At 37.0% G+C, this 144,179-nt stretch overlaps 2 protein-coding genes across 2 annotated transcripts; both read left to right on the top strand.

Annotated features, from left to right (window-relative positions):
- Nucleotides 1-64,738: 64,738 nt before the first annotated feature.
- G2E3 (G2/M-phase specific E3 ubiquitin protein ligase) lies at nucleotides 64,739-87,809 on the top strand. The gene is made up of 16 exons (XM_075754070.1): nucleotides 64,739-64,842; nucleotides 67,604-67,662; nucleotides 68,676-68,773; nucleotides 70,783-70,884; nucleotides 71,452-71,576; nucleotides 73,042-73,207; nucleotides 73,912-74,018; nucleotides 75,063-75,179; nucleotides 76,446-76,570; nucleotides 76,670-76,802; nucleotides 77,490-77,624; nucleotides 78,717-79,027; nucleotides 79,696-79,877; nucleotides 80,049-80,221; nucleotides 82,497-82,696; nucleotides 83,268-87,809. The coding sequence occupies exons 2-16, from the start codon at nucleotides 67,626-67,628 to the stop codon at nucleotides 83,498-83,500; spliced, it is 2,244 nt and encodes a 747-aa protein (XP_075610185.1). The 5' UTR covers nucleotides 64,739-64,842; nucleotides 67,604-67,625; the 3' UTR covers nucleotides 83,501-87,809.
- Nucleotides 87,810-88,532: 723 nt separating this feature from the next.
- On the top strand, nucleotides 88,533-140,763 carry SCFD1 (sec1 family domain containing 1). Its single transcript, XM_075754071.1, has 25 exons — nucleotides 88,533-88,685; nucleotides 93,059-93,129; nucleotides 93,954-94,042; nucleotides 95,061-95,151; nucleotides 95,986-96,108; nucleotides 97,314-97,401; nucleotides 101,533-101,622; nucleotides 102,796-102,851; nucleotides 103,831-103,916; nucleotides 105,482-105,581; nucleotides 108,772-108,911; nucleotides 109,337-109,427; nucleotides 109,780-109,853; nucleotides 111,091-111,172; nucleotides 118,271-118,367; nucleotides 122,185-122,255; nucleotides 123,148-123,227; nucleotides 123,786-123,848; nucleotides 124,885-124,960; nucleotides 126,903-126,956; nucleotides 131,554-131,606; nucleotides 134,264-134,297; nucleotides 135,570-135,635; nucleotides 139,506-139,574; nucleotides 140,547-140,763. The coding sequence occupies exons 1-25, from the start codon at nucleotides 88,655-88,657 to the stop codon at nucleotides 140,568-140,570; spliced, it is 1,899 nt and encodes a 632-aa protein (XP_075610186.1). The 5' UTR covers nucleotides 88,533-88,654; the 3' UTR covers nucleotides 140,571-140,763.
- Nucleotides 140,764-144,179: the final 3,416 nt, after the last annotated feature.

The following is a 144,179-nucleotide window of genomic DNA, read 5'->3' as shown; positions in this document are numbered from 1 at the left end:
TTGAATATATTGACTTGGTAGATGTGTGGCATGTTTTATTACAGCTGCAGTTTTCTAAAGATTTTTGAGGTCACTCTGTTCTTTTTTACTGTTTATTCCAATTTTTACTATACAGGTATTCCTTCTTGGTAGGTACCTTGCAGAAAACTGCACTGCTTTTTTACATTCATTGTACATCTTAGGATCTCAGAAGCAAATCATTAGGCAATTGTGAGTGGGATTGTTACCAGTGAGAGCCCAGTAAGTCTTTATGGCAAACAGGATTGGCAAGAATACTGTAAAAATAGCCTTTACAATGGCTCTCTGCCATTTAACAATATCAGGTGTAGCAATGTGGCAAGCTATGTCAGCCGTTGGAAGCTCCAGAAGACTTGTGTTTTATTTCAGTCTTTTTTCGTGGAGAGGCAAGCTCCCCACTTTGGGGAAATATTCGCTGTTAAAGACAATGCCAAAATTCTCAGTGATTTCCTTACCAGCCAGGCCTAACAACAAAGTGCTGACAGATAAATCTATGGCATAGTTTATTCGAGTAGTTACAGTTCAGTGCTTAAACATGCTTATATGAAACTTTTTGCACTAGTTTTTAAATACCAGATAACTGTGTTATTTAGAAAACATTTTACGTAATAGTTCATGCTCTAAAGAAAATGCATATACCTGTTGAAAGACTGACTTTGTCTTTGCAAACTATCTGCTTTTGTTTCTCAGGCTGGTGTTTCTTCTAACGCTTATTAAAAAGGATTCTCAATTTCAGTCACTGATGTGTTTAAAACCATTTTAATGAGAAGAAAATGTAATCCTATATAATAATACTGTAAGTGTTTTCTGTCTCTTCAGAGGTAAAACAGCATAAAATTTTAATGCAAGCTTCTGCCTGGCTGTATTACAAGTGTTTGGCCAGCTTTAAATCTGATTAGTGTAACTGTTACGGATAACAGTGAAATCACTTATGATCGTATATAGTTATAGCAACTCAATATTCACAATCCACACTGTAGTAACGTAGCTCTGATACTTAAATTGACAGACACAACAATTCACTGTAATAAAGAATTTAATCTTTTTATTAGAATAATAATAGGCTTATCAATTCTCTGCTGTTAATTATACTTCATGTTAATAAGATCATATACAAATACCCTTTCAAGCAATGCATTGTAAATATACCAAGCTACAGTTCCATTTAGAGATGCACAATATGCCAAAAGTATCTGGCATCAGTATCAGAAATGGACACAGAAAAAAAAAGAAAAGAAAAAAAAGAAAAAAAAAATCCTGTGAAGAACACAGCTGTTGGCAAAGAGGGAAAATCTCAGTACGGTAGTGTTTAGAAATAAATGGAAGAGACTTGTTTTGGTTTTCTATATAATAGTAGTTCTCAGAGTGCTGAAGTATTTTGTTTAATGATGATAAGGAGGATAATAATACTGATGTACCAAGAAATAGCTGGGCTGACAGAAGTTGTGCAGGCCTTTGTAAAAGTATCAATTCATTATTCCTCTTCTTCCTGACTCAAATCCTTTTTGATATTCAGCAGAGCAAATAAAAATTCTGTATTGTGCCAATTCACTCCTTCAAATCTCTGCTGTTAATCACACTTTATGCACAAATGGCAAGATATTTTTGTATTAGAATAATTTAGAGAGGTGGTAAATATGTTTTTTTTTTCCAAAAACAGAAGCAGAAGACTTACAGATGAACTACAAAGAGCTGACAAGAAGCTCATTCCTCTGTCCACATTTCAGGGAAGCTGACTAGTCTGTTTACTGGCTAAAGGACTGGTCTTAACATGAGCAGGAAATACTTGGGAAAAAATGATTCATGTAGGGAATTAAAGCAAATGTGTAATGTAATTATCAATACCAGACTCAGAGAAGCATTTTTACTAATTTCATGCATGTTTTAACTTTTGAGTAATTTCTTTTCTTGACATTTATTTATATATTTTATATAAAATTTGGACACTAACCAAAGCCTAATGACTGAATTTTATCTTAATTTCTCTGAGGATCAAAGCTTTACATTTGAAAGAAAAGACACATAATTTAATAAAGAAAAAAGTGTCATAAGTGAAAATGAAGTAAAAAAAAGGACAAAGTTTAAGGAGCTGGTATTTTGTACTGTAACTGCAAGAGGTAAAATTGTGTTTGCTGTTTTGTAATAGTCATAATTATCAATTTTCAATATTATCTTAAGTTCAGGTATAGTGATAAGAAAGTCTCAAACCTGTAATGTTAAATACTTTCATTAAAGTATAGTTAAGCAGTTCATATGCTGTAAAATACTATGATTATGCAAATAAACAACATGGATGATATAGATATTTGGAAAATGCTAGTGCATACAAGATCTGCAAGTCAGAGATGTAAATAAAACATTTATTGCAACACTGGTAATTAGTGCAATTCTGTGAGCAGAAATGATAGAGCTGGAATAGAAATGGAATGGAATGGAATAGAAAATGATATTATGTTTCTCAATAGTGTGTTTCTTTTCTTGCTTAGCATCATAACTGTAGGAGAAAACCAGAACCACTGCTTTACTTCTGTGCAAAACACAGGCAGAAGAAGGGCTAATATTGAGCCACCGGTGTGTACGATAGTATTGAGAAGTGAGTGGTGGCAGAAAGACTGGCTAGAACTAAAACTCAAGTCTAAGTTAGACTTGTGAAAATTTCAGATTCAGGGTTCCAACTAGCTGATCTCTGTCTTTGCAGTGGATCTGAAATATGGGATCACAGAGTTGGAACTCAGATAAATTTTAATTAAGTACGAATATGAGTGATCCACATTTTCTTGTTTACCAGGTAGGTAATGAGTTACTATATAACACTGAGTTTTCAGAAGAGCATGGGATATTCACTTTTGGCGGTGATCTCTGAATCTCACAGTCTTTCTTCTTATCCTATGATAATTTGTAAAGGACTGGTGAGGACAGGGTTAACTTGTCTCCCATGAGTTGAACAGCTATAGCAGCTGCCTGCCCTCAGTGTAAGGACTGTCAGGGAGGCCAGACATGCAAGAAAGAAAGAAATACAGCTTGGCTCAGATGGCAAGTTACTTGCTCTGAAAGGGATTATAACAGGAGTGATCTCTAAGAAGCCTTTCAGACTGGCATACAATCAGACTTAGTTTATGACTAAGAGAAATCTTAACAGCAAGGGACACTGCTGCTGTTTTCCATGTGTTTCTTGATACATAGAACTCTTTTTCACCTGCAACCCCTAAAAAAAAAAATTGTTGAAAACAGCATGTCTACAGACAAGCTTTTCTGTTAACTTAGTACTGCTACACACAGGAATTATTTTTGATGAAGAAACCTGGCATCTTAAATCCCTTCACATAATGACTACCTATATATTTTATTGTAGCCATAATTCTACTCTTTCAACACTGGTATTTGATCAGGGATCAGTCACAAGTGCATCTAAAACAGCATAGACAAGTTATGTTTCATTGACTATATGCATTATCGTTTGTTATTTCCAATAATCATGCACTATGTGTATTGTTGCAAATATTTTGAGAAGACAAAAACAATTTGGTCACATTCAGCGTGTTCTTGGAAAGTTATACTATGGCTATGTGCTTGGTGTTAAACCTAGACAGTGAAGGCACGGAGTTGTTTGGAAGTACAGGGAATGGCATCCTGAAGCCAAGTATTTATTTTCAAGTATCACTTCCTGTTCTTTGCAATGAATTCCTAAAAGGCTCTATTTTGCATTCCTTAATTACCTTCTCAGGGAGGTTGTGCACATGTGAGGAAGAAGAATGTCCTCTTTAGGCAGGGAAATCAATTGTCTTATCTGAGTGTCAATTAAGGACATGAAAATTACAAGATTAATAGGAAAATATATAAAATATAGGTTCTTAATAGCATTATATGAAATCACTGAGTGATGCAAGAGTTGCGGAAAAGTATTTGTTCCCCATTTTTCATGTCAAATTATATTTAAAAGTGTGAAGCCATATTAGTACTTGTGATATTGTGCTCTCTGCTTCATGTACACAGAATAAACAGTCTGTCTTTCCTTAAAAATATGAACTGAACCCTGGCTGTTATGGGCAGGAAAAGATTTGTTTTGCTTTATTTTTCAGGAAGCCACATAACCAGTATTGCACATCCAAAATAAAATAATTTTGTGTATACCAGTTGTTCAAGGTCCAAACTTTTATAATACACATCTTTAATACTTAAACTTTTTGAGTACCTTATCAATGACAGATGTGAATGTCTTTCACTATTTTCAAAAGATTTTCAGTATCAGCACAAGACTATTATTAAGAATTCCTTTTTTCAGCTAAGTTCTTTTAATGCTCTTTTCCGTACATCAATAAGAAGACTTGAAGTGTAAATTTCTTTTCTCTGTGTTTTCCATCAAAAATTCAACATGTAAGATTCATAGACTCTAAAGCTTAAGACTGTAAGCATTATAGTGAGGTGAGTACAGTTTCTACTGCATATAAACTAACTTAAGGATTTACTAATTTCACAGTCTTTAAACTTGGGGGTGAGTTCTGCCCTTGGATGAGTGTGTGCAATTCTCTTTGAATTCAACAGGAATACTATGCGAATGATTCAGGGCAGGAAATGGCCTTTAAAAGGAACTGGTTTGCATTTTAACAATTCATTCACTACAAACAGAGGCTTTAATCAGACTCCAGAATAATTTGCTCTTCAGGCAAAATAGCAAACATCTGAGATTAAGTTGAGAGAAAAGATGATTAATCTTCATTATAAACTGGAAGAGACACTGGAAGGGAAAAACTGAAGCTCTTCCTTGTGCCACGTCCTCTGTGAGAGACATTCCTCCTGCAGTGGTTCAGGTGATGAGGCCATGCCCCATGTTCAGCAGCATGATGGAAGCAGTCTGGGCTGGCAAGGATGTCAACACACACACTGACTGATGCATAACTGCCTTGGGATTCTTTTCACCTGCTTTTTTTTTTTTTGCAAGGAGGCTGGAAATGGAGACAAATAGACAATGGCCTCCCCACCTCTAAACTTCCACTGTAAATTCACTCTTAGTATCACTGATCCAGAGTTTTTCAGCCATAACACTTTTTAGATTTGTTTTTTAGTTTGTTTTTAACTGTTGTTCCAGGAGAATCGGCTTCCATTTCTTCCCTCACTCATATCACTTTCCATAGCTTAGTCAGTAAAAATTTCCTTCTTGGTTTTATTCCATTTAACCCTGTTACTCCTCTGTGTAACACACCAAACTATTCAAACTATTCTCAAACTATTTTTATAACCACTCCTTGTAAAATGAACTTCCCCCTGTTAATCACCTCCTAGCTTTTTAATGTCTGATGTAGGCAAAGTTCTACAATGTTTCAATACTTTAATTCCTCTCATCCTTCCAGTTTCTCATCACTGTTGTGGTGCTGAGTCTGCACAACAAAACAGTGTCAAGGTTCTCTTGGCAAAAACACTGGAAAAATACAGGAAATTCAGATTTTTGTTGTTATATAAGGACTCTCAGTCTCATCCATTTCCTGATGTCAGTACCTTTTGCACTCTCAGTGCAAGAAAGAAGGTTTTGTTACATTTGGCATAAGAAGGGCTATCTGTGTTCTAAAAATAGAAGTGCATTCAGTAGCTTTAAGATAAAATCCTTATGTGTTGACTTACACAGTATGCCACTGTGCTAATTTTAAGTCACATAAACCCTTGCTTCTGAGGATCATTTCTGAAGTGGTTTTATGGTCTTGTGCTTTAAGGTCCTGGAAAGTTCTCAGGCAAAAAGTGAAAGAAAAGATTTGAGTCAAAAGGAAATGTTACGCATTATAACACTACATGAAAAGGCAACAAGTAAATTAATATTTTGCTTTTGCATCTATTAGCTAGAAAATTCCCATCACAAGAATATAGCAAAAACAGACTTTTACCTCCTTACTGGAAGTTGCTTTTGGAGTAAGGTGAGTATTCCGAATGGGTTAACCAGGAAAAAAAAGAACTGCCTTATAATACCTGCCATCTATGATTATTATAATCTTGCAGACAAATATAATTACAGTGTGTGACGTCTGTTTATGTCTGTGAAAGCTTTGATTGTGTAGTCTTGTCTGTATTACACTGCAAAACACCATAAACAATTATATTGTATAGTAACTCTAATCCAGTGCTAATGCCCTGAGCTATGGGTGTCACTTTGAATTGCAAGGATTTATGTGATACTTATATCTGCCTTTTTCAGGTGAATTTGACCACAAAGCACTTAGTGTTATACTGATTTGTAAAATGTGGAATCTGATTAATAGGCTGCAGAGAGGAGTGGAATTACTTAAATAAGAGCACATATAACAAAGTTGTAATTACCCCAGAGTTTCATTATCTGACACAGAAATGAAAAGAGAGGCTGTAGTAACTTTGTAACGATTAAAATATTAAGATAGGGCCTTTCAAATTTTAGAGACAGAGTTGATTTTACAGAGTAGGTTATATTCAAATGCATCATAACATGTTATCAATGCACATGTTCCATTCAAAATAAAAGCTCTTAGGTTGCACAGACCACATCTCTGCTTAATTCTTGAAAAATTCTGAGAATTTGAAGGCAACAACCAGAAACAAATAAGTGGGAATTGTATTTTATTTCTATTTGTAAAAATATTTTTTAAAAAATAATTATGTGAGCATTAGGAAAGAACTGGACTGACAGAGCTGAGCACAACTTTTGTATGCAGCTAATGCCATCTCTCAACTTGAGATGAGGTTGAACCTCAAATCTAGAGGAACCAGTTCAGTAGCCAAAGGTTTCCAGAAAGATACGAGACTTTAGAATATGTTCTCGCATTACGTGATGCACATGTACAGCCCATATAAAGTGTCACATCCTATGTAATACATGTGAGGTCATGAAGGGAAATAACGACACAGCATGAATGCTTACTCTAGGGAGGGTGACAAGTCACTCTCTTAGCAGTGCCCAGATTTCAAGAGATCTTTGGTTTCCCACTCCCTAGCTGCATCCAGGGTAGGAAAGAGAATGATCTAGAGGAAGTTGGTGTCAGAGCCCTCTCTTGGGGTTTTATCTGCCTGGGCTCAGGGCCAGCACCGATGGTGCAGCTGTGTGGCCTGAATCAGCGAGCCGTTTGAGGAAGAGCAGTAAGAAACCCTAGCAGAGGCTGTCCCCTTTTGTTCAGGAGCTGCGTCAAAGCTGGGCAACTGCCCTCGGCCTGCCTGGGGGCAGCCATGTGGGTGCCTGGCCACATCCCTCACTGATCCAGACCTGGACCACCTACCAGGACTTCCTGGCTTGACCTTGGACCTGCCTTACTGCTTACGGACTTGCGTGCTGGCCAACGTAGTGTCTGTCTGTCCCTGGACCTGCTCTGTTCTCCTTGCTCAGGTACCATGGGACTGTGCCACTTGTCAGGCAGGTCATTGCCCCTGCCACCTTGCTGCTGCCCCTGGCTCTGGCTCACCACCGTGGCAGAGCAGCCCTTCTTCTTGCTCCTTCTCTGCTGGAGCCCAAGGTGATCCAAGTTTGACCACTCCTAGAATGAAGAAAGAAGCTGAAGAGGATAATGTTTACATTTTAGTTCACCTTGTTTAGGCTTAGCTTTCAATTTCTGTGGAATACAGGGATTTCTTTTTGGTGTGCATTTCTTTTGTGTCATTAAGAATTTACAGGCCCATGAATGGAGAGGTTGATAATTGGTACTGTTAATGAGACTAAGGTAAAACACTAACCACTTTGATGTCCCTGTCTTCTCATATGTCATGCTTTTACTCTCATTTAAATGTAATGGAAGTAAATATATAAGATCAAGCCTCTGAGTGCCAATAATACATTTATGTTTCTAGGGCGTTGTAGTAGCAGTGAAGATGCATTTTCTACATCATCATAAATGTAAATCAGAGCAGGTAACATTGGTAGAGCATGCACAGTGTCTTGATTCTTTCTGTATAAACTTAGCATACAGTCACAGAACTACAGTAAGGCAAAATGAACATCCTCATTCATACTGTTTATTCTCCAGCTTGCTCCATGTATATAGAAATAAATTGGGACATTTAAATTAAAGCAAGCTTTGGCACAAACACTCAAGCACACTCTACTAAGTATATGATTTTTTTGCTTCTCATGATTTAAAATCCAATAGCTAAGAATGTTTTAAGACAGAGGAAATTGCTTACATAAAAGTGAGACTATCATTTTGCCAAGACTGGTGCTTAATTTGTCTGTGCAGCATTTATTTGTTTGCAGCTTGTTAATTTCCTCTTTGTCTAAAATTAAACCAAGCTTTCATGAATGGCCTTTCCATTTCTTGTATACCTATCATAACAAAAAGCTGAAAACAAGCCCTAGATACAGATACTACAGCTAGTGTCATGAAGCACAATTTTTAAAGTTGTAGTCTAGTTTTCATCTCCTTCTTAAAAAAAACAAAGTATTTCCTCTGTAACTCTGTGTAACAGGACTGACTGTGGTTTACCAGGACCCTGCAAATCGCTGGCAAATACAGTAAATAGTATTTATGCTGATACTAGTTTGTGTCATTTGCAGACTTTGTAAATTAGTTGTGTTCGTCATTTAGATACCATATAAACTTTCTAAGTGAGATGCTGAAACATGAAAGACTGATTGAGAACTGTGTCATACTGGAAAAGCCCAGTTTGCATTTTGCATGCAGAAGTTCAGTCGGTTGTAAAATTTTGAAAGTGAGGAGTACCAAGTTCGGGAATATAGATTTTTCTGATGCAGTTTTTTAAAATGCTCTTCCTAACTGAAACCAGGAATAACAGACATAGACAAGATAAATAAAAGACGTATATATGCTTCTGTTAATGAATGAAATAATTACTTTGAAAATAGTTTCATTTTACACTTGAAGAATGCAACAAGGAAAACATTTAATCTAAGTACAGTGCACTTCTTTTCTTGCTTTCTTAATCCTCTGAATCTGTTCAGGAAGACAGGAAGAGAACAAAGTGCTGTTGTGCTGTTCCAAAACAGTGCAAGTTCTACATTTTTGGGATGGCAGTAGCAGATTGCTTGCGCATACCTACTATGCATACACCTGAATTCCTTCATGGTTTGCAAGCTGGTGTTGTGGTGTAGGAATAATAATTATAATAAAAGCTACCCAAATGTTCAAAATCCTTTCAACCAAGATCATTAAGATTCTACTGTTTGGCTCTGTGCTTGTGTACATGTGCCTGTATGGATGTGTGCCTGAGACAGACTCACAGGAGAGTTTGAGTAGCTTGATACGCAGAGGATTGCAGCTGTTTATTTCCTAATACTGGTTTAACTTGTAGCCATAAGGGTGTAGTTTTGTATAGAACCTAGAAACACATTCGAGTATGGGAGTCCTCACTCTGTGTTGCTTGTTAAAAAGTTTTGATGCAACTTTTCTACCAAATATAAGTAGGTCGGGTTTGAGTAGGATCTAATTAATAATGGGTCTCAGTATAAGCTCCATTTTAACATTTACCAACAATATTTCATTTCTGAATGACGTGCACTACTGTGAACCTTTGACTATGAAAGAACACGCAAGACACTACTTGACTGCAAAGATATGTAGCAACATAGTTATGCCTTTCTCCACAACTGGAATGATCAACTCTTTTCTACTACTACCTCATGATACTTATACAAAGATACATACTGATGTTAAAGTTGCAGCCACTGGTGCTTTACCGTTAAATCATGCAAAGGCTTACCTTTCTACAAATCTTAAAAAGAAGTTGCCTCGGTCTGAATATCTAAGATGAAACATTTTCTTTTAATTAAAAGGAAAGCAGACTGATTTTCCTTTGTTACTAAATTGAAGTCAATAGCAGAACAAGGAATAAATGAGAGTAGATCAACAAGCAGTACACAAAATTAAAACTTTGTTCACAATAAAGAAAAAACCCACATTTCAAATAAATGTTCTGGCTTTTTAATATGAAGCTGACCTAGCATTTTTTTATTCCTGAGTCACACACAGAAATGTTGCTGTGCAGTGGACCGTAGCAACATGAAAGACTGACCATTTTGCAGATTTGTGGAATCCCAGTAGGATTTTCTTTCTAAATATAAACTATATGCTATACTCACAGGCAGAGTCTTAAAACAACGTTAATGCTCTGATATCAGCATTGCTGTTGCTGGGCAAGTCTATAATTTCAAAACTTGAATGAAATCTAAGACTCTCAACACAAATGTGTATCAAACACTTTGAAAATGAGCCACAAGAAATACAGTAAATGAATAATATTTTTTTGTTTAATTATTGGAATGTTATCTGAGAAGATGTGAGTTCTTAACAAGCCTTTTTAATCACTTTAATTACGCTCACTCTAAGAATGACTGAATGTGCAGACTGCATAAAGGGAAAGCTATTTGTTTGCAGACAGCCTTGAATGTAAAGGTTACTGTAATTGGCTATGGGTTTAGCATTTCCATCATCACCCTCACACATGAAGGTCTTCAGTGTCTGTCAAAGCAACAGCCACTCTATTGACAGTTCACTGGATCTTCAGTCTAACGTTGCAGAAACAGTAAAGAAAAAATGCATTCTCTGAAATATAAGCCAACTATAGATTATATATAGGATATAGTTGATAACATATGTCTGTAAATTCCTTTTATTTATTATCTGTTAAGTTTCAGCAGAATTGCATCTGGTTTCCATTTGTGAGATAGAGGCCTGCTTGTGCACATATCCTGTAATGTTTTTTTCTACATTTGAAATTATACTAATTAAGAACACTTTATTTTGTTAGCTTTTTGTAGTAGGGAGACATAAAGTGACTTTCTAAGTGAAATTTTCATTGTTTTTTGATTGGAGGTGAAGCCAGAAGAGGGCACAGTGGAATACTATGGGCAAAGAGCCTCCATCAGTGATGACATTGTTCACACAGAAACATTGGTTCATTCTGCAAGCGGAACTGTGGCTGGATCCAACCACCTGAGAACAGTGAAGCCCCCAGTAGCCAACACCCCATGAGACACACACACACACACACACACACACACACACAACCCCCAGCACCTCTCACCTCTAGTCATCCCCAGACCCCACAGTCTTTCTGATCTTTCTCTAGAGCTGGTTGGGACTCCCCTGGTCCCTCCAGTGGTCAGCTCCTCCGTGGTATCTCTCTCTCACACACACACACGGCTGGCTGGCCACTTCACCCACTCACTAGCTAGTTTGGTTTGATCTTTGCTAGTGCTCACACACTCGCATTTCTGCGCGCCCTCCAGTCACTGGCACCACAGACACACAGACCCTCCAACCCACAGTCTGACTCCAGTTGGTGCACTCAGAGCCCCATACACACACATGCACACAGAACAGAGAGTCCCTCACCCAAGAAAGAGCTGGGAAGAAATTTAATAAGAAGATAGGGCAGACTGCTCTGATCACATGCAAGGTGTGGCTACACAAGCATACCCACCAGCAGACTATTTACATGACAGCCCCTTTTTATCCCCTTATTTCTCTATTTTTCCCACACTTGTTCCTCCCCAGATCACCCAAATTCCTCCTTTTCCTGCCTTTAGTTCCTACCCTGAACATCCCATAGTAAATCCCGTGCAATCCTGAAATGTTACTCTCCTGCATCTCATAATGTGCCCCATACCCTTAGGCAGCAATCCCTGTCAGTCCCAAGGGTGCTCCAGCATTGACTCATCTTGATGGGTTTCACACCTGGACAATGGGGCTCAGGGTCTCCTGGAACAGGTCTGATAGGATGTCCCTTCCTTTCAGTCCTTAATTTGCATTCCTCACCTGCTGTCCCTGTGCTCCTCTGGTCATGTGGAGATGTGCTGATGGCTCCTGTGATGGCCCTGGAAGGAACCCCCCCCTCCTTACATTGTGTTTCTGTGCTCCTTGGTGGGTGTGCGGACCAGCCTTTGCCACATAGCACATTCTACAGGTAGGCTGTATTAGTAAGGATTCAGCAGGCAAAACAGCCTCAAAACACATCATCCTCAAAACAGCACAGACAAGAAGTTGCTGGACCTCCAGTTTGAGTTTGTGTAGTGACAGCAACTTACCTTGTAGCAGATACAAGGACAACTTCTCTTATATCTGGTAATGTTTGTGATTAGAACAGCATTGACTATGGTAAATGATTCCTAAAACTGTTACCTACTATCACAAATAGAAACAGAAGGTTTTTTATATTATCTGGGTAAATAGAGATAAAAATCTTAGTGCATATTTACTCAAAGGAAACAGGAGAGAACACTACAGTCCCAGGAAATCTGCTTGCAGAGTGAACATCTTGTTGACTGTTATGCAGTATAACTGAGTTGGAGACAGAAGGTGTGTTGGTTCCAGTGGAGTTTCAGCTGTCAGGTTATACACCGTCCAGACCTAGTGGAGATTTAGAACAGAGGTGACCATCTGTTCGATACACCTTGACATCACTGATAATTCTGTGACAATTCTACCAAATCTATTGATCATGTTCATGTGGTGTTTCCGTACTCTTGCAATTTCAATCTGCTATTGTTTATTTTTTTTACCAGTTTGGAACTTTAATATTAATAGGCAGGGCTCTAATCTTCAGTAGCAGAATGATATCAAATACTTTTCAGATTAAATTCTCAGTGCTTTTGTGGATGGTAAAACCGTATGTTAAAAAACAGAATGCAAGAGAGTATTGTGGGAGAGAACCCTCAACCAAGGACAACGCTATTCCTGAAGGGTACCTTTCACATGTAACACATACCAGGTATTATTATTACTTTTATGAAATGTATGGAATGATTTTAGAAAATAATTTTGCATATAGTTTAAGAGAAGACTCAGACCCCATGGATATATGGGGTGGATATATGTGAATATAAATGTGAATGGATATAACATTTAACAGGGTGAGCTAACAACTCCTCTCTATTAGTCACTCAAATAAGTTCACATCTGCTGCTGCTGAGATAAAGTAAAATCTACAGACTTCTAGATTTCCACAGATATTAAACATTCAATAACTTTGAATCTCATCATATTAAATCAATAAAAACCACAAATATTACATTAAAATGTTGTTAGATGTCTACTAGCATGAGTGAAAAAAAGTATTAGGCATAGGGCGTTACAATGAGATGACCTGGAAACGAAGCATTTAGAAATCCTGGATCAAATGAATGTCTGCAATACCTCCATTAAAATGGAACTACATGTTTGAGGGGGTTCATTGTATCTAAGTCAACTATGAAAATAAACAGTTTTAAATAAAGAGTAAGAAAGAAAAAATACAATTGTATATAAATTAGTAGTGTGCTCTCCCATTAAATTGATTTCAGTCCTGACCATCTTAGCTCAAAAAAGACTACATCAATAATAGAAAAGAGTTTCAAAAATCATTACTGAGGAAATGTAAATGGCTTGGCAAATTGGAGTAACGTGACAGATCAGCAGTTTCATTAGAGTGAAGAAGGTGAGAGTGAAATACACAGAACAAGCTGAAAGAAGAGAGTACATGCTATAGATATTCAACCTAGGGAATACATTGCCATGAGATACTACTGATGCCTAATGAATTTCAGATTTGGAACTCATATAAACTTTCATGCTAATGAACATAAATCAGCATATAGAAAGTTAAGAAAAAGTACTTTTCCTCTAGGTAGATTATTTCAGGTATGCTTACTGTGGAGATCTTTGTGACTTCCCCTGAAGTATCTGCCAGTTTATAGAGAGAGAAACTGGGCTGAAAGTGTAGGAAATTTCTGGTTCACAATCTATGTGTAACTATTTTATTAAATAAAGCTCAGAATATTCTCCTGAAGTATGTCTAAGAACAAGCTTGATTTTTGCACCAATATGTATTGCATCCTTTCTGTTTCTGATCCCTCTGCCTTCGGAATCACGAGAGGAAGAAATTTGCTGGGTTTCCCTGCTTGGTAATTTTTTTCCTGTTTAGATGTCCCTTTTGTGTGTTCCTCGTAATGCACAGAGTAATACTAATATTTTGTTACTGAAAAACAGCAGGAAATGCACTGCAAAATACTTTAATGTTTCTCTTAGGGTGCTTCATATTAGGCTTCTCGCACTCTCAATCCTTCCATATTTGTCATGCTTGAAAGAAATGTGATTTATTGACACCAGAAACAGTATGCTTAGTAAGGACCATGAATGATTACTGTCACCATTCAGAGATGTATCTTATATTCTGAGAACTAGCTCTACAAAAACATCCTTTGCTCTCAGGAAAGCTCCCATAAGATCAAAGTATTAGCAAGGCTACCATAGCTGATCTCAGCTATAACATATTCTGTATGTCTAAAATGATTATGATATTTTATTTATGTAAACACCCTTTTAAAACTTCCAGATGAGTGTTAACCAGTTATTATAGTGTTTCACAAGATCTTCTTGGCAGAGAAACCTCTCTCTGCTGCTAGATAAAGCAAGATTTTTTAATATATATTATTCCTCAGCGATAGTGGTGGGTTCCAAAGGAGCAGTTATCCCAAATATCACTGACAAATCACAATTTTGGGGGAAGTTATATGATACTATCGGGATATTTGTATGTCATCACACTCCTTTTTATGTTTACTGACTTTGATGTTAATCCATGAGTAGGATGTCCTTCAGTGAATGAAATCTATTTTTACAGCTGTTTTACAATTTATTGGATTGCAGGCACGCCTACTGAAATCACTCAACCAACTGAAGAAACAGAATGAGATTTGGATTATAGGGTTTCAGATAATGCCAAGTCCCTTATGAAAGGTATGTTATTTCTTCTCTTTGTTCTGCTTTTGGAAAAGTATAGCTGTGAATTGGTGGTTTTTTCCAACTGTATAGGTCATAGGAATTATAAAGATTTCCAAAGCAAAATCATAGTCTGTGTACTGAATAAAGCTAATCCAGGGCAGAGTGGTTTGCAAAGATATTTAGTATGTTATATATGATCATGATTAGTGTTCTTTCAAGTACATAGGAAGATGTTCTTTAGCTATCTGATCAAAACAATTCAAATATTTCAGTTCTGATTATTATTTAACTATACCATGGGTTAGCAAAGCTCTTACAATGAATCACACTACACAATATATTACACAACCATTAAGGGTAGAAGCCATTGTTGTCAAAGTGACAAGCAAAGCTGGATCCTTACAGCAGGGATTGAAAGGCTGGTGCCCAGCTAACAAAATTCCTTGAAGTCAGTCAGTCCTAGGAAGAGCAACTGATTCAAAGGATTTCAGCATGTACATCTTCTTAAGCTGAAGGTGTAAAAAACAGTGATGCCATAGAGAAAACCAGCTGACTACAGCTGGGGAGTCTACTGAAAAACTTGGTATTTTTCTTTCAGAAACCTTGAGGCCTACTCCTTTCATTATCTATGGACTGTTAAGGCACTGAAGTTGATTTCAATGCACATTTTCATACACTCATTTTTTCAGAGAAGCCTTTTGTTTGCAGGAAGAGCTGCATGAACAAGCCCTAGAAGAGTACATTTCTAGTATCAACAAATATGTATATGACTTTAACTGTAAATGCTTTTGATCTGAAATAGTTGCATTCATTTACGTTCTGTAATTTTTGTGTGTTAAAATATATTGACTGAATATATCCACACTAATGCTGAAAAAATGTGTAAATTGTATGTAAATATAATGAGAGGTAATTTATATTGACCTCATAAGGCTTTTAGCACTGTCCACCATAACATCCTCAGAAGCAAATTAAGATACAGTGACAGAGTTACTGCCAAGTGAACTGAAAACCCTTCCACATTATCGAACTAGAATGATACATCAGTACAGGTTCCACAAGGATCTGTCCTGTGTTTGGTTCAATATTTTTGTTATTGATTTGCATCATGGACTAAAAAACAGACATCACATTTGAAGATGACACAACTTAGGAGAAGTTGCAAGTATAGTAGAAACCGTAACTGCATTCAAAAAGTTCTTCGTAAACTGAAAAGGTGATGCTGAAAGCCTCCTATTGAGGCTGCTGCTCAATAGGAACAAATCTCAAAGCTTTACGTATAGGCAGCAATGATCAGCTATACAGCATGGCATGGGCAGGAACAGGGGAGGGAGGAGTTCTGCAGAACACAATCTGAAACAGCAAGTCTCATACCTTGTTGTTCAAGACAGGTTGAGTTATCCTTTTGGTCTGCTTGATATCAGCTGGAGAACTCCGCCCAGTCTTGCAGAACAATACTTAAAGTTGTGCACATCTGGACAGAGTCCAGAAAAGAGGAACTGAAATGGACAGAGTTGTGGAAAATATGACATATGATTACAGGTTAGAAGAAAGTAGCTAAAAAAGGCTGAGAGAAGGCAGCAAGGAAGGGAGTATGTTATCAACGTGGCCTATGCTGGACGTGATGAGAAAGAATAGCCTAAAATTGCAGGAAAGAAAATTTAAACTAGACATTACAAACTACCATGTAAATAGAAAGTATAATAACATATGAGTGTAGATAGATTCAGCAGATTGTAGAATCGCCAGCAGCTACGTGAACCTTAAAGACAGGTTTGGTGGCTTAGTACACCCCAAGCACAATATCGCCCAAAAGTAACTTTTTATTACTCAGTCTTAATCAAAAAACAATAAAGTGACACAGTCTTAATCAAAAGTAAGCATTAATCTCATTTGCAGAAGTTTGATTGTCAATTTGCACATTTACCTGAAATGTAAAGTACAATTTATCTTCATAAATATGAAGGTACCAATGACTAAGCATTGCTTGAGGAGGTAGGAAAGAGCATTTTCCTTTTTGGTTTGTGAATGATTCACCTCTGAGCAATGCCAAGAATTTCAGCAGCTTATGATGGCATCTAAACATGCCCAGAAGACCTTGGCATTTTCAAAGCTTAGAAGGGAAGGCAATGGAGTGATGAAAAGAAACTTTTCACCACTGAGTTAATATTAAGAAAACCAGAATGAGTGGGAGGGAGGGGGATTTTGAATATGAATAGCTCTCAAAGGTAATCTGCTGTAAAAATAAGTATGACTCCCCACTGACAGATTCCTTTCCATTAATACAACTTGAAGATGCAGGGTTGTACATCAGCCATAAACCATGAAGTGTGTTTTAGCTTGACAGCTAGATACAAATAGGGTGAGCAAAACTTTTGGAACTTACTAAGTACTAGGTAGAGGTATAGTCATCTTCTCATTTCTGTACCTATTGTCTTAATACCTGTATTATCTTTTTGTTTGTTTTTATTTTGTAAATATTGTCTCAAGCCAAGTGAACTTAGTTATTCCATGACGGAAGATTTATTCCATTTTGAAGTATGTGCTGAACCTGCAGACTGGGTTCTGTACGCACTCTAGCATTTCCCAGCACATTATGATAGCTGATATTGTCTCTGGTCTAACTGGAGAGCTGATAATGGAGGCATCTACAATTAAAAAGTTTTTAGATGTCAACCAAACAAATCATTTGGAATGTGTCGGACCAACTTTAAATCCATTGGTGAAGCCTTTTAGGATCAGATTTCATAAGATGCATCAGGAGCAATTCAGATACAGTTTTGCAAGAGAGAGTAGATTAGATGATTTCTTCTGGTCCATTCCTATTTTCCAAAAGCCTATGAGTATGCCTACTGTGCAATCAAAGAAGGTATTGAAACATAGATTGGTGACAGAGATTACCGTTAATCCAGTGAACATAACCAGTAAGAACAACAAAAACCTCACAGACTTTTTAGAGCTATACAGGCTTTCTTGCATCCAGGATGCATGATCACAGGCTCCATTATTCTAATGTACCATTTCCCAATATTTTTACATCTACCACATTCTCTTTCTCTAAAATCAACAACATCTAAAACATGAACCTTACTGGAGACCTAGCTATTTTTTCCATCAAGAGTATTGGAATGTCCTTACTATGTGCCTAGTTACAAATGGGACAAATCTTGTCCAAAGTGGGTGTCACTTCTTATATACCAAGCCTACAGCCCAGATTCAACTGAATCATTGCAGATTAGTAAATTTGCATGATTAGCAGAACTGTGATTGCTGTCTCTGTGGATGTCCCTAGACTGCAGAAAGTGAAGGGAAATATGACATAGCTAAAAGTGAAATGAGAAATTGACTGTCTAATTGACTATAATATCAAGATTTACCTAGTTACCTATAAAAGAGAACAGTTCCTTAGAGATCCCCTCCTATGTCCCCAACTAAAAAGTAACAAAGCGTTTATTTCCAGAGAAAAAGATTGCTGAGAAAATCGTGGGTATTATACTTTATAATTGCTCTTTGTATGTTTTGGTCTATGTTTTTATTTTCTGAACTATTTCATAAAGATAATTGATAAACTAATTGATACCTTTGTAAAAGACTTAAAAGTCTGTCTGTATAAGAAACCATGAGCACTGAAAGGAATTTAAGCGAAGGTTTTTTATTAATAGCATACTCAGTTACCATAGCTCAGCTGACATACATTTACTTCCACTGTGGTCTCTTTATTTTTAGTCCAAGGCTTTAGTTTCTTAAGCCAGACCTTGCAGCACTGAGCGAAACAACTCAATAAAACCAATTTGGATACAATACTCAGAACTGGTACTTACTGCAATATCCAGTGTTGGTGACAGGCTGTCTGGAGCCCTGCCAATGCTGATTTAGCAGTATATGCCAGCTCAGTGAGTCAGAAACAGTTTTTACATGTGCCAGCTCAATTGTGCAAGGTTGCTCAGAAATCCCTTTCAATATCCAAGCAGAATAATTGCTGTATTTCCAATCTACTTTCGGTAGGAGAAAGGAACAAAGGAAAGGAGAAGCATCAGTAGAATGGCTTTTACTATCAAATTTGTAGCCTGCTCTGGAAGGTCACTGCTTTGAAAATATTTCACTGTAAGTGAATATTTAGGTCATGTGATAGTGGGTGCAGCTTTCTGTCATTCAAGTATGCAAGAGAGAAAAATAGTAATGGAGAAGAATAAGTGCTACAAAACAGTAGGAATAAAGGTTAAAAAAGTCACTTGCTTAGGAAAAAAATAATTTAGCAAAGACTTAGGAACGTACATGTGTAGTTCTGTGTAAATTTAGTCCACATGTCATATCTGAGAGCAAAAGAGAAAGATGGGACACTGATACGATTTTTTTAAAGATGTCTTTAATGAAATGATCTGGTAGCTATAGTTGTTGGGATAATAGTGTCCCCTGAGTACAGAACGAGTTTGTAGAAAATGCTAGTTTCAGTCCAATTCCTGTAGAGTTCCTCTGTTCAGCTCACTATTAAATATGAAAACAGCATTTTTAAGAACCAAGCCAAAAAGCTATTCATCATTTGCTTAGGATAGCGTCATTACTGACTGGCTGCATAAAAAGCAAATTGTAATTTAGTCTTTATGGAAACCAGAACCCAACTGGCTTCTATTGCTTGATTTTAAAAATAGCAATAAAATTGGATAAGAGTATGAAATGTACGTTCTAATAGTCACTGAAATAAGTAACCATCACTTACTGAGTACCTGTGACAAGACTGGTACAGTGTAAAACAAAGAAAAGTTGCCATCTACTCAGACGTCCATGTAAGGAAATTACAGTCACAGTAAGAGAAACAACATCGTTTGAACACCCAAACCCATGTGCCCTACCCCACCATCTAGCTGGAATGGGTGCCTGGAAAAAGTAGTTCTCCATTCCTAGGCTTTGAATGAATAACCGGCATGCTCAGTGACACTATTTTTTTCCCAAGGGGTGAAGCACCTCCTTGTGCTCCCACCTGTCTTTCTCATGTGAGAAATGACCCTTGGTTCCAAGGGGTTTAAGAGTCAGATAACTTCCTGCTATTTTTAACCTCTGAAAAATCCCTCTCAGCATTTTTGTACCGGTCTCTTTTCTGCTTCCATAACAAAGCTGGCTGACCTTCCCATCAGAATTCCTTCTTGATGAGTTTTCTATGCCTGTTTTCTTTTATTTCATGTCTCGCCTTTACACAACACCAAGCAGGCCTCTGTAGCTAAGGCCTAGCTTATGCCATTCTAATCACTTGAAACACTGAAGAATAGTTTCCTTTATTTGCTTCTAGACATTATTTACCTTCTACACTTCTCCAAAAGGAAATACTCAAGAGTTCTTAACAGCTGATGAGGTGCTTATAATAACCACTTAGATGATAAAATTAAAAGGAAAAAAATAAAGATTTTTTTTTAATACTGACCCTACTGCCTCCTTAAATATGGCTCACGAGAAAAACTGAAAGAAAGAGATGCAAGGGGAATTTTTTCAAGTTTGAAATTATTTTATCATTGTTAATGGAAACAAGCCAGTTTAACAAAATCATCAAGGACTAAATAGGTTATTTTAAATTTCAGTATATTTTCAATCTAAAGCAATGTCAGTCTAAGTAGACACTGTTAAACCAAGATTGGATGGTGTTTTGAGCACTACAGCTTCTCATTTAAAACACCTGCATTGAAAGACACACACAAGTCCAAAAAATGTTAAAAACTATAAAATCAAGCATATGGTCAAGTAGAAAAACTGGATACAAAAGCTGAATTTGCAAGTGTCCACGTAATCTGTTGTCTACATGGTTGGTTGTTCATAAAACACATTCTCACATTACAATATTTAGCTCATGGTAGACCTTAAACTTCTTAGAGAGAAATGTAGCCATCTGAGCAATGTAGCAGGTGTCATTGCAAAATATTGCATCATGTAATAATATTGCAAGTGTCATAGAAACATATTATGGCGGATTTGTGGTCTGGCAGTCTGTACAGATCTTCTACTGAGCTGTGCAAATGCATAATGGGGACACAGAGTACTATGTCCTCTTTGCAGGATGAAAACCAAGTTCCTTTTGGCAAGGCAAAAACTTCAGAACAAAAGAGATTAAAAATTTAGACTTCATTTCTGAATTATGTGTATCTTCACCCAGGGATATATGTATGGTCAGAGGCTATAGGGACCAGCAAACTTCAGCTTAATCAGACATAACCTGAAACCCAGTATTAAAATAACTTGTGTGGTCTTCTTTGTTTATCAAAGTCTGTATTTTTTTCTACTGCTGAACTAAGTCTTAGTACTGATGAAATGTCACAACATGTTTCTGCACAGTTGCTGAGGAAAGTGAGTGTTGGTGTCGTGGTTTTACCCCAGCGGGCAGCTGAGCACCACGCAGCCGCTCGTTCACTCCCTCCCCATCGGGATGGGGGAGAGAATTGGAAAAGTTAAAGTGAGAAAACTAGTAGGTTGAGATAAAGACAGTTTAATAGGTAAAGCAAAAGCCGCGCGCACAAGCAAAGCAAACCAAGGAATTCATTCCCCACTTCCCATGGGCAGGCAGGTGTTCAGCCATCCCCAGGAAAGCAGGGCTCTGTCACGCGTAACGGTTACTTAGGAAGACAAACGCCATTGCTCCGAACGCCGCCGCCCCCCCTCTCTCTTCCCCCAAGCTCCTTATAAACTGAGCATGACGTCATATAGTATGGAAGTATACCCCTTTGGTCAGTTTGGGTCACCTGTCCTGTCTGTGTCTCCTCCCAACTTTTTGTGCACCCGCAGCCATCCCACTGGCAGGGCAGTGCAAGAAGCAGAAAAGGCCTTGGCCTCGTGTAAACACTGCTCAACAATAAGTCCATAGAACAAAAACATCTCTATATTATCAATGCTGTCTCCAGCACAAATCCAAAACGTATCCCCACACTAGCTACCATGAAGAAAAATCAATCCTCTCAGCTGAAACCAGGACAGTTGGTCAAATGACTTCCAGTGTAAAATATCTAACTTTGTTATAAGCAGCTTTGAAATGACTGTCATAGTAGGGAAGGTTTGAACAGCACTAGTTAATCTAATGGTTGGCAAATGCAATACTGGGCGCAGTGTGTTAATTATGTTGTCTACAAGTGTGGCAGTTCCTTATAATATTTGTCTATGTGCATGCAATGTTAAAAAAAAAAAAGAAGAAGAAATGTGAGAACATGAGATTTTGATAGTGATGGATAAGTGAATTCCCAAGAAAGAATATAGCTGCTATTCTCAAGAATTCCCATTATAAACATGTGACAATCATATAGTTATTCCCACACCTTAATCTCTTCCTGCAGTAAAACTAGTGAAGAGTGGAAGAAGTCCAGTAAATTAACTTGGAGGATTTAAAACCATCATCCAGTAAATTGAACATTATTCCAAAAACTAGGGGGTGTAAGGCAAGGTGGCCATTGACCTGTAGAAAGAACAGATATATATAGTATAACTGAGTTAATGTGCAATAATTGGAGTGTGGGGGACAGCCTGGTCCAGCCATTCTTTTTTCCCCACTCGTCTTAAACTGTTTCTAGCTGCAGTGCTGATTTTTCTTCTTTTGAGGAAAATAGGCTGGGTACATTCGAAATCAGTCAGAGAGACAGAGAAGTTTTTCCCCAGTTATTATTGAAGGAGCTTGTTGAGAAGAATTAGAATTGGAAGCTAGCCATGATGGGACAAACAAACTCAGGTTCCAGAATCTGGTTGGGAAAGAGTGCTGTGTTCAATGGATCTGGTAACATTGTGTTTGTAAAGCTTTTGCTGTTTCTTGTCCATATGATATCTTCTTACCAAAAAATGCTGTATCACATTTCAAAGAGAAGAGCACTGAGTGTGTGTTAGTGAGACCAACTTCTTGTAGTTGCCCTTTGGGAAAACTCTCCGTATATATTTTGGGGTGTATAAATTCAGGTATATCTTTTTTTTTTTCCTTCTGCTTTTCTCATCATTATGCATTATACTTACATGACACTCTGATATCTAATAACCAGTCTTTAAGCAGAAGTTAATAGAAAAGACAAAACACATAAATTGTCTTAAGTAGAATTGTCAGGGTTTGAATACAGAAATGCTTTCAGAAAATGTTTACTTCAGTCTTGATTCTGCCTCTGATTTACTATAAAATGTTGAACACAATGTTCTTCCCAGATTTTCCACTAACAGCACTTTGGTCCTGTCCTTTCTGTTTTAAGATGTTGGAGCATGTCCTCTGCCTTTTCCCCTACTTCTCAGAAAGTAAGATCCTGTTTCTACTGATTACACTAATACAGTATATTCCTACAGACCAGAAGGGAGCAAAATCTGCTTGAGAGCTGTTGCAGTCAACAAAAGATCATGAGGCTTTCCGCTGTTTGTAGGCTTGCCTTGTCAGTTTGAGCAATAGTGAAAATTCAGCACTGAATATCATCATTCAGTACTGATAGCCATAAATTGGGCAAATTACTTAGCAGTTATAAATATACAACCTCCCTCAGAAGTTTCTCAAATTTTCTGTAGAGAGCTTCATGCTTTCAGTTCAGCAGTCCATCCTTTCGACTTAATACTAGCCTTATGAAGCTTCACAAAAAATGTTCACCCTCATCATTCCACAATATTTTGCATGTAGTCCACAAGATACCTTCTAACTCAGTGAATCCAGAGGAATAACTCAGATTCTCGTCTACAAACTGATTACAAACTACAGGATTACGTGACAGGAGAAAAAACCTGAAGCCTAATGTTTTCAGGTTGCTCAGATGTTGTAAGACTACTGCACCAGGGCATCCCTGTTGCTGATTAGAGTCAGGTGAAGTAATTTGAGTAAGGTAAAGTAATTATATCTGAAAGCTCCTGGCTGGAAAAATATGCAATAGCTTGAGTGTATGAATGGTACGATTGTACCTTTGGGCTGCTTTATGACAGTGGCAAATGAGCACTCACTTATTTATCCATAATGAAATCTGTTTACACTGATAGACTTACCTATGTAAAAGAAAGCAACGGAGTAATAATGCTCCTGACAAATCTAAAATTCAAGGTTTGATTTTACAGATTAAATGTGAAGCTATTGAAATGAATATGTTTGAAAAAATTATTGGAATTGAGAGAATGAACACTGAATATAAGGAATCTTCAAGTAAGATGCCATCTTTACTATTTAAATGAAGAATATATAGGGTTACATCATAATCAAGGCTTTATCTGTTCAACTGAAATGTGTGAACCTACATGGGCAAAAATGTATATATTTTTGCATTAAATTGGTGAAAACTTTCCAAATTCACCCTCTGTATTTTTTCTTTTACAGATACATATCTGTCAAGCTCATGATTACTAAATGCAGTTCTGTCACATTAAAAAAATGTATCTGTGACAAAGATGAGATGACTGTGAACAAGGCCAGTGACACTGAGCTACAGCAGGACAGAATAAAGCAGAAGGTTTGATAATGAGAGATTACACTTTCCAGCTATTCTTGAGGACCAGAGGGAGGGAATTATTTGGTTTATGCTGGCAGCAATTTCCCTAAGCCATGTGAGATGGCATACCTCAAGCTGTTGCAAATGTAGGCAGAACAACCACAGGCCATGGCTCTTGGTTGGATCTAGATTCCCTGGGGTATAAAATATATTGAAAAGGCTCCTAAATAGGGGCTGATCACTTAATTTGACTGTTTGAATGGAAGTCCCACATATTCTTCAATCACTAACACTTGTTCACAGCTCCCTTGAAGCTTAATAATCACTTCTGATTTTTTTTTTAAATTAGATTAGCTGCTCATGGTTACAGTTTTACAACTGTAACATATCAAATGTGTTAAGCAGTACTTAAGCACTGTCCCCTTTTCTAGATTCTGTAAAGCTGCAATGAACAAAGGTTATTAAGTTCCTGCTGTGTTTAAGTTTCCTACAGGTCAGTTTTAATAAACTGTTTGTTTCTTCAGAAATGTACAGTGGCCACATTAATCCTCAGTCCTTGAAAACTTAAAACTTAAACCAAGCTATCCCAAAGAACATTTGTAAAGAGAAATATATTAGTATTCATTTGTGGATACTTAAATAGCCCATGATTCTGTAAGGAAATTGTGCTTAATTGCAATTGTTAAAGATTGTGTTGTACATTTTTCTGAAGCGACAATACTTACAGCCTTTTGTCCTTTATAATGTCACTGCAAGAAAAACTCATTCAAGGTTTTCAGTTTTAGTGAACAAGAAACACCTTTATCAAAATACAAAAAATATCTATTCTTATGCAAATTCTGTCAGACATATAAATGACCCTTTTTGTCATTCCGCTACAGGAGTTGATTGATTCATGCTACTAGCCTAAAATATACATACAAATCACAGCACTGAGAAAAATTTCTTTTCATAATGTCAGATAATGTAAACTTTATTATAAAGTACTTCACAATTACATATATTGTATTTCAATTTAAATCCAGTGAGGTGTTCTGTAAGGATAATATGCCTTAGACTGAAGTAAGGCACTTCTTACACTAAAAATGTACTGATTTCATCCACCTAATTATGTTTAGATAGGTAAGAATGTAAATGTGTGTATGTATGTCTGCTGCATGTATATCGTACAAATTTACCATTTGTAAATTGCTATAAAGATTAGTCACCTAATTAGTTGCTGCTGTATATTATTTTTTGAAAGATCCAGATAGAGGATACATTGGCAAATGTTCAGACCATCTTTATGTTATTACATCTAATTGTAAACATCAACACATTTAATTATCATGCAAGCATGAACAATTATGTCATTACTTTGTAAACATACATGGAAGGTTATGCATCACTGCCATATATATTATAAAATACTAGTAATTTCATGAAAGACAACCATACCAAACTTATTCCGCAGTCTTCAGTTTACTCATTATTTGAGAAAGTCACAATAATGAGGTTACTAACACAGAAGATTGGTTTGCTGGTGGAAAATATGTATCTGCTCCATCTGAAACATTGAGAGGTATCTGCATTGTCTTTCCTTTAATATATCTTGTTGAAGTTACTTACATGAATTTATACATCCTCGGCAATATTTAGCCACATACATTCCACCACAGAGAACAGAAGCAAACATCCACTTTCCTTCTGAAGAGGCCTTATGAAAACTAACAACTTACACATTTTGAAAGATACAGGGAAGAAAATAATTTAGGATCATAGAAGCTGCATTGCACTTTTTGTTTGAAAGCAGATAAGGAGTAGGCTAACAAAAAGAGTAATTTTATATTATCATTTTTACAGGTGCTCCTACGCATAAAAGACACTAATTTTAGAAAATGTCTAGACTTAAGGTTGTCTAACACTTTACCATTTTAATATTCAATTTTGACTTGCATTTAAATTTGCTAAATTTTCAAACTCTGAACTAAAATTCTCATGTCAGGTGTTGGATGCTGAATATTTTTGGAGCAGAAACCTCAATTTTGTCCAGCCAAATGCAGCTAAGTTATGAACTTTTAGATATTACAGTTCATCTTGTACTAAGGAATATCACATATTGGATCTTAGTAAGAAGCTTTTAGAATTGAGCAATATAATTTCCTGAACGCTAGGCATACTTAACTCAATAGTGCATGATACTGCACGGACTAGGCATCCTTCAACTTTACCCAGCAGCCAACAGGCCCATACAGTCCGATCTACTCCACTTTAAAGAGACTAGGTCAAGTCTTAAAATGGTTTAGGCATGTCAACATGAAACTGCATCCATTCTAACAAACCTGCTAAGACCACAGGCTTATTAGCTACAGGGCAGCAATCCACCAACATAACTGTACTATTTCCTGCTTAATTGCTCCAGGATTCTTCTGCTGTGAGAAAAATACGTGTGAAGCATGCTGGGAAAATGATGTAACATCAGCTTACAGACAATAGCCTACTACTGACCAGCTATTTGCGCAGATATACTACTAAAGTTCTGTGCTGGTGGTTATATACAAGGTGCAACATGGTTACAATGCAGCTAATTTTTGCTATTTGTTTTCTGGCAAAAAATCAGAAATTGTACATATTGCAGTGCAAGAATATTGATATTCTAAGTTAGAAACTCAAAATTTAGGAAACCCAGGAATTAAGGTTGATTCAGCAATGTTAATTCAGCCCTCACACATATGTTTTAAGCTGTAGTCCTTATTTAACTGTTCTTGCAAGAATTTTTTCATATTTTGCCTAATTGAATAGACTGCACTATGTTCTAGAAGCATATCAAGGATAAACTGTGAGGGAGAACAATGACCAAAAGAAAACTGATTCATCCATCATGTCACTAGGAAAGTCTGTAGGAGCAGAGTATGTCTAGAAATGGTAGGTAAAGGATAAGGGATTTGAACTGTGACAGTGAGAACTGAATACCACAAAGTTCTAATGTGATGGTAATCGAGACACTTAAACCAAAATTTTCACATATGGCTGCTAATGGCTGCTAAAAATGTCCACATTTTCTGGGTACCTATTTGAGTCATCCTTGGCAGATACATAGAAGTGCCAAGTGATCACAGCTGTGACTGAAATGAGTTGGATCTATGCTTGTTTTTTAAAATGCTCTGAAAAATCAGGCCCAAACTCTTTCAAATTAGCTAAATATTAGTGAAAACTTGAACATTTTAATTTGTTTCAACACTTTGATTTCTTGCACAAACTTCCTTAATACTGGCAGAATTATTTTACAAGTTCTTGAATTTTTAATCATCTTATGGTTTTAATACAGAATTTTTAGTTGTTTTGATGTAGCTTACATAGGTAGACTTAAAGGCCCAGACTCAAATTACCTATATTCCACCAAAGTATCTATGCCTACTGTCAAATTCATAAATGACGTGAATGCTTGCAATACTGTTTTCACTCACAATAAGCCAATTTAGCCTCTGAATGAATTTAGCACTATAATGTTAGACTGACTGTAAACCTGAGCTGGTTAAATGAAGTTTCAGATGGGCATAGAGATGCCATTTCCATTACATTATCCAGGACGTTCACTTCCTTGCTTGTTTTCGCTGTTCCTACACCCACTGGAAATGTGGAGTGTCTTCATCATTTTCAGAAACTTATAGACAGCATCATGCAAGGACATATGTTGAATACTGAGATAATCAAGCATACATCAAAGATTTCTGTTTCTGACCTCTGGGCTTCTTCCAAGCTAGCTTTCATCTGAGATGGGGGGGGGGGCAGGGGGGTAATTAATTAAATTAACTGACAGTTTATTTCCTGGTGGTAACAAGATCACTCTTATAAACAGGATATATCCTGTATATCCTACTTTGCAACAACAGAGTTTTAGTAGGAAAACTTGGGTATTACTAGCTAGTGGAAGAAATTAGCCTGGGAGGATCATAGAATCACAGAATGGTTGAGGTTGGAAGGCACCTCTGGAGGTCGTTAGTCCCACCCCTTGCTCAGGCAGGGTGAGCTAGTGCAGGTTGCTCAGGACCATGTCCAGTCAAGTGTTGATCATCTCCACAGAGGGACACTCCACAGCCTCACCATACTAATACACCTGTATTCAAGTTAGCTTATATTTATTTCTACACTTTATTTCCTTCTTGAATTGCCTGAAAGTCCTCCCTGCTAAATGGTTATACCATTGTAACATAGCATGGATGAATATTCATCAGTTTTCATCAACCTCTAACCTACTTCTAGGACAAATACTTTCTTAAGCCAAATGCAAACGCAGTACCTTCCAAATCTGATAACCATATAAATAATTGAAGCAGCAGATCAAAAACTTATAGAATGAAAGTCACAATGATTTTGACTGAATCCAGTCCCTGTTTTTACAGCTTTTCGTCCACTGTACAGATTTAAACTGTATAGTCTTCAGTTTCTACTCAGACATTGAGCCTGTAAAGATGTAATGCATGCTTAAATTTAATGGATTTTATCCCCATTGAATTCCAGAGCATTGAAGTTTTCCACGTTGTAAAGTTTCCATGGTTCACATGGTTGTTCTGCCATTGTAGAAGAGCTGGTGTTTGTGGTCTGAGAATCAATGTTTTCTGCAGTTTTGTTTAATTTCATCTGTTCTTCCTGAAAATCAAACTTTTGAGTACTTACAATGTATGACCACTTGTAAATTGATAGTGTTCTTGTTACTGTGATGGGTTGCCAGTTACTTTCTTTATAAGTTTAGCCTCCAATATATTTTCCAAGTTATTGTTGGGGAAACTGGCATTCCTCTTCCATTATTGCTCTAGGCAAGTTTCCTGGAGGATAATTCTTTTGTTAGTGCTTACTATCTTTTGCTCAAGAACATACTCTAATTTGGTAATAAAGTGTATGTTCTTCTTCCTATAAATCTGTGAATTATCGATTCTGATGAAATCTTGTGACAGATATTGCAATAGTTCAGCAGAGGGTTGGGGAGAACGAAAAAGTAGCAAAGTCTGTTTCATCATTGCCTTTATAGCTATATACTCAGACTTTTTAGTCAGTAAGAGGTAGTACAGGACAGGGGGTTATGCATGTGTGAGGTGTAGGGGTATGGTGAGGTATGGACTTTGTAATAAGGGAAGGTGAGTTTTCAATCAAAGGAGAAGCTTTGATCTTGGGAGGGAATGTAAGAAAGGAAAGAGAGAACAGTAGTACCCTGAGCCTCAAAGTGTCAGGTGATGGAAGTTTCAGCACTGAAGTGTTGGTGCTGAGTCCAAAATGATCGAACAGGAGGAAGAGGAAATCGTAACATGAAATGGGGGAGTGTTTCTGAAGAGAGAGGTTAAGTTCTCTTAGAGATCTTAAGTTAATGGCTGGAAAATTATGGGAGATTCTAAGCTAAGAGTGATTGAGTTGCATTGTCAAAACTGAGTGCAGAGAAAGCAAAATAAATCATATCTAGAATTGGTGGTGTGCATGTTGACATAAGGGGGCAAGACTTGAGCTAGATTTGAATGAATGAAATTGAAAGTGGAGATAGCGAAGAGGTGACACAGTGATAAAAATTTATCCCAGCCTGTCCTTACCACAGAGTGTCCCAGTTTTCTATTTTAGCACTGAAAGTGAGATGAAGAGTGCCCCCTTTTTTTTTTTTCCTGAATGCCTAGCCAGCTTCCCTTTCCCTGAGCCAGAATGTTTCCCTGAGAACCCCTGAACACAACACCCCAGTTTTTCACTTTAAAAATATGATCAGTCTGCAAGGAGATAGAAAGAATCTGCAGATTGCTGACTTACCAGTTATTTTGGCATCATTTTCCACATGACCTATCTTGGGAGATATTTTAACTCACATTGTGAGTGATGTTTCCGAATGGAAACCTCAATCTTTAATGGTTGATTTTGCAGCACCAGCCAGTCTCATAATTTTGATCTGAATTATAGAAGTAACATCTTGGTCCGATGCTTCTCATATTTGCTCTTTACTTTCAGCTACACCAGTCTAAATATGCTAGTATTCAGTTAAGCATCTCCGTCTACTGAAGTACAATTTATTCTGAATTTTGGTCAACCGTATCATGAGGGACAACAGAGGTTCAAAACACACACACAGACTTTCTAGAATGTTGTTGGCTTTTTGGTAACCATCCACCTTCATTAGCTGAATGAATATTTAGTATACCTATCTGACAAATAATTACTGACTTTCAGGCAAAGCGATTCCAAATATCTGTCATCACAGCTAGAAATCTAGAATCTCATCAAAAGTCTCTGGATGTAAAAGTAGATTTGATGTTTTAAGGTTAGAAAAGGTTGGTCAGAAAGGGAAATAAAATGATTGATCTTTGACAGGAAATATAAAATAGATTCTGACTTCCTCATCCCTACTTATCTGGGAATGACTTGGGAATTCCCTTTCAGCACAAGTCCAGTGGGGAGGAAACAACACAGTCTGCATTCTCTTGGATTCTCAAACATTTGCCATCCTACTGGGATGGTGGTGATTGTCCCTTTTCTTGGCAATAGAGGTAAAGGAAAAGAATTTTCCTCATCCATTTGTGTCAGAGGATATGTTCCACTACCATTTAAAATGCAGTTTTCCCCCATAATGAGTAAGCCGTAGTATTTAGCTTCCTAAAACAGCCTCTGCATGGAAGTGCAATGTGTTCCAATACAGTTTGCTTTCACATGTGCAATTTGTTTGTGACTCATGAATCCCCATCAATATGCCTTCTGTAGAAGACGTTATAAATGCCATCAATCCTTTATTTGTATTTGAATCACATGTATAAGGCACTGAGATTTCGTAAGATACCAAGCAGATTTTGAGAGGTCAGCAGTTTTAATCTCTAGAACAAAAAAAAAAATCATTTATGTACAAGATTTTAGTGAAAAGTCAATGTGAAAGAGCAACAGAAATTCCTGACAAAGCCTCCCCCCCTTCAATCCCTCCCACTGCCTCTCCGTTGTCATCCTTCTTAAGTATCACCTCTCCTTTCCATCAGGACTGGCACTCAAAGATACCAGATGGCAGCCTCAAGATTGTAGCACCCTTTAATGTCTGCCCTTTACTGTCTGGCAAAAGTGTTGACATTTCTGCCTTGAATGAGAACTGAAAACATTTAAAAATATATTCAACATGAACAGTCAGTGTCTAAGATGTTGTTTACACACTGCTAATAGGCTTTGACTTTAATAGAATGATCCTTAGGTCTGCAGAACCCACAGTCAGGTGTGAACTGGATATTTTCTTCTGTTATTTCCATTACATTAGAGAAATAACCAGCCTTTCTGCCCATGGACTTAAGAGCTGCGCATACCATTTCCATCAGCAAATATGAAGGTGCTGTTGAGGGTTTTCTTGCAAGCGTGAGCCAAGCTATGAGAGTACAATCTCCTAGAACAGCCTCAGGAAGCTCTGCCTCCTCCTCTGGGAGGAGTTGTTACATGGATAGGATCAGGAAGAGATCAGGCTCTTAATTTTAAGGGGCAGAAATAAGAAGTTCATGTGCTATTAAACACTTGAGTCTTGAGCAGTTACTGGATTTTAGTACTCACTGTCACAGGATTTTGTCTTTAGTTGCACACTGATGTTCAGGAAGTAAATTGGACAAACACATCTTCATCACTGAAAGTAAAATTAATTTATTTGGTTGGCTGAACTGAGCACAGAAATAATGGAGTGAATTGTTCATTTCTAAGAGTGAGCTTCAGGAAAATCTCTGGAATTGCTTTTTCTGAAGGACTCAAAATAGGGACCTGAATCCATAAGAAGACAGGGATTTTCTGTAAAATGCTAAACAGTCTGAACTTACAGTAGAGCAGAGTTACAAAAAGCTCTTAGTAGGTCATGGTATTGGGCACCGGCTGAATGCACCCCTAACACTTGTGAGGAGAGCACTGGTACCATGCCATCTCTCTTCTGCAACTCATTCATAGCACAGTATTATTTCTGATGGACATTAAAAAACCCTGTTTGTCTCCTCTTCATCATAAGCTACTAGATAGCTCTTACTATAAAGTTTTTGAGACTGCATTTCATGTTTTACATGTTTGCAGAGTTTTCTTTGTTGTTGTTGTTAATTTGTCTTTAAATATTCCCAGTTGTTAACAGGCAGAAATTTCCCATTAACAATACATGTGGTCCTTTAATCCTCAAATATGTGGAACAATTCAAGACATATGGGTGGCAAAATATAGGACATAATTTACCAACAAATCTCTCGGATTAATACTGCTTAAAGATTTAGCACAGAATGACTACACATGTCTGGGAAATGAATACTACTTTCTGCTTGCAAACCCTGTATTTTGACAGGCCATATTGTCTTGAGGTAGAACATCAGAAAAATAATGAATAATTTAATCAGAAATAGATGAGACAAATAGTATAAGGGACAGTACATGGATTTCCTTCTTGAAAGCTGAAGCCTACCCATGCTTCACATGACCAGCCAACAATTCCACACTAAATGGTGAGTTGATCAGAAGCAGGTTCCTTCCTGTTAGTTTCTAAACCAAGTAGAGAAAACATTCAGATGCTAGCAGATGCAGTCAGTTGTGCTCTGGATTTAAGGAAGCTCCTAGCTTTTAATGCCTTTATTAAAAGGCTGTGAGGTCATTTTAAGATTGAGAGTGCTACCCTGTTGATTTGAATACTTAATCAATTTTTTATTCAACAAAACAATAAAAACAGTAGGGTTCATGCCCATAAAAATATTTCATAGATATACTTTTTGCATCCAAGCTTTTATCTGGAATAATATTCCATATGATTAGTTTATCTGAAAAAAAATTGAATACCATTGTACTTCATTAGATATCTCCCTTCTCTTCCTCAACAGCATGAAGAACTGTAGGGCAGAGTTATTTTTAGATGCAGTGAGCAGAATGAGAAAAACTGTGTCTTATTTAGGAAAAATACGTATATTAAGAACGAAATATGAATGGTCTCTTTTGATCAAAAGAGGTAGAATAAGCATGTGGGATACAAATGGCTTATGTCAAGGAGTGCTGTTCCTGCATTTCTTTACTGTTCTTTCATATTTAAAATGTTGTTTTATTTCATCTTCACATTAGAACATGCTGAGTGATAGGGTTAGAGAGATCTAGTGTTTTTAAATCTGCACGTCTAAACTCTGTTTATTGGTATTTTGGTGACATCTAGTGGTGACAAAGCTCTTAGCCAATTTTATGTCCTATGCTGATGTAGCAGGATCATCACATTATGAAGAATGCTTGTAACTGTGGGTGCAAGGCTGGCATTTCATAAGCTGCAGAAGAAAAGGCTCAGCAGCAGTTCTCTCCGCGTCTTTCACAGCCTAATCATAGGCAACAGCGAATTTCTGGTACTTTCAAATACCAAGAAACTTACATTCTTGTAGATTAAGATTTCAAAGTCAGTTCCACTGATATTGTCAAGAGTGGCAGCAAAATAGAAGACTATAACCAGGGTTAGACAATGCCACAGTGAGACCTGGATAGCCAGCCTGTTCTTCAGTCTCCATCCACTGCCGCCAAGAGAAAAATATTGTGTACGAACTGTAAGTGCTTGTATGCGATAAAGCAATACTTGGCACTGGCAGAAAGCTGCAGAAAACATGATGGGTTTAGATGTACCTAAATGAAAAAGAACGAATCTCAGCTGCCCTAGTTGTGAATCTCAAACCAGTTTTACATGTGTTAGATGGTTGCCTTTGTTAGAATTCACATCCATATCTGCAAAATCAGTCTCAGGCCCAGTGTATGCAATAAAGTAAAAAAAGAAATCAAGCTGTGAGAATTCTCTTTTCTCTCCCTCAGAGAATTAGTGTTGAATAGAGATACTTTGGTTGAACAGCACTATTTTCTACAACACAAACATTTTATTTTTAATAAATATTTATGAGGAGTTGGCAGGGGAGGAAGAGGTTATATTTTGTTGATTAGAAAAAACAGTGATTCAATAAATGACATTAAGCTACTGGCTTTTCTGCTTTTGTTTCAATACTATGAATATGTAGTGAGAGAGAGAGTGTGTGTGTGTATGAGAGAGAGAGAGTGTGTGTGTGTGTGTTTGAAAGAGAGAAGGAGTGTGTGAGACAGGTGGCAGTGGGGTTGCTATAGCAATTACTTGTCACTAATGATAGGAGGGTAATTACTGCAGCAAATTCCCACATAGCTATTCAGCACACAAGTTAGACTATTTCCCATCCTAAAATATTCTTTCTGTATTTGCAAGATTACCTTTTTCACCAGATGGCTACAGGCTACATTTCCAAAATTTACAATAGTGTAAAACCAAAAGTTCATTAATTAAGGTGTCACTGGAATCAGAATTCAGTCACCCCATCAATTTTGAAAGAGGCGGTGACCTTCTGTCTTTTGGCGTCTACTTTTCTTGAGATATAATACAAAATTTTGGTTTTTAGAGTGCTTTTTGTAAGTTCAATGTCAAAAACATATTGAGGTCACCTTCAATGTTGCATTCGAGTAATCGAGATTAGTATGTGATTGAGTCTGACTCATCACTTAATTGCACAAGATGTAAATCAGGTTTTTCTGCAGTGAACTAATAAAATTAAACTATTAATAACTGTGCAAACAACTACAAATCAGGCCGTGTTTGAAGGAAAAATAGACTCAGGCATTGAGAGAGTCATTGAGAGAGTTTCATTGCAACATGTTCATTAGTATATTTTTCGTTTCCTTTCTTTCCATTATTTGTAGCTTAACAGTGGCTTATCACCTCATGCAAATCAGAAAAAAAATCTACATTGCATTTCATCTTTAGGCTGGTTCATTCTGCAATGTTTAAAACATTTCTAAAGAAATAAATATAGATGCAACTTCTTTGCTAATATATATAATGAAAATTTTTGTTTAGAATAATCATCACTAATAAAATGGTCTCCAAAGGTGTATCACATTGCCACAAAAACATGGTGTTACCTTGGCTACAGTATTTCTTAATGATTCTCTTTTCCTTAATGATTCTCTTTATCCTTTTACCTGCCTTTTACTAATGAAAAGATGGATTACGGACATTACCTTTTAATTAACTGGTGGCAAATATGTGGAATTACAAGCTGTTTTAGAGAATACATTTTTTTTCCCCCCAGCTGGCTGGACTATGATGATTTGAGGGAATACACAATAACTTCTGTCTTTTCAAGGAGATGAAGTAGTGGATTTCATAACTATGGGCTGGAAAGATAGCACCTAGGCTTCCTAGGTGGATGGGATTGTCTGTTGTGCCATAATTAGCTCAATGTTTGATGTGCTCCAACTTGTGTATTTCTTTCTGTCTCACTTGTTATAAAATTTAAAACTATGCATCTCTCTGGTTACTGGTATTAAAAATAGTGCAAGTCTGCTTACCTAGGCTTATTTCACTTCCCATCCTTTAGATAATTTACTGATAAATTCATTTTTCCCCCTTTTGTTTCTCCAACATTGCTTTTTATTGATGAAAAAACCAAACCAAAACAAAACCCAAAACAAAAACAAAACTGGGTTTTGGTGTGCTAATATTTTTGAAATATAGCCTTATAAAATGCAACTGTTTGGAGTTATTTTTTAGTACAATTGAGTTATTTCAATTCATAGATAAAAACAGGTTAATATGCTGGAAGTTAAAATCCACTTGCCAGCTGGTGACCTTGTACAGTAATTAAAATAATACTTGCTATAACAACATGAATAATTGTATGTTTAAATAAGGATTTTCACAATTTCCTTTCTTTTGTTTATGCCTCAGGTGAACATTTCATAAATGGGAAGGTTGATTTAGAATCTGCTTCTGATGTGTGAATCAGTAAATCTTATGAATCAGTTTCTCCTCAAAGTCAGCACTTGAATTCCCAAGGATTTCATGAAAAGCACTTCCCATTTTTCTCACTAAAAATATATAGCTTGATGCCAATTAAAATTCAGTGCACAGTGTATCCAGTACCCCTGATAATCAGTAAAAACATGTCAGAGAGCAAGATGGTTTCTCCAACTGAATGGAAATCTCAACAAGCAGTTAACCTACAATAGGAAGAACTCATTACTGGGATAGGTTGCTGCCTTACAGCACTTGAAAAGCTGATTAAAGAAATAATGATACAAAACTATATAAAATCCTGGCAAAAGCGGCAGGGAGGATAATGACAGATATTTCAGCTTACACCAATACTTATTTTGGCTCAGAACAACAACAAAAAAATATTGATCAGACCACTACATGTTACGTTAATGTACAAGAATGGCAATTTCTTCCCCCAAACCCCACATTGTTTTTATTGTTTCAGCTCTTTGACTCTTGATGACTTGAATTCAAGTCCCAAACGGACTTCTGATCAGCAGGGTAGCTGATTTCAGAATAAAGAGAGAGAGAAAATGTATAAACTTGGTGAAGTGCTCCACAAGCTCCAGCTTGCAAACCTCACAGAGATTGCAGCCCATCCAGCTCGCAAACTCTCACCTAATACAACATGCTGTAAGTTGTGAAGAAATGTGTTTAAGTATAAATAGTCTCTACTGGCTTCAGGAAGTAAAACTGTTCCCTGAGTTTAGTCAACACATTGCTTGCTGGGGAAGCTGAGAGGCCAATGTCCTAGGCTCACCAGTGATTTCTCCCTGTAAAATGAAAGTTAGCAATAATTGTGTGTATAATATTGTCTATTAGGTGGTGCATAAAGGCTTGCATTGTATGTACATACTGTAGTTGTATAGAAAACATTACAGAGTGAGCCTGCTTTTAGCTTGATGCCTCATACAGTGGTAATTAAGGAGAACAGTCTTTTGATTTGCTACTATTTGCAGTTCTGCAGGAAAAACTGAGTTTAGGCTATCTTGTGCTGTGCATTGTTGCCATGTTTAATCTTCGGATTTGCTAGGAACAATTACATGAGACACCTATGGGGAATTTAATTGCTTAGCTCCTGCCTCTACAGCAATTGTAATTATGGTGCAGTACTATTTGGGGAAAAAAAAAAAAAAAAGAAAAAAAAAGTGTGGTGTTTTTTAGAACATAGCACTGAATAATACCAAGGTTAGATTTATACAACAGCATAGCTCCAAGAATTAGCTTCCAGAATTAACCCTGTGTTTCTTTTGATGAGAGGCCAGACAAAATAAAGCATGGGTTATTGTAAATATCCTCATGTAAAGCTTTCCATTCAAGCCTATCGAATGCATTTATCCTCCCAATATCTGTGGGAGTTAGCACAGCTTCTTTTTTTCCCCCTTCTTCTCCAGCTGAGGAAACTAAGGCACAGAAATGTGTTGCCTGATTTGTCTTTATGAAAAATCCAAAGGAGAGCAAATTAGTATGTGAGAAATTTTGAATTTCTAGCATTTCCAAGCTCCTTTTACTTTTCATGGATGCAGCTTTGAAAGAAACATAATGGGCAAAAGACGTGCCTTTTTAAGCTATAAGACCTTAAAAAATTCTGTAAAATGGAACATAATAAATAAATGAATAAATGTTGCTATGCACTATTCTGGTGATAATTCCTGTTGAGCAGAATTGAGGATGTCATTGTCTGAATCATCCTGCACAATCCCAGCCAAAGGACGTTGTAGACAGGATTATCCTATTGCATTCTGAAGGAAATTTTAAAGAGAATCCAAAGAGCACTACTGTATTAGAATTTCTTTTATTCCTTACAGAAAAGAAAGAATGATCTCTGCTTCATTTGCAGTAAGACATTTTTATTTCTTTCATCATCTTGATGATTTTCAGAACTGATATTGACGGCAATTCACCTAGAAATTAAACTCTCATTGGGAAGTCCCCCAGTGGCTTCACAAGTTAACACTCATTAGAAGTGGTGTACAGATCAAAATCAGGAGCAATACACCACAGAATAGAGCCTGTTCTGGCTGAAGAACTCATGATATTTAATAATAATGCTGAGGTTTATTTTTCTCAAATAAACACTAATCATACAGAAGTGAAATTCACTCATAATTTTCCATAAGTTGCCCATTTACTTTCAACATCTGCTGTAGTCCCCTTTAAATGATATACAACATGGCCAAACATGTGACCTATAGATAGCAAAAAGGCAACCCACTCCTTTGGCATAATTATACTGTACAAGAAATATACATTTAAGATAACTACTAGGTTTTTCTCTTTCCAGCCTATCAAACATAAGTTTAGTCATGCCAGAGAAGGTATAATGCTATAATTGCCTGTGTGAATCTTGGTAGCAGTTAGACAATGTGCTGCAAAAGTGAAGGTGCACGGTACATACCCCTGCAGATCTGCTGCTGTGATTAACCTGAAAAATTTTGTGTGAGAAAGAAAGTAACTAAGAGAAATGTGTTTTCTTCAGATAATTATTAACTTCTTTTGATACTTACATCAACAGAACTGACAAGATCTCTTTGAAAGTCAAGATTACCTTTCTGGAAGTTTTGCATTCTTTGTCATTAAAAGAAAAAATACCTACATTGACATTTTAAGCTTTTCCCAAGTTTCATATTAAAAAAGCAAAGGAGCTGATGGAAGATCTTTTGAAGGCCAAAGGGAACAGATCTCATACAAGAGCCACTATAATTTTTTCCACACGATATATCCTCTTTTTTTTTGCCAGTTAGTAACTATGACTACATATAGTTATGATAATAGCTAGTAATTTCACTGAATTAGTTCCATGTGTGAACTATCCATATCCATTCTCCCCACCTTTTATTATGTTGTGAAAGATGACTTCTGGACTGGTACAAGACTGGTCAGGTTTTCCACTCAGAACATCATCGGTGTGTTCAGAGCCAACATGATAATCTCCCTGAGAAGTCAGCACATGGGAACTGTCATTTGAAGACCTGTCTTTTGCCACCATCTGGCCAAATAACATTGGATAAGTCGCTTGAAGTCTTCGTTCTTTGAATTTCTCATTTGTAAAGTGAAGATATTATCGACCAATATTTGCAACTTGCTTTGTTGTTCTGTTGTAGGTTTAAAGTCATTCTTGTCTTTACTGTACCCTAAAACCATGTTCTGACTTTGTTTCCTCAAAATTTACATATCTTACCCTCAACAGACCTCAAACTGCATCCCTTGTTTTATGTGAACTGTGCAAGCATAGTACAGAAGAGAAGAAACTCCAAACAGTGAATGTGAATGCACTTTAAAACATGCTTTTCCATTGCAGATATTTGCAAATGAAACCCTGTGATGCGGCATTTAATTCCCACGAGAAGTACTATTCTCATTATATCTTCTGTCTGTATACAAGTTTCTGCTGTGTTACTTGTATTGCCATTTTTAGCAGGGACTCAGAAGAGAGAAAGGATAGAGACTCAAACAGAATTACTAAACTGTAACACAAAGATAATGAACTCTAATGCAACAGGACAGCAAATTAAAAGACTGGGAAGTTGTTAGCCCATGTAAAAATAGGAAGAAAAAGAGCTTTATTCCATACTTTTGAAACATTCTTCAAAGCTCAGAGCGCCTACTAAACGAAGCAGTCCAGCTAATCTGCCTAGAGCTCCTCGGTTCAGCTCTCTTCACAAAAGAAATCCAACGAGACATTTTTAAGAGCAATTATTTTTTTATGAAAAGGAAATAACTGAGACCTAGAAAGGCACATTAGGGGCTAGAAGACACACCAATCAGGAAATGGTTTAAGATCCCCATTCAGCTCAATTTGTTTTAAAGTATTTCAAACCCCCTGAATACAGCAAATTCTGCAAATAGCCAAGTGGCTGGGAGACATAGTGCATATTGCCAAACAGATTTAAATGCAAAACCAAGACTCTTGTTTCCCAAAGCTGTGGAGGGTGATTATAACACTGTCTAGTCTTAAGGCAAAGCTAGTCTCTGCTGGTTTTATGTATTTCCCTACCAGAGTCCTAATGTTCCCCTTCTGTGCAAATATACCTACAGAAGAACAAACCCATACGGAAATTTGGTAGTTCCAGAAATGGCATGGATTTGGTAAAATCATGCCTTGGTTCACAACATTATCAAGCACATTCAGACATCATAAAACACTCCCTGTCCTTTGGTTTGGGACCAAAATCACAATAATTTAAAAATATGCATTTAATAATACATTTTAGAATTTTATTTACTTTTCATTTTTAAAACATTTGTGAAAATCTAAATCATATGTTAATCTTTTTTGAGAAACATGAAGACTAGGAATTTATATTTTTATTAAAACAAATCCACAGATTTCCCTCTATCCAAGTAATTTTAGCAGCTGAAACATACAGAAATGCACGACATATCACAAGACCATGACAAAATTTGAAAGATGACAATGTTGGATCCATGGGCTGCAGTTTAGTTTTATTGCTCCAGAAGTTTATGAGTACTGTCTTGTGAAAGGGTACAAACCTATTGTAATCCTGACCTTTTCAAGTAACTGGCATTCCACAAATGTTCTGACACTTCCAATTTATGGGATTGGGTGAATTTTCTTTTTTTCGGGGGGGGGGGGGGGGGAAGCCATCTGCATCTCTTAGTCTGAGAATTGAAAGAAATGAAGGCAATATTTCCAGATTTTTGTGGAAAAAAGCACTACCACTCAGGAAATCAGATATTCAGCTGTGTCTGCAGGTTATAGAAAGCTACAACACAATCTTTCAGGAGAATGAGAGAGACTTGCAAAGTCCTTTGCAAGCCTTGCAAGACAGAATAATTCAGAATATTTCTAACAAGACTATTGATTGCAAAAGCACATTTTCTTTCCACTTACCCACATTTCTGATTTTAAAGGCCTGCACAATAATGATGAACTATATGGAACTGAAAAAACAGTAAAAGCTGCATTCAGAATCCCTGATATCTGATCAAAGACAAGCTATTTGAGAAATTTCATAGCAACCACTACTATTTGAAGGATAAATTAAAACGATCTACTGAGAGGTAATATGTGAAATAATGTCTGTTAAATAAAAACTAATAAATGGGCATTAAAACAGAATATGAATATAGTGAAATGGCAAAGACCAGATTTTTTCCTAAGACACATGGAAACAATTTCAGAAATTTTCAGCAAACCAGCACTGTCAGACACGCAGTGAAAGCAGTTTTCCACATTTCAGCACAAGTTGCACTATACAATGCAAAGAAAAGCTGAAGTGTATTAATAAACATGTAACTAGAAGACAAAGCTGTTGTGATGACCGTGGTCATGAAGAAAAAGATTCTTTCTTGGATCTCATAAAAATGTACAACACGAAAGTTCTTTTTTTCAGATGATGTATTTGTGATATTGGAAACAAATTAACTAAAGTTGCCTGGGGAGGGGAACCTCAATCCATCCCACTCCTGCCAGTTTGGTGCCAGTGCCAGCAATAGATACCCAGAGCTGGGAGAAGGATCACAGGTCAGCAGGAGAGCACCTGAAGTGCAGCACAAAGGAATTCCAGCCACTCCAGCCAGTCAGTCAGCTCCATCGGGGCCCAACTGAAATGCCTCTATGCCAACACACGTAGCATGGGGAATAAACAAGGGGAGTGAAGACATGCACATGCCTGCAGGGCTATGATCTCATTGGCATCACGGAGACGTGGTGGGATGGCTCCTGTGACTGGAGTGTTGGAATGGAAGGATACAGGCTCTTTAGGAAGGACAGGCAGGGGAGATGAGATGGGGTTGTTACCCTCTATGTCAATGACCAGCTGGAGTGCAGGGACCTCTGCCTGGGGATGGATGAGGAGATGACTGAGAGCTTATGGGTCAGGATTAAAGGGAGGGCAGGGACAGGGAACATTATAGTGGGGGTCTGCTACAGGCCACTTGACCAGGGAAACTAAGCAGATGAGGCCCTCTGTAGACAGATAAGAGCAGCCTCACATTCACAAGTCCTCATGGGGACCTCAACCACCCCAATTTCTGTTGGAGGAACAACACAGCAGGGCATAAGCAATTCAGGAGGTTCCTGGAATGTGTTGATGAACACTTCATTCTCCAAATGACAGAGAAGCCAACAAGGAGGGGTGCCATGCTGAACTCTGTTCTCACCAACGAGGAGGGGCTGATGGAGAATGTGAAGCTCAAGGGCAGCCTTGGCTGCTGTGACCATGAAATGGTGGAGTTCAAGATCCTTAGGGCATCAAGGAGGGTTCACAGCAAGCTCACTACCCTGGACTTCAGGAGAGCAGACTTTGGCCTCTTCAGGGGTTTTCTTGGTAGAGTACCATGGGACAAAGCCCTGGAGGGAAGAGGGGCCCAAGAAAGCTGGTGAGTATTCAAGGGTCACCTTCTCCAAGCTCAGGAGCAATGCATCCCAACAAAGAGGAAGTCAGGCAAAAATGCCAGGAGGCCTGCATGGAGGAACAAGGAGCTCCTGGACAAACTGAAAGGCAAAAAGGAAGCCTACAGAGGTGGAAGCAAGAGCAGGTAGCCTGCGAGGAACACAGAGAAACTGTCTGAGCAGCCAGGGATCAGGTTGGGAAAGCTAAAGCCCTGACAGAATTATATCTGGCCAGGGACATCAAGGGCAACAAGAAAAGCTTCTATAGATATGTCAGTGATAAAAGGCAGACTAGGGAAAATGTGGGCCTTCTCCTAAAGGAAACAAGAGACCTGGTTACCTGGGATATGGAGAAGGCTGAGGTACTCAATTAATTTTGTGCCTCAGTCTTCACCAGCAAGTGCTCTAGCCACACCGCCCAAGTTCTAGAAGGCAAAGGCAGGTATTGGGAGAGACACCACCTGGAGTACTGTGTCCAGCTCTGGGGTCCTCAGCACAAGATGAACAGCGACCTATTGGAGCGAGTCCAGAGGAGGGCCGTGAAGCTGATCAGAGGGCTGGAGCACCTCTCCTCTGAAGAGAGGCTGAGTTGGGATTGTTCAGCCTGGAGAAGAGAAGGCTCCAGGGAGACCTTATTGCAGCCTTCCAGTACCCTGGAGAGGGACTGTTGACAAGGGCATGTAGCGATAGGACAAGGGGTAGTGACTTTAAACTGGAGGGTAGATTTAGGTTAGATAATAAGAATTACTGTGAGGGTGGTGAGGCACTGGAGCAGGTTGCCCAGAGAAGCTGTGGATGCCCCATCCCTGGAAGTGTTCAAGGCCGGGTTGGATGGGGCTTTGAGCAACCTGGTCTAGTGGAGGGTGTCCCTGCCCATGGCAGGGGGGGCTGGAACTAGATGATCTTTGAGGTCCATTCCAACCCAAACAATTCTATGATATGATTCTATGATTAAAGAAGGATTAGGAATGATGATGACCTGGTGGAAAAAAGTATGAATTATGCCTCTTTTTTGTGTAGGTGCATGTTGCAAATTCACAGTGGCATATTTCAAGAATACTACCCATCCTTCAGACTGTGAGACAAAAGTTTCCAAATGGAAAACCCGAAGGCAGGTTCTCATTATCTGAACAAAAGGTGGAAAAAACCCCAAACCCTTAACTAACTTAATGACATCAGAAAGTTATGATATATCATAGGTATAATACTGAAAACCCTGTGAAGCACCTGTATTACATATATGATCTCATAACCATTCAGACTAAGTAAAAGCTGACCATGATTGAATTCTCTGTCATGTGACTGGAATATCAGTGTGTACCACAATAAAGCAAAACTATTTAAGAAGTGTTGTAGAATAAGAGCTTTAAGTAGGTGAACACAGTTCCTCCCAACAGAAGTGCTACTGTTAAAGAGAATAAACCTTCCACTCCAATAGGTAGAACACAGTTGCAAGACACTGGTGTGAAAACAGAACTACAGCAAGAATGACAATTTCATGTAGAAGAAATGTTGTGACTTCAACCTTTCAAAGTCACAGTTAAGTGATTCATCCTGTGGTCATGATAGCTATTCTTGCAGATCAGCCTGGTCACACTCATTCCTGAGAATCAGTCCTGCAAAAAGCACCAAAGTTAAAGAAAACTAAGGCTAATGCAGTTTTCCAGTTCTTTTGGGATACTCAAAATGCTACTGCCTCTGTTTCTTCACTGACAAATTCTTACCTAATCACTAATAGCGAAAGTCATTGCACACACAGCAAACAAATGCTACAATAGGAGCCTGGCTGAATTAATTGTTTGGATGATAAAGCCCTGGGATTCAATATTTAAACGCTATGAACAAATGTCCAGTGAGACACAGAATCACTTTGGCTAAAAATTTGTCTGTTTCCCGGAGTGTGCTACTAAGTGATTTTATTGGGTATTTGTTGCTATTTTTATTTGGCATTATGTTTTGTTTTCATTTGCATTAAATGGTAAGCAAAATGAAGCCTCAACTTCAATGTTCAATTAGTTTTATTGAAGCATTAAAATAATTGACTGTTTCACAGAATCTAACTTGATTTGAGCCAGATTTTGTATCCTTTTTGTCATTATCTTTTCCTATCCTTCAAAGAATGTTTCAAGAAAAATGTTTATAAAAACCTCTTTTTGTTCTGCTAACCCTGCAAACTAAACATGTTCCATTTATTTTTAAATTAAGTGAAAATTAGCCAGGTGTGATAGATAAGCTTTCTATACACAGGTCTAAATATTGACAAAAGGAGACGTGTCACTGGAAAAATCATCAGTCTAGCAATTATCACGTTAGCATGTTAAGTGGAAAAAGATGTGAAACTTCCAAATGTGTCAATACAGATTATTTCATTTCCACCAGCTATCAGCTATACTGTGAACATCAGTGCCTTAATGTATACTCAGCAGCAGGTCGGCTTTTGCAAGCAAATACCTTAACATGGCATCCAGAATTGTCAGATTTGTGCTGCAATCATGTATATCCCCTTCAGAAATGGGCTGCCAAGCAACTATTAGACATCTATAGAAGGCCAGACAGTAGAGGGGAAGAGCCAGAGGACAGGGACAGGAAGAAGCCATCAGCAGGGATTGTCTTTCTCACAGACCGGGCAGTGACTTTCAGGTCCAAACTTTACAGGGAACAGAGGAGAAGGAGCTGGTCACCATTTCCCCAGAGAGGAAGTAGCAGCAGAAAACAAAGCATGCTAAACCCCTTTTTAATAGTAGGTCCAGAAACCCGCTGTGATTTCAACAGCTGGTTCTGCCAGAGTAAATCCAACCTTCTTCAGTACAGTCCTGATCCTTTTACCATTGCCTGCCCAAAACTCAAATGGGATTAGTAGCCTAAAAAGAAAGCCATTTCCTCACTTTCTTCCAACCTCTGCTACTCATTTCAGTTCCCTACATATTAATAATTTCTCAGATAAGGAATGTATTTTCCATTTTCATAATCTAGTCAATGTCACATTACTTGCAGGTCAGTTTAACCTGTTCTACTGCTGCTGTCCATCAAAGAATTGTTCAAGAAGTTAAATTAAGGTGTCTTCATTAATGAGTAGCAGACAAAGTGAAGAAGACAGAATAATGGTTCGTGTAGTTGAACAGGGTTCATTTAAAACATATCTTTTTCTTTACAATATAAATAATTCATTCCAAGAGCCCTGAGTGGACTAGTGCCTACACCAGGTTTGAAGTTGAAACTCTTTCTCTGATGAATAATAGCACTGGCAATTTTACGGCAGCTTATGAGAGCCAGAATCATAGGGTAATAGCTCTCAGGATACATTATTTTGGAGGGGGAACTTACTGAAAGTTCTTACCCCAGTGTAACCTAGCGGCATGAGATTAATACCCTTGAGACCAAATAAGCTTTCTTTCAAGGATCTCCTATAATCTAAGATTTTTAAATACAATTTTTTTTAAAAAAAATTACTTCTAAAAAGTCAGTATTACATGATGTGTGCTCAAAACATGAGACATTTTTGGTAACGATTAATTTGATATGTGTCAATATAAGGTTAGCAGCATGGACAATGCCTTGAACAAAGCCTGGGGACATCTATAGAGAGAATCCCACCAATTTTGGTGACTTTGGATCAGACCATTACTGGATGACTGCAGGCCACATTGTGCAATTTGTATGGGCAGTTTTGTTAAGAGCTACAGTACACTACTGATGTATTCTGGCTAAAGTATGTCCCACCTTTGCAGACTTTTCTAACAGGCACTGTAGAAAGCATGTGGGCAAGATAGAATTTGTGACGCAACTTGGTCACAGAAATCCAGTTACTGAGGTGCTGAACTTGTTTGTAACAGCATTCGCTGTACCATGGTCTAATAGACCTCTTTAGGTGAAGATGAACAAAATCTTCTTAACTTTATTTGCACTGATTTTTCCTTAGAAACATCTTTATTTGATATTTTAAGCCTCTTTTGCCTCAGAAGTGCATTGTGCAGGCTGCCGGTGGGATAGTGCAAACATTATGCAGAGCTTGAAACTAGTTTTCCACAGAAACAAGTCTGCATATGCTATTTTTTAATAAGTACTGGCAGATTATTAAGATATATTACTTCCCCATCTATTTCCTTCAAGAATTTTACTATTCTTTGACTTCTCGGCAAGAACTCCCAAGCACATAAAACAGTGACAAAAAGATGACATTCAGATAAATAACACAATTTTTATGTAAAATGTCTCTATGAACAAATAGTTTTTTCTTATTTTTCATTGCAAATAGTTTGCACAATATTAAATTGAAGATATTTCAATCATCCCATTCATCCCTTTTTCAATGTTCTCAGGACTCCGGGGCTTGCAATCTCCTGAAACAAATAAGAAGTATTTCAAGATAAAATTTCAACAGCTAACGAGAGATATTTTAAGATTTCCTTTATGTCTTTTTTTTTTTTACTCTCCCTTGGTTCTCAGCATCATGCAAGATTTGGCCCCAAGTCATGGAGATTTTAGGCAATAGTTTCCCCATGCTTAAATTTTAAAAGTAGTTGCCATAGCAACTGCCAGACACAGCATATGGTGTGTCTGTTACCTCCAAGATAACAGAGCAATTTCTAAAGAATTTTCTTTACAATATGTTACGAACCTTTGTACTTTTTACAATTTTTCAGAGTGCAGTATAAGGTACTGTTGTTCCCTGACATTCTCTTCAAGTTGAATGCTCATTTTGTAACTCTCTCTTTCACATTAGGCAAATATTTCCCTCTCTTCCTTGTCTTTTTATTCTCCCAATATTCAGGAAAACATGAAAGAAGTGGGGAAAGGAGGATACATCTATCAAGTTTTATCTAAAGATTTTACTTAGTTTTGCTACAATGTTACCTTTCCTTCACTATGACAATCCAAAAGACAAAAATACAAAAAAAGACAGAAATCGTATTAAAACTTCTTTAATATATAGATGCTGGGCAGGCAGACATTTTGCAGACCTATACGCAGCCTTCAACCCTTTGACTCCCATATTTGCCTGGCTTCTCTTCTCCAGTGAAGAATTAGTATCTGTGCAGAGTGGCCTCAAAGAAGAGGAACTCAGAAACACACATGTCACCTCTTGTTTGGTAGGTTGTACATTCTCCTTGAATAGCAAAGACTTAGGTTACAGTTCCTTTTCCAAAATGGCTTGGCTCTACGGTGAGTAGCTGCTGAAAAGAAAACCCCTAGGACAGCTTGCGAGTGGGATGATGCTGCCTACCTTCCTCCATGCACCCGAGAAGATCCCACTGTCCAGCAGAGCTCCCCACATTTAAGCATTTCAATGCTTGCCTTGCTTTGTAGGATCACACGCAGATTCGGGAAATAAGGGAAATAGGCCTTTATTCCTCCTTCTGCCCCTTTGTGTTTGTATAGGCTGAGACAGGATTAAAAGAATAGTTACTAGGATACATAATAATGTTCTGCTCTGTAATTGTCTGTCCCCTGAGTCCTTTGTTCTGACAACTTTCTGCAGTTAAGGCACCTTCTGCATAAGTCTTCTAAAAAATTAAAAAATAAAACTCCACCAAAACAGGATGTATGCGTGCACATTTAATTCTCCCCCGAGGAGAAGCCAAGAAAGAGAATGAACCACTCGTTATACACTTAGCTTAATGCACAACTACAAGGTGCTGACACTACCCTGATGAAGATAGAAGATAGTGTAAGAACAGAAAAAAAGTATTTTAAAGGGAATTTTGCGTGTTTGGGTTTGGGGGTTTTTTGGTTTGTTTATTTACTCATTTATCATAGTTACTTCTCAGGGAAGCAGGAATCATTCTGTAATAGGACTTGCGTGTGATTACCTTCAAGAAATACTTGGCCAAATGTTTTGCAAACAAATGTTTATATTTAATTAACAAGTTGTGTGGTTCATTACAGCAATTTATCGTCTTTTGCTGCCTGGGCAAGGGGAGAAAGAGACCAAAGAGCACACCAGCAGGTACTATTTCTGGGCAAGTGTAGTTTTCATTAAAGCCTGAATGACTGTGCTGTGGGAAAAACAGGAGAAATTTTTGCTGCTAAAAGAGACTAGTGACAGCATTTTTTTTCCTAGTAATAGCAGTTGAAGTTAGCTAATAACCATAGTTACAGGAAAAGCAATGGTAATAACTTCAGGGTTTAGCTGCTAAATGACATATAACAGAAAGAGAAGGAAGGCCATGTGTGAGTTCCACCTCATCTTAGTGATGCATTATCCATTTATTAGCCTGGAGCATTTAGGAGAAGAAAATTACTTATGGTGTCCTGACTGGTTGAAGAATGGTGAGAGAATATGATAAATATGTTAAATTAAGAAAAATACATTACAATTTTTGTATATAATGTAAAAGTTCTGATGAAATGAAAATTCTATAATGTAGGAAGGTATAGTTGTAGTATACCATGGCTCGTTTTTATTTATGCTGTAGATAATATCATAGTACATAGGTAGATCATGAGTTAAGGTTACTTCAATACCCATGAATGTAATGTTTCTCTTAAACTGTAATTTCATGGGTTCTTATGGCTTAGTTTTCCTTGCCAGGTCGTGGATGGCATTATCTGTTGCATTGGACATATGCTTGACATAAGGGTCTTCACAAATCCCTAAAGGGATCTCTCTCCTAGTTAGTCACTTCCTTCTTCTGAAACAACCTCTTTCCACTTAATCCTGAATTTTTCTGGTTCTGATTTTCGCAATTAACCACAATCTTCATGGGCCAGGCCACAATCACGAGGCCACATGGTGTACAAGAAGGAGCTGAAAGAAGTGGGTTCGTTCGCTCTTAGGAAGAATAAGCAAAGGGGAGATCTTACTGATCTTATTGCTGTCTTCAACTACCTACTAGGAGGGTATGGAAGAACAGAGCCAAACTCCTTTTAGGGTGCACAATGGTAGGATAAGAGGTGATGGACAAAAACTGCAACATGGGAAATTCCAATTAGATGTTAGGAAAAATATTTTCACCGTAGTCAAACAGTGGAACAGGTTTCCCAGAGAAGTTGTGGCATCACCACCACTCAAAACTCAATCAGGCAAGGTACTGAGCAACCCGTTTAAGTAGGTCTTGCTTTGAATGGGGCCAGATGACCTCAAAAGGTCTCTTCCAGCCTAAATTATGTGGTGATTCTGTGATTCTATTCAACTCTGGTTCAGGAGAGCTCAGCAGGCAGCGTTTGTCATTGAAGAAACTACTCTAATTGAAAATCTGAGTATGCCTGAAAGAATAGGTCCCTCTTATAAGTGAAAGGGTGTGATTTATCCAAAAGTAGTTTGTGCCACAGAGGGAGATGTTGGTATTGTCCTCTTTTGGATGTATTTTTGCTACATTGGCATAGAGCATGTTGAATTTAGCAGAGTTATTCCTGATGAAAATGTAAGTAGCACAGAATCAACTCCCAAACATGAATGCACCATAAATAAAATAACTGATAAGTTTCCTTTCAGTATGGCTTATTCTATTTCAGGAAACATGAATCCAATAAGTTATATTCGAAGCCCCTCTATAATTAAGTGTAGGTGAAGTATATCGCTACAGTGTATTAGTGACTCCATGTAAACATATTTTCCTCCTGAATAGTTATAAACAGGCACACCATAACCTCATTTTTAGCTTTTTTCCACATTATAAATTCGCTTTTTTCTTTGCAAAATGTCACTTTCTTTCCAGCAGGTTAATCCCAGGAGGTCTGGTAACTACAATTACTCCATTTAAATATTCCACATATCTGTCAAGACTCAAAAGAATTCTGTAGTGTCAGTTTAAATATAAATATATATAATTCTAGTTAATAATCATCACTTCAAGTCTGTTATGAAAACTGTATTACTCATTCAGAGTGTATGTGATGTTGTGTACGTATGCAGCATTTGTTGCAGCATTTTCATTGATTTATTGCTTAAAAACCCAGCCATACTAACTGCAATACATCAATGATCTCATCCAGAAAACAATGCTCTTCAAAGGTAAACTTGTCTATAAGTTTTCATTCTAATTACTGAAGGCAAAAGCACCAGAAATTTCCTACCTTTTTATACAGAGAAAGCTGAAAAATGTATACAATACTGTAAAAGAAAATGCTAGCAAAACATATTTTTTGCTTTCATTTCTATATCATTTCCATCTAAAGAAAAACTTTTCATTTACCTGTGACCAGAACTTTATTTTTTTCTTGGTAGGGGGTAGGAAGCTTTGGGGGAGTTGACAGTTTTCTTCCACCTTATAAATAGCATGAAACTCTACACACTTAAAAGACAAGCATCTTAATGGCTCAGAAACTAGAATTGTGATGTTGATCAAAAATAGACCACATTTTATTTTCCTTAAGTTTCCTCTGGTGCTCATCAGGTCTTTATTTGCTTAGGCTGCTAGAATAGTCTTTGCAATATAGGTAAAAATGTAACTGGTTTTACAATGAAAGTTTCAAAGTAGCAGAACGGATATCCTTATGCCCAGCAAACGCAACTAATACCAATGAATAGTATTTCAAAGCTTTTAATCTCCATGACAACCCACCTCAGATTCTTCAATAAAATGCCACTTCACATGCACACAAACATACTCATTTATGCACACCTACCATGTGTTCATAAATATCACCAGTGCCGTGCATCTTAAAACCATATATAATACCATTGATGTCTTTCTCTAGGAAAATTAATCAGTTGGCACTCCAGCTAAAAACTTAATTTGGATCCTTCTGCTTATATTAACTGTTGAATAAACAAAAGGCAAAGAGATAAATACAAAATATGGCTCAAATATATAAGGATGTACCTCGAGTTTTGGCAAGCATCAGGAGAAATACCTGACGTATAAATAAATTGGAAGAATTACTTCAGACCTACACGACAGAATCACAAATTGCATAGCAGATTTATTCACAGTACTTTTTCTGTCTCAGAAAGGAAATAGTTGACTTAAATATTACAAGCAGAGCACTCACTAAGCTGTGTGAGTAAGGATCTAATTGTTGAGATGAGTCACATACTGATGTAAATGTGGCTCACACCTAATACTGGAAAAATCACGACAAATGTTTAAAAAAACTGTCCCAAGACCAAAGTTCAATTTAAGCCACTCCAGGAAATGGGACATTACAGAGATCTGCCCACATAAAGGGAACAGACACCCACTGCCATTTGTCCAGCTTGCAATACTGCATTCACAAAATTCACTAATTACACTCCGTTATCTTGCCTGTTTTGTGTTTTTAGGACCGGTTCCCTGGACCACCCACGCTGCCACAGCTGTAACATACCTGCTGGGGGGGATGCACCACGTTGGTGCAGAATGCCGTATTGTCAAAAATGAAAGAAAAAATGTATGCTCAGGCCTGGCAGCGGGCCTGCCAAACTTCTTTCACATGCTTGACCTGAATGGATCACCATACCTGCAACTCATATCCTCCTCCAGCCCGTGGCTTCAAAAGGCAGCATGGCCCCTGCCCCCAAGCCTCCGCTCCAGCAAATCTTGTGAGCATTTCTAAATAACCTGTTTTAACAATCTCTCATCTCTAACACCCCTACCCAATTGCGATAGACTTTCTTAGGATTAATTGCACATGTTTCAAGTATGATTTGTAGCTGATAAGCTGCTCTGCAAGGTAATAGCTGATGAACTGAGCAGATCTCTTTTTCCTGCCTTCTCCCAGGGTGTGTCAAAGGGTAGCCTAGCCATCAGGATCAATTTTGGGAAAGCACTTTACACACACACACACAAAAAAAAAAAGAAAAGTCAGAAGCAGCTTTAAGCTGTGGCATCCCAGGCCGTCCCTCACTTTCTCATGAGTCTGCTCATCACAAGACCTTTTATCCCAATTAGTATGGCCAGTGCACAGCAGATGACATAACACTCCTGTGAATCTCACTGCCAGCCTGGAAGCACAGGTGAGAAGCTCAGCAGAGAGAACTCTGAAATACCACCAGGATAGACATGAACAGAAATTCTCAGCATTTTCCTTCTTGTTCTGTTCCTTTCTACCATCCCCGCACCGTCCTCTACTGCAGGACAAGCTATCCATGCATGTACCGAGGAACAAAGGCCACTTCAGGTACCTGTATTTGCATGGTATGTCACAGGACCTTAACGGCTTAGGAAGGCCTCAAGGGCATGTTGAAGACCTTCAGCCTTCAGTATACCTTCAGTATGAATGGCTCGGCCCTTAGAAGACTCTCCGAAGGCACTAGGGATGCAGGCTAGTTGGCTCATATACTTTGCTAAAAGACACATAAGACACATAAGGGAATTGTGTTTCAGAAGAAGTGAGGGGGCACGGCCGGGGGGGGGGCATTTTGCAGTCTTGGAGCGACCAATGCTGCACTATCTGGCTGGTCTGCAGGCATTCTCCAGCAATAATCTACCAGGTATGTTAACGCTGCCTATTCGTTGAAGATTAGCTGAGAACTCTGTAATAAAAGTGCCAATTTCAATAGCAGCACTAACTTTTGCTGTTGCCTTAGGTGTCCAGCCAAAATAAAAAAGCTTCCTGCGGTGCAAGCACATCCCCCATAATGTATCAATAGTAATAACGCTGTCTGTCCCAAAAGTCTCCAGTGTGGCCACCCCCCTTCCTATGACTCTATCAACAGTGAAGACATATTGTGCATTCTAAAATGGCGTTGCATTATACTATAAAACAAAGGTAACGTGCTTAAGTTTTGTGGATAAATGCCAAATTAAGTTTATTTTTGAACTTCAGTACATAAAGTCTGCAGTCCATTTCACTGCAAGCCAACAAAATGAGTCTGTCAAGATGAATTCCTCAAAATTTCTTGCTCTGCTCTGTAACTTCTTCATATACTACTTTCCCTGCTTGAGAAACTTCAGTGTGAATTCTTACTGAGCCAGAAACTCATCTGCCTTTTAATTAGACATTTATGCTCCTTCTAAATCTGGCAAAAGGACAAAAAGTCTAAAAGGCCAAAGTTGAATTCTTTCCCTAAAGAAAACTTAAAATTTTTTCTCATAGTAAAAAGGTAGAGTTCCAAGGTGACAGAGGCATATAGAAGAGTTTACAAGGCAAAATGAAACCTTCCTGCAAAAAATTACCTTGAGATGCTTCCTCTTCTAACCTGTCTTCATCGATGGCCAGTTGCATCACTTCTAAGTTTTCATTATCCTCCCGCCGTTAAAATGGCCGCCTAAGTTACCAAAAGACAATGTGTAATATATATAATCTCCTTTCATGCATGTTGAACGCTATGTGCAGCCTCAAAATACTAATGCTTGGTTGTACTATCCGTGTAGACTGAACATCTAAATTTTGTACCTAGAGCTTCCCTGAAATGCTTTGTTTTGTAAGCTGGTGCCAAAAAGAGCTCAGCTACATTATTTAGGTACTCACTGCTCAAACACAACAAAAGGTAGGATTTACCTTTTATCTGCATTTCTAAGATGCAGAGAGCCCGAGGTTTGCCTGTCCACCTCTACAGGATGAATCATTGCAGAACATAAACCTGTAGAGATTAACTTTATTGTTTTCTCACTATTTCTTTAAGGCACTGTTAAAATCAAATTAAAAAGACAGTAAGGTGGACTTTTCATGGTGCCCGGATATGCATCAGAGTAGATTAAGAAAGTCACAAGTTCAGAGATACTAATGATATTTTTTGCACTATAGCTACCACATTGGTAACAACTTCATTTTATCTAAAGAACCCTGTGAGCAGGTAGCAAAAAACTTTTATTGCCACCTGTGTTTCTAATGGAAATCTAATATAAGGATGACAGGTTTTACATGGAATTAGCAGAGCTTTTGAACTGCCAGGACCCAATGCAGGTTATCAGAAGATCTAACCATGCATGTCATAGTAAGAATAAGCACCTTCCTACTGAATGAGTTTAAGTGTTAAACCAATGCTTCACTTTAAAAAAAAAAAAAAAGTTTATATGTTCATTTTATAACGACTGCAACATGCAGTTAATTCTCAAGTCAAAAATACTGTTTGTCTAGGACCCTAATGACAATTACAGGGCCTACAATTAAATAAACAAAAGCTACTTTACCGTCTCTCAGTGTCTTGTCCCTGTAAAAATTACATACTGTTCTTCTATAGAAATGTGTCTTTTCTTCTGTTTAGTTTATTACCTACAGAGAAAAAGTTTTAGGTATCTTTTTATGTCTTGTAGCTGTAGTCTCTAAACTATATGTAATTGCTTTCAATGAAAAAAGAAAACTATAATGGGAATAGCTTTATTGTCATATTTTTACTAGTGGGTGTGAGAAGTGATTTAACTTACAGGTACTGATTATTTAATTGTATTGATATAGAGCATACAGCCTACCATGACTAGTGAATCATTCAGACTGACAAGAGGAGGTGTAAAAACTCTTCTTGCTTCTATTCTGCCACATCCTTCCAGTTTTACAAAGGAAAAACCTTTATTCATAGGTGGGGGTTAGTAAGCCATTAAAGTTCTTGATAACAGCTATGAATGCATGAAGCAAATACGTCAAATCCATGCGGTATAATTCTGAAGTTAATTGGATAGTGAAACAAACTATTCCAAGAGATGACTATATCATCAGATACACAATATAGCTGACTCTGAGCCTACATATGGTTTAAAAATAATTTTTGTAAACTTTACAAAATTAAGCTTAGATATAAATTGCTTATTCTAATGTGTTCTGTTTCATTTGTTAGTGTGTGACCTTTATTCAACACAATTGTTGCATAAACCCATTTACTTGTTTAGACGTGAAAAGACACCACAAACTATTAAAGCCTTAGCTACATCATTATGTATGAAAGTAATTGTACTGTGTATTTTTAAACCTATGGCCCTGCAGCAGTAGTTGATTAAAAGAACATGGATTTAGTCTGCAAAATAATTGTGCTTTGGACAATACTTGACCACAAATAATCAGCAGAATTTAGATAAATTCTCGGTCTGGCTTTCAGCAACCTGAATAGAAAGACCTACCTATGGATAGGCTTGAATATGACTGTTTGAATTCTACAGTAATATAATACAGGAATAATAGAGCTCAGATTTTAGATATACAACAAAGCACAGGCTTTTGGCTCAAAAAAGTCTGTTTTTCTTTTCTTCCTCATCAGTTTTGTTTATGTTTTTCACTAAACACAAGGTGATGAAAACCAAGCAAGCAAGGGATTCACAGAAATCTCTTAATTTCTTTTCAGTATCACTTTTCATGAGGATAATTAAAAATAAGATGCAAGTAATCTACTTTCTTTAAATAGTTATAATTTTGTACAGTTACAGCCAACAATAGGATTTAAAGTTGTACTTTTCTTAGTGTTTTTCCTACAGTATTTAAATAACTTTCTGTTTGTGCGGGGGGTTTTTTCACTATGTAGTATACATATCCAAAATAGTTATCTTTTTTTTTTTTTGTATCATAAATAATTCCTTTATTAGTATAAATAAATATTCTAAGAAGCTGGGTAAAAGTAATATCCTGAAAGCATTAACTAATTTGCCTAGTAACAGAAACATTAAGTGTAAGGTGAGATTTTTCTTTTTATTACTTTTTTTTCCTGTTATTAACAGAAGCAGCAAAATACGGTACAAGCTGTGTTAGAAGAGATCCAACACTGGTGAAAGAGTTCTGAACTGGTGATTATATTCCCTAAATAGTGAAAGAGTTCCTTTTAAGTACTGCCACGTGTTTGTTTTGCCAGAAATGAAGTGGTTTTCTTCAACAAATTACTAAAAATCTGCCTGGTACTTGTAGTCCAAGAAGAGCAATGTTGTTGAAGGGAAATCTTTTCTCCCTTTTTTGTTTTGTACAAAAGACAACCACAATTGGTCTGCCTGTGGGGTCAAAATCTCAGAAAAAGAAGAAGTTGAGAACAGCTGTATATTCTGCACATCTCCACAAGTGACATGTTAGTAGTGGCCCATGGGAAGAAAGCTGGCGTATCTCTTTGGTGAAAACAATTTCTGCTTTATGGAATGAAAATGAGTGACATTTTTGGCCAGCTAGCTATCTTCAGGTAAGGAAGCTAGACTATTCTATGTAATGCATCATGAAAAGCATTATTACAGTTTCACTTGGATGACACTTGAAATGAAAATAATCCTGGTCTAAGGCGAATCTTGCAGATCCTGACAGAAGAATCGTTGTGCTGATAGATTTAGCACAGCTTACTTTAACAACTTCATGACTGTTGATGATTTCCAAGATGCTTTTGAGAACAGTGCATAACAGTATTTTTATTTAAACATTAACTAAAAACTATAAGAATGACAATATACCCTATTTATCAATTTATAATTAATAAAAAGGATGAAACCACTAGAATTGAATTTACCCTTTGAAATGACAGGATTGAAGGAAATCATAAGAACAACTTAGAGACCTGAATAGGGAATGTGAGCATTGATACAGGATGTTGTACGTTTGATAAAGAATTCCATTAAAATATTTTTATTCGGCATCAAATTGTAAAAAAATATTTTTAGATGAGGCGAAAAGTCATAGAATAGTAAAGCTTAAAGAACAGATAATGCAATTATAACAAGATACAGGTGAGCTACTTAAATTATCATATTCCACTTAACAACTCAGTGATCATAATCATTTTGCAGCTCTATTATATCCAGAGCTATGAAGAATAAATTAGAAAATCATTGACTCCATCTAGTGGTGATTTTCTGTAATTTGCACTTGCAACTCTGCTTCAGTAGGGAACTCTATTCCAAGCTTTGACTCTAATTTGGTACACTTCAAGAAACGACAACAGATAACAACAGCAATCCACTTGATCGATATGTGAAACACTTTTAGACTTTTTATAGTATTGAAGTAAATCAGTTTCAAAATCTTAAGCATTTAAATTTTAATCTTAGGAAAATGAATTGATAGTAATGCCCATATCTCTTCCAAAAATGGTGCTCAAAATGTCTTGCGAAGAAAGTCAACATCATTTTTCATATACTTGAGACGGGGGGGAATGAGACAATTTGGGCCAGTGCCAGAATGTAGAAAAGAACCTGAGCCTCCCCAGCTGCTCGGAACAGGGTTCCCCCGCAGAGCACCAGGATGAGGAAGGCAGAATCTTTCTCCTTGGATGTTTTTGGCTCAGATTAACAGCACACTGGTGGTGACTGGCACTCCATGATGACATATGAAATTACATGGTATTTTTTCATTTCATAACTTAGAGGAGGGAGCCATATCACTGCAGCCACCACCTTAGCTATTACAAGTAAGCACGTTTGCAGCCTGCTGAGACAATATAAAACTCATTAGACTTCAGAACTTGATCTGCTTACACAGTCCCCACTAGTGTACAGCTGAATCACAGTGGCAGCACGGCATGAAGAAATCTACACTGCCACTCCCCAACGATCTACCTTATTCTATAGGGGAAAAAAAAGCAATGTCAAGTCCCCAGGGCAATGACTGTCATTTTTCAAAAGCATTCAGTCCAGGTGAAGTAATTTTGGATATTCTTGTTTATGTGACAACTAAAATGTAAGTCTGCTTTTGAAGTTTGAGAGGCTTGGAAAGTAGCATGCACCAGACTGCTGCATGTTTATTGAGGGTCAATGAAAGGAAAATTAAATCCATAGCAATCAGAATCAAAGGAACTAGAGACAAAAGTGATTTTAACATTGTGAAGGTTTGGGGCTTTGGGGGAGTGCGGACATCAAACAAGGTTAATTTATATTTCTATTTTTACAACAATACTGTTCAAGCAATGTGGTGGACCTCGGGAAGGAGGCCCAGTGTTTGTCTCCAGCGTTTCCATGACAGGGCAACAAAAATGTCCCAAATACCATTCTATTCTATGTAAAGTCAAATACATACCACTTCCCAATTAATAATTTGGAAAGCTATCAATAAATTGTGAACTGGTCCATAGCTAGGAGAAAAACATCGATTACTGATAGAAATAAACACCATTCCATAAGCAGGATGATTGGGGTTCAACTCTAGCTTGAACTGACTGTCACTACATGTCAGTCATAGGCTACCACAACACCCAGGACACTGAGCAAAGGATTAGCACTATACTGAACTGTGCTTTCAGAGCAAAAATTTGAATGTTGAAAGCACTCACTGGTGAAATTATCCAAAGATTATTTTGAGTGAGTAAACTTGGCAAACAGAGTGCTCCTCCAAAGCAGCATAAACAGAACATGTCAATAAAGAAGCTCACTTACCCTCTGCTGGTTTTAATCAGCCACAGTTGATTCACAGAATTTGTACAGCCAAGCCCTCTCCCACTCAAACCTATCTTCCTTTGACAAGAGTACTAATGAAAATTCACTGGGTTGAAGGAATTCTTAGCTACTAGCACTCATTCTCCCAAGACATTGCATGTGTTCAGTACACTGCTTCCAGGACAAAGTAGTGTTCTACATGCTGTCCTTGTCAACACCTGCGGATGAACAGAGAGTCTTTAAATAATCCGCTAGACAACTGAGAATGACCCAGTAGCTAAACAGTTAAAAAGTGCTGGAATTTCAGAGGATGCTTGTCTCTCAGGCATTATTATCAAAATAAAAAATAAAAGAAAAGCTATTTTCCAATTTTCAAGTGATGGAGATAGGGGATGACTTCAGGTCTTCATATATGAGCCAACTGCAGCCTAGCAAGAGATCAGTCATTTAAGATACATTACATCCTCTACAGCATCTAACTAGTAATTTGGTGGGAGTAGTTTCATATGAGTAAGAGTTCACTGCTCTTCTGACTGTTCATAAAGAAGGTGTAGATCAACACAATAAATGCAGAACTTGAAACAAATGCAGCACTATATTTTTCATGGTGAGTGATGCAGCAAACAGAGTTGTAAGAAACACAGCTTTATTAATGTATTAAACAGACCAATGCCAGGTACTGGCACTTTTCTATTTGCCTTTTATAGTATATCCCAGAGCTAGGCCCACTGCACAGTTCTAATACTGTGGTATTACAGCTGTATACTAGAACCTTCTTCTTCTATTGCACACATACCTTAGAGAAAGGAAAAATACCTAAACAGAAGAACAGAGTTTTTAATAGGAATAATTTTCCCTGCTTCTAGTTTAAAAACTATCAATTTTATAATAAAATTCTTTATTTGTAACTATTTGCATATTTGAAAAGAATAAAGGCCGTACTCCCTTGATAGTGATCCAATAAAAGAATGTATTCAAGGAACTAAATAATCTCCTGCTATTTTTAATCTTTTGTCTAGCCAATTTTCAGATCTTGGGCAATTTGCAGAATGTGAGAAGTCTGGATAATCATGGATTGTGGTAGTGAGTTTCAGCTCTAAATTTCTGCAGTGAGATAGCACTTATGAGGCAACACCTCAACCAATCTTCTTTGTGTTCTCCAAAGAAGGTCTTCCTCAGCTGAATGGGAAGATAGTATATTAAAGACAGAATGCTTACGTAAGGGTAGCACAGCTGAATTCAGGTGCAGAATATATCATAATCATTAAAACAATCAAGATTTCAGGTTGTCTAGCCATTTCAGAGCTGAGACTTTAACCTCATCTCAGCGCTTGAGAAGAAATAATAAAGAGGTTTAAGATCAAATTTCCTTTCTCTGTAAATACAAAGGAAATCATCAGTAACAAATACAAAAATCAAGACTCATTTGTCACCAGCGAATAATGCTCCCTTGGCTGGTGTTAGCTCATCTGGTATTTTCCTTACATCTGTCCACGAACTTCATGAGAGCACTGCATTGACCCTTCCCTCCCAGGCTCTTTATTGCGGCAAACAAAACAGGTATGAAACGTGGGTATCGTAACCCCCGATACCTTCCTGCTTTTTACTTAAGCGAAGTACAGTCAGCAGAGAGTTCATCACTGAGGCCATCACCGTTTTTCTTCTGCTTTTGTCAGACTCCAGAACTAATCTTTCACCGTGAAATTCCTGTATTAGCATCTAAATGTTTTGAAAAGAGATTTAGTGTTACGAACCAACAAAATTGCAACAGGCATTCTGGATCTTGGAGCTGGGATCTTCATTCATATGTAATTCAAAGGCATTTGTGCAGCACAGGACAATTATGTACTCCCTCAGGGTGCACCACAGGTTTCACATGGGAGTGGAGCTGTGTTTCTGTCTTGTGTGGGTCTGATGAAAACAAAGGGTTTGCAGGGTGCACTGAAGGGTGATCTATTATTGTCTGAGAAGCCAAAATTAGCATCTTAGTTGTCACAGTTAAACCCAAAGGTCTTTAAAAAACATGTATTTAAAAAAAAAAAAAAAAAAAAAAACCACCAAAAAACAACCAACTTGCTTTTGTCAGGGCAGCTTCTTTCCTGGTGTGTGAAGCTTTGTCCCTGTATCTGTAAAAAAATTATCAGGGTCCTATACATCTTAGTTGTGAATGATGTTCAGAGCACCAGTATCAAAGGAAAAGAAAATATGATTGACTGGATATTAGGTGAAAGGAATTTAAAGTCAAGTCTAAATGACAGTCAACCCTCAGTGACAATTCAGGGATGTGTTCTCTTTGTTTCCAAAATCTGTGGCTCTTTCTGACATCCTTATTAAAGATCAGCAAAACAGTAACAAGTCCTATTTTATTAAGAAAGAAACACTAGTACTCATCACCTCTCCAGTACAGTTCTCCATGAGCTTTTAGCAGAGGTAACATGCTACGGAAGGAACAGACAGAAACCTTCAAATAAAAATGCCCTCACCTGATATACACTTTTGGCTGATTTTGAAATGCTTGAGAAATTTCTGTTTCTGCATCCACCAACTGCTCCCTCATCTGAGTTTTCTTGGTAACCTGTTTCACTCTGCACTGACATGGATTTGGTAGTTATTACTTGGTAAGTAAGCTGACTACAGTTTATCTGATTGTAGTACTTTGGTTCAAGAGATTTCAGTGAAGTTTGCTTGCTTCTGCTTATTTATAAAAACGTTAAGATTTCCACAGTAAACTAAACAGAAAATACAAGCTCTTAAAGGACCAACACCTGCCCACCTTTAAAATAAGTGTTTTATTTAAATGCTCAACAGAAATGTTTTATATTCTACTTAACCTTTATAGATAAGATTCTTGCCTGAGGTGGGTTAGGAATTTCACAAGCTTAAGACCTATCTCCCAACTTATGTAAAATATTTGTATGCTTAAATGAACATCTCAAGAAATCTTAAACTGTTTTAAAGATATAAGAAATACATAAAGACTTTGACCTTCAAAGAACAAAGTGGCAGTAGAATACCAAAACATTTTCCTTGCTCCCCATTTTCCTTAAAGCTACCTAGTGTACAAAAATGATACAATTTTCTTATGGAATTTTTTGAAGTCTCTAAAGCAAAAGTATTTTTCTTCACAAAAACGAAATCAGAGTGCTGAAGAAGCCATGTAAGACCTGGCAGTGTTCTCCTGTCCTCTAGAAAACAGGATGTATCTTACCCTTTGAAGACACTGTGCCTGGTTGTTTGCATCTTAATCAAATCCTTCACAAGGTATCATTAGCTTCACCCACAATCTGCAGTTAATGACTCTACAAAATGCTTTCTGTAAGGCAAGTATTAACTGACATTTAAATATAACTTTCAAACATAAAACATAAACCATTCAAGCAAAACAGCACATTTACACCTACAGGCTAGAGTTTGTTCATTTGGATTGGGAGATGATAAATTGAAGTTTTTCTGCCTCCTATTTACAGGATGAAAAAGGAAAAACTTTCTAAGGTTTTTAATAAACCTAAAAATCTCATTTACAAGCAAGTAAAAAACCCCAAAACCAGATACATAAACTACAACTGGTCATCACGTGTAGAAAGGTAATTTTAAGTACTTTCTCAGCTTCAGGAAGGGTAACAGATACAATGCGTGTAATCACTTTCACCTCAATATCACGGTTGTTCCCCCGGGGTTCATCTGCCCGATGCAATTGCCTTGCCCTTGGCAGAGTGCTGATCATGGATCACAGTGTTCAGATACATCAAAAGAGAAGCACCATTTAAACTTTTAGCTCAGGAAGGAAAAATTATAAGCAATTTAGCTTATGTCCTGTCTGAAAGGCCAAGGAGTGGAACAGAGTGGTATTGCATTTATATAGACACATTAAGCTCCTGACCCCGAATGAACACAGCAATGCAGGCAGCAGATGAGCTCTGCGGGGTGAAGCCACAGCGTCTCACAGCAGGAGAAATATCACCCCTAACTACTGCTGCTCACATACCTGCTTATTATCTGAGCAACCTGGTACCAGGAGACCTGAAATTTCTAAGAAAATTCCCGCTGCCAAGAGGTGGTATGTTTGAGTTTGAAAAACACCGAGAACAGTCAGAAGTGGTTTCAGGTCAAAACATTCAAACAAGGACCAGAAAAGATAATAGGGGAGAACTAGGAAAAAAACCCTTGTGTTTTGTGGTAAGTAGTGAGCTAGTACTTTTCAAAGGGCTATGTGAAAACAAAGGAACCAAGAGAGCCCATGATTAAAAAAATTAAAAAAAAAAGGTAAGTTGGCCACCTTTCTCCTAAAAATGATTAAAGCATAAGGACCTGGTCAGTTATTATTTTAGTGTTATTAATATATAATGCAAATTGAGTATATAGTGCTGCCATCATGGGTAGGTCTTAAAAACTTGACAAGCTATGCCATGACTTAACATCTCCATATGTGATTTGGAGTCCTAGACAGCCTACCATACTACAGATGTTTAGAGGAGGATGCTATTGCTTGTCCAACTTTTTAATATAGATAAATGCGTGAGGCTGTCTCATTAAAAAAAAAAAAAAAAATCCATAAAGAACACACAGATACATTCAAATGTTAATTCTTCCTTTGGAGCTTTTTGTCCCTTCTGAGTAGGGCTACCTGAATGACTGACAAAGACTGAAAGAAAACAAAAATGTTCAGGCTTTTTCTAACTGATAATAATAATTAAAAAAACCAAACAAACAACAAACAACAACAAAACAACAAACTAATAGATCAGCTGACCCAAAATGGAATATTCTATATTTGGAAATTATCAGCATACAGCAAAGGAAGTAATGGTATATATTACAAAAGATGGAGGTATTATAATAATAAAAACGTCCTTTATTCAGTAGATCATTACTTGGGACATTTATCCAGCATGTGGCAGACTGGGGTTTAACCCCTGACTCTCTAAAGACAACATTAAAGCTCGTCATTCCCGTTGGCAGTGTGACACTTCCTTTTATATATTAGAATAGTCAGCAAGTCAGAGAGGGTACAGACAAGAATGATACTTTACAGTTCTTGAAAATGTAGATGCAAATCCACGCCAGAGGATGGACTCTATTCTGGGTTCTTCATACGGCAGGTGGGTGCTCAGTTGTTGGATAAAATGGGACATCCACCATACTGAGGCATATTTAGGAAAACCAATGTAATTTGTTAAAAATAACCTACTGGAGAGAGCCAGGGTCTGGGTGTCAGGCACTGCAGAGATTCATTTGACAGTCAATTTTTGAGGGGAATATAGGTCTGGACCAGGTATTGGAGAGACCCACCTGGGCAGAGGGGGGATGAGGTGGGAGATCTGCTATCGGTGATGTCTGGTGGGTGGGTGGGTGTTGTACGTGGACACCTGCTCAGCATTCCCACCGGCTGGACCTCGGGCAGAGGGACTGCAGTGGACGGGGAAAGAGCACACCTAGGTCCCAAAGCCCACTGGATTCAGGTTGCTTTTGACAGCAGCCTGCCATTACAGCAGCATTCAGATGGCAAAACATCAGTGTAAACATCAAATACAGAACTTTAGTTGGGAAACTGTTTTATTGCAGCAAGTATCATTGCATCCAAGTGGGTTTCCCATCAGCTATGGGAAAAAAACCAACAGGTCAGCACTGCAGCTTTACAGTGGGATAGCTTAGGTACCTTGAGAACAAGCTGCAAAAGAGAGTAATTTAAAATAAAATAAAATAAAATAAAATAAAATAAAATAAAATAAAATAAAATAAAATAAAATAAAATAAAATAAAATAAAATAAAATAAAATAAAATGGATTTATCAGGGGGAAAAGCCTTATTTTTTCCTTAGGTAAGAGGCTTTCTGGAAGAGACTGGTTTTACCGACTTTGCAAGGGCTGAGGGTAAATTGATTCTGCAGAGACTCCATGCTTCCTCAGGACAGAGGTTACTGATGAAGACAGGCCAGGTTGCCTCACGTTACCCCTTCCCCCCCCGCCCACAGCCGTTTGTAGGGTTTCGCTTCAGCGCGGGGGCGCCCCTCTCCTCGGCGTCCCCAGAAGCCAGGCAGTCCCGTAAAACACCAACACCGGGAGCGCCGCCCCACCGCTGCCGCGGGCCCTCACAGCTACAGCTCCCGGGGCCCCCCCTCACAGCTCCCGGGGCCCCCCCTCACAGCTCCCGGGCCCCCCCCCCCCCCCCCCCAGCTCCCGCCCGCAGAGCTTGGCGCCAGAGCGCCGCCCAGAGGCCGGCTGCCCAGCTGCAGTGGGGTGCCGGCCCTTCCAGTCAAGTACCGATCTCCATGATCGCACGTCTCCTCCCGCTGAGCCAGGGTGCCCGAGCGCCGATGCAACGGCTGGCGGGCGCGGCGGTAGGCGGAGCGGGAGGCTGGCTCCTCGCTTCCGGAAGGGCGGCGGATGTTTGGGTTTGAATTGTCTGTCAGTTAGCGCGGGCGGCTTACCGGCGGGGTGGCCGCCGGAGTGCGTTGTTGGCGGGGCTGCCTTCGGGGTGAGTAACGCCTTCAGTGGGCTGAGGCTTTGTCCTGCTGCCTCTAGCCTCGGGTTTGGCTGAGCATGTGGGTGTAGGGAGCCGAGTGCCGCCTTAGAAAGGGCGAGGAGACGCGCGTGGGGCGTTGAGTCGCCGAAGGGGCGGTTCAAGCTGCCGTGGCGGGGGAGCCCCCTGGTCTCCGTGAGGGGAGCCGAGCGGCGGAGCAACGTGCAACAGCTTCTCAGCCCGTGCTCTGGGCAGCAAGCTCCCGCCGCTTGTCTGGAGGCAGAAGACAGCGGAATAACTAATCTAAGGGGAAATCTTCCCTCTTCTGGGAGGCAGACTAGCGGGAGGCGAGCAGCGTCCCGGGGAGACTGGCCCAGTGCGGCCGCGGGAGGGAGGCGGGTCGGGGGCGCGCCTCTTGCCGCAAGCACTGCCATGGCCGCCGTGCCTTCCCATCGGGTTTCGCGGTTGAACCCCGGTCAGACTCGGATAGTTAAGCGATCACCTGAATCGTAATCAGTTGGAATTGCTCGAAGCGTGTCGGGAGTTCTCCTGCTCCCACCCGGGTGGTGGGTGCTGAGGGGTGAGTTCGCTCAGGGCATGGCATCGTGTTATAAACTGCGAGATGAGCTGGAGACCCTGTCATCCGTGAAGTCCAGCACGAACGGACCGGATCTGGGAGGGTTCCGTGAAGCCTTTGTTCCTATGCTAGAGAAAACGTATACCTGAATCCTTGCCTCTTGGAGTCGTGGTTCTTGGGTTTGGGGTTTTTTTTCCATCCTCTAATTTAAAAAAAACAAACAAACAAACAAAAAAAAAAAAACCAAAAAACAAACTTCGTTTAAAACCACCTTATGTTCTGGACCAGTAAAGAGTTATAGAACTTAGTAAAACCTAAGTACCACTCTGGGAATTTTTTTATTTTTTAGCCTATTTAGGCAAAGTACATACATTTTACTTACACTTCGGTTTTTATAAACACTGGGTGATAATGTGTTCCTGTCTTGCAAATAGACTGATAAGGAATTGCTTTGTTCCTCTGCAGAAAGCCCTGTAGCATTTATGCATGGAGTCTCAATGGTTGTTCTGGCATTTCTTTTAACTTGCAAATTTGAATTCCGGGGTTCACTTCGCTGAAAGAGTTTGAGAAAAGTGTGTGTGGGGGGGAAGGATAGCGACTTTTTTTTTCTGCTTTGCTGGAGCCAGGGAAAGGTGGGAAGGTGCTTGTTTCCAGGCGCGTATGTGCTTTCTCCACCTGGTAGGGCTTTTTACAGCACACGGAGGTGAAAATCTGGTCTTGCGTGGTCATATATAGATTGTTTTTGTTGTATTACCCTAGTAGATTGAGGGCTGTGAAACTGTCAGTACCCGTTCTTGGGCAATCCGGAGGAGAAGTGGAGTGTGTGAGCTGGGTGCTTGTCTGCTGCTCCCTCCCCACACCCATACCTGGGAGTATCTTTTGTAAGTTAGAAAGAGGGAAGTGTGTTTCTGGGAAAACTGGAACCAATTATTTCATCTGACTGTCGGTGCGGTTTGTGGTCTTCAGAGCCTCTTGATTTCATTTGGTTGTGGCATTGTTTATTTTATGCTTGTTTTCCTTTTAGATCGTTTTCTGGCAAAGGTCTTCTGTGTACAACCACTCCGGTTCCCTTTAACAAAGTACAATGGCGTAGAGCAGTTGCCTTTTGCCCGAGACTTCTGCCTACCTTTTTTTTCTTTCTCAATACAACTTCTTTCCTAAAACTCCAGTAAAATGGCAGCAGTACTTTAGTTGCAATAGTATGAATTAGCCTGAAGTTTGTTCCTGAAGCCTGTACCTGGCAGTCGTCTGTAAATACCAAAACACCGGTAGCTCCGAGTTGGTCAGGCTTCTGGTTTGGACGTTGGATTTGTTATTGGCTGCCTCCTTGCTCACTTCGGCGTGTGTGAAGGAAGTTGTCCGCCTACCTGTGAGGTCAAGCATGGATCTGCAGGCAATCGCCCATGATTCTTGTTTTGTGAAACTTACCTAATGCTTTCTTCAGCTTCCTAAGAGAAGGCAAGTCAAAGATCTGCAGATACGTTTCTCAAAGGGCTCTGCTTTGCACTAGAGAAACAATAATCATCTTAGTGCTGCGGTGAAGAAACGTTTTGGTGGGTTTTTTATTTTTTCCAAGGTGGCCTAGGATGCATGGTATGGCATGCAGTAAAAGCTGGCTCCCAGTATATCCGTGTTGATGTATCTTGGGGATCTAATTCTTAGGGGCATTGACGTTTGAAAGAAACGTGGGTTAAGTCAGTGTTTCCACATAAATTACTCTCCATGTCAGAATGTAAAACACATACTTCTAAAAGGTGTAAATTCCCCCGTATGCATGTCAATGTTTTGGATTCCTCACCATTTTTATTAATTTTTTATCTTAGATCAGGTTTTCTTTGTCTAGGCCAGGATCCTGGATTTTCTCCAAACAATGGAGAGTATCTTCATAGTTACATCACTATCTTACCTGGTGAATTTATTTCTTTCAAGTTCCTCATGTTAATACAATCTTTACTTGAGCAGGAGTCACCACCACTTCCTTGGTTGTCCTTGGATCATTGGTCTGGGAATATTTTTTCTGAACACTTACATCCTGCTTTCCAAACCCCTATCTCTCACAATAATAGCTGAATTATAATATCCCATTTTTAATTTTCTAAGTTTGGGTGGTTTTTTCACTTTAAAATGTCAAAGTTGTATGTAATGGTCATTGTGAATGCACTAGATGTATTTAACAACTCATTTCTTTTTTCATGACAGACAGCCAGAAGAACTCATTAGGATGAGTAAAAACAATAATTTTGACATTCAAAGTCCATGTAAGTAAGATTTTTATTAAATATTATGGAAATCTTTAATCTGCATATATAAACCAATTATAACTTGCTTTCTTTGGGCTGAAAGAACAGGTGGATTTTCAATAATCAAATTGTGTTGGAGCCACTTGTCTCAGGGAATGAAAAAGAAATAAATTATAAATTTCCTTGGATTTGTTTGCTGTAATTGGAATATTTAAAAATAGTCTTTTCTGCAGATGTTTTAAGAAATTAACCTTGGGAATTCAGCTGCCAAATCACACACAGCTGTGTGAGATGTATCACTCAAGACTTTCTTAGGCTGAAGCAGTACCTCTATTCTCATCACTAGTATGACTGTTCTTGATCTATTGAGAATCGAAGGGAAGATATTAAATGTCTGTGGAAGCATGTTAGTGGGCTAGGAACTGCAGAAATGGGAAAATCCTCAAGGTTTTAGTTGACTCCAATGTTGTCTCGAATTCTTGAATGTTTTAAAACTAGCATATGTTTTAAAAGCACTGGTAGCATGTGACTTGATACAGTCGGGATACCATTTGTATGCTTTTCTCAAAGGTTATCACATAGGTATACAAAGAAACAGTTAAGTTGTTTCATAGATTCTAATATGGTGATGTCTTCATGTACAATACTAAAAACAATTAAATTGCATATTTCACACTCATCTGGACATTATTGGCCATTTGGCAATTATCTTTGGGTGTTTTGGGAAGAACATTTCAATTGGGAGCACCCTTGACTTTTGAATTTAGCTTGGATGATAGCCCTCTCCTGAATCAGCAGGCAGGTGGAACCACTGAAGTATTTTCTTTTTAGGAACTAGAGAAGGAACAAATAGTACCTTCTTCTGTATTTACTATGGAATTCAACGTTGAGAGAAGGGTATCTACTGTCCTTTATCCAGTAATCTACTTCAAGATGTATGTGATTAAAAGAGGTGAAAGTACTGCTCTACAGCTGATCCATAGTAATTCCAGTACATTCACTGTGATTATAAACATGATTCTGTATTTTAGTCTGTGTTCTCTGTGGGCGGACCGATGACTGCCCTGAAAAGTATGGAGAAAAAAGGACCTATGTGGAATACAATCTCACTGTTCATTATTACTGTTTGGTAAGTATGTGGTATTGATCTTGGAGCTTGTCAGTTTTAACTGGGGGAAAGTAAATGCAACAAGTATTGAATAGTAACAAGCTGTCCAAACAGTTGTAACAGTTTTGTTGTTGTAACGCTTGAACTGTCAGCTTTAACTTGTAGCATTGAAGGCTTGTACTTGTCAGGTGCAGCAGATGACATAAATAAATCCCAACAGGCCTTTATTCAAAGCTAAATTCTGTTCATGATTCATTTAAATTAATTAGTTAATTTTCCCAACCTATCATAGCAACATAGGTACATGTTAAGAGAAAGGGAACAGATTGCACCTACATATTCACTTCTGTAGGAGAAGTGCAGTTTCAAAATTTGGAATGTGAAAATTCCACCCCTTGTGGAAAAAGTAGATAAAAGTTGTCTTTTTTTCTCATTTCACATTAGTTCTTCTTTGGCAGTGAGTTATTCCCTGAAATTACATAGGACATTGTAACACTTAATTACTAATCTGAAAAGTAGGACTGTTTTTTATGTACCCTAATGTTCATATATAGCCACAGTATCACTATTTAGTAAAAGCTTATAAATTGAACCAAGCTATGGATATAAACTACAGTTGAGTATCTTTTGTTACCACACTTGGCATTTTCCAAAATTCATACTCTTAAAGGTATATTTAAAGTACCTTTCAAACTCTTAATTGTTGCAGATCTTTAAAATAATACAAGTAATTAAAAAAATCAAGTTTTTTTTGTTTAATAAATACAGTTTGAATTTTTTCCCCAAGTTTAAAAAAAAAAACAGTCTCAAGAATATCAGGAACAATTTGGGATATGTGTGTGTGTTCTCAACCAGTTCTTTAAAGATTGTATTGATTGCAGATGGCTTAATAGGTTGGATATTGAATCCTTTAAAGATAAGGCATTGGAGGTTTTCTGAAGTTACATAAAGGCAGAATTTTTTTTCTTAAATTTTAAGCAGCTAGAATCAAATTTAGGTCTGTTTGTGATAATTCTGTCTCATGCATAAGGCCATATGAAATGATAGGAAAAAGTCCTTTCCTGATGGAGCAAAACAGCTAGAAAAGGGCATGCTTGCAACACTGAGCCTTATGATTTATGAGATATTTTACTGTCATGAGCTTCCTGCAGTCATCTTTTAGGTTTTGGTCTCTGCTTCTTTTCAAAAACAAACAAACAAAACGCCATGATTTTACTTAAATATAGTGAATATGATATAAGAAAAGAGTTCTTCTAAAAAGATGCCAGTTAGTGGTGCAGTTTCATTTTTCTTTTCATGAAATGTCTCATATTTGGAAAAAAAATATTCCTAATTGGTTTTGGTATAAAACTTCACATTTATTTGACTAAAATATTGATAAAACTATAGTTAGAAAATAGTACTGTGTTGAAATTATAAAATGAGAACTATAAAATGAGATTGTAAAGAACATAGGACGCATCAAGTTGTGAAACTAGTTATTTGAAGTTTGTGATGTAACTGCCTGCCTTAGTAACTTTAAATTATCATCAGGATCTTCTGACTTGCCTAGTTACTGGATTCTGTTTTTATTTAATTCTTCTCTAAAGTGAATTACTTTTCCTCTTAGGTTGCACTTCAGTACAGATACTTCCTACTGTGCTTCATTATCTCCACAGCACAATTGTCATTCATATTAAATAAACTAATTTTACTTCCTCTGAAGCTTTATATGCTGAAAGTAATTGTTTGACAATTATCTGAATAGTCTGTATACTTCAAAAAGGAAGGTAAAATACACCATCTTGTGCTCTACAGTATTACATAAGACTTTGATATTATGAAATATTTATTTTCATGTTACCAGTTACTATTCCCTTTTGTGTCATATCAGACAAAAATACATAGTTGTTTTGGGTCAGGTTTTTAATCATTAAAATGTTTGCACACAAGCTTTGTTAGACTAAACTTCTGTCTTGACAAACGCAGTGTAGGTAACTTTAAATCTTTAGGTAGTTGAATATTTTAAAATACTTAATTTGTTTTCATAGTTGATGTCAAGTGGCATTTGGCAGAGAGGAGAAGAAGATGAAGGTGTAGATGGATTCTTAATCACGGATATTAGAAAAGAAGTAAACAGAGCTTCAAAACTGGTAAGAATGAAGTCTTTGGTATTTACAAGGAAAAAAGTAACTTTTAAGTGCACTTAGTATCACCTGTGGGGTTTGTTTTGTTCTCTTTCTCTAATGGGCAGCGTGCTGAACCCATTCAAGCATCTGAATTTTACATTTAAAAAGTATGTTAGGTTTGTGGAAGCCATAAGAGACAACAAAATCTGCAGAAGTTTGCCAATATTTTTATTTCCTTGGTATGTTGCAGATAAATGACGAAGAGCATAATACCTCATGACATTATGCTGAGTCTCAAGCTCACATTTTATAATTTTATAGATGCAACTAAACTATAGGTACTGGTAAAATAACTTGTATTTTGGCTTATGTGTCACAAGTCAACATGCATATAAAACAATACATACTCAAAGTCTGAAATAACTATATTTCTTTATTCTTTGAAATAGAGCTAAAATTGTCACAGTTAAAATCTATTGGCCAATATTCTTTCTTACACACTTCATAATTTTTCTGTTGGTTTAATTCCTCTAATTTTACTTGGACTTTAGATGTTAATATTCTGTTATTTCTAAAACCAATTATTCCTAGAAATGTAATATCTGTAAGAAAAAGGGTGCTTCAATAGGATGTGTGGATCCCAAATGCAAACGAAGTTACCATTTTCCTTGTGGGATACAAAAGGAATGTATTTTCCAGTTCATGGAAGACTTCAGGTAAGTTCTGGGGTTTTGTTGCTTTTTCATTTTCAATTCATTATATTTATACAGCTATCTCTTGTGCCTTTGTTGAAACGGCAATGGTTTGGCTGTCTATCTTGCTTGGCAGTCAAAACACACTGTATGCCATTCCATTGTGTTTCAAAGCACAAGACTTCTAGGTTTGCTTATTAGAGATGGACTGCAGAAGAAATGGGTTTAATATCAAATGTTTAAAAAACATTTTATTTTCTTTTACTATCATCTGTCCAGCATCTTGGTTGTAGTCAAAACACTCTTGAGTTCATTTGATAACGGCTTTATTCTGCCTGTTGTGAGCCGAGTTTGTAGGTTGAGTGGATTGAAGTCTGGCAGGCACTTTAACATCTTAAATAAATTACTCCTATTAAGTCAAGCATGTATAAAAATACTGCATTTTCAGAAAGGTTTCTTCTAGAGCTGTGTTTCTTGACTGTCTTATTTATTTGAAAATGTGCTAAATTATAAAACTTATCATGCTACCTGGACTCTGCAGAATCAATGTGCAAACTCAAAATTGCTCCTTTATTATAGTAATGTTGAAATATAGGAAGAATTTGAGGTGCTGAGGACAGGAATAGTGTTATTTGGACCTAAAGAAGTTTTGAGAGAAAGGGGGTATGTGGTTTCTGTAATTTACAGATCATCAGTTGGCAACTCTTCTTCCTTACTGTTGTTCTATTGACTTGCTCTGTTAGATACATAATTTGTTTACATGTGTGTTATGGTTTAACCCTGACAGGCAAAAGAGCACCCCACAGCCGCTTGCTCACTACCCCCAGCAGGATGGGGAGAGAGAAGGGTTAAAGTCAGAAAACTCATGGGTTGAGATAAAGACAGTTTAATAGGCAAAGCAACAGCTACATGTGCAAGCAAAGCAAAACAAGAAATTAATTCACCATTTCCCATCAGCAGGCAGATGTTTAGCTATGTCCAGGAAAGCAGGGCTTCATCATGCATAGAAGTTACTTGTGAAGACAAATCCCATCATGCCAAACTTCTCTCCTTCCCCCTTCTTTCCACCATTTTTATTGCTGAGTTTGACATTATGGTATGGAATATCCCTTTGGTCAGTTGGGGTCAGTTGTCCCGGCTGTGTCCCCTCCCAACTCCTTGTGCACTCCCAGCCTACTCGCTGCTGGGGCAGTGAGAGAAACAGAAAAGGCCTTGACTCTGTGTAAGCACTGCTCAGCAATAAAAAGCCATCGTTGTATTATCAGGGCTGTTTTCAGCACAAATCCAAAACACAGCACCATACAAGCTACTATGAAGAAAATTTACTCTATCCCAGCCAAAACCAGTGTGTGTCTGCCTTTTTAGCTTGTTGCACAGCATTTATTCATGATAAACAGATATAATAGAGAATTCATTTTGCTATCTTCAAATTTTATGGGGAAGTTTCTTAAAATGTTATGATAAAGGAACCTTAAATTATTATTTTTAGATCTTACTGTTGGGAGCATAAGCCAGTCCAAAAGTTTCCAGATAAAGAATGTAGAGGAACTTCACAGTGTACAATATGCCTGGATTTGGTTGAACAGCTTCCAATGTACACTGTATTGAAAAGTCCTTGCTGTAAAAACGCTTGGTTTCATCGAGAATGCTTGCAGGTAACACAGGTTCTCCCTTTTCTGTTTGCATCCACGGAGATCACATTTCTGTTGTGTTAAAAAATTAACAGAACAGTTGCTTACAATTGTGTAAAATTGCTTAGGGTTAATATAACCAGTGCATATGGAAATACACTAGGTTTGAAGGACAATGCTATAAAATTGTATTTTGGAGACTAGTGTCTGACAAGAAGGATTTCTTTTTTTATGCTGTTAATCTCTCCCCCTACCCCCCATGTTACTGCATGTGTGATACCTCATGCCTTTAATTATTTTTAGGAACTGAAGTCCAGCCTAGGTAGTTGCCTTCTTGCAAGTCATTATGTGCAGAATCGAAATGCTAAAAAGTTGTTGATCCATCATCAGTTCTCTTTGCCTAAGTCCACAGCTGGAAACAGTTACAAGGGGGTATTTTTGTAAACTCATTCTAGATCTGGAGAGATTGATTGAAAAGGATTGTGCTTTTGTTTATGAACCTTATTCTGGTAAGTGAGCTCTTGTCCTTTAAAGAAAGAGAAAACGCTTGCCACTTGCTTCATTGTCAAGTGACATCATGATTTATGTCAGCTTTAACATCCATGTCAGGACAGTATCCATGCATTTAATGGTTATAGATATTAAAGCATTATTTAGTGGCATCCTAAGGATGGTAGTAATTCAATAATTGGTTTGGTTTTTTCTTGTGTTTCTTTTTCTTGACACAGTATCAAGCTTTGAGTGCTGGGATATTTTTCTTTAGGTGCACAGTATGTAATAACAAGGACAAATTTCAGAAAGAAATGTTGAGAATGGGCATACACATTCCAGAAAAGTAAGTTTGTAAATAATCTTCTATTAAAACTTTGATAGTGTGTTAAAACATTTTTTTATTTATTCTATAGAACTGTATCTATTAATATGTGAAACCTCAGTTCTACCTTCAATGGTAGAATTGTTTGGTTTGATATGGAGTAGCCTGTTTCCTTTTACTTATGCATAAAAATTGTCAAAGGCCAAATTAGTCATCTCAAACATAAAGCAGGAAGCTCTGAAAAGTAATTTTTAATGCCATGATTCAACCAGGGACCCATTTAAAAGATCAAAACGCTTTTTAAATACAATAATTTCACATCAACATAGAGGCTGCAGAGAAGTGTATTTTCTGTGCCCAAGTTTTTAAATTATCTGAATTTGCATCCAGACAGTATTATAATTGACTGATTACTCAGCCATACAGTTTCCATCTTCTCCCAAGGGATTGATTGCTAAGGATATGTTTAGTATAACTGCTTCTAAAACACTGAGCTGTTTTTCATAAATTTCCACCATTTGATGGGGCTTAAAATAAGACAGAAAGTTATCAGGATGATGTTACTTTATTAGAACTATTATTCTTTAATAACTATTAGTCTTTTCAGAGACTACCGTTAATTCCCTCCAGAGACAGAAGCTTAAGACTTTGGAGTGGAAGAAGAGTCAAAATACTTGATGAACTTTGCCATACTGGCCTGGAAAATTCTGAGTTAGTTTTTTTGAGACCATTTTCAGTGGTAACTTGAGTAGACTGCCAAAACAAGTATCCATGTCCGCTGTGAAAGAGAAAGCGGAATAATACGAAACAGAGCAAACATGCACTGTAGTCATGCAAAAAATAAGTACTTTGATTAAAGTAACTGTACACAAGAAGTCTGTGTATTTTATAGTATTTTTGTTCCTAGACTTTTTTCTTCTCCCTCTCAGTTGTTAGGCTGTTGCCTAGAACATTACATGACTGAAAAATCTTTATGTGGTTATTACATCTTTTCCAAAGCCAGACTAACCCATTTAAACAATCAGAAATACAGTTGTAATAACAGATCTTCTGCCTTGTTTATAGGGATGCATCTTGGGAACTTGAAGAGAATGCATATCAAGACCTACTGCAATGTTATCAACACTGTGACATTAAAAGATGTCTCTGCAAGAAAGGAAGAGATTATAATGAACCTGATAGGTATGACACTTTTGCAGGAAGGTATAACCTAGGATGGAGTAGTTCTTTGGTGGTTTTTTTATTTAAATGCTTTAACGCTTTCCAGCATCAGGTTTTAATGTCAGGACAAGGCACTATGTCCAAATAAAATTGGTTTTTTACTCCTTATAATCCTAATGTTTCAATACTATTTTTGTCTAATTTAATCAGGTTATAAAAACCAAGAAAACCAAACAAATCAATTATTAGTTATCTTGTCTTTGTTCTCATTTGATACAGAGCTGAAGTAGTATTTCTACATCCATATAACATGTAGAATAGCATGTGCCTAAACTAGTGTTGTATATCTTTCATTCAAAGCTTAATTCAACAATTTAATAATTGTTAGAGTACTTAATACTTTTACAAGAAATCAAGAACTAGACTTAGCTGAAAATTAATTAGCTGTGTAGCATCAATCTAGCTGCAAGTTATCCCACTGCATGCAAATGGCAGCTAAAATATTCCTGATGGCTTAATGAGAGGCTTGACTGATCGTGTAAAAGGTTTTATTCTGCTCTACCACTTGCTTAATTTTTAACAAGTTCATTTTCTGCATTCTTTCTTGTCTTATTTGTGTGCTTCTGAACTGTATATCTTCCGCTGGCATGAGTATACTCAAAGCTGTCAGAGCCTCTGCTTTGAAGACTTGTTTCTGTAGACATTAACTTTGCTTTGTACAGATTTGACCAACCATTGCTTGGTTTGTTCATAGTATGCGTGCACCTTGGAATTTACTTTGCCTTTAAGGGTTGTACCTCAGGCTTCCAATATTTGAACTAATACCAGTCACATTGTTCCCTTGTTTAAGCAAAATTGAAGAAATCTAGACAAAAACCTAACAGATACTTAAAACACTGTCATTAATGAAGAGTCTTACTCAGAATGCCGAAGGATAATCAGATATGCTCCTTTAAAAGAATGCTGGATACCCATAAAATATAGAGGATGTTGCTGACTAGCAACATGAGGAGAAAGTACTGGCTGCAAGCTATTGAGCAGGGGAGTGCACTAACTCATAGCCTCTTTCAATACGAGGTGCTGGAACATGGGTGGCTTGGTCTTTTTTTCTTGTTGCAGCCACTTTCTTGTGAGTGAAGAAAGTTCGTCTTGATTATATACAGTCCTACCGGATTGATAAAATTATGCTTTGTTAGTTTAGTGTCTGGATTACACTTACTGTTGAATATTCTTTGTTTTAACTAGCCTCATTCTTCTAATTCTAAATACATAAGTATTTGATTTTAGTAAATGGGAAATAAAGCGTTGTCAGTGTTGTGGTTCCCGTGGAACTCATTTGGCCTGTTCATCTATGAAGTCATGGGAGCAAAACTGGGAGTGCGTGGAATGCCGGAGTATCTTCGCAAAATCAGGTAAATCTACAAATGTGACAATGACTTCTTAAAATCATAAATTTCAATACTATTTTACAGCTAGCAAATTCACTAAATTAATATAATTTAATCATACAGGGAACTATAGCAAACAGAAAAAGCGTTCTTTGGCTGCATCTGAAAAGACAGATGGGACAACTTGTTTGCTGGAAGAGCCATCTCCAAAGTGTCCTCGGCAGTCACCTGGATCTCAACGCAATTTTCTTCTCCAGTGTGTAATTTTCTGTTTTCAAGCAGAAACTGATTATAACATAAAATAGTATTTAAACATGAGGAGATGATGGCTTATTCTGTAGGAGAAACTTCTTGCACTAAATTGCAAATTGAATAAAATTGGAGTGAAGTTTAGTGATTGAAGTTTTCTGAGTAAGCCGTGAACTCTGTAAATTTGCTATAGTTACTCACATTTGGTGGCACATAAACCAGTTTTTAGTTTGATAAAATTAGATCCTTGTAAAGGGAATCTTAACAATTGAGCGGTAACTTTGAATGTACAAATGGCAAAACTTAGAGCTAAGGTTGCTTATCAGTATTTTTTCTATGTTAAGTGTGCTAAAAATCTAGCTTACAGAGATGTTTATATGTATAATAGTTTCCTCTGTTGTAATAAAAACTTTCCAAGTCTGTAGAAAGTCATATTTCTAGTTCTTACTTATTGTGTCAGTCAGAACTTCCATTTCGTGTATGGGATGCAACCAAAAATGGATCCTAAAACCACCATATAATAAAATATTGAATTATTTTTTTAAATTGTAGTTCAGGCACTGATGGACTTAATGGAAAGGAACATACAAATGAGATTCAGTTCTGAAATAGGGGGAAATTATATAGCTGCCTTCAAATAAGTGTTTATGCGTTCTTCAATTGTATCTCTTAACATACTGTTTTGTCTTTATAGATCACCAAAGATGATGTGCCAGAACAACTTGTCACCCTGCTCACACCTAGAACACCAGCTCACACCAGCATCCAACAGAGTGACGATGTCCTTATCTCCACTGATGTCAAACAGGAACTGGTCCCTGAGGAAAAAGTATTTTCTTCTCTTTTTCTTACATTGAAGAGTAATCTAGTGCATGGCTTTATACCATATTTTCTACAGAACATGGTGGGGCTATTTGTGTGTGTGTATATATAGTCAATGGAAAAATGGAATTAGTGCACTGAAGAGCTGAAGTCGTAACTTGATAAAGGCTTCTGCTGTTTCTAAATGCTAGAGGTGGGTAAGGAGAAAAGAATTATACCTATTGAGAACCTTCAGGTTAGGTAGAGAGGGGATCAAAATCCAAACCCACGTATTTGTCCTTACTGAAGGCATGGCTAGCTGTTCTTTAGAAAAGGGGGCATAAAAAAATCCTAATTACTTTCTTCAAATTAGACATGTCCTGAATTTTCAGTGTTTTTGCATTTGTACCATAGGAATAGTTTGTGCTTATGCCCAAATCAGTGGTAAAATAACATGTTTTACTATAGAATATTCTATTTAAGGATACAAAATTCTTGGTCTTGTGAGTGCTTAATTTATTAATTCTATCTGTAATATGTGCTAAAAATTCTGACAAGGGAATTAGTTACTTCTAGTAGGTAGGGTATTCAAAATAGTTTTGATTGCAAGTTGAAAAACAGGTCTTATTTTTTTAGACTGGTGTCTTATTTTTTAAATGAGAACTGCAGCATTTCTCCCCACTCAAAATTTTTTATTATAATGACAAAGATTAAATATTAGTGAATAGTTGAATGTATTCTAACACGAAACATCTCTAACACAAACATGGTGAGCTCTTCAATTTCTTACTTGTTTCACATTGTTCAAATGTAGAATGATGGTGTGAGAATTGTTTGGCACTATATTGGGGTAATTAAGAAAATAATTATTCATTTTATGCCAAGCTAATTATTTCTACCTCCTTTTTTCTAGTTCTCAGAAGTACTTTAAAATTTGCCACTACAGAGTTAAAATTTGAAGAATCTACACTAAATATTGTACTGATATAATTTAGACAATACCTAAATGTACCAAAGTGTTTAAAGAGGTATTTTTCTTTATAGATTTTAGGATGTTTCCTGTATAACTTTTGCTAATTATGACTCATAGATTTTGTCTGAAAATACAATTTTCTTGTAGGCAATTAAGAAAGCAACGAAGAGAAGTTTCTAATATACTGAAGGAGTTAAAGCTACAAGTTAATACAAAAACTACAAGGCTTAACATCAATGCAGAAAATATCTGGAATAGTGCTTTAAAAGGATTTAGACAGCGCAAATTCAGTCCTACAAACACCATTGAAATAAAGTTCACAAACTGCAAAAATAGATCAAAGACAGATACTTTTGCTGCGTCAAAACACCATTTCTTCCAATTATTAATGCTTCACCTTCAGAATTCATCACTGTTTGAGGGCTCTTCTGCAAAGAACTTGTCCCTTGATTTTCAAGGTAATTAAATGCTTTGTACAAAAATATGTTAAGAACTACGTAACTTGAAAGGTTTTTATATCTTCAGGCACTGTGATTGTCCATTCACAGTTACAGTCCTGATGGATAGAAATTGTTTTTTGAATTTTTTTGCTTTTCAGTTCTAAATGAGAGTGGCTTGCAGATTTGTAATAACAAAAAAAAATGTTTAGTTGGAAAAGTTGATGACAACCAAGGAAAAAAAACTAGCATAGAGTTAGACTTGGAACTCTAATATATTTGTTCTCTAGAAGTTAATTTCTTTCTTCCTGACTCACTTTCTCTATTACTTATTTTCCTTTCCTCAAATTTCTAGAACATTATCTCCGATAGCATGCTCCCTAAAGACCCAAAGTTAGCTTCTTTGAGTTCTTATGCTTCAGAATTAAATGTGCATTGGGCACAAAGTGGAAGAGAAAGTTACATCTCCTTGCAAACCTTGATGGTGGCTGAAGAGTTGGAGTAAAAGAATATGGTACTCCTATGTAAAAATACCGGTGGTATTGTTTCAAATAGCAGGAGATTGCAAACCTCATTTGTTGCATCTCCTAAAGTAAGAAGTAATTGCATTATGAGATTTTTCTATTAAAAATTGAGTATCACAAATTATTTTTATGCATATATAGTAAATATCTTTTTTTCATTTGCAGCTGTAAGAGAGAATCTTTATTTTGAAGCTGGTAAAATGATTGCAGTTTCTCTGGTTCATGGTGGTCCATCTCCTGGTTTCTTTTCCAAAACACTGTTCGATTGTCTTGTCTATGGTCCAGAGAATGTGAAGCCAGCTTTGGAAGATGTTGCTGATGTTGATGTAGCACAAACAATAAAAATGGTAAATAAAAATAAACTTACTGGCAAATTCTTGTTCAAGACTTTATTTGGAGATAAAGAAGGGCTTGTTGAATATAACTTTAGTTCAAATGAAAAAGCTTATTTTTTTATATATATATACACACACACATATGCATGTAGTAAACAAATTCCTAACTTTTATCTTATACAGATAAAATACGCAAATAGTCTGTCCAGTCTACAGTCTACAATACACGACTGTTACGAATTCCTTGCTGCTGCTGGATGTTTAAGACCTATAACAGCTTTGTGTGATAAGAATATGCTGGTGAATGACATATTGACCCATCATGTAATCAAGAGAATTATTTCACCCTTAGAAAGGTTTGTTTCAAGTTTTCAAAATTTCTGTATTTTTTTTCCTCACCGAAATACTAAATAATACGTTGCTAAAACTAGCTTTCACATGTTCTTACTTATTCTCCATTTAAACCAATGAAATCTACTGTAATTTTCAGTGGATTAAGTAGCAACTGTTAACTAGTTAGTTAAACTGCATGACTGAAATTATTTCTCTACATATCCACTCTGTTTCACTTCTCCTTGGTCACATTCCTTTTTCAACCCTATGAAGAGGGCAGATTCACAGTTGTAAACTACAGCATGACAAAGATCTCTGCACTACAAAATTTCTTATGTTCATTTTTAATTCAGAATTCCTCAGATTTAGAATCTTTAAAATTTAAAGTGTTAAACATATGTTTAGAATTTAAATGAGTTTTTCAGAGTTCTAATTAGGGAGTTTGTGCCATTAGGAGAGTGATAATGTGCACAAGTGTAAGTTGGCCTACTTAGAATGTAAGCATTGCATTGGTGTTTCCATGAGGTAGTGATGACTTCAAATAGCTGGGAAAGTTGCAGCTGTTGACTATTTTTTGATTGGTCTCTGACCTTACTTCCAATTTGCATTCTTCATCTGCTCAGTAAAAAGGCAATGGATGCTAATTTTTCCAACAAGTATAGTTGGATTTATACTTAACACATCTATGGTGTTATCTTTGACAAATTTGAATCAACTGAATCTCCAAGAGCTATGAAAACCTAATTTTGAGTGTGAGGATTTTTTTTTTAACAAAGTTGAGAGTAACTAGTCTTTCAGTCAAGGCCCTCTGTGGCATATTTGACCAATCTATATCGTATGTTAAAACTAGTCAGTTAAAAAGTCAAAGGTAATAAGTAACCTGCCTGTTTATGGGAAAATGTGGGTTTGTGCATTTTTGGAGATGGGCTTAAAATGTGCAAAAGTGAGTAGAGCAAGAATTTGCTTGTCAATACCAAGGACTGAGAGTAAGTAAAGACTTAATCACTTTAGCTGTTAATGTTCTATACCATTGACTGTACACTTTCAACATGTTCTGAAATTTACTGAGTTAGCCTATTGATATCTAGGAAATGATGAGTAAGCAACTTAAATAAAATTTTAATTCTGATTTAACATGGTGGTTAAATTGTAAAGCCAGTTGTTTGAAATAGCATGTACTGCTCTTATCCAGTACACAGTAACTACTGAATTTTTTTCAACCTGCAGAGCTGATTTTTAAAACAAACAAACAAAAAGTTAAATCACAGAATCAGATTGCTGTGTAGGTTGGAAGGGACTTCCGGAAGTCATCTTGTCCACTACCCCTGCTCACACCAGGCCACCTAGAACCAGCTGCCCAGGACCATGTCTAGACAGCTTTTGAATATCTCAATGGCTGGAGACTCTACAACCTCTGCGGGCAACCTGTGCCAGTTCTCGGTCACCCTCACAGCAAAAAAGTGTTTCCTGATGTTCAGATGGAACCTCCTGTGTTTTGTTGCCTCTGGGCACCCCTGAAAAGAGCCGGGCTCTTGCTTCTTTGCACACTCCCTTCAGATACTTCTATACATTGAGATTCTACCTGAGCCTTCTCTTCTCCAGGCTGAACAGTCCCAGCTCTCTCAGCCTTTCCTCAGAGGGTTATGCTCCAGTCCCTTCATCATCCTAGTGGCCCTCTGCTGGGCTCCCTCCAGTGTGTCCGTATCTCTTGTACTGGGGAGCCCAGAACTGGACACAGGACTCCAACTGTGGCTTTACCAGTGCTGAGCAGAGAGAAAGGATCGTCTCCCTTGACTTGCTGGCACCAGGATGCTGTTATCTGCATTTGCCACAGGGAGAAACAATAGTATGTAAACATATGCAGACTGTCTTTTAAGACCCCTCATGTTGCCTAAGGGCAAGGAATTTAAATTGTTTTTAAAGGGATATTTGTAAGAAAAAAAATTCAGTATGTTCTCACATAAAAATTAAAAGTAAACCATGCTTTTTTGTATGGTCAAGTACCAGGAAATAAAGTTAACTTCTGCATATTACTGGTATTTCTTTCACCTGCCCAAAAAGCTCCATGTAAACACTTAGATAGTTAAAATGAGAATTAAATGCCTTTTTCAAGATTAAAATAAAATGGGACTACTATGTACACCTTATTGACAAGACTTCAGAGACTGCAGATTGGGAAACTTTATGATGTCTAATTTTAACAGCTTTATACAATGCAGCATACAACTAGTTACCTACTGGCTTCCTGATGCTTGCTTTTTTTTTTTTTTTTTTTTTCTTCTTTTCCCCCCCTCCTAGCTTTAGGCAAGGTTTGAAAACTCTTGGTGTGCTAGAGAAAATGCAAATGCATCCAGATGCATTCTCTAGTATCTTGTGCCACAAACCTGAAAGACTTTCAGCAGAAACTATTTGCGATCTCTTTACAATCCACTCGTCATCAGGTGTAAATAAAGTTGAAGGTGCTGATTTTTGGATAGGTTATTTGCAAGATGTGGAAAGTAAGTAATTTATTTTTTTTTTGTTTCCCATTTTCAGGGTATTTCACTGTTGGTATACATACAGGGCTTGGATTTTAGAGTTCGGTGAGGTAAATGAATGAAGGTTTTAAAGTCACTGTCAGTTCCTTCTTCCCCTTCTTACTAATTACAGTTTCTGAAATTGTAATGAGAGGGGAAAGTATCTGAAAGATTAGCACTAGAACTGTGATTTTAAAAAACAAAACACCAAAAACAACACAAAAAACCAACCTGAGTGGTACAGAAAAATCCTTTACTCCTCTTTTCAGCTTTGCTGTAAACTTATTAGCTAGTGTGTGTGTCAAAGATAGAAAACAGTGGTTTCTTCTTGCAGAAGAGGTTTTTTCTGTTCAGTTAAGATTTTTCAGAACTAACCCAACTGGGTTTTTCGTGCTAAAATTTTTCTTATTTGGCCATGTAATCGCATATTCATTGAGCATATTGATCTAGGGTTTCCTGATTTCAGCGTTTCTTTCCTCTTAACACGAGGGATGACAGTTTACGGGTAATAGGCGATAAAGATACAACCTAATCCTATTTTTTTTTTTTTTAGGTGGTGAGTCTGTAGTGACATTGGAGGATATTCTGCTTTTCGTAACAGGCTCTTTTTCTATACCGCCTATTGGTTTTGATCCTGAACCAACTGTTAAATTTCTGCATATAAGGTATCCTGTTGGAAACAGGCTCCTTAATTGCTTAGAGCTCCCTATAACGAAGACATACGAGCAGTTTAAAAATAAAATGGAGTTCACCATCAGAAACACACTAAGAGTTGAAAGAGAATAAACATTTTTGCTACTAAAGTGGATGTCGGAAACTTCAATTTTCTACAGGAACGTCTGCTTGCAAGTCGCTACTGTATTTTTGGACAGCATGCTCCTGGCCTTTTCCCACTTCTCCCCCAAAGATATGCTAAAAGTAGTAATCTTGTAAGATGGAAAACAATTTTCAAATCAAAATATACTTCATCTTTTGAATCATCTTCCTGTTTGAAGTTGGCTTTAAGAGTCAGCAATCTCTTGCAGAAGTACTTTGAATGTCTACTTGTGCTGTAGACGGGTATGAAATGTTACCTAACTCTCTAACATTCTAGCTATTTCCCACAGGTAAGTATGTTGATTGTATTACACACTTCAGTAACTTATTTATCAAAGTCAAATCAGGTACATTTTGAAGATAACTGCTGTAGAGCTTTGTCTCAAGTAAAACTGTGTTGCAGTTCTTCAGTTGTTCCATGTATGTTTTTTCAGTAATTGTTTTCATATTGATGATTCCATTTATGTTTTGATGATTCATACAAACCTATGAAAGTTAAGAAATTTGGAGTTTTAAGGTCATTGTGGTTAGTGCATTAAAATATAATTAAGGTCTGGAGAAAACCTAGGCAATAGAATAAGGCACAAGAACAAAATCTGGTCAAACTTGAGTTTCTGTTAAAATCTTTGACATTTGCACATGTTTCTGCATTCTACTGTTATACATTAGTTTTTAGTTATACGTACAGCCCAAATAGTAAAAACTAGAAGTAAATCTTAAATATACAACAATAAGTGGTCTTTCAAAATGAAATATAAGGATTAGACTTAATGTTGTTGAGTATGGAAGTATAAGAATCTGTTGCTCATTAGAACATGTTCCTTTGTTTCCCATGGAAGTCAGTATTTTCCTAGGAATATGCACTAAAACTGTTTGTTAAACTAAAGGCAGTTTACCATCAAGCTTGTCAGTGTCTGGCGCTTCTCTAGCTTTTAGTCCAAACTCTTCCTGTTCAGTTGTAGGTGCATTCTGACCAACATCAACTGTATAAAATATATTTCAATTCTGCAGTATTTGTACAAATACCATGAAGCCATAAAAGATAAGTAGTGATATTCCTATATGGTAATACTTTAATGTTACTGATACTAAAACTATGAAACTAAAAGGATGTTTAAGTACATTTTTTTATAAATGTATGCAGGTCTCTTTTGAAATTACTATTTCACCCCTCATCAGTTTAACCACCTATACCATGTCCCAAACATAGGTTGTGCTATACACGTATGTAGATATCTGTATATATCCATATATATCCACATTCTTCAAAATACTGAAAAGTAATCATACACTTTTTTTGTTAACATAGCTTGTTTTTAATTGAAAATACAAGCAGGATTCCTTTTGGAATGCCTTGGCAAGAAAGAAAGTACATCCACAGTAAATTATAAATGGATAGGTGCTTCTAAAAAAAAAAACCACAAACTAATCTGGTTTCAGGTTCTGGTTTGTGGTTCATTGCACATACAATTAACAAATTGTATTACTAAATACTAATTACACAGCAGTATATTGCAACTCAAGAACTGTGGAAGTGGCAGTCAAGACTCAATAAATTTGAGACCGTGCTATAAAGGGTTGGACAAAGAGGAGATGGGTATTTAAGTTACACTTAACATTTAACAATAGGCAGGTATTTTGAAATCTTTCTTAAACTACTACAACTTCTCTTTCTTTCTTGATCTTGGGAGGGCTGTTAATTTTTTTTTTACACAGACTTATTTCTATCACTGGGTAACAAAAGTGTGCATGCCACTTTTTAAATTTTTTTTTATTTCAAAGTCTCTAAGTAAATTATCGCAAGGCTTAAATCAGGCATTTCTCACTACTTTCAAATAGCTAAAACAATCTAATCTCATCAAAGCAGTGGTTTTCTGGTTCTGAGCCAAAAGCATGTTAAAGTCACCTTCAAAATAAATGTGTGAGCTCTGGGAGAACGTCATTTGGCTTGTTTATATGCCAAGCATTTTCTCATTCTCTTCTGTTTTTTTTTGTTTCTCCAATAATATTCCATGTTTGTTTTCTTTGCGTAATTTTTGAATGTCATACTGCCAATAACTTTATATTCTTACCCTTCAGAATGGTCTGTTACCATTAAAAGGAAGGTGGTTTGTTGCAAATTTATTTGCATAATATGGATTCATGTTGTAAGTTCATCTTTTTAAAATATAGCAATGAGTCTCCTGCAGATAGAGTATTATACTTTGAAAATGAGTGGTGTACCCAGTGCAGTATTCCTTCTTCTTGCCTAGAGATAAATGTCTTCTGTAATATTATGTTATTTTTCTGTATGGGAAGTACAGAACTTATAGAAGTAGCAAGGAGAGTGTGGATAATTTTAAAGGACAATTCTTGGGCTTCTGGTTTCTGCAGTGGCGAGGGAAATGGTTTAGAACTTGGAACTAAATAAACTGCATCTTAAAACCTTCAATGGAGAAAGAAGAAATAAGGTAATGTGAATATAAGGCTTCAGAAAGTATTTCGGATAAAAATAGGGTTCACACCTTTTATGGCTTATTAGTTTTGAATCCAGCAGTTGATAGGTTTTATATAAAGGTAGAACTAACTTATTTAGCTGTAAGAGAAATCTTACGTTAACTTTAAAACTCTCTGCTATACAATGCTATATCAAAACATTGAATTTGTAAAATCTTCTAGTTTCTAATATTGCTCAAAAAGCTTTTTCTTACACAGAGCTTGTTCCCATTTTCTAATACTGATGCGTACACATTCAGGACAAGTTGTCTTTCCTTTGTCGGTTTGATCAGCTCTATCTAGACATTCTCATATAACCCTTGATATATTCAAGTTGTATTCCTAAATGCTACTATGGAGAGGAACTTCATTTCTTCTGCTCATTTTCAGCATTTCTGTATATAGACCAATCTTAAATTTACTCTAAGTGTTCATTAAAATTCCATTGAATAAGCTGACTTCCAATCCATCAAAACACAGAAAGGTCTCTTTTGTCTGGAAACCCTAAGAGCAATTTCTGTAGCTGTAATGACCATCAGGTTTTTAATTGCTATAGCGGGTCACTGAAGTGCAATATTATCAGGAAGTTTTCATTTTAAATAAACTTTAACCTGAGGCACATCTGGAAATTAGGGAAGTTGCTTACTTTCAGTATTTCTGTAACATAAGGAGAATAATTGCATATACATTAGCTGGTGTGTATTAAATTTATTTTTATAGAAGTTACATCTTTTGTTAGATTTGTCAGGGCCACAAGAGAACTATTGCAGTCCTCTTTGACTGTGTTTGGCCAAAGAACTTCACCCTGCAGTTTCTACATCAAACCCTAAACTTCCATTGGAATTAGCAGATCAAATAAGCTATTTATTTTCTAGAGTGATAATTTTCTAGTAAACAATAATAGATTAGTGTTAGTGGTTTTAGTATGGTCTCCTTAATAAAGCACATATAATTAAAAAAAAATAAAACCCTCAAGTATTTTACATCTATGTTTGAAAAAATAAGACATAAGAAATTTCTGTGACTTGCTTTCACCCAGGCAAAGGATGGTTACTAGAAAAAGCTGTTAGCATTTTGTATTGGTTTATGAGAAGAAATTGGTATCAGTTTATACTTAAGGTCTAAATCATCATGTGCTGCAACTTTGACTTTTTTCATTAAGATGTTCAGTCTTGAGCTTGGAAGACTTGAGGATTTTGAGATTTTTTTTATATTTAAAATGTAGAGCAGAGTTTTAGTCACTAATTCACACTTACATTCTGCATGTGCATTTTGAAAATACTATCGAACAATTCTTATTCAAATAGAAGGAAATGCAACTCTGGAGGCTACAAAATATGCTTTTAAAGTTTATCTTGATTCTGTATTATATGGTAAAGCATTTTAAAGCTCAAGCTTTACTGTTTGGTTTTTTTTTTACTTCAGGATGGGAATTGCTAGTTGGATAAAATAAAAATTAAAACGCAAAAGCTTTTGAAATATCAAATCATATGTATACAGAAAATCATCATCAAAATGTTAATGTTTGTAAAAAAAACCCAATGCAACTGTCTGATTTTGTATTGCATAAACAATGATGTTCTTAAATGTATGGTAATTAGAATAATATGCAAGAAAATATAAATTTGTAAATACTTTTAGATCTAACTTGAACTGCAGGATCAGTGCCTGAAATGGTGCATCTTCAAGCAACATTGTACTTGACAGGTGTAGCATCAGTGTTGAAATAATCGATAATTGTGGGAAATAACTGTCATGTATATGTTCAAAGTGCAATAAAGGGTTAAATTTCTGTTGGAATACATATGTAACTTTCTCCAGTGGTGTTAGTTTTGTGATTTAATGGGGTTTAGCTCTATTAGTGTTAGCACTGATTTCTGTAGTTCCATTTGTCTACCTATATGCACCTTTATATTAATCTACAGCATGTTTACCCAGCTACCTTTGTGCCCAAGACCGAGTTAAGGTGAGTGGGGGTGTTCCCACTGCAGGATTGCTGTAGGGGCACAGCTCTGAGCGCAGCGATGACCAAAGGAAGGCTGCCCGCTGGTCTATGCTACCTGAGGTAGAGACAAGCAAACTTTAAGTATTTTCCTTTTCAATAACTCGCTAAAATTTGATGATTTTATTTGTAGCCAGCTGCCTATTTCTGAAACACCAGTCCTTTTCATGTAGTTAATCTAAGCACCTCAGAGCTGCCCTGGTTGCTATTTTCTGGGGCATATTTCAGTTATCTCCTCTTGAAAATTCAGAGGGAGAGTAGAGCAAAAACTTAAGGCGACTTTTTGCTCGGAAAAAAAATGGAGCACCACCCCCTTGTCTGAGAGGTCTCACCCTCTTATTTTGTTCTCAGCTGGGGAAAAGCACAGGCCTACATTTTAGATCTTAATTGCAGCTCCCTGAGGAACGGGGGCTTGGCCTAGCGCCGCCAGGCGCTGCGGCCCCCCGGGGCGCGGAGAGTGGAGAGCAGTGCCGCGGGGGCGGGGCTAGGGGCCGCCCAGCCGGCGGGAGCTCCGCACCTGGCGGCGCCCGGGGAGGGGCGGCCGGGACCCGCCTCCCGCCGCCGTACGGGCCGCCACGTCGTCCGGCGGCTGCGCACGCGGCGGTGGGCGGGGCGCCGCGCCGCGGCCGGGCTGGCGGGTCAGGAAAATGGCGGCCGGTATCCGGGAGAAGCAGACAGGTGAGCGGCTTCCCGCGGGCTCTGTCGCGCGGCCCGGGGCCCGGGGGAGGGAGCGAGCAAGGCCGGCCTCGCGCTGCAGCCCAGGGCTCCTGCCTGCCTGCGCGCTTTCCCTCGGCGGGGCCCCGGGGCGGGATGTGGGCGTCTCCGCGCCGCCTCGCCTCCGCTGGCGGATTCGCGCCCTCTCACCCGGCTTGGGTCTCCCGGCAACAGGACGGAGGCCTTGTCCCTAGTCGCATCCCGGCGGCCGCTGCAGCGGCGAGCACGGTGGAGCGGGGCTCGGGGGCTTCTGACCGCAGCTCTTGCCGAGGGGGCCCGGCCCCGCCGTGGGGCACAGGGCCGTGGGTGCGCCCTGCCCGGGCGGCGGTGGGCCCAGGCCCAAGGGACGTGGCCGCAGGTGCCGTCGTGGTGTGGAAGTCGCCCCCGGGGAGGGGCTTGCGCGGGCCCGGGACGGGCCCGGTCCCTTTCTCCCGTGGCCGCGGGGAGCGGGTTGTGCTCTCCCTCCGTTTAAGCTCTCTTTCTGCCTGTGGCAAAGATCTAACGGGAAATACCGTTTAATGGTGCAAAAAATAAAGTTTCTGTTGTGATGCTCCTTTTAAGACAAGGAGACCTCGAAGCGTGTACGGACCCTCAAGAAATTGAGAATGCAAGATTAACAGCGACAACTAGTTATGCAGGAGGTTTTCTGTGTGTAAAGAGTTAGTTATTCAGCCCCTTCTTACATGTTACTACAAGTTCATAATTGACTCTTTCTTCTCTGTCTTGATGCTGCTTTGTGGAGTCTTGAGCCACCCATTTGGACATACTCCTAAAGCATAGCGCATGTTGACTCCATAGTCCTCTCCTTCCCTTGCTTGCCAAAGTTTTGGTCAGTAGTTTGAGCTGTAATCTTGTCACCTTCTCCTTGACAGCAGCAGTATCTTTCTGGTGGTGTAGAGGATTCTGCTTACGTTTATTTAACATGAAATGTCTAAAATCATCTGACTAAAAATCTCAGTCTGAGTTTCTGTGTGGACCTTAAATATTTACGTGTATTCCCTATCATCTTTTTGTACCAGAAGCCTACTTTCTGTAACCTCATTCCTGTGGCCATCTACCACTAATAGTGCTATTTGATGTTGCTTTGCAATCTGTTACTTTTCTTTGCTACCTTTCTGATAAAGCCCACTGTCTTTGAGCCCTTATTCCATACAGCTTTATTCTTTTCTGTTCTGCTTCACCTTGTTACTTGATTATTTCAGTCAACCCTTACCACTGAACCCACATTGTCTTCCATTGGGGAGGTTATTTGCAAGGAAGTAGATTGAACATCTAAAAGATACGCAGAAAAAGGAAAAGTTTCATTATCATTTAGTGTTTGTGCACCATCTGTTGTGACCTTTATCCTGGTTCATAACTACTCAAAGCATATAATTGTGCAAGCAGAGTAAAAACCTGATCCTTGCCCCAGAGAGTATTCAGCCTAACCGTAAATAGAGTGGCAGTATAAATACAAAAAAGAAACCCAGAGACTTGCTGAATGTTTGTCACGATTGTCACAGCATATCACTAATCGGATTGCTATATTCCTTATTAGAGAGCTTATGACAAGTTTTAATTTGAATGGTAAACTGCTTCAGATCCAGTTAGTACCAAAATATATAACCACGCAGCTTTATACAGAAATGCTCAGATGGCTGAAATGTATGGAAGGTGTCACTGGCAGTGAGGGAGCAAAGGCTCCAGGAGCAGTCTGTAATCAGCTTTCAGGATTGCTCCATGGTGTTAAAAAAGAAAAAAAAAGTATTAAGCAAGTGGAAGGCTAGATTCCAGGGAGACCCAGCACTCACTGCTAGCTTGCTTCCTCCCATGGTCAAGTTTCACCGCTGGTAATGTGGTTTGAAAGGGCCATACACAGAAGGAGGAGGAGGCAGGGACAGACTGCGAAGGAGGACTTTAGAAACATTGCCTGGGCATGGATGGATGGTGTTAGGAAAGCCAAAGTTCAGCTGGAATTGGGACTTGCAGTGAATGTCAAGAGCAATGAGAAGAGCTTCTTCTCCGATGTTAGTAGTGAAAATATGAATAACAAAAAATATTGAATCATTGCTAAATGCAGCTGGTCATTTAGTGGTGGTGGACACAGATGAGGCTGAGGTACCCAGTGCCGCCTTTGCCTCAGTCTTCACCAACAAATTCCCCTGAGCCTTTGTGCCACTTCGGAGTCAATCATAGAGTGTATCCTCTTCAAAAATATTTCTCTTTGTGTGAAAGAGAAGGCAAGCATGGATTTATGTATGGTAAAATCATGCCTGACCAGCCTGATTGCCTTCAGTGATAAAATGACTGGATTTGTAGGCAGCAGGAGGGCAGAGTATGTCATTTACCTTGACTTCATCAAGGTTTTTGACATTGAGATCTTGTATCCAAGTTGGGATGTTACGCGCTGGACGGATGGAGAACTTGCTGAGTAAAGAAATGGTTGGACAGTCAGGCTCAGAGGGTTGTGATTAATCAGACATACTGTACCTTGAGGCTGGTAACAACTGGAGCACCACATGGGTCTACCCTGGTTAAAATCTCTATCAGTGACCTGGAGGAAGTGTCAGAGTGCTGATGTGTGCAGGTGACGGCAAACTAGAGGAATCGGTTAATATACTTGAGGGCAGAGCTGCCACTGAGAGGGACCTAGATGGGCAAGAGGCATGGGCCAATGGGGACCTTATGAAATTGAACAATGACAAATGTAAATTCCTGCACCTGGAAGGGAGGAACCCCTTGCAACGTACAGGTGACAGTGCAGGGGACTGGCAGACTGCAGAGCAGCTCTGCCAAAAAGGCCCGTGAGGGCTCTTTGTAGACAGCGAGCTGAACATCAGCCCAGTGTGTCCCCGTATAGCAGCATCCTGAGCCATATTCACAGGAGAACAGCCAGCAGATCAAGAGGAGTGATTATCCCCCTGCCCCCCCCACCCAGCCCCAGGAGACCACATATAGGTACCGTGTCCAGTTTGTGGCTACCAGTACAGGAAAGGTGTTCGTCAGTCGAAAGGAGTTCAGCAAAGGACTACCAAGATGGTCAGGGGCTGGAGTACTTACCTGGTGAGGTGAGGCTGCAGCACTGGGGCTTGTTCAGCCTGGAGAAAAGGTGGCTTCAGGGGAGGACCTAACAGCAGCTTCCCAGTACCTATGGGGAGGGTATTGAGAAGATGGAGCTAGGCTCCTTGGGGCGGTGTATGGCAGGAGGGTGAGGAACAACAGGTGTAAATTGAAACAAGATGTTTAAACTGGATATAAGGAAAAACTTTTTCACCACAAGGACAGTCAGTGCCACAGGTTGTGCAGGGTGGTTGTTGCATCTCCATCCCTGGAGGTTTTCAAGACTTGACCGGGTAAATCCCTGAGCAGCCTGGCCTGGCCTCACAGCTGACCCTGCTTGAGCAGGAGATTGGGCTGGAGATCTCCTGAGGTCTTTTCCAGCCTGAGCTGTCCTGTGGTACTGGAAACTCCAGGGGAACTGCACCGAGTATGCTCACAAGCCTCGTTCAGCCGAAGAGTTAGAAGTTAACCATTTCTACTGTTCTCCATATATGAGCAAAGTGGTGTACATTACCCTGATCTCTGAAAGCTTTTCCTCTTCAAAGGTTCGTGGTGATTTTGTTTATGAGTTTGAAGAGAACTAACTTATATTGATGCAAGTAGTCTTTTGCTTCTAGTCAAAGATGGGAGAACAGCACATAATGTATCATTTAATTAGATAAAGGAGGAAGGACTCCTTACTTAATAGATTTATAAATTAGAGGTAGGTGAAGGAATCTTCTTTGGTTTCTGTGTTGAATGGGAAGTTAAATGAAAGGTCATTCCTGTTTCAAAGAGTTTTCCTGATGCAAATTAGGGGTATTTTTGTACCTCTTAAAGCAGCAATTTCTTCCTATGAGTTGTCAAAATGTTTCAAAATGTATATCAGTTTTAGTCAGGTGAAAAGGTATTTTTGACCTGTGTGTATACCATTGTTTCCGTGGGGTAGGAAAAGCAGATCAGGGGAATAAAGCAAGCTAGTTCCTACTGCACAGAGTGCACCTTCAGGAAGATACTGGAATTATATTTAAGGCAAACTGCGACAGAATACAGCCAGTATAACTAAGGAGAGAAATTCTTTATGTTTTGGAACTTGATTCTTTTCCTTTTGCAGTGTCTTCCAGAGCCCATAAATTCTAGCTGACGTGTGCCACTTGTCAGTCAAAGCTGCATAAAAATAATGAAAATGTGACTTGTTGCATTTATATTTTATGTTGGTTTTCCTTTCAAATGAAATGTGTAATGAAATTCTGGTAATGTGTTTAATCTCTGTTGCTGAAGTGTAAAGAGAGTAAAGATTATTCTGCTTTATTTTCCAGTGGCTTTGAAACGTATGCTGAATTTCAATGTTCCTCCTGTTAAAAACAGCACAGGAGAACCAGTATGGAAGGTAAGAACTATTTGAACAGGAGAATTTTGTTCAGAAAAAGTTGAGGTTTTCAAGTTTTAACTACCTCAAGTCTCTTCTCTGTGTTCTTAACTTGTACAAAATATTTTTTCCTGTGTATTATGAATATACAGAATTGAATATCAGAATTGCTGAGAAAAATACATATTTGAGATATTGGCTGCTTGAAGACCCAATGACTGATTCTTTAGGCAATATTTTAATGAGCAACTGAGGAGGGTGTTTTTGAAATATACTTAGGTCTCATTGATACCTGTTGGCAGAAACTTACATGATACCTTACAGGTGAACTCAGAGTCAGAAAGAAGCCCACAGAAGCCTTAAATTTAGGACAAGCTGAGCTCAGGCTATAAAAAAGTATGTAATTTGTGAGAAGTTTTTGCTACTACAAAGCATATATTCTGTTCCTTCATACATTCTGTTGTTTTTTGTTTTGCTAGTTCCTTTTTTTCCTCTCTGTTTCTCCTTTTGTTTCCTGCTAAATGCAACCAGAGAAATTTTGCACTTACAATAACAAATTTCTGACAGCAGATTCCTGTTTGACAATTTTTAAGAGACGGAAGTGGTGAATTTTTTTCCCTTTATCATTAGGTTTCTTTTAATTCTTTTTTTTTTTTTTTTTTTTTTATTAGTAAGCACAAATGTAACTCCATGACAAATTAATGATGTATTATAAATCGGTAAAAGTTTAGCACTTTTCACTTAGGACAGTAGGTCCTTAAACCTGAATTCCTTTATCCCCTGCATCCTGTATTCTGCTGTATCCACTTTTTACAGCACTTTGTAAAAATATGTATCTATTTCAGGTTCTGATTTATGACAGATTTGGCCAAGATATAATCTCACCTTTGCTGTCAGTGAAAGAGCTGAGAGATATGGGCATCACTTTGCATCTGTAAGTAAAAAACCTCAGCTTTTTTTTTTTTTTTTTTTTTGCTAAAAAGAACTTTCTTTAATATTCCCCCCAAATCACAAACAAAATATTGAAAATCATTTGATGAATAACTACTAAAATAAAGATTGTACCCTGACTTGTTTCTAAAATCAGGTAGGGAGTGGAAAGGCCATTGCAAACAGTGTTCAGTGGGATTTCTTACTAAGTAGAGGAGGCCCTTGTTCAAAAATAAGAATTATCCAGTAGGTGTCTTGGGGAATCTGCCTGTATAATTCCCTCTGTATTCATATATCTTATAATTATTTGGCACAAACTGTTTCATGGGACTGTGCATATTGTCTGCTAGTCTTTTTGCACATTGATTTTAATTGTCTCTTGCCAAAGATATGGAATCTTTAAGTATTATTTTAAGAGATTTCCCATCTCTCTTTCTCCAGAGAACATTTATTTAGTTCATTGTCATTCCTTGGCTGTGGTAGTAGTCACGGAGGATCTTTGAAAATAATTTTTTTTTTTTTCTGAAAGTTTATTAACTTTTACTAAGTGAAGGCTAGAAATGGAAACACGGTTTAACATGTTGACATACTAGCAGAAATGTGAGAGAAACGTGTAAGCACCTTGCCTGTCTTTGTTTTAGTGAGCAGGAAAGGCAAGTTTAATAGTATGAGATATTCAGGTCTTTTGTTACCACGTCAACAATTAATACTTGGTATATGAACTTTGTGGATGCAGTATTTTACCTTCCTCTGAATGGATTAATCTGTTTTTGAAGATTTGCGAAGCCTTTTCTCAAGCTTTGAATAAACTTCGGAGACCTCTAATAATATATTCAGCCAAAATTATACAAACACGAATTTGTTATTTTTTCATGTTTTGTTCTTGCTAAAATCTATCTAAATATAAGGGGAAATTATAAGAAATTAAATGTGCCTATATAAATAAATAATTTATTTAACTTTTATAATTTTCACAAATCAGAGGAGGAATACATTAGAGATGTATTTTTTCTTCCTTTCAGGCTTTTGCATTCAGATCGGGATGCTATTCCAGATGTTCCAGCTGTTTACTTTGTAATGCCAACAGAAGAAAATATTGACAGAATGTGCCAGGTAACTTGCATGCTTAATGTTTCAAATGAGTGGACACAACAGAGTGTGTGAAGTAATCCTGCACTCACCAGAGTGTGACCATTCTATATCTAGTTCTTGTGTGTGTCTGAACACCTTTGCTTCCATTTTTTATATATTAGTACATATTTGTCATAAAAATATTACTTAAAATTTTTACATCCAAAACTTCAAATTTCCAGCAAGTAGAAAGGTAAATATGTTTTCTGTGTCTCAGAGTGATAGTTTTGGCAGCAAAAAGACAAGAGGCAGTGGGTGCAACTCAAAATATAGACAATTCCATTTAAACATAAGCAAAAGCTATCTTAATGAGGGTGGCTGAATGCTAGAACAGATTGCCTGCAGAGTTTGTGGAGTCTCCATCCTTGGAGATCTTCAAAACTTGGCTGGACGCAATCCTGAGCCACCTGCTCTATTTGACTATGCTTTGAGCAGAGAGGGTGTGGGACTAGGCTAACCACGGTTTTTTATATTCTTTGGGAAGAACTGATGGAAGATTGACATCTTCACCAAAGGAAGGAAGAAGAGCAAAGGGTGGTTTTGATCAGTGGTAAGGTGTGGAGTAGTAGTTGCTGTCTGGTAGCTTAAATTTAATTTCCTGGGTTTTGCAGTTCTGTGTTAGGATAGTTATATCTTGTTATGTAGTCAAAACATTGTGTACAGGGCTCTATGAACAGACAGCTAAGCACTTACGAAAATTTAGTTTGACTGTGCATAATTGGAACATCAGATAGTAAAAGTAAGAATGTTTTTTAATTGGTCAGAAATATATTAGTACTTACTCAGGAAAAAGGTTGTGGTATTCCTTCCTTTTAGGATCTTCGAAACCAGCTTTATGAATCTTATTATTTAAACTTTATTTCTGCCATTTCGAGAAGTAAACTGGAAGATATTGCAAATGCTGCCATAGGTGCTAATGCAGTAACTCAAGTGGCTAAGGTAAGAAAGTCCCCCAGTCTCTAATGTTAAAGATACTACCATTACAGGTGTTATTGCATTCTTATGTGGCCACTTCAGTGCCATACACAGCTTTTCTGACTGAATCATGAACAAAATACATGTTTAGTTAGATTCAAAGTCAGGCATAGATTTGCTGGAGGGGGAAAAAGGGAATCTACAGTTGTCTCAGTAGTTCAGCTTAGTACTACAGCTTCGTCAAAAGTTCAAGTGCTGCAAGACCTTTGTGCTAAATGATGAGAGGGGAAATAGAGTGTTTTCAGAGTATTCCCAGCTTCATCAGCTCAAGGAGTGCATCTAGTGCATATATAAAGGGCTGGGGGTTTTAGCTCCTAAATACATGAAAAGTGCAGTATGAGTGCAGTTGTCATTTTAAATAGGCAGTATACTGTAGAGGTGGATGTTTCATACGTACACACTGTTATTCATACACTCTTATACCTTTATGATTTAAAGGCAGGTGTCGGGTATGGACCCTCCTATTTTTGTTGAATGCCTGTACCAAAACCTGCAAATTATTAAATAATTATTTTCACATATATATTTAAATATGCTCACTTTTTCTCGCTCCTGTTAGGGAGTACTGCTGGTGTGAGAGAAAGAAATGTTGTGAAATGAAAACTACTAGTATTGTTTAAGCCTTAGGTCTTCAACAGGAGTAAACTGGTGTAGCGCTCATTGTGAACTAACTTTCTTAAATCTGTTTTTCTGGTGTGATATCCCATTAACAGTTTATGCTATAGAGAGGTTTATTTTTTTTCCTGAATGTACAGGTATGTTACAGAAGAATTAGAATTTGTGAGCTGTAATCTCTCATTGTGTAGATATTGCCCTCTTCTGCCTTAGAGCTCAGCACTGTTTATGTTGCAGTCCATATTAATAGAAAATAAACCTATAATATCATAATGTCCTCCATATGTGTTTTTTCAGCGATTATTTGCTACTAAAAATTTGTCTGCAGAAATACTTGTACTGTTTTCTTTTGCCACTTTTCAGGTGCTCTAAAGTTTTTATTATCCCTCGGTCCTTACATAGGCTTTTTAATTCATGCATTATATCTTGGATTTCTTTCTTTTAATAGGTATTTCTGTAAAAGGTTCAAAAAGAGGTAGCAATAAATCACTGATAGTTGGGGTTTTTTTATGCTTCACTCTGGACTGTTCTGACCATTATTCCTTGATTTCTAGGTGTTTGATCAATATCTTAATTTTATTACTTTAGAAGATGACATGTTTGTATTGTGTAACCAAAACAAAGAGCTTGTTTCGTATCGTGGTAAGTAAAAGTTGTATAAAAATTATACTGGAATGTCTAAAGTTGAAATTTACTTTTGAAGTTGTAGCTAATACCAAGCAATAATTTTATTTTGCTTTGATCTGCTTTAGAATTCAGCATCTGTTAGATGTGTAGTTTAAAGTCATGAAGGAAGCAGTTCTTAGATATTAATTTCGAGATCCTTACAACACAGTTATTGTAATATAGAAAATAATCATGTATTTTTAAATAACAAATTTAGTAAAGCAAAATTGCAGGGTAGACATATATGGATAATAGGGAGTTTTATACATGGAATAATGTAGGAAAAATTTTGTATTGTTTATGCATGTAGATAGACACTGCGGGTGTCTGCTGTGTTTAGGCACCGCTACGTAGTCATAATCCCTTCTGCAGTTCTTAAGGAGTTTAGTATTTTGTTTCTCTGTGGTCAGTTGGAAAGTTACTCTAAGGAATGCACAGCCAGAAATATGACTTTAACTGATAGAATTTCTTGTATCTTCCAGACAGTGACCAGTCGGTACCTGCTTGTCTTATTCAAGACGTTAAACATGTAGGGCTGTGCAAGGGGAAATGGTTAGGATCAGGGGCTGGAGTAGCACAGGGAAGCATCTGGGAAAGGGCATTCTAGAAAATAAGAAATGCTGATGGCTTCTGCAAGCATGTGAGCCAAGCATGTCAGCTTCTTCCTAAAGTCTCAGAGTTGCAAGTGAAATCAGCCTCGTGGAACTCTTTTTTTTTTTTTTTTTTCTTTTCTTTTCTTGGGACTTCTGTTGGACCTGTTTGGAACCTAGCAGGAAAACCAAGTAGCTACCTTAGGTCAGTTACCTCAACAATTACGGTGCTATGGCAGCTCAAGTCAACATATATACTAGCTGTCATAATTGTCCACATGGTTTTCCTCCCTCTGATCTGATTTTTGTGCTCCCCTGACTCATTCAATATGCTAAATCAACAGAGAACTATCACTCTACCTCTCCTGCCCCTCACACTCAAGTGGCTAGCTACTACAGGGTGAGTTGTCTTGCTGCCCCTGCTGTAGTTTCCCTCATCTTCTCCTCCTTTTACATCAGAATCAGTAATCTTGGAGCTGCAGAGTATTTGTTCAGTTGACTCATTCCATAGAAAATATCAGCTCATTTGTGTGATCTACAAATCCAATGCAAGGGAAGCAGCAGAAGTGTGTAAGTCAGAGGCAAGATAGCGCTTTTTTAGCAGCAGCTCTTCGTTACTTTAGTGTAGTCGCACTGTCTGCACACAGTGTCACACAGTTAATTCCTGATTTATTTGGATGCACAGAATACTCACTAGTGACCAGGTAGAGATGAGAAATCTCCGTGTGCCTAACATTTAGCAGTGAGATTTTTCTCCTCTCTTGCCCGATTTTCAAAGTCAGTACCTTTCTTTAAAACTGAATCCATAATACTGAGTTCTGTCTCACACTGGGGTTTGGTTCCATTGCCAGCATGAAGGGCGTTTTTCTTCGAAAAGCAGACTTTTTTTTTTTTAATACTAAATCCTGTGTTAAGAGTTTTAGTAATTATTGTTTTGTGATGTGTTTGTGTGTATGTAAAGATACTGAACTGGCTTTTATGATTCCTGCTAGCTAACAAGGAATTTGAATTAAAATGACTGAAAATGCTTTGCACCCATCAGTTTCTATGTGGTTTGTTTTCTTCTCTTGGGCCGCTGAAATTTGCCACACGACACGTGGTTTCGCACTATGTTTAAACCAGTCTAGAAGTGGGCTGTTTCCAAAAGCTGATTGAACAGAAATCTAATCTCCCATCGAGAGTGATTAGTTTTCCATTAGAGCATTGAGCTGATCCATCTTGCTACGTGAGGTCTAGCTCTGACACAGGCAGGCAGTAGGAGTGCAGGGTGAAGTAGTAGTGGGTTGGGGGTTTTTTTGCCTTTGGAGAGTAACCATAGCAGCAAACTGCCAGTTTGTGTATAGTTTCATAATCTACATAAGTCAATGTAAATCTGACGGTGATGAAAGACGGCTGCTGTTCTTGCAGCAGCGCTGCCATGTGTGGCCATGCATGTATCTGAATGGGTGAGCTAAGAACAATTATAACAAAAAAGGTTAATTTTAAGTTTCCTGATTTTCTGGCGGTATGACTATATTTACAGCGAGGTAATGTCATGACAAATAAGCATGATAGCTTTCTTTAATTATGTGAAAGGCTCTCACAGACAGAAAGGAGATAATACATTCTCTCTGTCCTTGTAGTAATGGACAAGAAGTGATGAGCTTAAATTGCAACAAAAAAATTTCTGGTCAGATATTAAAAGCACTTTCTAACATTAAAGATAGTAAAATATTAGAATAGATTACCTATAAATGTTATGACCTTTTCATGACTGGGAAGCTTTGGCAATTGGTTTAAACGCAGAAATAACATGGGTTTAACTCATCTTTGGGCAAGAGGACTGACTAGATAATCCTTCAGGCTCCCTGTGGTTCTGTTTTTCTATGACTGTGTAGAAGGAATAGTAATTGGGTAATATTGGTATAAAGTCAATGTTCCTGGCATCCTGTTTGATCCTGTTTGAATGCTTCTTTACCAAATTTCGATCAATTTTGTAAAACAACAAGAGTAAGTAGGAGACCTAAGCTTACTTTCCTGCAATAGATGCACCCCATAAGCTTGTTAGAGTGGAGAGAGAGAAATAGAACATTTTACTGAAAGATGATTAATGGAATTTCTCAAAGGTTGACCTAAGGAGAGTAATATTGAGTATTTGTGTTGATTGCTATGGTACAAAAAAAAGGAATGTGCTCATAAAATGTTCATGTTACACAAAAATAGAAGGCACTGACAGTATATGGATTACTGGAACATCATAAATGAGTACCATATTATTATTACATAATAATAAGGAGGGAATTAAATTTTAAAATTGAGAAAGTCAAGGGAGTAAAAATAAGATTACTTCTCCCCTGTAAACTGGGAGACCGTTAGTTGGAGATAACTACAGAATGATAGCCCCAGTTAATTTCAAAGCTTTGTCATTACAGAAAAAGCTTTGTCATTACAGTCGGTCTTTCTTGCTGCTGATACTTCAGAAACTTGAACTCTGAATAAAAAAAATGCTGAGGGAAGCACTTCTATTGCTGCTGTCATCCTTGCAGCCTAGTAGAAAGTTTGACTTAGTAAGTATAGCTGCTGACAGAAATGGCTAAAATAATCCATCTCTCTAAAGTTCTTAGAGGGCAAAAGCTGGGGCAAAAAAAGCACCTTTAAAGTTAGAGAATTATTATGGCCATGCATAAATTTGGGATGGAAGGGTTCTTAATCTTCAGAGCTTTGAAGTTTATTTTTGAAGAAAGAGTATAAGACAGGTAATTATGTGAGAAATTTTTAAAGGTAAAATAAAACAAAGGAGGATGGGATTTATGGCATGAGTCCTGAGATAGTGCTTGACTTGAGACCTGTGATAAGATTAGGTTTGATTTTCCTGTCGGCTATTATATTCTTGTCAGTGTTAATTACTTAATAGAAATGTTGCTACACATCTCTTGTTCTGACATAAATATGTGAGGGAAGTCTTTCTATTTGTAGTGTGAAATGTTTTAGAACTTGGGAATTATCCCTAACCTAGAAACTGACAGTAAATTTATTTTTTAAAAAAAAAAAAAAAAGAGGAAAAAAGGAATCTCCATTACAAGAGGTGGGATTTAGAATTTTTAAATATAGATAGCTGTGTACTGTAATTCTCCTTAAATTACACAATTTAAAATTCTTGAGAATTTTATATCTGAACAATGGTTTTCAGGTTCTGTTCTGTAACGTGGTTTTCTAGGAGGTTTTTAATAATTCAATACTAACACAATCCAGAAGTTACATTATACTTTGTCCGAGGTAATCTGAAAAGATTGTGTAGTGTTTGACCTTATACAGTGAGCAGTAATTAAGTTTTCTCAATTTTTTCCTCAAAAAAAAAAAAAGGGGGGGGGGCAGGAGGGAACTAATGGGTATGCTAAGCGATGCATTTCACGATTTTATCTCTTATGCAGCAAAAGCTGTTGGCTATTGACAGCCATTAGGTAAGAAGAGGATGGCTTTCTCAGTACTGAAGTGGCATTAACTTCTTTATTCTTAACGCTTTTCCACACTGTTTTAGCCATTAACCGACCAGATATAACGGACACAGAAATGGAAACTATAATGGACACTATTGTCGATAGTCTCTTCTGTTTTTTTGTTACGCTTGGTAAGTTTTCAAATTCTAGCATGTTTTCCTTTTAGAAAAGATCCATATTCAATGAGATACCTAGAAGTTTAGTGATTTCATATAACAAATTAAAGGCAAAATTAGATCTGTGACAGAAATCTTAATAGTTCATGGAGTGGGTTAATGATATGGCTCAAATTATTGCTAAGGATCACTGCAAAAGACAATAAAGGCTGTCCTGTATGGGAGTTAAGTCTTAGTCTTCATATCAATGGGAGAAGAATACTGAAATGCAAAGGTTTGGATTCACTGTTTTCACAAAATCTTAGTTTGCAGTGAAGATCAATGGTGCTTTGAATTTGGATTTGTAGCTCTCAAAAAAAAATCCCTCACTCAAACCCTGCAAAGATCTAACTGAAATAACTCAAGGAATAGGAAGATATATTAAATTTACTTATTTTATTGTGAGTTTTCTTGATGCTTAGCTAATACATTTTTCATCGTGATGACACTTTATCGAAGTTCTCACTGAAATCAGTCTGAGATAGCATTCCTACAAGGGGAGCTGGAGATTGCTGTGGGGCAGTCTGTTCAAGAGAGATTCCCTTGGACCTCTTGAGTTCTTTCAAGTGTTAGTGTGATACAAATTAAATCTCTTTTACTCAGTCACTTAAAGTCTGTGGTATTGGAATTTTCATATTTATATAGATAAGTAAGAAACAGTAGCTAAAGATTTTGAAACCTGAAAGCCAATGGAAAATGTGCTTTTGAAAATAACATTACCCTGCAGCGAGTGGTAACTGATATGTTGTGGTGGTGGTGTTATAGTACTTATTATTACTGTTTTCAAGGGACTTCTGACTTTTTGAAACTAACTTTTAATGCTTCTGTATGAGATAGTTTGTCCCCTCCACAGTACATTAGCTATCTTTCTAGTGTACACTGTACTTCTCATAAATTCCTGTGTGACATATTCACTTACTTTTGTAAAACTTTATTTAATATTTCTATATAGTATTTTTTGTTTCATAGATAAAAACTGCAGGAGACAAATTTAATATAAGTTTGTATTGTCCATTTGAAAAATTTCATCTCAGAATGTTACGAAAAATTTCATCTCAGAATGTTACAAAAAATTTGTTCTATGAAAAGTACACTAACTTATAATCTGAAAATTGCAATGCAAGTAGAAGTCAATATATCTTTTATTAGGAGCTATTCCTATAATCAGATGCTCAAGAGGAACTGCAGCTGAAATGGTGGCAGTGGTAAGAAACTATTTTCTAAACAAGTATCATTGTTTTAGAACCTTCTTAACACCTTGTTTACTTTTCTCAATACTAGGCAGGGATCTAGTGTCGTTGTATCCTTTTCCTTATGAAGGAAGTGAAACTGGAAAGGAGACACAGCGGTTTTTCTGTCTGACTTCAGTTCCATGGAACTCATCTGTAGAAATTGTAATATTATGGAGTCAGCTGATGGGAAATTTAAACATGAATAACGGTTCCTGATCTAGAGTTTATCAAGGTTTTCTGACAGGCATTATAATTACAACCATTAAGCCGTATCTACACAGTTTAAAAAGTGTCTGTCTGGCCTTGGTTTTTCTGTGTGTCTTAGTAAGAAATTTTTATCTATCTTGCTGGGAAACCCCATAAGTACAAGACATTTTTACTGTATCAGACTAAACTGACATTGAACTTGATCATCAAGTAGGGATGAAATTACCAAAGTAAATCACAATCAGAAGTCTCTACAGCACCATCTTCATTAGGAGTCACTGTGCTTAACTTTTTCCATCTTCCTCACATCTTTCTTTGTCAGTGAAGCCTTAATACTGATTAAACCTAAGCATTCAGTGTGCATGCATTCATATTGAGGGTAGTCTCCTTTTTAAGAAACACTTAGTGTGGCAGTGTCTGACTGCCCAATTTGCTGCTTCTGCTGTGGTTCCCTCTTGGTGCCTCCTACTGGTATTTTCTATTGGCATTTTCTAGGGAGAGGAGATTTTCTCTGGGAGGAGATTAGTGAGCCTGGAGGAAACATCTTCTGTGTAGTCCTGGATATAGATACACGTGCGGGAGGGAGAAAATAGAAAGAAGAGTTTTCTTTCTTTCCTGTGTGCAGTTGACCTAGACTTCCTGCAGCTAAGACATTTAGAAACTACAAAAACAGTACAATAAATCTTTAAATGTTGATCATTTTTGATGGTTTGTTAAAGGCTGTTTTGGTTTTTTCCCCCCTCAGAAATTAGATAAAAAGCTCAGAGAGAATCTAAGAGATGCCAGAAACAGTCTTTTTACAGGTGACACACTTGGAGCTGGCCAGTTCAGGTATGGTGTTAATAATAACTATGTATCTTTATTTTTCATGTTTCAGTTGTCTGAAATATCTCATTAGGATAAATCACCACTGTATTGAAAACTGTTTACAAGAATTTGGTCCAAATTCTATATTAAAAAAATTTATATACTTTTAAGGGAGTTTTCCAATCTCTTAGCATAACCAGTTTCAAAACTTTTATAGCTAATAAGTGCGAAGTCCTAATGAACCAGGTAATTTTATTCATCCTGTAAACCCAGCAAGAACCAAGCTCCTGCAATACCCAGTTTACAGGACCATGATATGCAGTTGGATGTCTGAACATATCTGTTAGCAACCTTTAGTCCATTAAAAAGAGAAAAGACATTGTGGATGCTTGCGCACATCTGATAATGTATCCTCATTAGCCTCCTGTGTATACCGTTGCCCCCAGGTAGCTGAATACTCCACAGGCTGCCTTAGGAAAGTGTGTTACAGGAGTTTACCCTGTACCTGAAAAGGTGAGGAGACGTACAGGAAGACTGTAGCTGAAGGAAACAGTTACGATCTTCTAACTGGATATAAAGTAGTCATCATATTTTTATATCAAATTAAGAGCAGAACTTGGATAAAAGATACAAAAAACATCAAGGATGGCAAAATGAAAAGGTATTAAGAGAGAGAATACTGTGAAATACCAGTTCCCTCATTTTCACGGGAACTGAATTGTAACCACTGTTTTTCCTTCAGAGAGGTGGCTTGTTTTCCTGATAGTATAGCATCATTACCCTCAGAAAATCAAAATGCAAGGAAAGTGAAGCATGGAAGCCTTTAACCAGTTAAATGACTTCATATCTTTAGTTTGGTTTTCAGAATCAGGTGACTAAGGCTCTTGAGATTATATATCTGCGTGAAAATACTTATTGCAAGGAAATCCAGAGCATGGAATTAACTGTAGGGTTAATGTACTTAAGGGAAGTGGTTGCAATAATGGTCTGTAAATTCACAGCCTTCCTATCTTCACTATAGATTTTTGATGTAGCCATAATCCAAGACATCTAGGCATGTCTGCATTCTTTTTCCACAAAATTGAGTATTGATGGACCTACCACAATGCATCTCAGAAGTTGATTATTTTTTCTTTATGGACTTCATATACAAGCAAAGAGAAAAATGAAATTTAAAACCCTTTAAAGAGAGATTTTATATTTGAGGTTCATAATGGGGATTAAGGTCAAATATTACCCACTTAGACAATTGTTTGGAACTCAAATGTGTATCCACACAAAGACCTATTAGTTAATACCTAAAAGGGTAGTTTCTGTTTAGTGTTTTGACTTCTGCTCAATAGTTATGTATTGGTAATTTCACTTAGTATCAAAAAAATTATCTTTTCATCACTACAAAGACAATAATTCATGCAATTTCTGGCAGTGATCAGCCCCAGATGCTTTGGGGAAGGCTGGAGGAACTCTGCAGTAGGCAGTTTGGCTTTTAACTTGAAACGTGATGTAGAAGGTGGCTGGTACCACTCAGGATGTTACTGGGGTGTTCTAAACATGTTTACAGAAGTACTAATACCATGTCATCTTTTCAGCTTCCAAAGGCCCCTATTAGTCCTTGTTGACAGAAACATAGATTTAGCAACTCCTCTACATCATACTTGGACATACCAAGCTTTAGTGCATGATGTTCTGGTAAGAATAAATCTGATTTTGTTACCAAAACTATTTTTTCACTTAGTTTGTTATTAAACTTAATACCAGATTCTCTCTCAATCTAAAATCTGTTTTGTCTGTTTTATTTGGAAGTTGTTTAGCAAGAAACAACTTGGAAGATTTTCTCTAGAAGGTTTATTTAGTACTAACTTCTAAAATGGTTAAAAAGTTGGAATCTTGATATTATTAAAAGATAGGTAATTCAGCAATCCTTTCTTTTTCTTCAGTAGTTCATGATCTTTTATGTTATGTAAACTCCAAACTCCATTAAGTGCAATTGAGTTTTGAAAGTGAGTTTTTAAACCGATTGTAGTATTAGTTTGAATTTCCAAAAATTCCTATTTCTGTTTTTCTCCACAAGGTGGTGTAGGTGTTCAATATAGAGATACCAAGTGCTATATGACCCTACTGTGAGGAATCCGAAATAGATCTTTTTAATAATTTTTTTTAGAAATTCAGATAGCCACTGAAACTATTTATTTCCTCAAGTTTATTTTATATAACCACTTTTATTTCCTCAAGTTTATTTTGTATAACCAGTAGTGGAAATGTACTTGAATGAAAGTGAATACTATTTACCTAAGATTTATATATTTCATATATGGTTACAGAGTAAATAATAAAAGATGATATGAGTAAGAATAATTACTACATGGAGGCTTTTTTATACTGTAGAGTTAGTCATGCAAATCATTTCAATATCTAGCTTTGAGAAATATTTTGGTTTTATTATTGAGAGTGTTAGAGGAATCTGTAAAATATGCACACGCACGTATGTGTGTGTATGCAGAGTTGGTTGTGAACTATATAGTCATACATACAGTGTTGTCCAGAAACTTGCATTGCTACAATGAAAATATTTTAGCACTAATGGGATGTTTTAGGACACTTTTAAATTATATTTTATGTAAATCATTCTTTATGAAAAGTCCCTTCCTCTTAAGCTTGCTTTTTACAAATAAACAATTTTTGGCCTGGTTTATTTAGGAAAGGCATATATGAAAAAAACATGGTTTGCACTGTTTTCTCCAATAACTATTGAACTAGCTACAGGCTTGCAAATACAAGTACTGAATTTCTACAAGTTTCTTTTGAAAAATCAGTGAAAGAGTAGGGGATGGAAATCCGAATTAGAATTTTTACAAGTGTAAATGCTATTGCACAAGGTCTAAATTTATTTCAGTTTGTTACCTGTCAACCAATGATTTGAGGGTCATTGGATATTTATCTGTACTACGTCAGGCTTCAGTAGTTTCTCTAGAACAACTTGGTAAATGTTGCGTGTTGCATCTAATTTTTGACTGAGTTGATAGGATTATGAATTTGTCTAGTGAAATTGTAACCAAGTGGCCTGTGACTCCATGTCAAGGGCAAAAGTTTTATTTCAAAACCAGTCAAGTTACTCACCTTAGAAGCAAGCATGCGAGGTTCTTCATGCACTGAGCATAATATTTCATGAAATAACCGCAGTAGCCTTTTAAAAGGCCATAAATTGTAACTGTGAAAGTGTTACCAAGGTGATGATTATGTAAACTGTACTTTCAAATAAATTGTTTTTTCTGTTTAGCTCTCAGTTACACTAGTCCAGGAATTCTGTGGGATGTTGAACTGAATGCTAACCCAGCCACATAAAGTTGTGTGCTGCATCCATTGAGATTATAATGGTGGTGTTTCTACACATGAACAGGCTTGTATGAAGAGATTCCCATTTCTGAATAAAAAACCTTTCAGGAGTGGATGCAGAAAAATGGGAGGCATGGATAGAAAGCCTTATAAAGACAAAATGGGGAGGTGAAAGGAGGACCACTGATCAATAAGAATCATTTTGGTAAAACTCCTTGTAAATGCCAAAACTAACTTGGAAACTCAGGTCACTGGTGAGTTAAATTGAGCCAAAACATAGATCTCAAAAATCACAGCTGAATTTGTAATCAGATTATTTTTTTTTAAGTTTTTACTGAACGTTTGTACTTGAAAAATACTCTTTTTTGCTGAAACATTAAACACATCTTGTAAGATGAGGTTTGTGCTCATTGACTGCATGTGCTTCCTTTGAGTAGCTACTTGGTTTTGTTTCTATTCTGGCATGAATCATTTATAGTATTTCATTTTCAGTGTGAACTCCGCCAAGGGCTAACCAGAAACATTTTAAAATTTTATTTGACAATTTAACTTACAGTGATCTAGTTCTGTATACTGTAATGAACATAATAAAGTGGAGTTTTATTTCTGGGAAAAAAAAAATCTATTCTAAAAGATTTGTGGCAGATTCTGTGTAGTTGAAGATTTGACTCTATCATTATTTGCCAAGCAAAGAGCACCTTTGAAATTTTAAACATTCTTGAAAAGGATTAGAATAAAGTTAGTAAGTGGAGTGCTTGTTAATCTTTGTTGAAAACCAGAGGGAATATTCATGCTGTGGAAAATAGAGAGCTGAACTTGGCAAAAGTAATGGCGGAAAGAACCAGAAGACACACAGGGAGCAGTGTGATGACATGTTATGTGGGCATAATGGTGTCATCTAGCAAAAAGATGTAGTTTCTAGGTTCATGCATCTGTGGAAGAAGAAAAGCTACATGGAGAAATAACAGCTTTGTTGCAAACTGTTGCTTTATCATGCACTCACTATTTCACTAGTGTTTAGAACAATAGGGAAAGAGCTGTGAAGGTGTGGCTAAATAGTCCTCACAGTGGGTATTCCTATTGCTGATGTCATGAACTTCTTTGCAGCTTTGATACATTTGCTGTAGTTGTGTAAGTGAAATTCAGCCTTTGAAACATTTTTTGTCCACAGCACAGAAACTTCTGTTACTTCAGAGTTTTGGTCAGTTGTTAGAGCTAAATAATTTATTTTTCCATACAGAAAACAGTGTTAGAGTTCAGTATCTGAAGATTGCTTGCATGTGAGACAATCAGATGTCTTTGCTTAACATTTATTGCTTTGTTTGGTGTTTTTTCAATACGTGTGATTAATTTTAGAGTTCTTACATTACCGTTGTTATTATCTAGTTAGTTAGTAAATTCTTCCCTGCTGTCTTAGGAAATTCTAATAAATAGCTGGGTTAATAATTTTTTAGAAAATATTCTAGAAGATAATTTATTGAATATAAAAGACTGATTAAATAATTAAAAACTGTCAAATACTTACAAAAGATTCCTCTTTTTTTAGGATTTCCATTTGAATAGAGTTAACTTGGAAGAATCAACAGGAATGGAAAGTTCTCCAGCAGGTGCCAGACCTAAGAAAAAAAATAAGAAGTCCTATGATTTAACTGCATCTGATAAATTCTGGCAAAAGCATAAGGGCAGGTAAGTTGTATAGGTACAGAGTTTATATTAATTTAGTCCATATAAATTCTAAGTATTCTTCATATTATGATAGTTCTATTTTTAAGCTTCTTTGAAAATATTTTTGAAGGTGGTTTTTTTTTAAGGAATTATCATTGTCAGTATACATTGTCCATATTAATTGTATATTAGCTTTTTGCTGAAGAGCACAAAATTGTTCTCACAAAAATGGTGTAAAAATATTGAAAGCCATGAATATATCTTAGAAAGTTTAAGTAAACCTATAGTAAGAAGTCATTATTTTCACTGATTTTATACTGCTGCATGATTTGTGTATTGATATTTCAATGAAAACATTTTCGTGACCGTCTTGATCATGCGACCTGTCTGGTTCTAGTGTCTCAATTTGTTGATTTAACTGAGCCTAATGCAGAGTATTACATTAGTCCTTTTCCAGAGGTAGCTGAGTCTGTTCAGCAGGAACTGGAATCCTACAGAGCCCAAGAAGATGAAGTCAAAAGACTTAAAAGTATCATGGTAAGTTTTATCACCTATATGTGCTTTATGTAAAGCATAATTGGACTTGTAGAGCTGCTTAGTCCGCTCTGGCACCCCACACACAAAAATTATCAGCACATGCTGAATTTTAGGCATAATACAATCTTACGAGTAGGACTAGAAGTACCGTATTTCATGAGAAGGTTCGATTTCTTGGATTTATTTGCATTACATTTATGTAACTTCCATAATAACTGTAAAACACAATCCAGACATTAATACCATTATGAGGAAATACGTTCTGAATGTACTGACTTTATTTGCATGTGTGATCTTCGTATGTATTATGACTGTTGTTATTCCTCTTTCCAAACCTGCCCCCAAATCCCAGGGTATAGAAGGGGAGGATGAAGGAGCAATAAGTATGCTTTCTGATAATACAGCTAAGCTAACTTCAGCTGTCAGGTGAGTAATCAATAATGCTTATTGTTTAATTATTTGAGAACCATTTCTAATTCTTTCTTTCATTTCATTTTTAATGTCCTTTGAAATAAAAAGCTTTAAAAGTAGGCTATTCAGCTAAGTAATAGAGTTTAAATGTTTTATAATTTTGGTAAAGTTTAATGCAATGTCCTAGACAAGTATTTGCACATGTGACTTCCACAACATGTGTGTGTGAGCCCTCTCTGCACATGGCTTTGGAGCCATGTTTCCTCAGCAAAGCTGAATAATCTCCTGTCTTTTTTTTTCATTTTCTGGTTTGTTTTTTTTTTTCAATGCAGTTCTTTACAAAGGCAGTACTAATCACCTTCCAGCTATAAGGTCATTAATGGCCAATTATCATAGGTAACATTGATTTTAAAATTGCTTAAAGGAGGAAAGGAAGTATGGTTACTTAACTTCATGGTTCTTCAGGACATGCAGTCAATGTCATCAAGTGCCTTCCCATCCACTTACTATTAAACTAAGACACTCACTGTCCGGGGTGCTTTTGGATGTGAAAGTATATAGACCTTGAGCAGTCTTTCATACATGTGATGCTCGAGTGCCAGCAGTGAAAATCATGTAGATCACAACACCTTAACTAACAAATTTTCTACAAAGTAGACTTAACTGTTCAGTTTCCTATTTCACAAAAGAAAAAATTTCAATCGTGAATCCTGCAGAGAGAATTGTGTTCTATGCAGAAGCACCTGTGACAAATTCCAGGACATCCAGAAATTCTGTGTTTATTTGACAGATATTATTTAATATTATTTGATAATTATTTGACATGATTTGGCAGATATTGACACTTTCATATCTATCAGACATAAACTATGTGTTGATTATATAAGCCATGATTCTAGTAGATTATTTGTTTAGGTAAGGAGGGCATATATCTGTTGTTGATCACAAGCTTTCAATAGGAATATTAAATTACCCACATTATGTGTATTTTTTGCTAGTCAAGGTAAAAACCTGGTTTATTACATTACTTGTGGATAATGTCCCTCTGTTATGAGAATCATTACATCTATACTTTGTAATTTTTTGGTTCCAATCCTACTGTATTCTGTAATTTTAGATTTTAATAATCTTTAAAGGTCCCTTCCAACCCAAACTGTTCTGTGAGTCTATAAGTTTTTTTGTATTGACTGTACAATACACAATTCGACTAACCGTGCAACTCAGCAGGTTAGTTTGTATTTAATCTCTTCAGCTCTCTTCCAGAACTTCTGGAAAAGAAGAGGCTCATTGATCTTCATACAAATGTTGCAACAGCAGTTTTGGAGCATATAAAGGTATGATTGCTCTCCACCTTCAGCTTTCTATCAGTAGTGCTCCTTACCTGGAGAAATATATTTGAGCAGGTGAAGTAAGATAAGAAAGTAAGTCTTCTCAATTGTGCTACCTTTTGCAGAAATCACTGTATAACATTACGTAGTGTTGAAGGGCAAGAGGGAACAAATTTTGAATGCCTTTACATGGAAAGCCAAGTAAAAATATCCATTTTTTTCCTATCAGAATTTACCAGTACACTCTCATTTTTATGATGGCCACAACCTTTATTGTGTGTTGAAGTCTTTCTAAATTAATTTTATGATGGAAGTGTTTTGTTTACTTTAGAGATGTGTCATGACAAGTTTTGGCTGCAGTCTAAGCAATTTTCTGCTCTGTGTTTATCAGAAGGGTACTGTTTACTGTTCACCAACAAAAATGATACCTAGAGGTGTGGCAATAATGATGCAAGTTACTAAACTGGTCTTTCCAACAGGGTCTGTGTTAGATGTCTTGTGCATAATTTAAGCACTTCAGAAGTATGCTTGACCTCTTTTCTGTTTAACTCTGCTACTCTTGTATCAGAGAACTTGCAGATGGTTTCAGTATCAAGTAAAGACCATGGTTACTAGTAGGATAACTTGGAAGATGGATCTGTTTACACAGTATGAGAACAGAAATTATAGCTGAGCCTTTCAGAAACACTAAAATTCTGTTTTTGAAAGTGATTCAAGCACCAAGTCTCACTGAAAATCAATAGTTAGAAAATTTTACCCCATGCTATTTATAACTCATGGAAGGCGATGTGTTTTGAAACTACCTTGAACATCTGTAAAGTGCATAAGATCTGTCCTTAGTTATTACTGGTACTCATTTTTTTTTAAACTGAGTACTATAAATGATCAAAGGATTCATTCTGAATTTTAATAAATAGATTAATTTTACATATTTATAAAATTGGAGAAGAGATATAAGTGTGTCTCTATGTTTGGCTCATTACTTTAGGGGCTAGGTTTTGTGCTTTTTCAGTATTGGACATGTCAGTTTTCATATCTGGCAATTCAAAAGCAGTGCACTAATACCATTGAAAACAAATGGAAGTTGACAGTGTCGGTATTTTATTTGATGCCTTGTCTGTAAATTCACTTTTCTAAGAAAGGTACTGAGATGGTAATGGCAGGCCTACACTAGTATTATTTACATAGTATTTGTTGGACAGAAGCCAGGTTTCAGAGCAGGATGAGGAATGGCAATAACATCAGTTTTGATCGCCGGTGTCCTCTTGGCAATGGAGTGGAATCAGATGTGCTCGTTTGTTCTCCATTAGGTGCTAGTAACACACTTTTCTGTTACCTAGAGGTGGAAGGAATTATCCCTCTGCTATAGCGTTCTACTAGCCCTTAGGCTCTCTCCTCTGACAAGGAGCCTGCTGTTAGAGTTCCTAGGGGGTGGTGATCCATTTCTCAATAAATGATTCTTAATTCTGGTATGGCAAAGTGCTCAGGCTCCTTACCTTCTCATTGTATAGCTGTCAAAGAAGATTGTGAGAAAAATGGGCTGGCAGTTTCTTCACTATATTGATGATATCTCCATCTGTATCATCTTTTCTTTTGATTTAGAAAGAATCGCTTCTTTCATCTCCAGATATTTAGGAAACCATCTTAAACTCACGCAGAAGCACATGTTTTTTCTGTTGGAATTTACCTACACTAAAGCCTTTTCACTGAATGAATGTAAAGTTTCTTCCAACTGCTTTGTCCTGTCCATTTTCTCCCCTCTTTTCACTCTCCAGTGTTACAACTAGTATTTTTCTATCTTGAGCTGTGGAATTGTAATGTGAAGGGTGATATGCTACCTAATGGATTCCTCAAAAATACTCTCAAAAAGGGCAATATTTCAGCCAGTGCTTTTTAAAGACATTCTGATGGCACCTTGAGGCTGTGGTTAATAGGTTTTATGTAGAGTTAAATAATTAAACCAGATTAGGATTGAGAATTTTTTTGGCAAGTGCCCAGGTCATGAGGAGCTAGTGAGGCACCATGCTTTTCTTCAGGTTACTATATTTTCATTTTTTAAATAATCTGGAAGCACATTCATACTTCAAGATAGACTGTTTGCATTGTCCATTATGGTTTTTTACTACATTAAGTATTTGAGCATTTTTCTTCACCACATATATGAGAATCAGTGCAAAGAATGCTCCGAGACCTGCCTGAGATGTACGAAGTGAATTTAGTTTTTCTTGTGGTCATATTTTAGTGTTCAGTTTACAGCTGCGTTCCACATTCTTTTGGATCATTTTCTAAGACACAGCAAGAGGAAACCAGAAATTAATCACATACTTAGGGGTCCTGGCAGTTTTCTGGCATATCTAAGTGTTTAGTGAAATAATGGAAAGAATGCATCACTTTTTTTCTTTTTTTTTTTTCCCCAAAGTGAACCATCAAGTATTTATTGTCAGTGTTTAGAACAAATGCATCCTTGTTTTGCATTGCTTGTTTTTCCTCTGAAGAAGCTGGTGACTGAAGGACTGTACCCAACAGATAACAGATTTAGGACTAGAATTATGGATATCTTTCTTGCTGCTTTAGAGTTTCAAGTAATGCTTATCTTTGCATGTCATTTTAATATGAATAGTAGGTTTACTGAAGCATGTTAAATCACGGCATATAAAAAGGTGTACACGTACACTTTTCTAAAATGATTAATTGATGACAGGGTAGATTAGGTAACATCTTGCTAGAATTCTATACATACCAATTTAAGTGGCAGATTTTTATGTGAATTATTATCTATCTTAGATAACTTACACTGGTTTGGTTGGGGGGTGGCTTTAATTCCTTCGTAATTTTCTTAGCACGTATCTCCAATTTTGCTTGATCTCAAGACGTGATACTTTCAATGACTCCATTATTGGGATTGCCAATAGCCTTTCAAATTGTCCAATTCATATTTTGTAAAGGAATTCCACTATTTTAACTACTCTGTTTTAAATGAGGTTACATTTTTGTCTTACCATGTAAACAGAAACAATATGTGTTTGTGAAATATAAATGTCACAGTGGTCCAGGCTATTTTTCTATAGTTCAGAACTGATAATTGAGTAACTTCCCAGTAAACAAACATTTTTTTCTGAGTTCAGTGACCTTTCCAGCATCATTCTGTGCAGTTCAGTCAAAGGGAACTGGCTGTAGCTGCCGCTTTCTGCCTTCTCCCAGAGTTTCTCTTCCTCTTGATAGGAGCACACTATAATTGCCTGACCAACCTCACTCATTCTGGGGGCTGTTATATTTGTGGTTGTCTTCTGTCAGTATCTTTAGGAAATTTCTCCCAGTAGTTTCTTAGAAAATTTTTTTTTCTGTTCTTCTGCATGTTCTCTCTCCCTCTAAAAGGAAGAACCTTTGTACTGTAAAGAGGGTAGGAGAGTCTTCTACAAGTCTTTACAAAAATGATGTCTGAGAGATTTCAGTGAGTCCTGCTTCCACTTCTCTGCTTAAAAAAGAAGGAATTTTGTGTTGCTTTTGGAGTACAGTGCTCAGGTAGAGATTCCCATGCACTTCAGTAATTTTCCCTAAGATTTAGCTTACGAATTTTGGCTTATGAACAGCCTGTTTGTAAAGATGCTAAGTTGAAAGCTTTCACAGATGTATTTAAAAAAAAAAAAAGACTAAGCAAGCTGAAGTGTTGCGCTTTAACTGCAATACAGATCCTGTCCCTGAATTGGCAGCCAGAAAGGTCTTCTGAATGAGGTTGGTGTGGAACAAGATGTCATAGTAGGGAATCAAGAGCAGGAGGCAGAAAGGGAATAACTGTAAATGTAAATGCATCTTGATTTTATTACTGGTTTTTGTTATTATCTTTCTTCACCTTGCTTGCCAATTTGGCACCCATAAGAACCTCTTCTTTGCTGTCTTTTTTATTGAATCTACAGGATTGTTTAGCTCCTATTCCCCAGCTTTTCCTCTTGGCATGTCTGTGAGTTTGCCACTGAGTGAGCAAAATTGCACATACTTAAATTAAATGGGACATCTGCTTCTTATCAGCACTTCTTAGACAAGTTGGCTCTTCGGGAAGTAACTGTCTCATTGATGTGGCATATCTGGGAAATCTGTCAAAAGGTAACTAGTAGTGTTTAAGGCTATTCAGTAATCTGTATGAAATTTGATTAGATGTTCGTCTGATTCCTAGCAAACCAGTATAAGAAAAGTATTGCCCTAATTAGCATCTTTGCTAGTAACCTTTGTTAGTTATCTAGTGAAGAAGCAGCTGAATAGGCTCACCATATTGATCCATGTCTTTGGTTTGTGCTTTTGTCACATCAAGAAGAGAGTCTCCAAAATTTTATATTGCTTCTTACCTCTGATGTCCCTATTGTGGATAGAAATAAAGGACCTGAAGTTTTAGGATTTTCAGGTTGGTGGTTTTTTTACCCCAAAGACTGCTAAGTTCACACTTCAAAAGTAATTGTCCAAAATTTTTGAAGAGAGTGAGTGTAGATGTACCATTAATGTTTCAGTTTAGGCTCAAAGAATAGCAGATATATGCAACCAGTGAGTTTTCTTTGCTGTGGTTAGTCTTTTGTTCAGCAGTCTTAGTCAAACCGTCATAAAGTTGCACATGGTTGAGAATAATTTTACCTAGCTTGTACTCCAAGTAAGTTAACAACTGTAAATCTGTTCTTACAATGGAAAGTATCTCATAATTACATAATTTTATTTAAAAGTTGATCTGTAAACAAATATAGTGAATTAGTGAATATTTTTTTAATGTTGTACATTTTTACATGCCATCTGAATAAATTTATCTTCAACAGATCACCAGCTAAGATAATATGGGAATTGCCAAATTCAACAATAATATATTTATCTTAGTAAGATGAATTTTCCAGATTTAAAGACAATCCCTTGTTTGTTGGATGCCTTTTGTTGGGGAAAAATATTTTAAACTTTAAAACATTTAATTTAGCTCCATGTAAGGAGATAGAAATGTAGTTAAACCACAAAAAGCAAGTGAATGTAACAGACTAGAAAAATTGTAGTAGTTTCTTTGAAATTGTTTTATCTCTCTAGGGAGAGTTAAGGAAACTCTAATGCAGATATTCTCCAAGATGCTGTAGAATTGAAGTCACAGAATGTCTCTGACAGGCCGGATACCAAATTGCGTCTGAAGTAAGGATTTGGAAAAAGGCTGATAGTTCAGTTCTATTTAGACTTTAAACTAGTGTAACGTAACTACTGATAATCAGTTTAATTTTGGCTAAATACATGATTAAGCCAAGGTTTTACAGTAGCATAACTACCAAAATTTGGCTGTGACTACTCTTCTAACATGAGCTCAAGGTAAATATAGCTTGAAAGAAGCTCTAGCTCTTTTCTCTTTTGTCGCTTCATATGCCTCATATGTAGTCGTAGTCACTATGACAAACAACAGAAGACACCCTTCTGCCCCTAAAAGTAGCAAGTGGTCATTTTTTGAGCACTTCTCATGGTAATTTACTTTATAAGCTGTAATTGCAAGCTTCCACAAAGGCTTTAAATTAATTTGCTGTTTTGCAAGTAACTGCTCTTCTCAATTTGTTCAGTAGATGGTGAATGAAAAATAGTGTTAGATAGCTACCTGCATCATAAGCTGATTGCCAAAGGTGTTCAATATTAAAATATTCTTGTCACTTACCTCTTCTTTCATTTTGTATTCTCATCTCCAACTCTTTTTTGATGAACTTCCTATACTCAGAAGGTGAAATATCCTAATATCCTTAGGCTAGAGAAGTACCTTTTTTTTTTTCTTTCCTTTTTTTGGGGGGGGTTGGGGTGGTGAAATAACTTTTTTTTAATTCCATTTCCTTATTTGTGATCTCAGGAATAATTTTAGTAGTATTCAAAACCATGTGAAAACTAGACTTCTATATTTTTTACGTTGCTGTCATTACAACAGCCACTGCACTGGCTTAGAAGGTGCCATGGTAGTTTTGCACGCTTCGGCATTGTCAGGCAAAATTTCCTGAATCTCTTGATGCAAGAGAATCCCCGGTGACTCTTGCCTCACTCTGGCAATATCTTTTCAGTCTGCCTGTGGGTATGATGTGAGGCTGAAACACTTCCAAGGCAATGAGATGGAGATCCACTCTGCCGGTCTCCTCTTCCAGCCCACACATAGCTGAATGTGTCCAAACACCAGGATTTAGTTAGTTAAGGTTTTGTCAGCTGAGTAGTTGTAACATTTGTTGTGATGCTACATTTTAATGTTCAAATGCTTGTAAAGATCTGTGGTGTACCTGAAGGCTTATAAATAAGTTTTGGAATGCATTTTTCTATCTTTAGATTGCAAGTCCATGATGTGATGGTTGAAAATTGCAAAGCTTGGCTGTTTGTGCAGATGTGTTGCAATGCAGTCGTTAGTTGCGTGGCCACGCGATGTCTCCCATAAAGCTTTTGCCTCATGAATTTTGTGCGGTCCTTGTGCCATCCTCCCTAAAAAAGGATTTTCACAACTTGTTCTGCACGTGTCATTGTACAATGAGAGACTTTTGTTCCAATGTTAGCAAGATAATCTAATTAGGAAGTCCTCTATCTTTGATGCGAATGAATTATTGTAAGCCTTTGATCTGAGGTTGTTATTTCAGTACCAGCCCAAGCTGGCAGTTGCCAGCTTTTCTCTGGGATGATGCCTTAATGTATTTAGGAATTTCCCACATTTATCTGCATTGAGTAATTGCCTTGTTGACTGAGAGACTTGAGGTTCAGCATAATTTTGACGTAATATTCACTTGAACATTATTTTTTCCTATTACAGCATAACACTACGTATGATGGCATGTAGTTTTCAGCTATGGCAAAACTATAGTTGAAAACAAAGCTCCTTTTCCAGTTTAACATTTGCATGTCAGACATCCCTTGCTTAACTTGCATTTTCACTTTTAATATGAAAATTACATAAGCGTCAGTTTAAAAAATAATAAAAACATATCATAATGCAAGCATTAGTTATTTTTACTGATAATTTACTTAAAAATAAATTTTTAAAAACAATCTTGATAACTAAAACTATGTACCTTTTTAAAGAGGAAATAAATATTCTTTCACAGTGTTAAGATATTAACCCTAACACTTACTCTTAAACAGAGTCGAAAGCTGGATGTGTATTTTGAATATGAGGAAAAAATAATGAGCAAATCCACTCTGGATAAATCTCTTCTGGACATGATTTCTGACCCAGATGGTGAGTACTTTAAATCTGAACTTGTTATAAAATTTGTTAATAAATCCATATCTGCTGGGACTTCAGGGTTGGTAAAGAGCTTATGTGCAAGCTGCGCAAGACTTGTAAAGAAAACAGCTTTTTATTGATTTTTAGTAGCAGTCTAGAGAGTTTAGTATTTCAGTTGAGTAATATCCAAAATATTAGCAACTTTGGCAGCTCCACTAAAATCCTTTCCTCAGTCCTTGTTTCTGAAGGTCAAAATATTTTAACTTTTGTGCTTCTCCAGTATTTATTAGTATAGGATGGAATAGTGTGGTCTCAACAGTACTGATGCTTTAAAATTCTACTGCATGTTTTATAACACATACATACCTCACAAACAGAATGAAAAAGGGCATTTCATAGAATTTGGTGAGGTCAGGCATTGTAATGTAGGTAGCTCTTACTTGTGTGAGGAAAAAGATGGATGGGAGAAGGAAGCAAGACATAAATTGGCCAGTTCACTGGGAGACTTACCTGAAGTTTTGCATTGCGTCGACCCAGCAGTGGCATCTCTTTTCATCATCTGAGAGCAATGCATCCCGGCTTCTGTTTCATAAATGGTTCATACATAATGAAGCTTTACACACTGGGTGATACTCAGATTCTCTGTGAGCGGGAGTCACTAGGGGTATTTCTGTAAAAGGTTGAGACCGGAATGGGTTCTCAGCTTTTCATAGTATCATAGCATCAACTCTCGTTTCAACCTGCAGTATGTCACAACCCTCTGACAAATTTCAATATGATCTGATACCAGTTGGCTGGAACAAAATAACCTGCAGAGCAAGATTGTAAAACTTAGGTTATGACCACTGGCCTGTCTGCATATTGGCAAGTACGTTGGCAAACCTCAAGCATTTAGAGACCCAGGGTTCCTGCTCTTTTCCCAGAATGCTCTTCAAGAAAATGTTTTGTTACTGCATGCTTATGTGTGTAGTTGTGTAGCTACATACTGCACATAATGTCTGCTTGCAGTTTGTATATTGATTCATATTTATAGAAAAAATATATACAAATCTTGCTGACTTTTTAAAATAATCTTTTATTAGTGTCTGTGCTATAGAATCAAAAGGCAGTAGAAGAAATAATACACAGTTGGTAGGAGTCTGAGCTAAAATTTTACAGATCTCATATTGGATCAAGTCTAGAAACTAACAGACTTTCAGAAAATCTAATGTCAGACATCAATCTGTAATTCATTGTTAATATGAAGCTAATAAGAATATATATACTCTGTGTTTTTATTAAGCATCAATGCAAACTAGTCCTTTTCCATGTTTAGAACTAACTGTTCGTGTTCATTTCAGCTTTTATGTTGCATGAACTTAGGTACGAAAACAGACATTATTATGCTTCCTAGTATTTCCTACTGGATCAATTGCTTTTTCCCTGAATCCACATTTTTAGATTACAGTATAAAGCAAATACTTTTCCAAGCCTGATGTATATCAACACTCCTATTAGCAAAGTTCCTGGGTTTTATGCAAGAGAAAGATTAGATTTCCTAGCTAGAGTTTTTCTCCGTAAGCTAAGTATTCAGGTGTTTGCAGTAGCACATTAGCATTTCATATGCATTGCCTAGGTTTAAGATAAGTTTATATAACAAAAAAGGATTTAAGTTAAATCATGGTGATTATTTCCGGGCATACTGTCTTGTAAAACTGGCCAGCTTCCTATTCTGTGATTCACTGAGAAATACCGGCAGAAAACATTTTGAAGGAATAATGTGTCAAGTCTTCCACTGCTTTCAATGGTGAAGTACTTCTTTGCATTATCTGTGGGGATACTTGTGGGCAGTGATATCTGCAGAGCTCCTCACAGAAGCACTTGGACTTGACCACTGAACAACAGCTTCAGCCTCCCATTTCTTAACGTGCTGTACTAACGTACCGCTCAGGGCTATTAGCTGCCTCCCGTTTCAGTGGATATTATTGTATCCTGGAGTAGTGATAAAATGGGAGTTACTGGGTTTGCTTTGCTCTAGTAGCTAATCAGCAGCCCTAAAGGCTGCCTGCTGGTTTTTGAGTGGAAAATAAAATTGTTCTGTTCTTGGTTTACCAAGTTAAAGTTTTCTTCAGAATATTTAGCCCTACCCCTCTCTATGTTGTTACAGATCATAGCCCGGAAAAAAATAGTGAACATTTTACTAGCAACTGACCTGAGTCTTATAGCTGTTTATCACAGCTGTGATTTACGTCAGTAATATGTCAAGAGTAAAGTACTTCTGACAAACAAAGCGAGTTTCCTAACATTTAGTAAAGTGTACACAATACAATCACAGTTTTGGTGTTTGGGTTTTTTTTTAAATCTATTATCTTTTACTAAGACGAAATATCACTTACACTCGTGTAAGTGAGACCACTTGTGCTCTTGTGAGCACAAACCTTCCAGGAGTTTGGTGGGCATGGTAAATTGGCCCACCAGGGGAAATGCTGTCCAGTGCCAGTGGATTCCAGTTGAAACTGAAACTTAGTGATCAGCAAAGTATGGAAACAAGCTATAAAGTGGCGAGCTGGAAACCAAGTTTCTGAGTCAGTTACAGAAACCAAAGTTAGTTACACTGTATATTTAGAATGTTTAAGTGCCTTATTTACCAAGTGAACTCCAAGTGGATCGCTACCTTGAAAGCTGGCTTTTGGTTTAGATAATGCAAAGTCTCTTCAGTTTGTGATCTTCTGGCACTCTGGTATTTTGGGAAATAAGTTAATAAAACTTATTTCCCAGAAAAAATTGTACCAAGTCATAAATGTTCCTTATGACAGCGCCTGCTCTTAGCTTCTGCCAAACTAAATATATGCTCACATATAAACTAAGGTTGCAGATTAGATTAGATGATCCCCTGCTGACATGATCCACATTGCATAGTGGGGGAAGAAACCCCAAAACAAAAACCCAGCTTTTTTTTTTCTTACCCGCAAGTACAAGAAAGTGCATTTTAATAAAATATTATACTATATCTAAAGGTATCAAGCTTTTAAAATTAAGTATTGCATTACAAATTTGAAATATTTGTTTTGAGAAGCTGTACTTCTGAAATCTTAATCTGAAACTATGATTTTTACTAATAGTGATTCTCTTCTACAAAAAAGTCAATGGTGTTCAAAATCTGCTGTAGTAGGTTGTAGTCAAGGTAGCAGAGGGATCGCCACACCATCATTTTGGTATGGCAGAGATGAATTTTGATTGCCATTGATAATGCTTCCCAAGAATTTGGAGCAGAGTTTTTCTCCAACGAGTGGTGTGACAAAAAATGATTCAGGAGGTGAAATCCCTCCTGAAGGCAAGTTGGAAGTTCAGGATTTTTTTCCTGACCAAAAGTTCACATAAGTGCTTTTGCAGCCCTCAAGTGTTTCAGTACAGTCAACCACAGAGCTGCATAAACAAACTGTAGAGTTAAAAAAATAATGTGCTGTGGCTTTTACTTCAATGATTTTTCTTTAGTCTCCTCTTTCATGGATCTACTCCCTGCTAATGCTTGTGATCCCTGCATAAAATAAGACATAATGCCACTACATAACTTATTCAGTATGTTATTTGAAGAATAATACTTGCTACAAGCAAAAGGGAGAAGTGTAAGTAAACGTTCAGAAACAGTGAGCCAGTCTAACACAACTTTTAATAAAATTGCCAAATGTCTTTCTACCATTTCATACACTGAACAAGGCCATGGTTATAGGTAACTATTATTGTCATAACTAGAGTATGAATGTACGTGTATATATTATTACTGAAGAGCAGTTAACATAGCAGCATAGTTACAATTGTAGTTTTCTAATTATTTTTTTTTCCATTGCAGCGGGAACTCCAGAAGACAAAATGCGGTTATTTCTTATCTATTACATAAGTTCAGCTCAGGTACCTTCAGAGGTGCGTATGTTCTTTATAGCTTCCAACACCAAATTGTACCACACAGAATGTTTCTGTATCATTTCAGCACAAAATAGGTACTTCTGCTTCTCTTTGAAGCAAAGTGTGAAATGTCCAGGAAATAGTAAAACTTTAAATAAATTTTGTACTATTATCAGGGTATCTGCTCACAAAGCTTTAGCCACCCGTTTTGAAGGATATGAACGATTAGTAAGAAGGAAGATTATCTTTTGAAATGCTTAGTTCAGAGTTACTGCAAGACACATCTTGGCATGCTTTCTATTATTCTGCTCCACTGCTCAACAGAAGTAGATAAAAGAAAATGTTGATATGGCTCTTTTCACTCTATCCTTGTATATTCAAGAAAAATTGGGTCAGTTGATAAGCAGATGAATAAAGGAGAAATGCTTCTTGTGCCAATATCTGAATAATTCAGGAAACAATTTCTTAATAATTCTTTTGAATTTATGATGCTTAATTTCAAGGAAGATCTTTATTACACTGTAGAAATATTATGTGGTGGTATTTTGTAAATACTCCTTTTCATTTTTATTACTTGCTGTTGTGCCATTTTACAGAAACCAGTATTGTGTCAGGTTTTTTAAAGATGCTAATATATAAAATACTGTTCCTATGTCTGAAAGTACACGGGATTTAATTCCAGGGATACTTTTAAGTTTAATGAGAGCTGCTCATAGTAAATTGCATTTTAAGTTATATTTTCATACTCAGTAGGAGATGGGATTAAGACCCATGATTACTTTTTAACTTTGGTTAATGCTATAACTTTACACTGCTTATTTAATATTTAGATGAATGTATCTTGTCTTTCCACGTAAAGAGAGTTAAGAGTAGTTTCAACTTGTTGCAATTCTCCACTTCATAATTTCAGATTGATTTGGAGCAGTATAAAAAAGCGTTGATGGATGCAGGTTGTAATCTTGCTCCTTTGAGCTACATAAAACAATGGAAGTAAGTAATTTCTTTTTTCTCCTACGTGAGGCTATAACTGCGTCATTTTACAGAACTCAGTGGTGTTATCAAAGAATTATGTGTTACTTCTCATACATTGTAAATATCCTTAAACATTCATTCTGGCATAATTTTTTGCTGTCATTGTTACAGTAATACATGCAAGTCTTATTTTAAAATTAAAGTCCAGTAATGCCAGAACACTATTGAACATGACACATAATAGTGTATTTAATGATCCAAGACAGAAACAACTTACTGAATTAAATGAAAAGTTGTGCTAGTTCAGACTCCCAAGTTTTTTTGGTTCATACCAAAGGGCCGTGCTGCCTATCAGTTATTCTAGTTTTACACGAAAATAAAGTCTTTCAACTATAAAATCTAATTCCTTTCAGTTCCTGAAACATTGTATTTCTAGACAGGAGGGAGGCATGTAATAAATAGTTACTTCCTGAAAGAGTTTGAGAAGCTTTTTCACTTTCAGATGACCAGAGTGGAACATTCTACAGCAGTATGTGCCATGAGATAAGCATTTGATTTCTATCCCTGCTTTCACAGGGCTTTCACTAAGATGGCTTCAGCTCCAACCAGCTATGGGAACACTACGCCTAAACCTTTGGGGTATGCTTTGGATTAATTTTCTGTAAGCCTTTGGGTTCTTTTATTCTAGTAGTAATGAAAGTGTGATTGGTGCTGTACAAGGCCCAGAATAAAACATTTCCCTGTTTGTAAAAAGTCTGATGTTACAGACAATTACAAGCACTCATCTCCCCTTAACAGTGCATAGGACTTAGAGGCAGGAAAATAAGAGGATCTGTGACTAAATCCACAAAGTAACTCAGTGTAGTGATATCTGCACCTGCACATTAAATGTACAGGCTCTCATAGGAGAAGCATTCGGCACCAGGAAATGGATCTATGACAGCCATCATTTTGAGCCCTGTTTAGTCAATGGCAGAAGGTAAGAACAGTCATATGTATTCAAAACTGGTTCTCTCCAGGGCTTGGAGACTGTCAGGGATGCAAGAACATGCTGCTTTTTCATTAGGATGTCCTGGGCTGGCTGGCTGGCTGCTTGGTGGAAGGTGTAGTTATTTATTTTAAGACATGAAAAGAAAAGATCATGACTGTGCTATGGCTGCATATATCCCATACAGGATATGGGACTTGGGTCTTTCCATGCTTGAGAGGATTTGAGTCCTCATTACCACCTTTACTTTCAGGAATGCACTGTCACTGTCATAAGGAAACTGTGGTGCAGTACGGTTAGAGAGAATTCCGGTGCTGTCTCACTTGGAAAAATAACTGGTTGGTTGGTTGGAGGCACTGAGCATCTCTGTTAACTCTGGTGATTAGGAGACCCACTTGAAAGGAGCACTCCAATCCTTGCACTACTGAAGTTGTAAAATAAACTGTTCAATGGATTAAAGACTAGAACTTGAGACTCCTGTTGATAGGTGAGGATCTAACTGCTAGATTATAGGTGTATTCCCATACACTTGGTTACCACGGGGTTTGAAGAATGTATTTCATGACAAATTGAATGACTTGGTACTTAAGTCCCATCAACTTTAATGGGAGTTGGGTGCCAGTGTAAAGCTTAGTAATGCAAGTTAAAAAGAGGTCTTAATCATCATCTTTATTTTGTTTTTTTCAGTCTTTTTTCACGTGTTATGAATACAGGATCACAGTTTGTAATGGAAGGAGTGAAGAACTTGGTACTGAAGCAACAAGTAGGTTTAAAAACCAGTTTCACATGATCATTGTGGACATTTAAAAAAACTTTCAGTACCTCTGTCATATTAATAAAATTAGCTGTACAGTAAAAAAACCAAGCATTGACATCTGCTGGTGGATAGATCTATCACTTTGTAGCTTCCAGATTTTAGACAAGTAATGAATAGTATTCACATTTTCTTTGTAAGGCATTAGATTCCAGTGTGTGTAAGACTGGTTTCAGCATTATAAAAACAGCAGCTGCAGAATACTCAAAATAGACTAGACCTTCATAAACAAAAAAAACCCTGCCTCCATGTCTTTACTTAGAACAGCATGTATTAAATGCATCTATTCCAGAGTGATTGAAAGGCCGAAAGTGTTTATTCTCTGCTCAGTTCAAGTGTTTCTAGCTTTCCCACATAAGTTATTTACAGCAACCATAATCTTGAAATGTGCTTGAAAATCAAAGGGTGTTTATAATGACATGGCCACCTTCAAATATTCACTTAACTTTAGAAAATATTTCTGGGCATAACTTCCATGCAAATTTCAATGTACACCCCCCAAAAGAAAACAAACAACAACAAAGACGACACTGGTTGTATAATTTATTGTAGCTGAAATTTTGAACTGTGGATCCCAGAAACCCTGTAGAGGATACATTATTTTCTCCAATATTCTTCAGATGGCAATAAATATTTACAGTTAAAAATCTTAATTATGTAATATTTTGACATCAGAATTTCTAAGAAAAATATCATATTATAATTCTTAGTGGAAGAACCCAAATTTAATGCTGCGGGAATTTTCCTGTGACTAGATATGATAAGTGGCATTGCAGAGTTACATATTAGTGGTATGTCATGAAATATAATTGAGGAAACTGTTTTAAATATGGAGCTTGCCTGTATGTTATATTTTATAGAGAGATCCTCAGATAAACTGTCACTTGTAACAATGGATAATAATTATATTCAAAATTACATTTCCGGTTCTTCTTGTATTAAACATTTTGTCATTTCTTTTAACATGTGTGGCTTTAAAAAGTTAGTATTATTCTTGACAAAATGGCCTGCTTTGCTTTGGGTTCTGAGTAAAAAGCCACAATGCTGATGTTTTCAGGCTATTCTTTTTCTGGCTTTTAATTCCTTCTCCAGGTGTTTTGGGGAAGCCAAATAAAATGCTGTTCTTCCTCGTTTTTAAGCTTGATGTAGGTCTGTGGTATTTCTATTGAAGTTAATTTTTTATTTCTCATTCAGTCATTCAGGGATTTACATTGGTTTTTTACAAAGTGTTTTTCAGTGTTATTTGTAGATGAATGACCTTTTTTGATATGTTCTGTCAACAAGACACATTTCCAATTCCGTTGCCATGTAAACTCTCCCTCAGTTTATTATAGCTAAAAGTGGTTTGACTATTTAATACTTCAGATCTTTTGTCCGAGCTAACATTTCCCATCTTAAATAAGGAAAAGTCATACTGATCTCACCTCAGTTTATTCCTTTCCAGTTCATCCAAACATTCGTTGCCAGGATTGCTTTTTTTACCCATTTCTTTGACAACGTTAGTTCTTTTTTGGAATCACACCCTTAATTCTCATCTTCAGCTTTAAAATTCTTTTCTTAAACTGCAAAGTTTGGGGTTTTTTAATAAGAATTCATACATCATCACATGTCTGCATATATTGGTAATACCTACATAGAATTCTATCCTATCTTCACACTTTTTTTGCACTTTCTGTTCATCCCCTGGCTAGATGCTCCTCAGATGTTTGCATTTTCCATACAGAAGGGTAATTTAGGTGATGGTAAAAACACTCAACCTTTACAAAATATAAGAGGAAAACTGTTTAAAGTAGTATTTCAAATGCTCTGTAAACTGTTTCATAAATAACAGTGTGCCTGTGAATAATTCTTAGTACACATTTCAGCATTCCATTAATTTCACGTTTTACAGAATCTACCAGTCACGCGTATATTGGACAACCTTATGGAGATGAAGTCAAACCCCGTGAGTATAACTGCCTTCACATGGAAAGAGGTGGAACAAAGGAAATCTTGAGGCTGACTTTTGTCATGATAATGCAGTTAAATGTAATCATGCTGCATCTCAAGAATAGAACCATTTTCATAACTATTTTGTGCAATTTTATTGTGTAAAAATAGTTTCTAAACAATGACGATTTATTGTGTCTCATTGGAACTAGTGTTTTTGAGGATTTTTTCCAATTTTTTTCCTGAGGTTCTATTAGTCTTGTGCAATATACTGAGTTTCTGTTACTCCTAAATTTCTGAAAGTTAAACTGTGGGCTGAAATTTTCTTTGTATCAAGGTGTTTTGGGTTTTTTTAAGAGCACAATTTCAGAAGTAAAGTAGTTGCAGAGAGATATGTTAGAGAAAATCTTGTTTCCAACATCTTTAAAGTTTTGCTATTTAGAGGAAAATATTTTAGTACTCGTGCAGTCTTTCAGTTTGCAAGCAGTGTTGGGTTCGTGTCAGAAAAGTCCTCTTTTCCCCTTGTTTCGGTGAAAATTTACTCAAACTTACTTAAGTTACAAACTTTTGAAACGCTTAAATGTTAGCAAGGTAGTCAAGACATTTGCTAGAATATACAGCTAAAAATAACCCTGTCTTTTTGTATGTAATGTATAGTCAAAGCAGGTTTTTTTCCTGCTATATATTTCATAGCTTCAGAACCATCCTGTGCACAAACCTGTTCTGAAAAAAATCACCTGTTAAAAGTCGTTTAGAAAGCTTTAATATGTTTGCCACATTGTATCAGTCTTCCTGTTTTAATGACATCAGCATCAGAGAGAGAGATACAATTGTAATAACTCTGGTTAGATTTAAAACATTCTTCTTAGTCCACTTTCACCTTCAGGGATTAACTATAGTTGAAGGGAGATAAATAATGGTAAAATATGAAAATTTTCAACATAAAAGTAATCCTTTTCTTAAATTGTACTTCATAGATAATATGTCATGATCGCTAGCAGAAAATTTGCTCTTTCTTAATGAACAAAGACATTGACGCTGTTTCCAATGGCAGTGGATTGCTGTCCTTACTTGCAAGACTTGGAAAAGATGTACAGGGCTAATTTTATCTAGTCAACCAGTAGAGGTCACTCAGAACACTCAATACAGACAGCTGAAATTAAAAACTTCATCTAACTTACAAGTAGGTGAAAAATGAAACAATTTTTTTTTTTTTAAATAAACACTAGCTTCCTCAGGCTAGAAGTTTAGGAATCGATTTGGAAAAGTTTACAAGTCATATGGGGGTTTCTTGCTGACTTGATATTGTCACATTTCACTTAACAGAAAACAGCCACGATCACTTTGGTAATTTGGAGAAAACATTGATCTTCTCCCTTGCAAAAGCAGAGATTGAGCCAGTCTGTCAGCGGCTTCATGTGTCACTGCCATGTCAGAGACTGGAATTCGTGGCCCAAACCAGGGAGTCCTACTTTTCAAGTCATAGGGAGACTGGGCAAGCTGTAAAGAATGATTCTTCTAACCTGTAGGAAAATTGACAGCAACTTTTTGAGTAATTTTCAGCTGACAGAAGCAAGCCAGAGAGTCATTGTGGAGTGTGTTTAGACTTGCTGTGTACCATCAGCAGAAGTGAAATTGTATCTGGGAGACAACGATGTGTAGAAATACACCACTGCAGCTTCTGTTGATCTTCTGATGTTTGAGGTCCTGTTCTGTCCCCAGAATAGAAAACTTGCACTGCAGGAAAAATACAAAAGAAGGGAAAAAAAACCTGAAGATTTTTTTTTTTTTTTTTTTTTTACAACACAGAAAAAAAATCTCATTGAATCTTACCAACCACAATGATCAATGTATGAAATATACATACAGATGAAAGTTGTAATGCAAAATGAGAACAGATTATTGAGAAGTCAAACTGTTATTACAATGAATGTAAATAATTTAAATTACTTTCTAAATATAAAATGCAACAATAAAGTAAATATATGAAATGTAGGACTTGTACCACCAGCATTCGCAAATATTGTCAGTTGATGGGTTAAACCTGTTCAGAATGATATGCTGTGCAAAACTGTGTAGGGTTGTCCGGAAATCACTGTGCGTGTTACTTGTCCCTGCTGCTGCTTTTGTCTCATAAGGAGAGCTACCAGGAAGGACAAACGAGTCTACGCTGTGCTTTCCAAGTTTGTCAGAAGCAGGAACAGATACAACAGTTCTTATGGGCAGTAATACCATCCTGTAATTTTTTAAATTTGCCTAGATTGTTTAATTATAGTTACACTTCTTCTTGAAATAGATAATTCAGAAACATTCATTGATAACCTTAAAGTAATCTGTTACTTGGGGAGTTTTTGAATAGTAACATTTATTTGTGGAAGCAGGTTTTTAAGCAATTGCTTTTGGGATTGTGTTTTCATAAATGAATGTTCTGCTCATAAATCTAATAACATAGTTGCTTTGTTTTGATATTGCTAAATAGAGACTGATTAAAACCTTAAATTTCCCTAACACACAAAATATTATACTGTCAAATATACACAAATTTTAACTGATGTATAAGAAATTGACCACCACTTACTATAGAAGTATGGAGGTTCTTTTAAGTATCTTCCACAAAATGGTTTAATTCTTGAGTAAGGACAATCTTTGACAAATAAACCTTTAATATTTTTATGACAAAGTCCCAAAGGGGTTTAGCCAATACAGTATGTACAGTTGTATTGACTTAAGAGGTAGATAAATCTTATTTGTGATATATATGAATGGATCTGTATTTTGGTTACTATCACCCCTTTCAGTGAATATGGTATCTTTCAGGCTTAGGACATACTGTCTGATTACCTTCCATGCATTACAATGAAAAATTCTAAAAATGGGGGATTTCCTTAGTCCAAACTAGTCATGTTAGCTTCTGCAGAAAAATGAATACAGACTGAAAGTCAAGGATATTTCCATGGGTCTTTTTCCATTTTAATTTGAAATCTTGAAATTTAAGTTTACAATTTCAAAAGTGTGAATTTTATTCTTGAATTGCTTGGAGAAGTCACAAATTCAGTTGCGTGTAAGGAAACCGTTATACGGTTGTTTTTATTGGCAGACTAGCCATTTCTTAAAATCGAGTAGGCTTTATTTCCCTGCACCCTCAGAACTGATTTCAGCAGGAATGGTGTATTTAAACAATGAAAAAAATAAACCAGCTTATCACATTTCTATTACTTCACAAGCCCACAGTGAAAAAACACAGCAGTAATACATTCAGGAGGAAATGTTTGTAATACTGGGTTTTTAACTCTGAATTTATTTCTGGCATTAATCCGCAATTCATTCTAACAAGCAGGGAAGCTGCAGCTCTTTATCAGAGTTAAAGGTTTCTCAAATACCTCTCAGTTTTAGTCTAGCAGTATCTATCCATTCCCAGCTCTCTCATTACTTCAAAGTTGCTATACCACCTTTACGTATAACATTGCCAAAATCATGAATGCTGGCAGGCTTTACAAATACAGTTGAAATTCCCAGTGGAGCATATAAAAGCATTTTACAGAAGTTCAGTGTGAAATTAGACCTAACTTAAATTTTTTTAAAAGCCAAACCTGAGGATGAGAGATGTATTTTGGGTAATTTTATTTAATTACGTAAAAGTCCTAAATATCAAATAGATTTATTTTCTCTGTGTGTAACATGTATACTAGAGACAGTTGTGCTTTGTGAGCTCTAATAAATTCCCTGGATAATCTGTCTGCTACTCAAGAAGAATTATTTCTGCTCTATAGAATCATCAAAACACAGAACTCTTGCATGTAAGCACCCAGATGAAATCAACTGTAGTCCTGCATGCAGTTTATCCACAAACTAAACTTCACAGTACCAGGATGAAAATGTAGTATAGAAACAGAAGAAAGCCAAATAGTTGTCAGAAGGAGTTAGTAAGAAGTTTTGTTTTTCATCCGTAATAATTGGCAAAAATCCTGCTTGTTGCCAATAAAAATATTGGAAGTGCCTCAGTGTTTTGTGTGAAGAACATTTTTTTTTGTATAGTTTAGACAGACTTTTCAAATTCTTGTGGAACTCATTTCTTCTTCAAGTGCTTAATTTTGGTTTAATAGTAGTCATAAATCATGAAATGAAAAGGGTAAGTTACGTAACGGTAGCAGATTTTGATCTGTCTTGTATTTAGCATTCACTGCCATAGAAGTGTTTTGGTTTATAATATTAAATCAATAGCAGATCTCTGTAACCTGGAAAATTTTAGCATTTATAACTAACCATGTGATGTTCCTCTGAGGCTGGTAACACTTTCATTTTTCTTTCTGCATACTGCCTTTCTGTTGGGACTTATTATGCAACCAATGTATTTTTTTGGAAAGTGTCTAATAGTCAATTTTAGATGAACCAGAAACAAAAAAAGCTCAATAGCACCCGTCATAGCTCCCTCACTGTTGTTTATTCTGCCCTGGTTGGTTCAGTTATGTACAAATACCGTAAATATTAGTGGACACCACAATTAATTTTGAATGATGTGACTGCTAAATGGGAGATAATGTTCATTTGAATGATGTTTAATGTAATAGGTACCAGCAGAAATTCATAAGCCAAAATTCCAATCTTTTTAATAGGAGACAGATGACTACCGGTATTTTGACCCTAAGATGCTACGAGGCAGTGACAGGTGAGTTTACTAGTAGTTTTACGTCTTTCCTTTGACCCCTTGAAAAGGTTAACTTAAGAAATCTGGTTTTATTTTCCTTGCTGACTGCAAGTAATTGATTTGAATCATTAATTCTAAGTCAAGATGGTTGGTGTTGAAGAAATTCACAATGGGAACTTGGATCAACCAGATGATTTTTTCTGCAGTGTTATAAAAATTTTTTTGTTCCTGTGACTGAACATGCTGCTAACATGTACATTGGTTCAGTCACAGGAATGTGTACTAATATGTAGCAATACTAAACGTTAGAATTCTTTATAGTCGTACTGCTCGGTTTCTTTGAAACTTTGTGGGGTTTCGCTGTTAAATTAAAAAGTTTTTGGATAGTGCACCAAAATCTCTTTTGTCACTTTTGAAATAGTTAAAATTTTAATTTGAATACAACCCTTCTTTAGTAATTTGTTAGTAACTTTGCAAAAGAATCATTCAAAATTGACTGCATTTGCAGTTGAACAGACAGGTGCACATTTTTTATTCATGTGCGTATGAAGGGAGAGTTGGATATAGTTTATTTTGCTGTAAAAGAGAGGAAGAGGAATTACACTCAAAGTTTATAAATTTCTATCTTTTGCTTTATATCTTTGACCAATAACTGTGGCTGATAATCTCACCTCTAATATCCTAGAAACAGAGAAGATACTTAATTTTAACATACCTTCTAAAAATAATTTTCATCTGAGCTGTAGGAAAACGATCAGCTCATTTCAATGCAGGGTTATTACAGGACAAATATGGATAAAGTAGGTTCAGACTTGGTTTTAGTTATTTTCATTAAAATCTGTCTCCACTTCCTCTATTCTTGAAACATGGAAAGTATATTTCTGACATCATAAGAAGTAATAGGAAACAAATTTCAGATAATATATATGTTTTGTTGGAAAGTATTATTACAGAGTTTATAATTTCAAAGATAAGCAGATTTTGAAAGCATCAATGAAAAAATTGGCAGTATTTTATGTTTCATTTTAATTGCAACTTTCATTGTTTTGTTATGCTTTTATACCATTTTTGGAGGATTTTGTGCAAAAGTGCAAAGAATTGTTTTATCAAAGCCAAAGGGGTTTTCTCATGTAAATGTGCTTTTTTTACCCATTCCATGTATTTCTTATGTTCCTTTAAGCACTGTAAAGATATGCATTTACAGCAGTTCATAAATCTGCTATTCTGTGTAGCTATAATAATCATCATAGGGAAAAATTTTTAATTTCTGGTTTGGGGTTTGTTTGGGCTTTTTACATAAACTCAAGTTACATTCCTTAAATTAGATTTGAGCATAACAAAACTCTAGTATAGTCATATAGGGGTTTGTCTAATTCTCCCTTCAAATGATGATCAAAAACCACAGGTTAGCTGGCTTGACAAAATATTACTAGTTTAAAATAACAATATAAAATAGTGTAATCAATGGGAAGATATTAAAAAGCAATTAATTTTTTTTCTAACCTACTCCGATTTTCAGAAATACTGGCATTTCTACCTATTATTTTTAAATAGAGTAGGAACTGCATTACTGTAATTCAGTCTTGGCAAACCAGTATCTTTATATCCTGTGTAAAGCCTATGTCAAGTATAAACGGGCCTTGCCCTTGTAAAAGGATGACACAGAATGTATGTGGATTTCTCATGTCGTATTCACTTGACGAGAAAATTGGGCTAATGGTTCTACTTACGGGGAGTCTGTAGTATTCACGGCAGGTCAAAACAACATGTTAGAGGGAGCCATTCCCTCTTAAAACCTGTTTTTCTAATACACTGGAATGTCTGTTAATTGTTGGTCACTCAGAGAAAACTTCTTGAAATAAGGACAAAGATAAGTTGAAGGGGAAAACGCAATGCTTTTAATCGGTGTTAGAACATAAGATGTATTTGACTATGTGGGGCTGCAGGCCAGTACAGGGCAGCGGAGGGTAGTGGTAGCGTGTGAGTGAAGGGCAGGAGAGCAGACTGACCCTTCAGAGCTTTTTCTTTGCTTTTTGCCTTCCTCCTGAAGGCACGAGGTGATGCAGGAGAAGAGGCTTCTGCCCCTCTCCCTGCTACCTCCCTGCAGCTGGGGTTCTGTACTCACACAGAAAGGAGGCATCTGTACCACTCAAATTGGAACTTACCTCGTTTTAATCCTATTGCTGTCATGCCTGACAGCAAAACACATACTGCTGCCTATAGTCGTTTTTGAGGTTTTTGAAGCATCAGTAAGTTTACAGGCAGGCATGGCAAACTGACTGCCTTACCTTGTTCAGCTCCCAGGAGGCAGGATTGGTAAGGGTCATGAACTGTGCTAATGCTGATGAAATTTTTTTTTACTTATTGGATTTGCTCCTAGCTAGCCCCCCCTCTAAAAGTGTTGTCATAAAGCTTATGATTCAAACAGCAATCTTAGGACTGAAGTGAAACTCCTATTTACTCGTGTACTCAGTCTGGTAAAACAAATTATTTTCCATAGTAAATCATTTAAATAAAATACTTGGAGAATGAATGCAGAAAGGCCATCATTGTTCTATTTTATATCTTTGTCTAATATTATATAGTATTCTGCAAACGTGTGTACATGATCATTTTGCATATTTATCTTACCATCTACTAAATTTTAAGTTGTAGTTTGTTTGTGTTTCTTTTTATAGCTCAGTTCCAAGAAATAAAAATCCATTCCAGGAGGTAAGTCACGTAGAAATTATTTTTCAGTGTTCATGTGTTTAAAAGAAATAAATCCTGAAGTACCAGTCATTTTTGATTATCATGATTAAGAAAATGAGAGGTCGTGTTTGCAAAAACCGCTTAGACTAATTATATCTAGTATTAATTATAATTAGCTGTTACATTGAAGAAGTCTTTTCATCTTCAAAGGACTACGTAAGCATTAACTAATACTGGAGAAAAATGTAGAAAATTATTCTGGAGGTAATTACAGGGATTTATTAATATCATAATTGGGTACTCAGCAATTTAAACCCCCTATTTTTATACCAGTCTTCAGAATGCTCTCTAGATTTAATCCTTTGTGCAGCCTTAAACAGCAGTGTTGACCACTGGCTTAAGTGACAGTATTTTAAGCAGTCTCTGCAATTACAGGAAAAAAGCCAAATAACAAATGTTGTCATTTTATATAAATGCCAGTAACTTTCAGTATTTTTCAACATAAATATTTGCAAATAGTAAAAGTCCTACTTATCTGATCTTACTACCAAGTTTCATAAGTCAAATCTTTGCTTTGGCAATATACAAATGTCTCAGATTTCTCTTCGAATGTCCTAATTATCCTGCTGAACAAAAGAAATACCATGCAGTGTCATATATATTGCTTGCAGATGGTCATAGCAACAATGTCAGTCAGTAGTAACATAAAGTCTATATAAAATTCATATAGTGTAGTCAAACAAGTCTGGGTAGTGAACATTAACAAAAACAATACAGCTATTCAAGTCTCCTTTTTCTATTCATTAATTGTTCTCTTTTAAACGTCGCCCAGAAAATACTGATAGCCATTGCCCATAGTATTATAGATTATTACTAGTAGGAAGTGCGAGGGGGGAAAATAATGAAAAAGTGTATTCCTTTGTAACATAGGTATTTTATTTGTGTCCCAAATTCATTCTTAAGCATACATGGAAATATTTCAACTGTTCCTATGGTCACTGGAGACATCTCTGCATAAAAAAGTAACATGTTGAAACTGCATATGTTTCAAATAGTTCTTAGTAGAAGATAGTGACATATTAAAAGCTCTCAGCTTGCTATTCTGCATCCTACTAAAATGCTTCTATTATCTTCTTTTGGGTAGGAAGCTAGTGGTTCTGTATCCAGTTCTTATCAGACTGCAGTGTGATTAGGATGATTTTTGCTGTAGGTTTAACAATTTGCTGTATATTTTACTACTGAAATGTTAAGAATTTGAATGCATATTCTAATTAAGTATGTGTTGCCTTTTAGGCAATAGTGTTTGTGGTTGGAGGCGGCAACTATATCGAATATCAAAATCTTATTGACTACATAAAGGTATGTGCACTTCTATCGGTTGTAGTCTGTAACTCACTGATAGAAACCAATTTTAGCAGGTTTGCTCTAACATATAATATTTAGAAGATTAAGTCTATGAAATTAGCCTTAATGTCCTTATATGCAGAGCCTGGGGAAAAAAGAAGAAGAAATGTAAGAAATCAGTAGAAAATGTGGATTATTAATTCAGACCAACGAAGAATTACTGTTTCTGGTATTTTTGCTCATGTCGCACTTTTGAATTGAGTAAATAAACTGCATTCTGCTTTAGTTTGTCTTCATACACACAAACACAGTTGAAAACTGTCAGCAGATTTAGCTAACTAACTGAATTAACCTTGCTTCTGTACTGATACATCAAATGCTGTCAGTTTGGCTGTTCATAATGGAGAGTCCTGTCACTAGTTTTTGTTTGCTGTTGCTAAATAAAGCAGCTGTAGCATGTTGTAGCCTCGAAAGTAAGGAACTGCTCAGCATTCTCTAGTTTTCATAAATCTCGCAAAAGAGGTACTACAGTGCTTTTTTGTATGCAACTTAGGAGTATGAAGTCAGTTCAAAACAAGGCCTAAGGGAAGCTCGTTCTTGATAGGCTGCATCATTTGATTCTGCATAGAAATCGTAAGAGGTGTCATATGCACAAAGAAGAAAATACATAACCAACTTGGTCATGCTGGTGTAAGAAAGAGATGTAATTTCTCTTGTTCCAGCTGGCCAGCCTAGCAGAACACACGTATACCAAAAATCCGTGCATGGAGAAAAGTAACTACGTCATTATAGATCTTGGGGGTGCAGGGGTGGGATTCAAGCACTTTCCAGGAATAAAAAAAAATACAAACGGAACCTTGATAAAATTTTGAAGTAGGTAATAAATCATTTAAGAGCAGCAGCATACCATTCTTCCTTCCTGATCTTAACCTCGTTCGTGGAACGATCGTCCTGTCCTGCAGTGGATGGGATTGAGGCTTTTCACACAAAAGAACAAATATGGAGCATTAGTCACTGAAAAACACTTTTTCCCCAAAGCAAGCACATGAGAGCTTTATGTCTAGGTAAATCTTGAAGAGAGTAAAGTCAGAACGTGTGTGCGGAGCTGTTGTCCCCCTCTAGCAGGCACCCATTTTGAAACAGATAGGGGATAGGAGAGGAAGAAGTCAGGATAGGGGAAAGGAAAGGAAGAGGTCTGCAAGCTATAGAAATTATTAAGTCTCAGCTTAGCACTTATTCTTGATAACTAATTATAGCATTCAGTGGTGCATCTGCCTGTAGCAGAGTGCAGTGTGTATTTGTGATGTATATTTGTTACTTCGTACTAAAATAAAACTCTGAATCCCCTGGAGGCTAATACACTTCTCTCCTATGTAGCTGCATACTGACAGAGCTGAGGTTTGCTGTGTATGTATACATATATATGTATGTATGCAGAGCATTTGTGCAATGACAAGTTAAACAGTACCTCATACAAAGTGGTAGGAAGCTGAAGTTTCTGACGAATAAGAGGGCAAACAGGAGGGCATTTGGTAAACAGGTGGAGAGGACAGAAGGAACTGAAAACTACAGGAACAATAATGTTAGATCTTAAGGAGAGTCAGAAGTTGGATGTAGTTTTTCTTCTTCTGGAACCCGTGGACAGGGGTTTCCTCATCATCAGTTGTCACAGACAAAGGGTGCTGTATGTTTCTCCATCAGACTGCGTACTTGGTCAGTGGGAGATGACCTCCCAAGGGGGAAGGCTCCCTCACCTTTATTCCACTTGGCCATTTGCTCTTGAAAAAGACCAAGAAAAGTTACTGCACCTCCCACCCCCGGAGACTGGCCTCCCTCTCCCAGGTGACTCTTACAGGCTTTTCCATGTGGTACACTTCCAGCATCTGTTGTTTCACCAGATGTAGCTTATTAATTATTCTAATATTCAATTAGTCTTCCTCCAGAATAAAAAAGAAAAATCAACAGCTCTGCTCTTGCAAGCAGATACCAGAAGGATTTTATTCATGGATTTGTTTTTCTAAGCACTATCTGTTTTGCCAGTTCACCTCTGAAAGCACAGAGAAAGTATTTTAAAAGTTTCTACAACAGGAAGCAATGTTCATTCAGCTTTGACGTTCTGGGGGGTTTTTTTGTAAGAAAGAGAACCAAGAGGAACCCTCAAATCCAATTATTTGCAGTTCTGTGCTGGAATGGCCCATCTCACATTGTCAAAAAGCAAATATTTATAATGTCAGTAAGGCAGATTGTGCCTTAAAATAGACATATTGGGCCAAGTTCAGTTCAGCATGCTGAAAATGTGTCACCAAAATTGAAAGCCATAGGGAGCCTCCAAGAGGAGACTAGCATACTGTTTTGTACAAGAGAATTTAGCATGTCCTTTAATTGCCTTTAGCAGATGGTTAGAAAGGTACTGCTTGACAATCTGTTCCAATCTACCTATGATAAATGATAATGTCTATCACAAGAAATTTAAATCCAGCAGAGTTTTTCAGTCGTTAAAAAATACTGCCCTTTGAAGAGTACTGAGGTTTTTTTGTTTCAGGGGGGGTTTTTTTTATGTTAAGCAGTTTCAACTTGACTCCAATAATTATTTGGCGATATATATATATATATCTTTGCTTGAATGAACTGAGTAATTGTTTTAAAATATGTATGCTTTTATTTAAAATTACATTTTTAGAAAGAATATATATGACAGACTGGAAGTGCATATTAATGTATTTCAGAGTTGCCTGAAAAGCAACAGACCCATTTCACAATGATTTGTATAGTTTAAATTTTATTTTTTTTTTGGTACTAGGCAGAAACAAACACTATTCAGTCATACTACTGAAAGTGGAATCTGTCAAAATACCAGTTTAGATCAAAACCAGACCTGTTCAGGCATCAAGATGAAAAAACCTGGCCTCAAACAGGGGAAGATGCAAGCTCAAGATCCTGCTCAGCAATGAGAATAACTTACTACCACAAACCACTTAAAATTAATAAAGATGAGGACTTGAACCAAGATTACCATCTCCCCAATTAGCATGTGACCACCAGCCAAGGACTGTTAGAATTTGCTTCTGCTACTTTCTGCTGAAATGGCACAATTGATAATATATATGAAACAAAATCATTTTGTCAAGGCTTATGTTCCTATTTTGCTCTTAATAAATAAGTTTTACCTAGCTAGTGTGGGGAAATGCAAAATAATTTAACAGTGAAAACAGATATCTCAAGCCTGTGCTTGAAGTTTGAGGAACCATGGGATTATTAGCCCAACACTGGAAATGAAATAAACTAATTTTCACTTCCAAAATGCTACCATAGCACTTTGGCAGCCTTCCTATCAAGCGAATACTGTTAAACTGTTCACTGCAAACTAGGTTTATAATGCATCCGATTGAAATCAACACTTTGTTTCAGAATCTCTTTACAAAAAAGTGCTGTTTTTAACATCGTCATCATCATATGGAAATGAATTACAGATTGAAGTTTTCAGGCTCTTTACACGAGAGAAACAGTAAATATGTTGTTACTATCCTTAGAGCAGTGCTCAGGTATTTTATTTTAGGGATAGGGTTTGCGCAAGTGAGATTGTTACCTTTCCAAGCCATTCATAGACACGTCAGAGAACTCGGCATTCTAGTGAGTTTAAATGTGTAAAATGCCCCATTTTTTCCACTTTCTTTCTGCCTCTGGTCTCTCATTTTCCACTTCAATTTAATTACAGTTTTTTCCCCTCTGGTGGAACAGCTCTTCTTTTTCCAGCCAAAAGTGTAGGACTTCAACATCATCTAGTTTTTTGGGGTGGTTTTTTTTGGTATACAATTAGTTTAAGCCACTTCTGCTACTCTGTTAAACACTCGATTTCTTCCTTTTTTTTTTTTTTTTTTTTTTTAGGGTAAACAAGGCAAACATGTCCTGTATGGCTGCAGTGAACTTTTTAATGCTACACAGTTTATAAAACAGGTAGGTACCTTTGATAACCTCTGTAGTATTTACTACTTCTGTAACTGTGGTGACTTATTTACCTTTACGTCTCTCTGTGGATTTTTAAAAAAAAAAACACCACCACAACTAATTTGTGAAAAATGAATACATGTTCTTGTTATCTATTTTCACTTGATTGAAACGGGGGTTTGGAGTCATTATTTTTAATTAACTTTGGAAGGCCTGTGTTGCCAGTGTGAGTTCACAGGTAATGCAGGTGAACAAGTTCATTGTAATTGCCTTAACATAAACCCTAATGAAAAAAATTGCTCCAGTCTTAATACTTTCACAAATAGCATGTCTTTCCAGGCTATTCTAGCAACTTTTACAAGTTAAAAACTGCCATGCAACTGTGATCTTTAAACCTTTCTCCTAATTTTTGCTATTTATAAATACTGGCCTAGTGGGAGCTTGATGTTGTCCATACCTAAATTAAAAATCAGTCTTTTAGTGCTGTTAAAAACATTATCATCACCATTACTTCTCTGTGCCTCATTCCAATACCAATGCAAAATAAAAATTACTCATGGTGGTCAGCAAATAGCAGCCATTCGATAGCTGTCAGCACCTATGTTTTTACTACCTACTAAGATGAGAATAAATTGTTACTCAAAACTACATTTTAAAGAACTGAATTAATTCTTGTTGCACATGAAGGAAACAAAGGGTACTTAACAGCTTAGAACTCTTCAGTCAGCTTAATTAACTTTTTTGTTGACTTAACTGCGTACGCTGCACCTTTACCTCAGAGATTTATTCAGATCTTAAGATTTGAAGCTCGGATTCTCTCCTGTGAGGGTAGGCATCAAATGTTCTATTACCAGCATCCTTCTGGTTGTAAGAGACAACCTAAGCTTATAGGACAGAAATATTTACAGTATGAAATGGATATTAGTTTGACTGAAAAAATAAGATTCACAACCTAACAGTTTTCTGTCTCTTTATGTTTAGCTGTCCCAACTTGGCCAGAAATAAGACTGAAACACCATTACATGGATGACAGCGTGACACAAAGAACTGTTACAACATTCAGATTTCTTCATATCTATGATTTTGTCATTATATTAAAACTTCAACCCATGTCATTAATATGATAACTTTTAAAAAAAAAATCTGTAATTAATACGGTGTATATCAACATTTCAGAAATAAACCTTAAAACCTGCTATATTTTTGGTGGGGGTCAGTTTCCCATTATTACATTCTAAATGCAGTATTAGCTATGGTACGTGACAGAGCTGGCTGGAAAGCATAGCGTTTTCAAGTTCTTACGTACAGTTTCCGTTACAGTAAACAAAGCAATAGCTTGAAGAAAAGGTCAAGCCTGGCTTTAGGAGATGTGTTCTTCTTGAAAGCCAGGCTATCTTTATTTAACAAAATTGAAAAGGACAAAACTGCCTTTTAGGACCACAGACAAACAGCCTTAGTGCAAGAGAACTACTACTTCTAATTCTTACCCTTTTATTTTACTAATGTCATTATACTTGTACTTCGATTTGCACGGGTCTTTGCTTGATTGTCGAAAGATGTACTTGAAGGTACCTTCAGTGCAAGTTTCTGATGGACTAATTTAGCTTTTCTCTTAAAGTTAAGAGAAAATTGCTTGCCTACGCAGTCACAGTTTCAAACTGTAAAACTGTGAAATCTTTAATAGTTTTCTTCTGCACTTTTTATTGTAACTGCTTTGACTGTTACGTTTGGGAAGAAACCAAGTCACACTCACAGAACAGCTCTTAACTGTTTTATAAGCACACATTTAAAATACAGTTTTTAACATTTGCATTAGGTAGTGGCGGTTTAGTAGTTTAAAGGATCTCGCAATATAATTAAGTTTTGCCAGTAATGATAGCTCTGGAGAGTGCATATGGGAATGGAGAGAAGGTAACTACATTTCTTCTAGGTCTTTGCCTCTAGAAACGTCCTCTCTGGCAACAGCACTGCTACTGGTGAAGCAATAATATGTCTTCAAAACAAGGCCTAACATACTCAAAAAAATGAAAACACTGATTGGGGGTTTATTAACAAACTGTGAGATCATAAAAATTACTGGCTTATTGTAAGTTTTTCAGCAGTGTTTTTTTTGCCCTGTTCTTCAGTGTTGAATGTTAATTTTGCTCTAAAGGCAATACTTTTTCCCCAGCTAGAATTTTTTTTTTAAGAACATCTATACAAGAAATGCAGTTGATCAATTCCTTAAAAGTATCACAATAAGAATCTGCATAATCTAGACTATGTTACCAAAAAGTAATAATGTTAATTAATTATCTGGGCTGAGTCTTGTAAGCTACTCCACACTACTATTATAACCTTCTAACTTTGCCAAGCCAATAAATGTATTTATTGTGTTGTTAAATATAGTTGCCCTATGTGAGCACTCTCCCATACTTCAATCAGCAAGGACTCACTGTGTCAAATGCAGTTTGTTATTCTGATTCCCTATAAATACACTATATTTGTTAGTAAAAACGAGGTCAAAGTGCAGTTGGAAAAGAAAATGACATTTAAGGTGTTTATTGCTTCCTGTGGGAGTTCATTCCAGCAGCTTGGAATCATCCATCCCCAAGAAATCTGTGCTTCCTACGCCAAGAGTTTTTAACCTTGCAGCTGACAATCAACTACTTTGAAAAAATCTGCTGACTGCTTTTTGTCCTGATCTGGTGGCAGCCTGTGAGGCAATGGACCCTGCTCATTTAAACCAAGAGCACTCCTAAATCACAGCATACAGGATTTGCTGTTTCAGTAAACTATGGAAGGATATCAGAAATATACTTTGGTGTCTGTGGTCAAAAACTTGACATGTAGTCTTTACACTGCTGCTGGAGACAGGTTTCATTTGTGCCCAGCTTTATAGCTGGCTCTTCATGTCTGTTGTGTGAGCATGCACTGGTCAATTTGGCATTCGTTTTTTTAAGAAATAAATAAATACAGTTTTAGTACCTCAAACATTCTTCTCTTTCCTTTCCAAGCTAGTTTTCTGGTTTTGTTATATTAGTAGTCCTAAAGCTCTCTGTTACCATTAAAGTCTCAGATTTACCGCTCATCATACTTCTTCCCTTCTGACCCAGCCTGAGCTATGGCATACTGGTTTTTGTTACGTTGCCCTTCCCCTTGAATCTCTCTTGTGCAGTTAGGAATGTAGGTGGTTGTAGAAGTCTCCATGGTTAACCTAGAGGCAATGTTCAAAGAAAGCTGGCTCTTTGGCAAGCTTATTCAATTTATGGCCAGTCACTACACCCTTCACATCCTCAAAGGTCCCTGTGCTTAAAGGAGAGGTTATGCCTGGCTCAGTGAGTCTTTTAAGTAAAATAGTACCAGCAGCATTCATGTTGCTAATAAATATTTTAGGTGGCTGCGTGAAGGACCAGGGAGTTTTGGAACTTTTCTAGTCTCACCTCTGTTAACATACCTTCAGGCAGGGCTGGCTAGCAGGGCAGCACCTGCAGTAGCTCTGGCTTCGCATCTCAGGACTGGCAATTCTTCCTTGGGATCTACCTTCCCATTTAAGTACGCAAAAGCAGCACAAGGCTGAGTTTCAAGTGCTCTACTTCTTCTCAGGAAGAAAATAAGCAGTCTGGTCTTCAGCTGTGGAAGATTGGCACATCTGTCTTTCAGGAAGTATAGAGAAGTTTTACAAATGGTTGCATATACTTGCCACTTAAGAATTAATTCACAGTTCAAAACAATAACCCTTCACTTTCTTGTTTCAGTTTGAAGGTTTTAGAATATTTAGATGGATAATTTGTGAATGAACAATTAATTTGGTGCCTTTGTTTTTCACAATTAGACACTTTTTAAGAAGAAAAAGTAACAATAAAAAAAGGAAATAATCAGAATGAGGAAAAGAAACCTCTGGAGCCCTCCACATGATTTAAATGCATTTACTGGTGTAAGGCTATCTGATACAGACCAATCTTTATTGTCTTTGTTAGAGGAAAACGTTACTAAGATTGATGGTGTTTACCTCAACCTAAACAGAAAATAAAATAGCAGCTTTTCCCCAAAACACATCAGTACTTAGAACAGGAACAATTACAGAGCCAACACGGTTGTGCAGACAAAGCTCCGTGGCTATAGGCGAAAACAGCGCAGCGCTTCCCTTTGCATCTAAGTGAGAGAGCACAAAGTGGAATTGCTTAATGATTAGTCCGGTGTCCTGGTGGGAGCCATCCTAGGAATAAAAGGTTTGTAAGTAGGTACATAGGAACTAACCTCAAAGCTATCACAACTAAGGTCTTCAAACCTGAAATAAAAAGTGTTGGGCCAAAACAACCTCCTAGCCCTTCCTTCCCGGCAATCAGTGGAGAGACCTACTCACTCTCCATGGTTGGATGGTTCCTTAGTTGTTACTCATTGCTGACAGGTGGCTCTGGCTCACAGAAAGTCAAGCTTGGTCAGTGTTCTCATGTTCACAGAAAAATTAGCCACAACAGCAATGATTTCTCTGTAACTTCAGAGATCAGAGAGAATGTTAATAGTTTTCTTGCAGTGAATCAGTAGATGAGTTGACCCACCTCTGTGTTGTTTGGAAATGGTTTAGTGACCCTATTCCATGTAGAAATCTCAGTCATTTTCAGCAACATTCCA

This window comes from Balearica regulorum, chromosome 5, assembly GCF_011004875.1.
Source record: "Balearica regulorum gibbericeps isolate bBalReg1 chromosome 5, bBalReg1.pri, whole genome shotgun sequence".
Classification (NCBI taxonomy): Eukaryota; Metazoa; Chordata; class Aves; order Gruiformes; family Gruidae; genus Balearica; species Balearica regulorum.
The sequence above is the reverse complement of the archived record's forward strand: the minus strand, read 5'-3'. Positions and strand labels throughout refer to the sequence as shown.

Excerpts from the sequence above, each read along its gene's own strand:
- G2E3 (XM_075754070.1), top strand. The coding sequence starts at position 67,626 with ATGAGTAAAAACAATAATTTTGACATTCAAAGTCCAT. Across the intron at positions 68,774-70,782 it reads CTGTTCATTATTACTGTTTG|TTGATGTCAAGTGGCATTTG; the intron begins GTAAGTATGTGG and ends TTGTTTTCATAG. Across the intron at positions 71,577-73,041 it reads CAGTTCATGGAAGACTTCAG|ATCTTACTGTTGGGAGCATA; the intron begins GTAAGTTCTGGG and ends TATTATTTTTAG.
- SCFD1 (XM_075754071.1), top strand. The coding sequence starts at position 88,655 with ATGGCGGCCGGTATCCGGGAGAAGCAGACAG. Across the intron at positions 109,428-109,779 it reads AAAGACTTAAAAGTATCATG|GGTATAGAAGGGGAGGATGA; the intron begins GTAAGTTTTATC and ends CCCAAATCCCAG. Across the intron at positions 122,256-123,147 it reads CAGCTCAGGTACCTTCAGAG|ATTGATTTGGAGCAGTATAA; the intron begins GTGCGTATGTTC and ends TCATAATTTCAG.